The 144179-nt window shown below is 40.4% G+C and overlaps 5 protein-coding genes, 1 long non-coding RNA gene and 1 pseudogene across 6 annotated transcripts; 2 read left to right on the forward strand and 5 right to left on the reverse strand.

The window, feature by feature from the left end:
* Nucleotides 1-26247: 26247 nt before the first annotated feature.
* On the reverse strand, nucleotides 26248-32660 carry LOC139454319 (E3 ubiquitin-protein ligase TRIM56-like). The gene is made up of 3 exons (XM_071235948.1): nucleotides 32579-32660; nucleotides 28856-29152; nucleotides 26248-28615 (listed from the first exon to the last, which is right to left on the reverse strand). Exons 2-3 carry the CDS (start codon nucleotides 29145-29147, stop codon nucleotides 26967-26969), a joined length of 1941 nt encoding a protein of 646 aa, XP_071092049.1. The 5' UTR covers nucleotides 29148-29152; nucleotides 32579-32660; the 3' UTR covers nucleotides 26248-26966.
* A 4221-nt stretch (nucleotides 32661-36881) lies between these two features.
* On the reverse strand, nucleotides 36882-49019 carry LOC139454318 (uncharacterized). Its single transcript, XM_071235947.1, has 4 exons — nucleotides 48723-49019; nucleotides 46911-48482; nucleotides 38768-39064; nucleotides 36882-38527 (listed from the first exon to the last, which is right to left on the reverse strand). Exons 1-4 carry the CDS (start codon nucleotides 49012-49014, stop codon nucleotides 36882-36884), a joined length of 3807 nt encoding a protein of 1268 aa, XP_071092048.1. The 5' UTR covers nucleotides 49015-49019.
* Nucleotides 49020-56858: 7839 nt separating this feature from the next.
* Nucleotides 56859-73110, reverse strand: LOC139454317 (uncharacterized; annotated as a pseudogene).
* Nucleotides 73111-76811: 3701 nt separating this feature from the next.
* On the reverse strand, nucleotides 76812-114864 carry LOC139449372 (uncharacterized). The gene is made up of 13 exons (XM_071230724.1): nucleotides 114798-114864; nucleotides 101595-101679; nucleotides 100886-101047; nucleotides 97618-97794; nucleotides 92893-93084; nucleotides 91920-92123; nucleotides 89607-89780; nucleotides 86576-86722; nucleotides 86096-86335; nucleotides 84798-85034; nucleotides 81434-81661; nucleotides 78821-79030; nucleotides 76812-78245 (listed from the first exon to the last, which is right to left on the reverse strand). Exons 2-13 carry the CDS (start codon nucleotides 101665-101667, stop codon nucleotides 77452-77454), a joined length of 2838 nt encoding a protein of 945 aa, XP_071086825.1. The 5' UTR covers nucleotides 101668-101679; nucleotides 114798-114864; the 3' UTR covers nucleotides 76812-77451.
* Nucleotides 114865-115602: 738 nt separating this feature from the next.
* Nucleotides 115603-116948, forward strand: LOC139449377 (uncharacterized). The gene is made up of 3 exons (XR_011652171.1): nucleotides 115603-115670; nucleotides 116197-116527; nucleotides 116828-116948. It is a non-coding gene; the product is annotated as an uncharacterized lncRNA (long non-coding RNA).
* Nucleotides 116949-118185: 1237 nt separating this feature from the next.
* On the reverse strand, nucleotides 118186-120143 carry LOC139449382 (nuclear apoptosis-inducing factor 1-like). The gene is made up of 3 exons (XM_071230746.1): nucleotides 119483-120143; nucleotides 118583-118775; nucleotides 118186-118376 (listed from the first exon to the last, which is right to left on the reverse strand). The coding sequence occupies exons 1-3, from the start codon at nucleotides 119892-119894 to the stop codon at nucleotides 118187-118189; spliced, it is 795 nt and encodes a 264-aa protein (XP_071086847.1). The 5' UTR covers nucleotides 119895-120143; the 3' UTR covers nucleotide 118186.
* A 10396-nt stretch (nucleotides 120144-130539) lies between these two features.
* Nucleotides 130540-141012, forward strand: LOC139449389 (uncharacterized). The gene is made up of 3 exons (XM_071230758.1): nucleotides 130540-130597; nucleotides 138785-139318; nucleotides 139454-141012. The coding sequence occupies exons 1-3, from the start codon at nucleotides 130540-130542 to the stop codon at nucleotides 141010-141012; spliced, it is 2151 nt and encodes a 716-aa protein (XP_071086859.1).
* Nucleotides 141013-144179: the final 3167 nt, after the last annotated feature.

A 144179-nucleotide genomic window follows, 5' to 3' on the forward strand; every position in this document is an offset into this window, starting at 1 on the left:
TTCAATATTGTCGAGTTCAAAAGGTTTCTATTATAAATATCTTTAAGAAATGCCATTATTTGAAAACTATCTCTACCTACCTAAATCTGTTTATTACCCGCTCTTAACATTTCGCACTAATAACCACAATTTACCAGTCGAGAATGGCCGTTGGAATAATGTACCCAGAGAACAACGTCTATGTTCACTCTGTAACTCACCAGCAATAGTAGATGAATTCCATTATATATTTCGATGTCCAGCTTTTGATAACAAAAGACTTGCACTTATTCCTAGAAGATATTTAACTTGGTCAAATGTGTTTTCATTAAGAAGCCTATTTTCAACGACCAAACTAAACGAGCTAAAACGTCTATCAAAATATGTATTATTTGTATTTAACACTTTGAATGCTAAATCTAAATGCAGACAGCCGTCTTGATGTACATATTATATTTATCTCTGTACTTTATGTATGCTCTTGTACCACCGTCGGTGGTCTATGGTGAATAAAGAATCTGAATCTGAGAGTCCTGGTATAGCAATATCCCGTGTTTACTGTAGCATGACTAGTCTTACTGTAGCTTCACGAAAGCGAAGAGATTTTAGAGTTGATTATGGCTAGGTTTCGCTCTTCCGGCCCAGAACCTACTTTAATATTATACTTACTATTTAATGACACTTTACATTTGATAAATGTTCTCACAATGTAGTCGTTTAAGTCCACAGCTCTAGGCACATCTGGTGTCGACTCCATAGCTTGAACCCACTTATCCTGAGCAAAGGGAATGGGCAGCAAAGCCCTATTTGTTAAATACACTGAAACTAGTACCGAAATTACCTTAATTATTTGGCTATGGTCTCCAAAATATATCGTTGTTGGCTTTGTCCTGCAGAGTAATCATGAGTGAGTGAGTGAGTGAGTGAGCGAGCGAAATTGTAACATATATACTCCCTAAACTGTGAGTCCCCTATCCCTACTCAGTACTTTAATCTAATTAGGACTGATCCATTACACCTGTAGGTATATTCCCTCTTTGCCTAAATAAAAATGTCAAACAATTGGGACGTCTAACTAATGGGACGTCTAACTAATGGGATATAACCGCAGCGCAGCAAGCAATCAATAACGTATTTCATCAACTGTGATGTAATTGGGAGATTTTCAATGTAACGCATTATTTGAAAACAAGACATGAAAATGTCTGGGTCTTCGTTGAGTAAAACTTTTCGTTTTCACACCTTTTTCTTGGCCATCGTATTGTACATAATACTGGCTGCACTGATTGTGTGGTTCTATATATATATATATATATATATATATATATATATATATATATATATATATATATATATATATATATATATGTATTGAACCACACAATCAGTGTATTCATAAAAAAATATCAATAGTTGCTATCCATAATTATTATATATAATGTAACACTATTTTATTCATTAAGATCACAAAGTTGTACATATTAACTATACTAGCTCATTTTGTATTAATGTTTTTACCGTGCATCATAAGCCTTATGGATGGGAGTTGCTTTTTTATGTAACCAACATATTCTTTTATTAATCATGATAATTGTAACTTGCGCACTTGACCAAAAGCCAGATGCTCATGATATAGTCGTATGAATGATTTTCACATGCTCATATTACCGGTACTAAACACGAGGATCATAGATGTTTCCACTACGTGAAATATTGGGTCCACATTGCTTTCTTTCCACACATGCTAATACACTTGCCATGAAGGCTCACAGCCAAGCAAAAGACTAGGATGCTCTCTGACACGTTCCCATGAGGTGATCAGTGTCATCACTTCCCTTCATGCGGTTGCCAGTTCGGGCGACGGAGTGGGAGTAGCTAGGATCGACCAGGGTTCCAGATAAATGTTCAAGCCAGTGAGTGTTTATTCACGCAGTATCATTCACATTGGATACTGATCGTATAACTCTGTGAATAATGATAGGGGATGTTAGGACTAATATCCCCCGTTTCATTGTACCTGTCCCCGTTTGACACCCGACGCACACCCTGCAGTAAATATATCCGGGACTCATGTGCGCATGACATAACAAAAACACCGATCAATGCTTATCTCAATGTCGCCTTGCGGGTTATGGGGATATGCAGTTTCACAAGCAAGCACTAATAATGTAGATATTGCCTGATCTCACCCAAGCGTCATCTCCTGTGGGAGCCAGTTTTGGATGATAAATCGATAAAATACAAAAGTTCAAAGATGAGCTGTATAATTTACTCAACCGGTTTCACGAATGTGATTTTCAAGAGTGGTGGGCAGGCCAGACAGTTTTTTTGGTCTCCACATGTCTACCATAAAACGTTTTGAATGCTTTGCTGATGCATGGAATGTTGTAACTTTGATCAAGCAACTTCTGCTGAGCAAGAGTCGCATGCCGCTCTTTGAAATATTCATAGAAAGAGCAATTTCGAGTGAACCTCCAAACTTGTGAAAAGTAAACACCCAAGGCTGGAGCTGTAGGAATATTGCTCGACAAAAAGCGAAATTTGACTATTGAATAGTTGAAGTCATCCCTCTTGTCATTCAGTCTAGTGGAGAGTGTTTTGTCACTTTGAATCCTTTTGTGAAGATCTAAATATGAAACAGATGAGGTAGTCTCACTGGTCTCCTTTATTTCTTGTTAAGGGGGGTAAATCAGTGGCAGGGAATATAAGATCATCAATATACCTGAAGCTTAAATTAAACTTCTCGGCCAAATTGCCTTACATTATTTCTTCATCGGGTCATGACTTTCTATGGCCATGAATTTGGAAAGGCGGGGAAAATTGAGATAATAAAACTTATTATCATTTCACTTCGGAATGAAAATTCAGGGCGGCCGGGACTTGGGTAAACACAGAAAAAAAAAACACGGACAGCCGAAGCATATGAACAAAACAGGGCCGTCATTGCCGATACAGTTAGACGTCGTGTTTGTTATTTTTTATTATTATTATTATTATTATTATTATTATTATTATTAAGCAAATACGAAAAACATGATATAACAATGTGATTGATAATGCCAAGACGTAATGCGAAATGAAGCCATTATCAATACACGGTCATATAGTAAAAGATTTGAACGCAGGCACACGGGCACATGCATTGCATTATATTACAGTACAGTACTATTTTTGACAAATGACATAATTCCCCAGAAGTGACATTATATGTGTATGTAAATAGAAGTGACAAAAGCCTTTCTATAACCATAAGTAGGTTGTACTATTAAGACTAGATCATAAGCATTTGTTTATGAAATCACAAATGCTCATACGCTTATAGTGCAAACAATTCACACATGCAACAATGCTTGAACTGTTCAATAAAGAGAAGGAGCGGTGGGGTAGCCACGTGGTATAAGTGTTTGCCCGTTATGGCAATGCCCATGTTCGATTCCCCACATGGGAACAACGTGTGAAGTCCAATTCTGATACTGTTGGGATATTGCTAAAAGCTGTGTAAAACTCAACTCACTCACTCACTCACTCACAAAAAGGGAACAGTTTGCAAGAAACGGGAGGCCCATCTATTCAGCTGTTGCTTGGTACAATATGGACCATATTCCTCGAAAACACATTTACTGTGGTTATCAGGTTTTGAAAAGAGGCTCGTCATTTTACGTTTTTCCACGCACGTTGCTTGCTCAGTGTTAATAGAAAGTCTTTGTGTGTAACTAACTCAGGCGTTCTTCTAAAATCAAACTGATATCATGATAATGTAGCTCATGAACAAATGGTGAACGCCAACGAAGAAGACCAAGATGTTCAAATATGTCACCCGCCTTGGCGATGAGGTTATTATATTCAGTCGTGGGAAAACACAGACATCATAATGGCTTGTAGTCAATTGGATGGTTAGAAAGTCCAATTACGGGCACTCATCCCAGCAACCAGTTAATCAGTCGTCACGTATTTCTCATCACAATTTCCTGTACCGTATATTTTGCGGGTTGTTTGATTCAGACGGTTCAGACTGGAAATGTAAACACCTCCTGACCTCTACGTCGTCATCATCATCATCATCATCATATGGGTGGGTGTCCCAGTCGTCTAAGGCGCTATGCAGAGTTGTGTCCCTTGGCCACACTAGAAACCTATGATTGTGGATTCGAATCCCGGTTCGACCCGATTATGTTTCTAGGTTTGTCATCACCATACCCGTGCTGGTGGGTTTCACCGAAGTGGTAAAAGCCTGAGACCTACATCCCTTCGGGCTTTCCTCCCACATTAAGCTGACACGCCTCGATATAACTGGAATACTGTTAAAAGCGGCGTTAAACCCAACTCACTCAAACTCATCATCATCATCGGCAGCAGCAGAAGCATTCCGCCCCGGACGTGACACGTCTACGCAAAGAACAATAAACCACACCTCCTGTAGCCACTTATATGGAACTTGACGTGATTCCCCGCTCCCTGTTCACATACCGTACGTACACATGTATAAATAGCAGCGATATGTACACTGTCAGTTGAGGCAAGTGACTGCTTGCATGGTTCTATAAGAAATGATTGTCTCGTTTATGTGTTGACAACGACATGGGACTGAACATCAGCGTGTAACAAAGAACGGAATATATACCGTGGCAGCCTTAAAAGTCATCCAATAGGACAGGGAAAAGTTATGATTAGAATGAGGGGTAAGTACATTTTCATATTTCATCATTCATCAGTGCTCCTTATGAAGTTGGTTTAGTGTTTCAGTGAAAACGCGATAGGCTTTGAAGGTCATTTCTATTTTTCCAGTCAAATTTACTTCAACGTGTATGGGAATGAGGCACGTTATTCCTCGTTAAATAAACAAGTCAAAAATATCATGTCGGGCATTTTAATTAAACAGAAACAGAAGACAGAAACACAAACCTTCATTGCCACACTAACTAAATCGCCCCAAAATGTAATGTTTCTATATATTCATCAAAAGTGAATAATTGACCACTTTCTGTTATAAAGTGGATAATGGAAGTTAATTCTAGTATTAGCAAAGGCAATCTCCTGACTGGAGCTCTGAGGACGTCTTCGTCCCACAACGAATAAATGTCAACTTTCACATGTTACCCCGTTCAACGTAGTGGTCCGTCTCATCAGCATGACACGCACGAGATTTACCACAAAAAAAGAACATGAGCAACAGGTGCGTTTGGGCGAGCACTTCCATATTAATCGAGTGTATTTGGACGAGCTATACCAACCCAACCAAGAACAACTGTTTCCTTCTGTTCATACCCCCCTCCTTGACAGATTCCTGGCAACACAATACATACAATATCAACACAATATCAACACAATATCAACACAATACTAACACTTCTAGCGTTTGCAATGAATTGAAATAAAACTGTACCATACTTACAAAATGATTGAAATTATAACAATCCATTAGTCCTTGAATATCCATGAATGCTCATATCACATTTTACAATGTCACAGTTCAAGAGTCACAGTTCACAACACATTTCAGTTTCACGATGTCACTGTTCACGACGTCAGTTCACGAAGTCACATTATCCAAAGTCACAATCTCCGAAGTCACAATATCCAAAGTCACAATATCCGAACACAGTTCACATTTGACCACTCCAGTGGACAAATCTTGTTTGCTGCTCTAGTAATCACTGATTGTCCGATCCGTACATCCACGACACGCACATGTCCATCTCTTCCTGGGTATGTCTTGACAATTCTACCAAGTGGCCACTGTCCCCGTGGAGTGTCAGGAGATATCACCAGCACAACATCATCGATACACAGGTCTCTGCTTGGAGTTCGCCATTTCCGTCTTGGGTTCAGACCTGGGAGCCATTCCTTCATCCAACGCTTCCAAAAGTGCCTCATCAGTTCCTGAATACGTCTCCAGCGCTTCCTTGGGTGATAATCGGTTGTGTCTACGGATTCCGGAGCAAACATTCCTCCAATCTGGCCATGCAGGAAGTGATTCGGAGTCAGAGGAATCTCATCTTGGGGATGAGTCGACTGATATGTCAGAGGGCGCGAGTTGATCAGCGCTTCAGCTCCTGTGAATGCCGTTTCCAGTTCCTCATCTGTGACGTCACCATTCCCCAGGATAGCGAAGATAGCACGCTTAGCCGATTTTATCATCGTCTCGAATACCCCTCCAAAATGCGGCGAGTATGGAGGGTTGAAGTGCCATTTCACTCCTCGATTGGCCATGGAACGCCGAACAGCATCTTGATCCAGCATGTGAAGAAGTTCCTTGAGTTCTTTGACGGCACCAACGAAGTTTGTTCCATTGTCAGATATGACATCTTGTGGTAGACCTCTTCGATTTACCATTCGGTAAAACGCATTTAGGAATGCGCTGGTGTCCAAGCTGTATGCCATCTCTAGGTGAACAGCTCTTGTAGTCAAACAGGTGAATAGACACAAATAACGTTTCTGACGTGATTTTCCTCTGCCTTGGACTGTTATGAAAGGTCCAGCATAGTCAACAGCAGCCTGGCTGAATGCACGGAAGGATGTTCGAAGTCTCATTTTTGGTAACGGAGCCATCATTGGATAGGCAGGTTTTGCTTTGTCCCTATGACATCGAGCACATTCTTTCTCCCATTCACGTATTGCTTCTCGTGCTGAGATAATCCAATATTTAGATGACACTGCAGCCAATGTTTGGTTTGTGCCCAGAACATGTTTACCATCTTCGTGATACTGTTTTATGATGAGCTTTGTCACCCAACTTCTACGAGGTAGAATTATAGGAAATCGTGCTCCAAGTGGCAAACATTCAGCATCGCCTAAGCGTCCACTCAATCTCATGACCCCATTTTCATCTAGATGTGGCTGAAGTGTAAGGAGTTTGGAACTGGAAGCCAACATCTTACCTGACAACAAAGTTGCATATTCAATTGCAAATGCTTCCGCCTGTGCATCAGCAATTATTCTGTGCTCAGAATCTGCTATTTCCTCTACCGTCAGTTCACCTTTCATTTTGTAATCGTCTGACGTGGAACAGTTATGCAAGAATCTGAAAAGCCAAGCATTCACACGTGTCAATTTTCTCCAGCTGGAGAATCTGGAAGGGTCAAGTCTCCACGTCTCAAGGTCAGGTTTCTGTATTGAAACTAGAGCAACCTGCTTATTGCTCGTTCTTCTTTCATCATCATTGATGATGTCAAGGGAAAATGCTTTATCAGATGGCCATTCAGTTTCATCTCTGAGCAAAAACGTAGGCCCAGACCACCATAACTCATTGTGTATGAGTTGTGAAACAGACAGACCTCTTGTTAAGTGATCTGCAGGATTTTCTGCAGATGGTACGTGTCGCCATTGAGATGGATTTGTAGTGCTGTGTATTTCTCCAACTCTGTTGGCAACAAACGGTTTGAAAGTACGACTATTGTTTCTTATCCAACACAAGACATTCCTACTATCTGACCAGAAGGTAACCGTTTCAATCTCAATCTGAAGGACTTTGACCACTTCAGATACAAGTCTGAGGCCAAGTACAGCTGCCATCAGTTCAAGGCGTGGTATGCTACAGGCTTTCAACGGAGCTACACGACTCTTTGCAGCAACTATCCTGCTTGACTTCTTTCCGTCCATGTAAGTATAGATGGCGTAAACAACGGTGCCATATGCATCCTGTGATGCATCAACAAAGGTATGAATAGAGACTGAACAAACCTCAGCATCAAGGCGCAAACATCTGGGTACCTGAACACCTTGTACTTCTTTCCATTGTACTAACCATTTTTCTATTTTCTGTTGCAGGTTCTGAGACAGTTCATCATCCCAATCGTGTCCTGTTAACCACATTTCTTGTAACAGAATCTTTGCAGTGATTATAAATGGTCCTATGAATCCAAGAGGATCAAACAGTCTTGCAATTTGCCTGAGAAAACCTCTTTTAGTGGTTTCTTCTTCAGGAAACGTACCAACTTTGAATGTGAACATATCTTTTTCAGCCACCCACATTAACCCAAGTGCTTTCACTGATGGTAAATGGCCTTTACAAAGATCAATTTCAGAAGCCCTATCTTCTTCAGGAATGTTATCAAGGACATTCAGGGAATTGGACAACCATTTCCGAGCATGCATTGAAGCACTGGACCATAACTGAGTTAATTGGTTGTACAGTTCTATACCTTCATCCACATTCTCTACCGAGTCCATACTGTCATCCATGTATGTGGATTTTATGACAGTTTCTGCAGCCATAGGCAGATCTACCAGATGTGCCTTAGCATGTTCCTGGGTAACATACTGAGCCAAGAAAGGAGAAGAGGTGTTACCGAATACAAGACGACTGAACTCGTATACCTCAGGAGGCATATCTGTATTCATAGATCTCCAGAGAAATCTGTGGTAAGGTCTATCTTCCGGTGATATTTTGATCTGCAAGAACATCTCTGCTATATCACAAATGAGAGCTACTGGTTTTCTCCTGAACCGTATCAGCACATCAAAGAGCTCACTATGAAGCTTCGGACCTGGACTGATTACATCATTCAATGATGTGTCCTGATACTTTGCCGAAGCGTCAAAAACAATACGGACCTTTGTTGTGGTCTTATCTGGGCGCAATATCGGGAAATGAGGAAGATACCACACATCTTCCCTCGATTCCTCATGATCTACTTTATGGATATAGCCTTTTTCAACATACTGCAAGATGATATTGTCATAGGCTAGTGCCGTGTCCTGGTCTTTGGATAACTTCTTTTCAGTGCTAAGCAGCCTACGAAATGCCATGGCATAGTCATTTGGTAATGATGGAACGTTCTTCCAAGGAATACCAATCTGGTATTGGCCATTTATATACACTAGTGTCTCCTGTGCTTTGTGAAGAGCTTGCTCGTCATCTGGTATAAGGCGTGTGAGAGGAGTCTTCAACTCTTCAATTTCCCAAAATGACTTCACTAATGAGCACAATTCACTGTCTTTGCTGTATGTGTGGTATGTATATGCACAGTGTGTTTGGGATGTTGCCTGACTGCTTACATTGCCTATGCATGTCCACCCAAGAGGCGTTCTCCTTGCAATAGGATCGCCTACATCTCCACAAACATCTTCGAATGACTGATGTAATTGCACATGATCAATACCTATCAGGAGATCGATAATTGGACGTCGCCCAATACTTGGAAAGCTTATGTTCTTCAAGTGACTCCATCTGTGTCTACATTTTTGCCAATCAATCACTTGCAAGTCGCCCGTGACCTTAGTAGTAGTCAGTGCTGTCATTTCCATATCCACCCTACCATCTTCACTCTCAATTCCAAATACCACTGGCTTGGTCTCAAATGTTTCTTTCTTACCATTCAAGACACTTACAGATATTTTCTCTATTGACCCCTGCATCCCTAATTCTGAAGCTACATCAGCATTAATGTATGACTTGGTACTTGCATCATCCAATAATGCGTTGACACGGATCCTTTTAGTTCCATTCTTCAGCACTACTGGAACTGTCCGAAGTGCTGTGAATGGATGGTCAAATTCCAATGGCATAGTTGCATGTGCTCTTTCAGAAAAGCCCTGGTCATGACCTTTTGTTTGAGAACCTACCTGAGTATCCTCCTTATCCACAACTAAACTATTTTCTGCAAAATCCAGATTGCCTTGTGCAATGTCAATTCTGGGTATGTTCTCATGTAAGAGTCTATTGTGGGTTTTCGTACACCCATTGATCCCACAGCGATATGCATATCTACATTGTGAGCCACGATGATTACCACCAAGACAGCGAAAGCATACTTTCATTTTCTTAGCAGTGTTCCATCTCTCAGAAACATTCATATTCTTGAACACATTGCATTTCCATAACACATGCTGTTCACCACAAACCTTGCATATGACCTCCCTGTTTGACTTTCTATTCAGCTCACCAACAAATGAGCACGATTCTTTTCTTTTGAACTCTAGTCTTTTGTTTTTATCAGAAACACCATGTATTGTTTCCGCTGCTATCGTTTGGTATTCAGCTTCCTGAAGTACCCATTCTCTTAGAGTCTCGACAGACTCTTGCCTATCTCTATCATGAAGCCATCTTTGGTATTGTGCGATCATTGACTCAGTCATTTTCTTTTGTAAAGTGGCATAAAATAACCCATTACCAAGCTCTTCTATTCTATCTGCTTCTTTCAGACTAACGACTGCAATGTCCAAGATATCAGCAAATCTTTGAACATCTCTAGCATTCCCTTGGCGAATAGGCTTCAAATTTGTCACTTCTTCTAACTGTAACGCTACTTGACGCCTCCTACCACCATAATTCCTTTCTAGGCGCTCTAATGCAATGTCATAAGCTATAGCACTATGCCCCAAAGCTTGTACTGTTTTCAAAGCCTCACCAGAAAGATACTGCCTTAGCTGTAATAGCTTGTATTCAGCAGTTGCTGGTGCTTGGTCTATGCATGTCAGAAATGCAGCCTTCCAACTTTCATAGCATTTAACATCTCCAGAAAATACTGGGATAGAAACACGCTTGAGTTGTTTCCATAGATCAGTGCCTATTGCATAACTGTGTGACTCTGCTTTATAAGCATGTGTGTGTTCATGTGGTATGCTATGAACACCATGCCCAATGTCTTTCTGAATACATGGCTCACTTCCCGCAGCCTGTTCAGGTCTATACAATCTATTGCGTCCCTTACTTGACAAGGAAGTCACATCTGACCTATTATCTAAGTGAAATTGTGCCTGTTCAACTACAGCATTAGTTTCATCCTCAAGGTGACTAATCTCTCGTTCAGTTTTAGCGACATTTTCACCTTGTTGATTCTTTGCAAAAGCCAGAGTGAGTTGTGTCATAACATCGATTGCTTTCACCAGACTTTCATTTACTTTATCTATACCATCTCGTATGTCTATTCGAGATGGTTGGTCAGAAGATTCTAGTAAGCTGTACATCTTGTTTTTGGCTTTTGTAAAGGTTGATTTAACATTTGCTTTTTGTTGTTTTAGTTTCAAAATATTCTCCAGTTTTAACAGAGACCCTTCTGTTTCTTGGGCCAGAGACTCATTGCTCTTTACAGAGCCTCCCTCCTGCAGATACGACATAATTTATTTGACTTACCTTTTGAAACCACGCTCTGCTACCATATGGGAATGAGGCACGTTATTCCTCGTTAAATAAACAAGTCAAAAATATCATGTCGGGCATTTTAATTAAACAGAAACAGAAGACAGAAACACAAACCTTCATTGCCACACTAACTAAATCGCCCCAAAATGTAATGTTTCTATATATTCATCAAAAGTGAATAATTGACCACTTTCTGTTATAAAGTGGATAATGGAAGTTAATTCTAGTATTAGCAAAGGCAATCTCCTGACTGGAGCTCTGAGGACGTCTTCGTCCCACAACGAATAAATGTCAACTTTCACATGTTACCCCGTTCAACGTAGTGGTCCGTCTCATCAGCATGACACGCACGAGATTTACCACAAAAAAAGAACATGAGCAACAGGTGCGTTTGGGCGAGCACTTCCATATTAATCGAGTGTATTTGGACGAGCTATACCAACCCAACCAAGAACAACTGTTTCCTTCTGTTCAGTGTAGATATAATGAATCATTCGCCGATCTTGTTAAGGTTTTTTTCGTCCCTATTTTGATCGGGCTATTCCAACTATGTGGCGGATCCGTGGCGGAAATTATTTTGAGTGTAAACGTTCAGGTTTTGTTGTAAATAATGTAAAACGTTGACAACGCTTCTTTGTGTTTTTATACACTCATGTATTTGACATCTGACATTCAGTATTGATTATGAATCAATGAAGACATGGTTTAAATGTATGCAGCAAAACCTTTCCATATACATAAGAAATCTTTTCTAAAAGCAGAATCGATTGTACTATCTGTTTATGACCAATCACTATCAAATAGTGATGACACTAAGTGTACGCGTATCCTGACCCTCCGCAGGCACCCATCTCAAACACATGCTAAAGCAAGTCAATTGTTCACCTAAAAAAGCTCGGGAAAATAGAGTAAAAGTCGAAACAGGGAATGGCATTGGACAGGATATTTGTCATGATATTTCCCCCAGATGTCTACCGTATTACCTTTTGAAAGCTTTACTGAGGCCTTGAATGTTCGTGGTAGAAAAAGCATGCATGTTTTTAAAACGTCAATGTTTGACATTGATATGCGAAACAATACTATTAAATGTGAATTGTCATTATCGCTAATGAATTGTCAAATTAGAGTCGAATGTATGATATTGCTTCTCTTGTTCCCTTTTCGGTAATGAAGAATGCTCGATGCAATTTATACTTGACTCCTAAGAGACAGACCATATAATATTCGGTGGAAGTTGGGAGGGAGGTGGTGGAGTATTTTATTCAGGATATTCAAAATATCTAGCAAATAGTTCATTTATTTTGGTACACCCTTATTTTTGTCAAGCTTTCATAGACAAACTGAGTAGATGGCTGATTACTAACAGCTCGCAAACAATGTCTTCTTAAATGGCACATTGTCTGATAATGAAGAGTTAAAAGCTGGTGTACCACAGGGATCGATACTAGGCCCATTCCTTTTCATTGTGATAAGCTGAACGAGATCATATGCCGACGATACATTGGTGTGCATATCATCTTCTTACATTGAATATAAGGAAACTACAATACATAGAAATTCAAACAAAATTAACGAATTGGCTCAAGCCTGGCAAATCGTTTATAATCCCAGCAAAACAATATCAATTCGTGTTTCCACAAAAGAGCCTCACCAAACTCTTTAACAATTTCAATGTTTTCAATATCCAAAAAATAATTTCAAACACAAACACTGGGTGGTATATTGTCGCCATGAGCAAGTAGTCATGTCATATTGATCCAATCATTAAAACTACATCAATGACGCATTCAATGTAAAAGCTTAAGTTTATGCTCAGTCATAGTGTGTTGAACAGGATTTATGTATTGATTACACTACATTTTGAATATGCATTTGAAGTTTAGGACGGCTGTACCAAAGAGCAGAGTGATCGATTTGAAAAACACAAACTAAAAGCAGCAAGAAATGTAACTGGCTTACTACGCTATACAGTCAAAACATTATATTTGAAAACTGTCTGGGCCTTATCAGAGCACAGGACAACGGCGTAAAAACCTACATCGAAACGTCGCTGAATGCAAAACAAACAGAAGTTGTTATCCATAATGTTTTATTAATTCAAGACACCACCATATCCAGCAAACGTTTTATATTTGGGCCCTTTCAAGCCTTTATTTGTCTACCCAGTCAGCCCCTCTTTCAAGCGTTCTGTTCAATTCATGTTCGGGATCTGCAACTCTTTAGTAAATAAGGAAAGGCTGTACAACTCAATGCAACACTGTTCATCAGAGTCACAGCACAAAAATACGTTCGCTTTACCGAGTGTTCGTTTCAAATGTTTTTGAATGCGCAAATGGAATGCCATTCACATCTGTCACCTCTGTGAGATTCGGGATGTTGATAATCATTCTCTGCGTTTACGTCCATTGCATTCCTACTCTGACATTTCATACAGCAGTGTCATTAACCACATCACTTGAAACTGGCATCAGTCATATTTAAATGTGTTACACAGAAATTTAACCCTTGATATTTGTAAGTGATTTATGGTATAAAAACTTATTTGTTTAATGAGGCCATCGGTGATAAAGAGTGTTTGTGTAGTGATCTCAAATCGCATGGAGTGGCCGGCCCCGTTCCCAGTGATCTCAAATCGTATAGACAGTATTTTATAGCACACAGAGCCAGAATTAACAGCTATTAGTATGGTATTCCAATACTCAAAACCTGTGTTTCTGATCAGATCAACTACTTCAACTATCCTTCATCCATGAAGGGACCATCTTGCATTAAGATAATTTATTTTATGAAATTTTAACTTCTTGTTTTGGTTAAGAAAAAAGTATGTTCATTTTTAAATTTCAACTAATCTTGCAGATATCCAGTTAATCCTCGGGGTGATCGGTGCATTATGGGTAGTGTCGGTGACGTCAAGTGACATGTGTGCAAGGTATGACGTCAATGGCTGTAGCATTCCATTCCGACTTCCGTTCTTCTACAAGACAAGATTTACACCAGCCTGCAATCGACATGACATATGCTACAGATGCGTGAGTGAATACTGGCTATTGAAAACGTTCAGCAGAATATCTCGAATATCCGCCCCGTACATTTATTTCCAAAACCCTCAATGCAAACAGTCAATACGGGGACACTTGTGGTCCAGTCTACTAGACGCCGAATTTATTTTGAAGAGCTGCATTATACACATTTAAAAAACATGTATGTCTCGTAGTGTCTGTTCACTGCTTTTCGATATGGATATTAAAAGATTAAAGACAATACAATAAAACAAACGTCTAATGTAGCTAATCGTATGTGCTTATTTAAAAAAAGCATTTTGTTGTGAAAGAAGATCTCCAATACCTTATAATGCATATTGAAATGTCTCGCGCAATGAAAACCGTTCGTTATGTCAATATCGTATTCAAAGCCACACAGTACACAATGTTTTTATAGTTTCATGTATAGGACGGCTTCATAGGCTTTTTAAAATCAATCCGCGTCTCGCTGAAATGCAAAAGGAAACACACCAGACATTACATACATATACAAAAAGCGGCGAAACCAGGTGCTCTTGAGTACCTTGTCAGTATCTCATGTGTGAACAGATGTACACAATGGACGCATCAACAGAGAGAATTGATATTCAGAACGGTTTCTGCACAAAAGGTTGACAGGTTGGACTAGGTTGTCTCGCAAACGTTTGCCTGTGTTTGTTTAAAGGGAGCATGCACTTCTACAGCATATTATCAACACAGCATATACACACGCGCTAGGAAAGGTACTTAGTATTACGTCAATTTGTGTGCATCTCTTGAAACAGCCAAAGACAATATTGCGTGAAGACATGTTTAATGAACGAAAGTCTATTTTCATATACAACACAATGCCAACAAACAACATGTGACCAATAATCAATTAGATCACCCGTCAAAATGAGAGTATCTGACCAAAACTGAAATGTCAAAAGTTCACAAAAACAAATTCAATGTATAAAAACACATTAGCGGGTATGCAACCCACGTGATGCGATCACAGCCTGGCACCGTCGTCTCATCCTCCCAATAAGAGTACATATCTGGATGCCAAGGAAACGCTTCAGTAAGAAGGTTGCCGAGTTCCTCTACAGTTGTCGGAAGGACAGGGCGTCCTAAGATCTGGGAACGGGGCCGGCCACTCCATGCGAACAATTGTCTTCTGCTTTGAGTAGGCGTCAGCGACTCGGGCAGCATGTTGTCGTGCGTTACCGTCAATGGTATTATGTACACACCCAGAATGCCATCACTGTAGTTCTGCTGATGCCAGTGCAAATCATGATAGAGCCTGTGCCATAGCGACCTTGTTGGGCCATGTTGGAATCTTCTTGTCTACACCGCAGTTGGGCATGACGATCTGTGAAGTCTTTACTATCTCTTGATCAGTGCAAAGAACTGGAGCACAGTCCTGGTCTATGCAATTGACATGATCTTCAGCCCAATCCAAACGTGCCTACCTTTAATGTCAGATCAGTGGGATGAAAATGCATGCCCTCCGTGAATGGAGACCATGCTCATGGTCAGAGTTGTTGCATTGTCAGAGTAGAAAGGTTAACGCCACTGGCGTTCCGCAGGTTATTTCTGAGTGTGGTGGCAGTTACGAAATGATGATGTCTTGTTGCAGTCAGGAGAAACCTTTCTTCCCGCAGTGTGGTGGAACGCTGTCGACCACATGCATGTCGCACATTCCGCCCCAAATCTGCAGCAATGTCTGTCAAATTTTCCTCTTCAAAAGTCTCGACATTCGTATGCAATGCTTAAAAATAATTTTTTAAATCTCAATTTTTGACAATGAATTGCCAGTATTTGGGTATGTGATAAAACTGGGGAACATTGAGAGGATCAAAGATGAAGTCAGCACCAGTCGTTGCCATGGTTGACGTTATGGCTAATCTAAAAAAAACACCTGAATAATGTCCTGAAGCCATTCGTTTCCAGCAAAATCCAATCTTGAACAATATGTACATAACCGACATTCCTGATAAACGCTCTGAGCTCTTGCTAAGTCATCAAAGATTGACAACCTCCTCAGTGTCTGGCTAATTATTTCTGGGTTAAAAGCATTTCAATGTTCATCACAGTTGTATGTGAAATTAATTCAGTTTTTTTAGAAGAGAGGACAACTGTACAAATATTGGGCCTGTGTACACCAGAGGGCAGGGCATTTTCTTCGACTGAGTGTCTATCTCTTTGGAGTTGTGTTTTCACTTGTGAACAATGGCTTTGGTGGGGTTTTGCTCAACTGCTTTGTGAATGATTTCTAAATGGTTGTTGCCTAAAAAACGTACTCTATCTTCAACAGACTTGTCTGGTTGCAAGCGTGTATGAATGGGTTTTCAGTTTTTAGTAGTCACAGTTTTGACAGGGTTGATTGCGTAGGGATTATAATCTACATCAACACGTTCTTTCAACTGGTTCTGGAGGTTAAGCAATGTGGCTCTCGTGATTTCAAAACTGACTTGACAAACTCATCTCACTTCGACGTCATGTCTTGAGGGAGTCGCCTGGCAGCCTTGAGGAGTATTTCACAGCTACATTAATCAGACAAGTACTTTAGTTTCTGCAGTGTAACACAATCCCTAACAGCAACATAAAACTTGCATGGAGCAACCAAGTCATGAGCCGCAACAGTTTGGCCGTTTGTTATCCAGGAATGCTCTTGCCACTTAACACAATTCCTGCCACTGTAGCCTTGTGCTTGAGCCAACGATCGTGCTTGACCGTTAAGGTGTGACTGTAAAAAATCTTCTCGTCGAGTGTCTGTCATCCTGGGTCTGCAGTGAATCTGAAAATGGAAGTGTTCAATAAACCGCGGCCAAACACTGGCAATTCAATTTCTGCTAATCCCTCTCACTTTCCACTTTATTGAGTACCTGTGCTAACAGATCTGTCAACGGCACACTATTGTTTGTCTCAAGCAGTTTCCTGTCTGGGAACTACTAGTAACCTGTCGATCCAGGCGTCAATGGCTTTGTCAACCTGTGCACTGAAGTTAACAGAGGCCCAACACACTTTTGTGTTATCAATTGAGGCTTGAAGTGTGCTTGCCTTTCCTACCAGCAAAGGGGTTCAGAGATACTGAGGGTTTATCCTGAGTTTGCGCCTTTTTAATGTGCTTTGTTCTTTGGACCTCGCCCGACCTGTGAAAATACGGGGAAGAATAGCTCTTCAGCAACCCATGCTCGTCGTAAGATGCGACTAACGGGATAGAGTGGTCAGGCTCCCTGACTTGGTTGATGCATGTCATCGTATCCTAATTGCGTGGATCGATGGTCATGTAGACAATCACTAGACTCGTTTACTTACAAACCGCCGTCATATAGCTGGGATATTGCTGAGTGCGGCGTTAAACAACAAACAAACACATGGACCTCTCGCCCTGTGTTTGGGATGTCAGCAACATTGCCATGCTCATGGCCGGTTTCATTAATGTCTTGTTGGTCCAACCACTGCCTTATTTTTTAGCTGCAGGCCTTTCAGTTTCATGATTGTTTAGTTTCTGTGGGCTGGCTTTGCGTCCCAGGCCTCCCGGGCTTACCACAACTTCTTCTTCTAGTTCTGCCATTTCGGTATCCTGTGTGACTTGCTGCTTCGTAGATCCGTGTTTGTGTTTTGGCTGCATTGAATGAACACTGTTGTCTGATACACAGCATGGCCACTTCGAACAGATTCCAACTTCTTTCATGACATTCGTAATGCACCTCGATAGGCGGAAGAGGCCATCATTCTTTCCCTACTGCTAAGCGAGGCTTAAGGTCTAGACGGTTGTCTTATTTTCGATCACCCTTTTTCGTAGAGTGAACGAGGTCGAATTTAGTCACTGACATGATTCCAATGCACAAACAACGCAGCATGTATGCATTCAGTATTCAACAGTTCAGATAAACTGCCCAAATAATGACACCTCACACACTGAGCAAAAATCGAATCACATTATTCACAACAGGCTGAGGAAAAATTGAACAGCAAGGAAAAAAATTAGTGTTGTAAGAGAACGCAAGAAAATGACATTAATTAATAAGTGTGTATTCTGGCTGATGATGAAATTAACCATCCTGACTGTGCCAGGATCATCAAACTCTATTTGCTGCATTTATTTATTTAATCTGTATATACTAATGATGTATTGATGTTACACTGTTTCAGGGATATCTAAATGGAATAAGCAGAAACAGATGCGACGAAGTGTTTCATGGACAGATGCGGGGAACTTGCAGTCAGATGAATTGGGTTAGGAGACATCTGTGCCGTGGATTTGCTAAGGGATATTATAAAGTTGTGAAAAGGTTTGGCTCAAGGCGTTATCGTGTTCCCTCCCGTTGGTATTGTCATCAAGCATGGGTTCCGAGTTGCCTGCCTACGATTAATACTTGACTCGTTTTTTCTTTTGATTTTATGAAGTCTGGAACCAATGAGTTATTAATATTTTAGTCCATGTAATGTCATACCAATTAATATTTATTCCAGACAACTGCTGACTAGATCTTGTGAATGGTGAAGTGAGTGTACTTGTTGAATGAAAGTATGAATTCAACAGTGTATACTGTACGCATAGGATGCCACCTGCATGCATACAAATTTGCTTTACTGACAGTCCTGTAACTTTACAAAACTGAACGTCACTGAGCAAGAGTCGCACATTCTAGAACCTGGTTAGTTATAATTAGTGAGTACTTTTTGCTGTAAAGACTGACAGTACCTTTTGCTGTAAAGACTGACAGTACCTTTTGCTGTAAAGACTGACAGTACCTTTTGCTGTAAAAGACTGGCATTACTTTTTGCTGTAAAGACTGACAGCCTAATTCCGCCAATATCACGACGGCCTTGAAATAATCGAGGATATTTCAGTGAGCATGCCCTAAGGTTGCTTTAGTTGACCATATGTTATACAATAAAGGAATGAAGTATCGTTATTTCCTCCTATAGTCGGAGAGTGCCTTATGGACTATGTACAAAAGGGTTCTGAAATCACAAGCTTGACACAGAAAAGGAATTGTTTACAGGGTATAAGTCAACAAATAAGGTACTACTTGTAGGTTAGATGAAATTCTTTGCCTACTACACATCAAGGCCCATTTCTTCAGAAACAGAAATTGAACAAACCCATTCTATCCCAGCTAGCTATCATTCAACGTATAGCTGCCCGACATGAGGAGTTTGTACATGTAGTTTTCGCCACTGGAAAGGCCTCGAAATACATAACCATCACTACATAATTGTTTGATCAAAGAACTTGCTAAATAAGTGCCACCTTTAAGGCCAGTATGTGAACTGAGGAAGACATCTGCCAAAACCAGGCATCAGTACTATAAACTTTTGACTCTAAAACCTGAAGACACGTCCATTCCTCTTTTGACCTTGATTCCAAAGCTCCATAAAGATCCGTACAAAGAGAGATATATTGCTGGATCGGGCATATGTACCATTAACTCATAATCCTTAATACACTCAAGGAAGGATTGTCTTTCTATTCAAAGAAAACATTTGAGACAAGTGGAAATTAATACCATGTGGATCAATGACATAACGGTCTTACTTTCGAAGAGTCACAAGCGGCGAAGTTGTCCAACGTCAGCATGATAAGCCCGAATATTGATCAGACGTTTTACTGATATAATAGAAACAGCATTGAATACTCGGGTAAGTTTAGAACCTCCAATTAAAATGTAAAGATGACGATTGCTCTTGTCTGTAAGCTATCGGATTTGCAGGTATTGAAACACAATAAAGAATCAATGCTCACCGATTCACATTGACGTTTTTGTAGTGTGTCATGTCCAGGAATTTGGCATCGTGGTACAGCTGTGATGAGACTAAACATATTCCCAAGTGTTATAAGTCACGTCAAAGAAATAGGATGAATCTATTTAATGAGCAACGGAGGTATGATATTTCCATCGATAACTAGATGTTTTAAATACGTATTTAATAGCTAATACTGTTAGAAACACCAGTAAAATGACTACCATACACTTTGATGGCGTTTTCTTTACCTTAAACTACGTTTTGTTTGGTCAGTCTGGCCAGTTGGTGGCTACAGTTAGGAATTCCAAGTTGGGCCACATTTCTACTGTCCAATCGAATTCGGAGGAAAATCACATCCGACTTTTAACATGGACCAAAGTTCAAACGTCCCCATGAACCCTAGCATGGTGATCTCCCTTCAGTTGCTGGCGATCTCTAGCCCATTTTTATATTGTGTTCTCTGATCTTTATGACTTTTATATATTCTCAACTAGTTTTAAATATATTCTGTGATATTCTAGTTATTGTACTGTCCTTCGTTGACAGCTTTTTATATTGTATAAATATATGTATTATTAATGTACTTCTCGTCATGATATGGCTGAAATATTGCCGATGTGACGTAAAATATTAACTCACTCACTCACTCACTCAAAGTTCAAACGAATGATATGACACGTGAGCATTCATGTATTAAAACACTTTTTCGTGATTTTATAATCTCCCAAAACAAATATCTCGAATGGCCAACAAAACCGATTTATGTTTTTTTTTGTCCGACATACGAATACATAGGTCGCAATGCATGTTCTGACCACGCCCGGAATATATCCTTACTCGACTTTGGTGAATGGTCAAATGTGTTTTTCGATGCTGCAAATATTTTCAGCGATAATTATATATTCCTCAATATACTCTTGTTTTGTCTCCATTCCCGCGCAGTGAATTGAAGGAATGAAAAGAAAAACATGTTCTCATGTTTCAAAACTAACTTAAATCAACAGTTAATCACCCTAGTTTCATTGAAGACAATCCGTGTTGTTATAGAAACAGATATGGCGTAGTACATCCCTTGAAATTGTTATAGTAGCTACCCTTCTTTGAACTGGCTAAGCACAATTTGCTGCAGTGACATATGCATTGACTGGTTCCCGTTCCAACTGGAAGCATATGGTAGGCAAGCAAGCGAGCAGACACGAAAAGGCCGACTAACCGGTCGGTATTGGTAAGATGACAATATTAAATGACATAAGATATATGTTTTAAAGTTTTACAGCTTAGACCTGTAGCTACGAGGGGCGTCCAATAAATTTGGCAACTTTGTCGCAGGATATCTTTTGCACTTTTATTTTTCAATTTAATCTTCATTCACCTCAATACACTTAATCCATTTGTCCTTCAAGCTTTTGATTCCACTTTTATAGAAATCCGCAGATTAGCCCTCTAACCACGCCTCTGTGGCAGCCTTTATAACCTCGTCATCCTGGAAGCGTTTTCCATGTAGAGCAGATTTCATTTGCCGGTACCTGAAATAGTCACTGGGGGCTAAGTCTGGGCTGTAGGGTGGTCGATGTAACTGTACAGCCCAGACTTAGCCCCAAGTGACTATTTCCTGTACGGTATCACAGAGTGCTACCTCCTGGACCACTGAAAATCAGTGATGACACCAGGTGTTCCATATCGGTAGCATCCGCTGTTCGCATAATTTGCATAAAGGAAAAAGTATTTACTACCTGTAGTCACATATCTGTTATCTCCGACTGTCGGTACAGATATGGATAATGATAATACACTTTCAGTCAGAGCCACCTTCAACCGGAACAACATCGTACCTCAACACTGGTCCAACACCTGTCAAACACTGGTCCAACACCCCAGCACTGGTCCAACACCAGCCTAACACTGGTCCAACACTCCAGCACTGGTCCAACACTTGTCAAACACTGGTCCAACACCCCAGCACTGGTCTAACACCAGTCTAACACTGGTCGAACACTCTAGCACTGGTCCAACACCTGTCTTACACTGGTCCAACACTCCAGCACTGGTCCAACACCAGTCTAACACTGGTCCAACACTCCAGCACTGGTCAAACACCTGTCTAACACTGGTCCAACACTCCAGCACTGGTCAAACACCTGTCAAACACTGGTCCAACACCCCAACACTGGTCCAACACCTGTCTAACACTGGTCCAACACTCCAGCACTGGTCCAACACCTGTCTAACACTGGTCCAACACTCCAGCACTGGTCAAACACCTGTCAAACACTGGTCAAACGCTCCAGCACTGGTCAAACACTACAACACTGGTCCAACACCCCATCACTGGTCCAACACCAGTCTAACACTGGTCCAACACTCCAGCACTGGTCCAACACCTGTCTAACACTGGTCCAACATTCCAGCACTGGTCCAACACCAGTCTAACACAGGTCCAACACTCCAGCACTGGTCCAACAACCCAGCACTGGTCCAACACCTGTCTAACACTGGTCCAACCCTACAACACTGGTCCAACACCTGTCTAACACTGGTAAAACACTCCAGCACTGGTCCAACACCTGTCTAACACTGGTAAAACACTCCAGCACTGGTCCGATACCAGTCTAACTCTGGTACAACACTCCAGGACTGGTCCAACACCAGTCTAACACTGGTCCAACATTCCAGCACTTGTCCAACACCTGTCAAACACTGGTCCAACACTCCAGCACTGGTCCAACACCTGTCTAACACTGGTCCAACACCCCAGCACTGGTCCAACACCAGTCTAACACAGGTCCAACACTCCAGCACTGGTCCAACACCCCAGCACTGGTCCAACACCTGTCTAACACTGGTCCAACCCTACAACACTGGTCCAACACCTGTCTAGCACTGGTAAAACACTCCAGCACTGGTCCAACACCTGTCTAACACTGGTAAAACATTCCAGCACTGGTCCGACACCAGTCTAACTCTGGTACAACACTCCAGGACTGGTCCAACACCAGTCTAACACTGGTCCAACATTCCAGCACTTGTCCAACACCTGTCTAACACTGGTCCAACACTCCAGCACTGGTCCAACACCTGTCTAACACTGGTCCAACACCTCAGCACTGGTCCAACACCAGTCTAACACTGGTCCAACACTCCAGCACTGGTCCAACACCCCAGCACTGGTCTAACACCAGTCTAACACTGGTCCAAACCTACAACACTGGTCCAACCCTACAATATTGGTCCAACACCTGTCTAACACTGGTCCAACACTCCAGCACTGGTCCAACACCTGTCTAACACTGGTCAAACACTCCAGCACTGGTCCAACACCAGTCTAACACTGGTCCAACACCCCAACACTGGTCCAACCCTACAACACTGGTCCAACACCAGTCTAACACTGGTCAAACACCCAATCACTGGTTCAACACCAGTCTAACACTGGTCCAACACCCCAACACTGGTCCAACACCTGTCTTACACTGGTCCAACCCTACAACACTGGTCCAACACCTGTCTAACACTGGTACAACACTCCAGCACTGGTCCAACACCTGTCTAACACTGGTCGAACACTCCAGCACTGGTCCAATACCTGTCTAACACTGGTCCAACACTCCAGCACTGGTACAACACCAGTCTAACACTGGCCCAACACTCCAGCACTGGTCCAACACCTGTCTAACACTGGTCCAACACTCCAGCACTGGTCCAACACCTGTCTAACACTGGTCCAACACTCCAGCACTGGTCCAACACCTGTCTAACACTGGTCCAACACCCCAGCACTGGTCCAACACCAGTCTAACACTGGTCCAACCCTACAACACTGGTCCAACCCTACAATATTGGTCCAACACCTGTCTAACACTGGCCCAACACTCCAGCACTGGTCCAACACCAGTCTAACACTGGTTCAAACCTACAACACTGGTCCAACACCAGTCTAACACTGGTCCGTCACTCCAGCACTGGTCAAACACCTGTCTAACACTGGTCCAACACTCCAGCACTGGTCCAACACCAGTCTTACACTGGTCCAACCCTACAACACTGGTCCAACACTCCAGCACTGGTCCATCACTGGTCTAACACTGGTCCAACCCTACAACACTGGCCCAACACCAGTCTAACACTGGTCCATCACTCCAGCACTGGTCCAACACCAGTCTTACACTGGTCCAACCCTACAACACTGGTCCAACACTCCAGCACTGGTCCAACACTCCACCACTGGTCCAAAACTACAACACTGGTCCAACACCAGTCTAACACTGGTCCATCACTCCAGCACTGGTCCAACACCAGTCTAACACTGGTCCAACCCTACAACACTGGTCCAACACTCCAGCACTGGTCCAACACATGTCTAACACTGGTCCAACACCCCAGCACTGGTCCAACACCAGTCTAACACTGGTCCAACCCTACAACACTGGTCCAACCCTACAATATTGGTCCAACACCTGTCTAACACTGGCCCAACACTCCAGCACTGGTCCAACACCAGTCTAACACTGGTTCAAACCTACAACACTGGTCCAACACCAGTCTAACACTGGTCCGTCACTCCAGCACTGGTCAAACACCTGTCTAACACTGGTCCAACACTCCAGCACTGGTCCAACACCAGTCTTACACTGGTCCAACCCAACAACACTGGTCCAACACTCCAGCACTGGTCCATCACTGGTCTAACACTGGTCCAACCCTACAACACTGGTCCAACACCAGTCTAACACTGGTCCATCACTCCAGCACTGGTCCAACACCAGTCTTACACTGGTCCAACCCTACAACACTGGTCCAACACTCCAGCACTGGTCCAACACTCCACCACTGGTCCAAAACTACAACACTGGTCCAACACCAGTCTAACACTGGTCCATCACTCCAGCACTGGTCCAACACCAGTCTAACACTGGTCCAACCCTACAACACTGGTCCAACACTCCAGCACTGGTCCAACACCTGTCAAACACTGGTCCAACCCTACAACACTGGTCCGGTCTGGCGTGACTTGATGCAGACTGAAGTGTGAAAATGAATGATTAACTCCAACACTCCAACACTGGTCGAACACTGGTCTTGCGTTACACGATGCAGACTGTCATGTCGAATTGAATGGTTGATTCCAACACTCCAACCCTGGTCGAACGACGGTCTGCGTTACTCCATGCAGACTGCCGTGTGAAATTGAAGGATTGACTCAAACATGCCAACACGGTCCAACACCGGTCTGGTGTTACTCCATGCAGACTGCCTTGTGGAATGGAATGATTGACTCCAACATGCCAACACCGGTCGAACACCGGTCTGGCGTTATTCCATGCAGACTGCCGTGTGAAATTGAATGTTGACTCTAACATGCCAACACCGGTCCAACACCGGTCCAACACCGGTCTGGCGTTACTCGATGCAGACTGCCGTGTGGAATGGAATGATTGAATCCAACACTCCATCACCGGTCGAACACCAGTCTAACACTGGTCCAACCCTACAAAACTGGTCCAACATCAGTCTAACACTGGTCCAACACCCCAGCACTGGTCCAACACCAGTCTAACACCGGTCCAACACCGGTCTGGCGTTACGCGATGCAGACGGTCGTGTGGAACGGAATGATTGACTCCAACACTCCAACACGGTCCAACACCAGAGTGGATGCAAAGTGCTGTATACAATGGCATGATTTAGTTCGAGATCAGAGCATCCATGTATCAGTGAATCTGAGGTTCAGATGTTCACAATGTGATAGGTGAGATTAATCAAGTGCCTGTACACTGTAAATCTTAAAAATAATGCGTCTCCAAATGAATAGCATTCACTAAATATTCCATAGTGTATTCTGTACATGAGTTTCTCATAGTATGGTGGAAATATGTAGTGAATGTGCTGAATATTGAAAAAAGAAACTTTATGGGCACTAATCACAATTTCTGATGTTTTAATATAATATTTTCAGTTATCTTTGGATAAATATATTTTACTGCGCTTCACTAAATATCACAGCTAGATTTATCCCCCTTAGACGGTTCAGTAACTGCAAATCTGTGTAAGACTATCCTGCACAGAATTGAGAACATTTTCAATCTTTCAAGGGTAAGACAGAACAAAACATTTCAGTCCCTTTATAACTTTCATAACAATGTTGACTACAACTTTAAAATAGGACATTTCCAGTGTCTGAATTGGCCCTTATTCTAAATGGTCGTTCGTATTTGCATCTTCTCAGTAAATAGCAACGACCATAAAGAGGACACCAGTCGCCATGATTGTCAAACATACAGAGGTCGGAAACGTGTTTCAGAGTTTTTGTATTCTGCCGCAAGTAATCTATTAAATTGTCAGCTCAAGCTGTTGTTCACCGATAGCATATTTTGACATTTACAACACCTCAACTCAACAACCAATCTGTATTACAAATAACTTTAATCAATCCAAACTGCCAAACGTTCATGTTGGAACACAAAATCATCATTATCAATGTGATAGAAAACGTTGTTGTACTGTTATGAGTATCAATGCCGAAGTTCAGCATTAAAGATCTAGATTCACTTTGTTGTAACCCATATACCGAGTCCTAGTTGGTGAAGTTAACTATACTTGTGCTGTATTGTTTGTTTGTTGCTTAACTCCACACTCGGCAATATTCCATCTTCATGGAGCCTATCTGTAAGTAACTGCGTCTGTACCAGACAATCCTGTGATCGATGTCATGAGCACCGACCCACGTAATTGGGATAGGATAACATGCAAACAACCAAGTCACCGAGCCTGACCAACCGATCAAGAATAGGGGACCAATAATCATACCCGGAATCACCACGGCTGTGTTTGAAATGCATACCTATGTATCACAATCACCTCATCCTCCATATTTATTTATATTATTCATAGTTACAGGAACATTGACACCTACACTATATATCAGTGATTTACATAATATATGGGAAAAATGTGAAAAATAGATGCATTGTTGATTTATCTAACATATCCAACGTTCACATACAAAACCTTTGTTGATTTGTTCATATGGTCCTCTGACATTGTTTATGTTCTTGAAATGTAAACACACAAACAAATACACGATTCTACAAAATAACAAACACATGTAATTCGTTAAAGGCAAGGTTTTTCAGTCCAATCTCCACTTAATCAATGCAGTGAAAAACCTTAACGTCACTTGACATACACACATACATAAACCCACGCCCATCTAGACACACACCCTGGGGATACTGAATACCATCCTGTGATGTCAGTATGTTTCTCACAAACTCCCCCGACTCAGTCAGATGGATGATGCTATCTGGAGAGTTGTCTGTCACCAGGATGTCACCTGTGCTGGTACTTGTGATACCACATGGACACTCCAGTGTTGTGTCTCCTGTAGGGCTGTAGGTGAACACCACATCTCCCCAGGGGGTCAGACAAACAACACACCTGGATACCCAGTCAGACACAAGGATGTCTCCTTTCCTCGTAGTACAGAGGAAGTTGGGGCACTGTAATATGTTGTTAGCATTGTGGAGTGGGCTGATTGACCTCAGCACGTGTCCCGACATATCCAGGATATCAACACAGGGAGGAGACTGGGAACCTGCTGCTAGTGTTGATGACGTCAGAGACGTTATGCCAAAGTACGGTTTGTTGGTTGTGATGGTTGACAGCAGCACCAGGTCAGGGTTGACTTCAACTGTTACAATCTGTCTGGTATCTGGCACAGTGACAGCCACCTGGTTGTGTTTCACTTTTGTCACACCGTAAGGTCCGCTGCTCAGACTGAGCTTACTGTGGGAAACCTTGTTATTCCTGGTGTAGAAGGTCTTCACATTTGTGTTGTTGAAGTCTGTGACTACAATTGTATCTGTACCATTCACAACAAGTACTGTGACATCATTAGCATCCGCTGCTTTTCCATCTCCTGCTACTCTGACGTTAATTGTGTCTTGTAACACAGGAGTCGCCTTCAGGTTCAGTACACCTTCACACAGGACGTCTATCTCACCCAGCTGTAGACCGTCCAGTGCTCTACTCAGCTTGTCCGTGTCCTGTCTGAACATGATGCTGGCTATTCTCCCCTTCTCTTTCAGGTCTGCGTCTCCGACAGCATCCACATCACCGACCTCACATCCCTGATACATCTCATACACATCCATGTCACACTCAGAGCGTAGAGTCTGGTCTATCAGCTCCGCTTGTTGTTGGTACATCTGTACTGACAACTCTCCTGACTTTATGTCTGCCCTCAATAGCCTCATGTGTTTGTCTGACATTTCTTTCAGTTCATCAAGAAGTTTTCTTTCCTTGCGTTTGATCATATCAATTGCTTTCTTAGTGGTAGACTTGATGTCTGATTCCATTTGCAAATAACGCTTTGATTCTTCTTTGGATCTTGTTTTCTGTTTGTCAACGAGAGCTTTTATCTCATCATATTTCCTCATCAAGTAGTTTTTATTCCTGGTCAACTCTGATTTCATTGAAGGTATTTCCTTTTCAATTTCAACAACGCATTTACAATTTCTGTGATGAATAATACAACATGTTTGACAAACTGCTTTCTTGCAGTCTTTGCACATCAGTTTTATGTCTTCATCTTTGTGGTCCTTACACATAACCCTTCGCCTTCGTCTGACCTTGACCTCTCCAGACATGTCAACTACGTCATGGTGACGTGAGGATGGGTTTCTATTGTGCATCCGCAAGCAGCGTTCACAGAGGGCGTCGTCACAAACAGAACACCAAGAGGTAGCAGGAGTTGTCTCCCCTTCCTCCTGACAATAACGGCAGTATGTCGTATCTGAAACAATAAGATCCCCATTATAATACCATTTTATATAACAATAGTAAAATACGTTTTCATGTATGTGTATTTCAAGGAACAAATAGTACACATATTTAGTGTGGACGAGCGTACGTAGTACTAGGATCAAAGTCGTTTAAGACAACTGGTCATATGTTGTCCTGTCCAAGACTTCCTGACACATCCATGGGACATTACACATTTAGAATATGTTCAAATGATCGTATTCACGCTCACCTTTAGATCCAGGGCCGAATGAGTCCAGGAGTCCCTGGATGACAAACATAGGCTTGACGTCATCCGCCCACTCCTCTACTGGTTTCTCAGGGGAAGACACTTTCGTCATCTTGCTGCAGAATGGACACAGGAGAGACTTGGCACTGATGGCTTCTGGTCTGGTTTTGGTGAAGCTGACGACACATTTCCGACAGAAGGTGTGATTACACACAAGTGTGCATGGCTTGTCAAACACCTCTGTACATATTGTACATGTCAGGAAGTGTTCTGTTAACTTCTGAGAGGTCGCCATCCCAGCTACAAAAATAAATAAATCATTTAATTTCTCATGAAAAAAAAAATAAATGCATGTACATGCCAGTATATTTTGAAACGAAACTGCGTTTATGTTTATACTCATAATAAACAAACATATACAGCATGATGGTTCCCGATTGAATGTAGTAAAGACAAATAGACATCACACGATATGAATATGAACAAAGACTTAACATGTGTGATATGATATAAATAATAATACAAAGTCAAGGCTAGACGTATACAGTGTAGTCTAATGTACATTGTAGTGTATTTATTACTTTTCTAAGATGTGAAAGTTAAGACTAACCTTGTGTTTTATTAGAGATGCATTTAACAGAAAACTATTATAAGCGACGCCATCAATTCTAAATCCTCGAAAAGGCTGGGCAGATCCAATTAATTGCCTGCACTCTCACGTTACAAATGTGTAGATCAGGGTTAAATAAGTCAAATGATAATATCCGTATTAGTGTGCTATTGTTCAAAATCCCTAACAGCAATAAGTAAGATTTAGATGTTGTATTTATAATGATTATCAATTGGTTCATTTTAATTACGTGGCGGGGCAGTGGGGTAGCATTCTGGTTAAAGCGTTCGCTCGTCACGCAAAGGATCCGGGTTCGATTCCCTACATGTGTGCGATGTGTGAAGCCCATTTCTGGTGTGCCACGCTCTGATATTGATGGAATATTGCTCAAGCGCCGTAAAACCATACTCACTCACTAATCACGTAACACTTAACATTTTCACAAGTGCATTGTGGGCCGAGCTTACGTATGTGGTCATGGCCGAAGTCCTGTATCACTGGTGGAAATGTTGAAACATACACGTCCACCACTAATGACAGTGGACTGGAGTGGTAGGACTGATGGAGTCACATAGCTGTGGGGAGTCAGGCAATACATACTTTTTATGCACATTGTGTGAATTGGGGTACTACCGGTAGGGCAGGTCATGCTTATATTTTACGCGAACAACTGGTGTCATCACTGATTTTCACTGGTCCATCCATATAATTTTCACTCCTATTTGGCCCGTTTCATGGGATCATCAAGACTGGTCATTCTCTTGCATTGACGTTTTATATTTACCGAGTTGGTTGCACATTGTGATACCGTACCCATCAATTGCAACTGACGTTAATCGACGGTTTGGTATACGTACCACTACCATGCAACGTCCTTCTGTAAACAAACCACACAATCAAGTGACAAACGTCATGACGTCATCACAGCATGACGTAAATAAAAAATGTTAAAGTAATGTCGTCGCCTTTGATCTTTTAGTAAAGCATCTCAGAAATTTATTTTCACAAAGTATTTTTTGCAATCAGCTTCACAAAGATTGCATTTAATGTTCCCAAACTTGAAGCAATAACGGCATTTTGTTGCTTCCAAAGAGAATGCATGCTGCATGTTTTTATTTATTCGGTCAGTATTTCATATTTGACTTTCAGTCAGGTGAATTACAAACACTTACATACACCTTTATTAAGTTAATAAATATTATTTCATGTTTATAACTTAAATATCTGTATTCAGCAGTGATCCCAGGAGAACAATTTCTTGACTAGCCTTTGCACGTGTTTCTGACGAGTGCCACGGGTGGAGTAGGCTATGCTCATCGTCCTTTCGCGAACATTTGGTATACATCGTCACTACTTGATAGGGATTTACGAGTTCGTGATATAGTTCTACTCGTACAATGGAGATTTCTTATGAATATAGAAAGGATTTTGTTGCTTTTGTAACGACAAGAGGATATAGATGCAGTTGGTGAAAGAAAGTATGAGCAGTTCTCTCAATATATTCCCAGACAATGGGCAGGAGGAAGGCCTGCACGACCAGCGTGTTCATGTGATGCAGGGAAACTTCTGGTATACTCCATGCATGAAACTGGCGAGCTGCAAAATCATAGCTTTGTACTGCTCACGTTTTACTATATGTCTTCAACAGGATGCCAACACATAGCTACCACTCCTGCCTGCATAACGTTCTACTTAAGCCCGATGCTGACCTTCCACGAGTCTTCACAAGCCATACCCATCGAAATATTTGGTGAACTTAAAGATGAACTAGTGACTGGTAGATGTCCCATAGTAAAACGGAATAACACGCAGATACACGGCATGCATAAAAGTCTTAAAACAAACGACCAAGCAATGATAAATGATCAACTTATTCTTAGTTTGATGACAAACAGTGTAACACTAGTGTGATCCATTAAATTTTATCCAATGGAGATTTTTATTGAAAAGTATTTACATGATTTAAAATTGTTTTAATTGCTGATAGATCTGTTCTGGGCACGGTGACACGTGAAAGGCGCCGGAATTAGCTGTGCGGTGTTGCTGACTATGAAACCAATGATTGTGATCTGGAATCCCGGTTCGCTCTGATAATGTTTCTAGTTTTGACATCACCATACCCGTGATGGTGGGTTTCAAAAAACGTCTAAGACCTGCATCACATCGGCTGACACGCTGTAAGATAACTGAAAGACTGTTCAAAGCCAACTCACTCACTCACTCACTTTCTCGCTCACTCACTGATAGACCTGTTGGTCATCAGGTATTTCACATGTCATCAACCGGTTTTTATACAGCATAGTCAGGATTTACCACAAAACTCTAGATTGTGTTTGCTATACTATCCTGATATAAATACAACTAACTGCCTGGTGGTCTACTGTGTATTCAGCACAGAGCAAGACAGACATATCAACGGGGTATTTGTTGATATCTATAAACAGCTCGTATTATATACTCGAACTGTGTGCACACTTATCGACAACGTGACATAGCTCAGGCGTGACGTCATCTCATTACCATAACGAAAGTAGAACATGTGAAACGACATAGTGTTCCCCATACATCGTGTCAGTAACTTAATGTTCAACGTTCACCAGAGAGTGAAATTTGCCTCATGATATGACGTAGCTATGCTAGAGGCAACTACAGTTACCATTCTTACTGTACATAGCAATAACTATGATTTCTACCACTGATCACTTGACAAACATGTAGCTATGTGGTTACACTATCTCTCCACCATAACGAAAGTAGAACTTGTCTATACCTCCTGCCATATCGTATCGATGGAATGTGAAGCAGTAAGTGAGAATGTAATGTGTCTTGGGGTATAATGATTGACATGGCAAAACAACTAACATAATTCATCAGAACTGCGCATGTATTAAACAACAAACAAACAAACACAAACACACAAACCAGCACTGTGCCCTGTGGTTTGATAGCTGTCTTATTCAATATACATTGTATCACTGAGAGGACGGTGGGTAGTGAGAGACTTTAGGCGTGTATACGTGTACATGGACATCTCTGAAACACAACACACAGTAGGACAGCAATGTAGCTCTGTGATACACGTTGACGACAGCCCTAGTGACAGACTACACACTTACCTGAGGCAGTAAGCTTTGAATTCAAAACCGGTGTTGAGGGAAATTGTTCACCAGGGCGGTTATAGCCCAGCTGAGCAAACGGTGTTCGCTGTACATGTATTTGGATTTGACTCGCCCATTTGATAATCTTTTACAAAGTAGTTCGTGTGTGTATGTACGTGTGCATATAAGTGTGTGCGTGCGCGTGCGTGTACGTGTGTGTATGTGTGTGCGTGTTCGTGTGTACGTGTTTGTGAGTGTGTGGAGGGTAATGTATTGTATGTGTGAGTGTGTGTCCGTGTGTATGTGTGTGTGTGTGTGAGCTGATGAGCGAGTGAGCGTGTGTGTGTATGGGTGAATGGGGAGGGGAAGGGGGTATTTTATTTCATAGAATGTCATTAAAGCCTGGATGGGGACACGTGTTGCCAAGTTGCCCTAGGACTTCAGTAATACATGATCTGACCGTAAACTAGTTTCAATTAATAAAGTTGAAGCAACATTCGGTAAATTAACATCTTCATATCATAAAATACATGTGCTACATTTTACAATACCGTTACGCCACTTGAACACACGATACTGTAAAACATGTATTTATAATGTAAACACATACAAGACATGTTTAGATCCAATCATGTTAGGAATGTGTTTAAATGTATTTATAATGTAAACACATACAAGACATGTTTAGATCCAATCATATTAGGAATGTGTTTAAATGTATTTATAATGTAAACACATACAAGACATGTTTAGATCCAATCATGTTAGGAATGTGTTTAAATACAAACCGGAATACACATTTGCTGTGTTCTATCTAAACAATATTAGGGTCCACACACATGAAATGAGCTATCGTCTCACAGTCTAAACACCACCTAAACACAACATCCGCATAATCTAAACATGTTTAGAATTTTAAAAATATATATACTATATATTGAAATTAGATGCACAAATCAGATTGCATAACTCATATACCACCAGGACTTACAACCAACGTGGAACAATATTAACAAAACAAATGCTGGGTGAACCAAGCTGGGTGAATGGTGAGGCGGAAAGCTAGCATCTCTGAAGACAACAGTCTCCGTAGCACAGGTGGTAACGTGAAGGCCAACAAATCAAGAGGTTGCAGGTTCACATCCCACCGACATTTAAAATGTGCTGTGTTCATAAATGTGTTGTTGCTGTGTGACTCATGGTATTTCTCTCATCCAGGAATGCTGAAATACTGATAAAGAGAGATCCCCTTTTAGAAAATACCTGCAGTAAAGGTATACGTATCAATGTTTCAAGTGGGGGTACGGGTCTATCCCACATTTTAACTCACAACGCGTTTAGCTGTTAAACAGAATGCTAAACATGGCAAAAGTACGTGATAAGGAAAGTGATGGAATTGAACACACACTGTTTACAGTGTAGCTGTGGAATTCGTAGTAAACAAACACCCTTGACAGTGAAGGTAGTTCTTACATGGAGTCCAGGAGCTTGGCCAGTTGGTAACTGATGTTAGGAATTACAATTTGGGCCACATTTCTACTAAGATCTATCCAAAGGTCATTATGAGTGAAAGGCTTACTCTCTCAGTATGACCAACGAGAAATGGTATATTGGGTTTGTGAGCGACATTCGAATACACAAGTCAAAATAAATTGTCTGTCCACAAGGGGAATGTGACTTTACGTGAACAGGGTGCATGACAAATTGTTGTTTTTCTGCCGTAGTGATTTTTTGCAATGGTATGGCGGTCGTCGATATATAATGTGAAGCTGTACCAGGTCAACTGGATGTTAAGGATGACATACATTAATACACATATAGGATTGGATTTATAAAGCCTGAACAGTGAAAATGCCAAATCTTAATTTTGTGAAGGGCTTTACTATTACCATAGGCGTCACGAAATATAATCTTGAATTAAAAAAGTGAATCTAGTTTCATTGAACACACTGTTACAGAAACAAATATGGCGCAGCACATCCCTTACAATTATACCAAATGTATTTAGACTGGGAGCAATTTGCTTCAAGGACATATACATGGACTGGTTGCCCGCGATAGTAACAAAAGTACATATCAAACAAAATAGGAATTATTCTCAGGTATTAAAAGTAATAAACTTGTGGTTAAGTACCTATATATTCGGTATATTTCAAAGGTATCTTCAAATGCTGGAAACTATTTCAGCATTAGTATGTGGAGAAAATAGAAACATTATGTCATTTCAGGTGTTGATTGTTTGTTTTTGCTTCTTGTGTATAATCACCCTTCAAGTATTGTGTCAACTAAATAATAAAGGATTACACTATGACCATTGTAACAATGCGTAATTCTGAATTTGACACCTTCAAACAATGAACTAACATTTCTGTAATAACGTAATATTCTTCCCCCCTCCTTTATGTCCGTGTCCCCGACAGCCTCCGACAGATCTGTTCTATTCTTTGTTATCTCATTACCACATGTTATGTTTCAATGAGCTACCTGACTGTATATTCATAACTAAGAATCGATCACGTCACGACAGTCCCAGCTGTCTTTGACAGTAAGATATTCTGCAGCACATTGCAAAAAGTACAATGCATACCACAGCTTGATCTTACACCTGCTTCTTTAGTGCATGTTAAATGTGTGTTTATATTGCGAGGTACAGAGTTAGGTAAAAGTGCCCAACCCCATTCTGCCATCGTCCTTCTTTCTCTCAATGAGAGAACACAACTGATGCATACATAGCCGGGCGTGTAGAGAGGGCGTGTACAGAGGGCGTGTACAGAGGGCGTGTACAGAGCGCGTGTAGAGAGGAGGTGCCAGGACCGTGCATCAGTAGGAGACTTACATGGAGGATTTAATGTGGACACTGTATACAGGCGGTTACCTCCTGCTGTATGTACATACATGGGTAAAGAAATACAGTTTATGTGTAAGAAATGGTATGCTTGAGTTTGGTGACAGCGCATCAGTGAATCTGAGGCTTAGATATCTTCAGTGTGACAGGTAAGATAGGTACCTGTATATTTAACAGACCTTTTTATAGTTCAGTAGAAATACTTAGTAAATGTGCTTTCTATGCAATAAAAAAGCGAAACAGCCACCTGTCACAACTACTGGTGTTTTATTATTCATTTTTCATTGAAGACAAGATATATTTTAATGCGCTTCACTTAATATACAGCTACAGTTATCTCCCTTGGACCGCTCTGTTTCTGCACTTGTGCATACTTTCAAACAAACGTAATGACATTTTCAATCGTTCAAGTGCGGATTAAAAAAACAACTAATTGTCAGTTACAATACAAGTCGGATAGCTTTCAAAAACAAAGATTCTAAAGTTTCATTATTTATTTTAGTTCCGATAAGTCCCTTCAGCTTCAATCTGCGACATTTCCAGTGCCGTAAATTGACCCTTATCCTACACGAGTCTCTGTATTCATAGCTTGTTAGTGAACAGCAACGTCATAAATAGGACATCAGTGCCATGGTTTCTGTTTTCAAATAAGCTAACAGAGGTTAGTTGAAATTGTTTTTTCATTCTGCGGCAAGTAATCTATTACTTTGTCAGCCCATGCTGGTGTTCATCAACACCATCTTCCAACACACATATTTACAACAGGGTCTCCTCACAAAACTCAATTCCAAAACATCATTACTATATCAATGGAATGTCAGATGTTGTAGTTGTATTTTGCATTTAGAACTGCAATACCTTGAGCAATATCAGTAATATTCCAGCTGTATGACACCGGTGTATAAATAATCGAATCTTGACCAGACAGTTATCAATAGCATCGACCCACACAATAGTGGGATACGATGACATGCAACGACTCACCGAGCCTGACAACCCGATCCATTTAGTTGCATCTTACAACAAGCGTACGTTGCTATAGTGACCTATAGCTGTGTACTTACCCGGAATCCCAGTGGGTTTGTTTGCACTGTAAATCATGTATCAAAATCACATTTTAAATGTATTTATTGAAACTAGTCACTCTGACCGGAATACACAGACCTGTACTATATATCTAACAAATTATTACAAATTTCATAGGCATATGAAACATTTTGTTTCAGGACAGATATGTGAAAAAGGGATACTTTAAAGAGAGAGCCCCGCTAAATCTACCATGTCCAACAATCACATACAAAACTGAGTTGATTTGCCGATATGATTCACTGATATAATTTATGTTCTTTATCTGTAAACATACAAACAATGATTGTGGTGCAATACTTTAATTTCAAATTTTAAATTCAAATGTACAAAATAGCAAACATATGTAGTTCATTTAAAGCAATATTTTTCAGTCCAGTCAGCACATAATCAGTGCAGTGAAAACGCTTTAAGCACACGTGATGAGCACACATACATACAGCCACGCCCATCTAGACAAAGACCCTGCGGACCATGAATACCGTCCTGTGATGTCAGTATGTTTCTCACAAACTCCCCCGACTCAGTCAGATGGATGATTCTATGTTGATAGTTGTCTGTCACCAGGATGTCACCTGTGCTGGTACTTGTGATACCACGTGGATATCCCAGTGCTGTGTCTCCTGTAGGGCTGTAGGTGAACACCACATCTCCCCAGGGGGTCAGACAAACAACACACTTGGATCCACAGTCAGACACAAGGATGTCTCCTTTCCTCGTAGTACAGAGAAAGTTGGGGCACTGTAATATGTTGTTAGCATTGTGGAGTGGACTGATTGACCTCAGCACGTGTCCCGACATATCCAGGATATCAACACAGGGAGGAGACTGGGAACCTGCTGCTAGTGTTGATGACGTCAGAGACGTTATGCCAAAGTACGGTTTGTTGGTTGTGATGGTTGACAGCAGCACCAGGTCAGGGTTGACTTCAACTGTTACAATCTGGCTGGTAACTGGCACAGTGACAGCCACCTGGTTGTGTTTCACTTTTGTCACACCGTAAGGTCCGCTGCTCAGACTGAGCTTACTGTGGGAAACCTTGTTATTCCTGGTGTAGAAGGTCTTCACATTTGTGTTGCCGACGTCTGTGACTACAATTGTATCTGTACCATTCACAACAAGTACTGTGACATCAGTAGCTTCTGCTGCTTTTCCATCTCCTGCTACTCTGACGTTAATTGTGTCTTGTAACACAGGAGTCGCCTTCAGGTTCAGTACACCTTCACACAGGACGTCTATCTCACCCAGCTGTAGGTCGTCCAGTGCTCTACTCAGCTTGTCCGTGTCCTGTCTGAACATGATGCTGGCTATTCTCCCCTTCTCTTTCAGGTCTGCGTCTCCGACAGCATCCACATCACCGACCTCACATCCCTGATACATCTCATACACACCCATGTCACACTCAGAGCGTAGAGTCTGGTCTATCAGCTCTGCTTGTTGTTGGTACATCTGTACTGACAACTCCCCTGACTTTATGTCTGCCCTCAATAGCCTCATGTGTTTGTCTGACATTTCTTTCAGTTCATCAAGAAGTTTTCTTTCCTTGCGTTTGATCACATCAATTGCTTTCTTAGTGGTAGACTTGATGTCGGATTCCATTTGCAAATAACGCTTTGATTCTTCTTTGGATCTTGTTTTCTGTTTGTCAACGAGAGCTTTTATCTCATCATATTTCCTCATCAAGTAGTTTTTATTCCTGGTCAACTCTGATTTCATTGAAGGTATTTCCTTTTCAATTTCAACAACGCATTTACAAGTTCTGTGATGAATAATACAACATGTTTGACAAACTGCTTTCTTGCAGTCTTTGCACATCAGTTTTATGTCTTCATCTTTGTGGTCCTTACACATAACCCTTCGCCTTCGTCTGACCTTGACCTCTCCAGACATGTCAACTACGTCATGGTGACGTGAGGATGGGTTTCTATTGTGCATCCGCAAGCAGCGTTCACAGAGTGCGTCGTCACAAACAGAACACCAAGAGGTAGCAGGAGTTGTCTCCCCTTCCTCCTGACAATAACGGCAGTAGGTCGTATCTGAAACAATAAGATCCCCATTATAATACCATTTTATATAACAATAGTAAAATACGTTTTTATGTATGTGTATTTCAAGGAACAAATAGTACACATATTTAGTGTGGACGAGCGTACGTAGTACTAGGATCAAAGTCGTTTAAGACAACTGGTCATATGTTGTCCTGTCCAAGACTTCCTGACACATCCATGGGACATTACACATTTAGAATATGTTCAAATGATCGTATTCACGCTCACCTTTAGATCCAGGGCCGAATGAGTCCAGGAGTCCCTGGATGACAAACATAGGCTTGACGTCATCCGCCCACTCCTCCACTGGTTTCTCAGGGGAAGACACTTTCGTCATCTTGCTGCAGAATGGACACAGGAGAGACTTGGCACTGATGGCTTCTGGTCCGGTTTTGGTGAAGCTGACGACACATTTCCGACAGAAGGTGTGATTACACACAAGTGTGCATGGCTTGTCAAACACCTCTGTACATATTGTACATGTCAGGAAGTGTTCTGTTAACTTCTGAGAGGTCGCCATCCCAGCTACAAAAATAAATAAATCATTTAATTTCTCATGAAAAAAAAAATAAATGCATGTACATGCCAGTATATTTTGAAACGAAACTGCGTTTATGTTTATACTCATAATAAACAAACATATACAGCATGATGGTTCCCGATTGAATGTAGTAAAGACAAATAGACATCACACGATATGAATATGAACAAAGACTTAACATGCGTGATATGATATAAATAATAATACAAAGTCAAGGCTAGACGTATACAGTGTAGTCTAATGTACATTGTAGTGTATTTATTACTTTTCTAAGATGTGAAAGTTAAGACTAACCTTGTGTTTTATTAGAGATGCATTTAACAGAAAACTATTATAAGCGACGCCATCAATTCTAAATCCTCGAAAAGGCTGGGCAGATCCAATTAATTGCCTGCACTCTCACGTTACAAATGTGTAGATCAGGGTTAAATAAGTCAAATGATAATATCCGTATTAGTGTGCTATTGTTCAAAATCCCTAACAGCAATAAGTAAGATTTAGATGTTGTATTTATAATGATTATCAATTGGTTCATTTTAATTACGTGGCGGGGCAGTGGGGTAGCATTCTGGTTAAAGCGTTCGCTCGTCACGCAAAGGATCCGGGTTCGATTCCCTACATGTGTGCGATGTGTGAAGCCCATTTCTGGTGTGCCACGCTCTGATATTGATGGAATATTGCTCAAGCGCCGTAAAACCATACTCACTCACTAATCACGTAACACTTAACATTTTCACAAGTGCATTGTGGGCCGAGCTTACGTATGTGGTCATGGCCGAAGTCCTGTATCACTGGTGGAAATGTTGAAACATACACGTCCACCACTAATGACAGTGGACTGGAGTGGTAGGACTGATGGAGTCACATAGCTGTGGGGAGTCAGGCAATACATACTTTTTATGCACATTGTGTGAATTGGGGTACTACCGGTAGGGCAGGACATGCTTATATTTTACGCGAACAACTGGTGTCATCACTGATTAGTGGTCCATCCATATAATCTTCACTCCTATTTGGCCTGTTTCATGGGATCATCAAGACTGGTCATTCTCTTGCATTGACGTTTTATATTTACCGAGTTGGTTGCACATTGTGATACCGTACCCATCAATTGCAACTGACGTTAATCGACGGTTTGGTATACGTACCACTACCATGCAACGTCCTTCTGTAAACAAACCACACAATCAAGTGACAAACGTCATGACGTCATCACAGCATGACGTAAATAAAAAATGTTAAAGTAATGTCGTCGCCTTTGATCTTTTAGTAAAGCATCTCAGAAATTTATTTTCACAAAGTATTTTTTGCAATCAGCTTCACAAAGATTGCATTTAATGTTCCCAAACTTGAAGCAATAACGGCATTTTGTTGCTTCCAAAGAGAATGCATGCTGCATGTTTTTATTTATTCGGTCAGTATTTCATATTTGACTTTCAGTCAGGTGAATTACAAACACTTACATACACCTTTATTAAGTTAATAAATATTATTTCATGTTTATAACTTAAATATCTGTATTCAGCAGTGATCCCAGGAGAACAATTTCTTGACTAGCCTTTGCACGTGTTTCTGACGAGTGCCACGGGTGGAGTAGGCTATGCTCATCGTCCTTTCGCGAACATTTGGTATACATCGTCACTACTTGATAGGGATTTACGAGTTCGTGATATAGTTCTACTCGTACAATGGAGATTTCTTATGAATATAGAAAGGATTTTGTTGCTTTTGTAACGACAAGAGGATATAGATGCAGTTGGTGAAAGAAAGTATGAGCAGTTCTCTCAATATATTCCCAGACAATGGGCAGGAGGAAGGCCTGCACGACCAGCGTGTTCATGTGATGCAGGGAAACTTCTGGTATACTCCATGCATGAAACTGGCGAGCTGCAAAATCATAGCTTTGTACTGCTCACGTTTTACTATATGTCTTCAACAGGATGCCAACACATAGCTACCACTCCTGCCTGCATAACGTTCTACTTAAGCCCGATGCTGACCTTCCACGAGTCTTCACAAGCCATACCCATCGAAATATTTGGTGAACTTAAAGATGAACTAGTGACTGGTAGATGTCCCATAGTAAAACGGAATAACACGCAGATACACGGCATGCATAAAAGTCTTAAAACAAACGACCAAGCAATGATAAATGATCAACTTATTCTTAGTTTGATGACAAACAGTGTAACACTAGTGTGATCCATTAAATTTTATCCAATGGAGATTTTTATTGAAAAGTATTTACATGATTTAAAATTGTTTTAATTGCTGATAGATCTGTTCTGGGCACGGTGACACGTGAAAGGCGCCGGAATTAGCTGTGCGGTGTTGCAGACTATGAAACCAATGATTGTGATCTGGAATCCCGGTTCGCTCTGATAATGTTTCTAGTTTTGACATCACCATACCCGTGATGGTGGGTTTCAAAAAACGTCTAAGACCTGCATCACATCGGCTGACACGCTGTAAGATAACTGAAAGACTGTTCAAAGCCAACTCACTCACTCACTCACTTTCTCGCTCACTCACTGATAGACCTGTTGGTCATCAGGTATTTCACATGTCATCAACCGGTTTTTATACAGCATAGTCAGGATTTACCACAAAACTCTAGATTGTGTTTGCTATACTATCCTGATATAAATACAACTAACTGCCTGGTGGTCTTCTGTGTATTCAGCACAGAGCGAGACAGACATATCAGCGGGGTATTTGTTGATATCTATAAACAGCTCGTATTATATACTCGAACTGTGTGCACACTTATCGACAACGTGACATAGCTCAGGCGTGACGTCATCTCATTACCATAACGAAAGTAGAACATGTGAAACGACATAGTGTTCCCCATACATCGTGTCAATAACTTAATGTTCAGCGTTCACCAGAGAGTGAAATTTGCCTCATGATATGACGTAGCTATGCTAGAGGCAACTACAGTTACCATTCTTACTGTACATAGCAATAACTATGATTTCTACCACTGATCACTTGACAAAAATGTAGCTATGTGGTTACACTATCTCTCCACCATAACGAAAGTAGAACTTGTCTATACCTCCTGCCATATCGTATGGATGGAATGTGAAGCAGTAAGTGAGAATGTAATGTGTCTTGGGGTATAATGATTGACATGGCAAAACAACTAACATAATTCATCAGAACTGCGCATGTATTAAACAACAAACAAACAAACACAAACACACAAACCAGCACTGTGCCCTGTGGTTTGATAGCTGTCTTATTCAATATACATTGTATCACTGAGAGGACGGTGGGTAGTGAGAGACTTTAGGCGTGTATACGTGTACATGGACATCTCTGAAACACAACACACAGTAGGACAGCAATGTAGCTCTGTGATACACGTTGACGACAGCCCTAGTGACAGACTACACGCTTACCTGAGGCAGTAAGCTTTGAATTCAAAACCGGAGTTGAGGGAAATTGTTCACCAGGGCGGTTATAGCCCAGCTGAGCAAACGGTGTTCGCTGTACATGTATTTGGATTTGACTCGCCCATTTGATAATCTTTTACAAAGTAGTTCGTGTGTGTATGTACGTGTGCATATAAGTGTGTGCCTGCGCGTGCGTGTACGTGTGTGTATGTGTGTGCGTGTTCGTGTGTACGTGTTTGTGAGTGTGTGGAGGGTAATGTATTGTGTGTGTGTGTCCGTGTGTATGTGTGTGTGTGTTGTGTGTGTGTGTGTGTGTGTGTGTGTGTGTGTGTGTATGGGTGAATGGGGAGGGGAAGGGGGTATTTTATTTCATAGAATGTCATTAAAGCCTGGATGCGGACACGTGTTGCCAAGTTGCCCTAGGACTTCAGTAATACATGATCTGACCGTAAACTAGTTTCAATTAATAAAGTTGAAGCAACATTCGGTAAATTAACATCTTCATATCATAAAATACATGTGCTACATTTTACAATACCGTTACGCCACTTGAACACACGATACTGTAAAACATGTATTTATAATGTAAACACATACAAGACATGTTTAGATCCAATCATGTTAGGAATGTGTTTAAATGTATTTATAATGTAAACACATACAAGACATGTTTAGATCCAATCATGTTAGGAATGTGTTTAAATACAAACCGGAATACACATTTGCTGTGTTCTATCTAAACAATATTAGGGTCCACACACATGAAATGAGCTATCGTCTCACAGTCTAAACACCACCTAAACACAACATCCGCATAATCTAAACATGTTTAGAATTTTAAAAATATATATACTATATATTGAAATTAGATGCACAAATCAGATTGCATAACTCATATACCACCAGGACTTACAACCAACGTGGAACAATATTAACAAAACAAATGTTCAAATAAACCAAGCTGGGTGAATGGTGAGGCGGAAAGCTAGCATCTCTGAAGACAACAGTCTCCGTAGCACAGGTGGTAACGTGAAGGCCAACAAATCAAGAGGTTGCAGGTTCGCATCCCGCCGAGATTTAAAATGTGCTGTGTTCATAAATGTGTTGTTGCTGTGTGACTCATGGTATTTCTCTCATCCAGGAATGCTAAAATACTGATAGAGAGAACCCCTTTTAGAAAATACCTGCAGTAAAGGTATACGTATCAAGGTTTCAAGTGGGGGTACGGGTCTATCCCACATTTTAACTCACAATGCCTTTAGCTGTTAAACAGAATGCTAAACATGGCAAAAGTACGTGATAAGGAAAGTGATGGAACTGAACACACACTGTTTACAGTGTAGCTGGGGAATTCGTAGTAAACAAACTCCCTTGACAGTGAAGGTAGTCGAGGAGCTTGGCCAGTTGGTAACTGATGTTAGGAATTACAATTTGGGCCACATTTCTACTAAGATGTATCCAAAGGTCATTATGAGTGAAAGGCTTACTCTCTCAGTATGACCAACCAGAAATTGTATATTGGGTTTGTCAGCCACATTCGAATACACAAGTCAAAATAAATTGTCTGTCCACAAGGGGAACGTGACTTTACGTGAACAGGGTGCATGACAAATTGTTGTTTTTCTGCCGTAGTGATTTTTTGCAATGGTATGGCGGTCGTCGATATATAATGTAAAGCTGTACCAGGACAACTGGATGTTAAGGATGACATACATTAATACACATATAGGATTGGATTTATAAAGCCTGAACAGTGAAAATGCCAAATCTAAATTTTGTGAAGGGCTTTACTATTACCATAGGCCTCACGAAATATAATCTTGAATTAAAAAGGTGAATCTAGTTTCATTGAACACACTGTTACAGAAACAAATATGGCGCAGCACATTCCTTAAAATTATACCAAATTCTAACAGACAGACTGAGAGCAATTTGCTTCAGGGACATATACATGGTTGCCCGCGAAAATAACAAAAGTACATATTAAACAAAATAGGAATTTTTCTGAGGTATTAAATGTAATAAACTTGTGGTTAAGTACCTATATGTTCGGTATATTTCAAAGGTGTCTTCAAATGCTGGAAACGATTTCAGTATTAGTATGTGGAGAAAATAGAAACATTATGTCATTTCAGGTGTTGATTGTTTGTTTTGGCTTCTTGTGTATAATCACCCTTCAAGTATTGTGTCAACTAAATGATAAAGGATTACACTATGACCAGTGTAACAATGCATAATCCTGAATTTGACGCCTACAAACAATGAACAAACATTTCTGTAATATTCAATATGCAATATTCTCCCCCCCCACCCCCCCTCCTTCATGTCCGTGTCCCCGACAGCCTCTACATCACCGGCCTCACATCTCTGGCAGATCTTACTATTCTTTGTTATCTCATTACCATATGTTTTGTTTCAATGAGCTACCTGAATGTATATTCATAACTAAGAATCGATCACGTCATGACAGTCCCAGCTGTTTTTGACAGTAAGATATTCTGCAGCACATTGCAAAAGGTACAATGCATACTACAGCTTGATCTTACACCTGCTTCTTTAGTGCATGTTAAATGTGTGTTTATATTGCTAGGTACAGAGTTAGGTAAAAGTGCCCAACCCCGTTCTGCCATCGTCCTTCTTTCTTTCAATGAGAGAACACAACTGATGCACACATAGCCGGGCGTGTAGAGAGGGCGTGTAGAGAGGGCGTGTACAAAGGGCGTGTACAGAGGGCGTGTACAGAGGGCGTGTAGAGAGGAGATGCCAGGACCGTGCATCAGGAGGAGACTTACATGGAGGATTTAATGTGGACACTGTATACAGGAGGTTATCTCCGGCTGTATGTACAGACATGGGTAAAGACATACACTTTATGTTGAAGAAAACTAGAACAACACCAGACTCCAACACCGGCCTGACCTCACTCGATGCAGTCTGATGTCAGGAATGGTATGCTTGAGTTTGGTGTCAGCGCATCACTGAATCTGAGGCTAAGAAGTCTTTAGTGTGACAGGTGAGATAGGCACTTGTATATTTAACAGACTTTCTTATAGTTCAGTAGAAATACTTAGTAAATGTGCTTAATATGCAATAGAAAAGCGACACAGCCACCTGTCACAACTACTGGTGTTTTATTATTCATTTTTCATTGAAGATAAGATATATTTTAATGCGCTTCACTTAATACACAGCTCCAGTTATCTCCCTTAGATCACTCAGTTTCTGCATATATGTGCATACTTTCAAACAAACGTGATGACATTTTCAATTGTTCAAGTGCGGATGAAAAAAGGCTAATTGTCAGTTATGTAAACAAGCCGGATAGCTTTCAAAACAAAGATTCTACAGTTTCATTAACTATTTTAGTTCCGATAAGTCCCTTCAGCTTCAATCTGCGACATTTCCAGCACTGTTAAATGACCCTTATCCTGCACGATCCTTTGTATTCATAGCTTGTTAGTGAACAGCAACGTCATGAAGAAGACACCAGTGCCATGGTTTCTGTTTTCAAATATAAAAACAGAGGCCAGAAATATATGAAAATGTTTTTCATTCTGCGGCAAGTAATCTATTACTTTGTCAGCCCATGCTGTTGTTCATCAACACCATCTTCCAACACACATATTTACAACAGGGTCTCCTCCACTTTCAATGTGTTCACAAAACTCAGTTCAAAAACATCATTACTATATCAATGGAATGTCAGATGTTGTAGTTGTATTATGTCATTTAAAACTGCAACACCTTGAGTCTTTGCAATCAGCAATATTCCAGCTGTATGACATCGGTGTATAAATAATCGAATCTTGACCAGACAGTTATCAATAGTATCGACCCACACAATAGTGGGATCCGATGACATGCAATCAACGACTCACGGAGCCTGACAACCCGATCCATTTAGTTGCATCTTACAACAAGCATACGTTGCTATAGTGACCTATAGCTGTGTACTTACCCGGAATCCCAGTGGGTTTGTTTGCACTGTAAATCATGTATCAAAATCACATTTTACATGTCACGCTAACTGGAATACACAGACCTGTACTATATATTTAAGAAATTATTACAAATTTCATTGGCATATACAACATTTTGTTTCAGGACAGACATGTGAAAAAGGGATACTTTCAAGAGAGATCCCCGCTAAATCTACCATGTCCAACAATCACATGCAAAACTTAGTTGATTTGCCGATATGATTCACTGATATAATTTATGTTTTTTATCTGTAAACACACAAACAACGATAAGGGCGCCATACTTTAAATTTCAAATTTTAAATTCAAATGTACAAAATAGCAAACATATGTAGTTCATTTAAAGCAATATTTTTCAGTCCAGTCAGCACATAGTTAGTGCAGTGAAAACGTTTTAACCACACGTGACGAGCACACATACATACAGCCACGCCCATCTAGACACATACCTATGGGACACTGAATACCGTCCGTTGATGTCAGTATGTTTCTCACAAACTCCCCCGCCTCAGTCAGATGGATGATTCTATCTGAATAGTTGTCTGTCACCAGGATGTCACCTGTGCTGGTACTTGTGATACCACGTGGACATTTCAGTGCTGTGTCTCCCGTAGGGCTGTAGGTGATCACCACATTTGCCCCGGTGGTCAGACAAACAACACACCTAGATACACAGTCAGACACAAGGATGTCTCCTTTCCTCGTAGTACAGAGGAAGTTGGGGCACTGTAATATGTTGTTACCATTGTGGAGTGGACTGATTGACCTCAGCACGTGTCCCGACATATCCAGGATATCAACACAAGGAGGAGAGTGGGAACCTGCTGCTAGTGTTGATGACGTCAGAGACGTTATACCCCGGTACTGTTTGTTTGTTGTGATGGTTGACAGCAGAACCAGGTTAGGGTTGACTTCAACTGTTACAATCTGGAAGCTATCCGGCAGAGTGACAGCCACCTGGTTGTGTTTCACTTTTGTAACACGACGCGGTCCGCTACCCAGACTAAGCCTACTGTGGCATGCCTTGTTATTCCTGGTGTAGAAGGACTTCACATTTGTGTTGTTGAAGTCTGTGACTACAACTGTTTCTGTACCATTCACAACAAGTACTGTGACATCAGTAGCATCCGCTGCTTTTCCATCTCCTGCTACTCTGACGTTAATTGTGTCTTGTAACACAGGAGTCGCTTCCAGGTTCAGTACACCTTCACACAGGACGACTATCTCACCCAGCTGTAGACCGTCCAGTGCTCTACTCAGCTTGTCCGTGTCCTGTCTGAACATGATGCTGGCTATTCTTCCCTTCTCTTTCAGGTCTGCGTCTCCGACAGCATCCACATCACCGACCTCACATCCCTGATACATCTCATACACATCCATGTCACACTCAGACTGTAGAGTCTGGTCTATCAGCTCCGCCTGTTGTTGGTACATCTGTACTGACATCTCTCCTGACTTTATGTCTGCTTTTAATTGCCTCATGTGTTTGTCTGAGATTTCTTTCAGTTCATCAAGAAGTTTTCTTTCCTTGCGTTTGATCATATCAATTGCTTTCTTAGTGGTAGACTTGATGTCTGATTCCATTTGCAAATAACGCTTTGATTCTTCTTTGGATCTTGTTTTCTGTTTGTCAACGAGAGCTTTTATCTCATCATATTTCTTCATCAAGTTGTTTTTATTCCTGGTCAACTCTGATTTCATTGAAGGTATTTCCTTTTCAATTTCAACAACGCATTTACAAGTTCTGTGATAAATAATACAACATGTTTGACAAACTGCTTTCTTGCAGTCTTTGCACATCAGTTTTATGTCTTCATCTTTGTGGTCCTTACACATAACCCTTCGCCTTCTTCTGACCTTGACCTCTCCAGACATGTCAACTACGTAATGGTGACGTGAGGATGGATTTCTATTGTGCATCCGCAAGCATCGTTCACAGAGGGCGTCGTCACAAACAGAACACCAAGAGGTAGCAGGAGTTGTCTCCCCTTCCTCCTGACAATAACGGCAGTAGGTCGTATCTGAAACAATAAGATCCCCATTATAATACCATTTTATATAACAATAGTAAAATACGTTTTCATGTATGTGTATTTCAAGGAACAAATAGTACACATATTTAGTGTGGACGAGCGTACGTAGTACTAGGATCAAAGTCGTTTAAGACAACTGGTCATATGATGTCCTGTCCAAGACTTCCTGACACATCCATGGGACATTACACATTTAGAATATGTTCAAATGACCGTATTCACGCTCACCTTTAGATCCAGGGCCGAATGAGTCCAGGAGTCCCTGGATGACAAACATAGGCTTGATGTCATCCGCCCACTCCTCCACTGGTTTCTCAGGGGAAGACACTTTCGTCATCTTGCTGCAGAATGGACACAAGAGAGACTTGGCACTGATGGCTTCTGGTCTGGTTTTGGTGAAGCTGACGACACATTTCCGACAGAAGGTGTGATTACACACAAGTGTGCATGGATTGTCAAACACCTCTGTACATATTGTACATGTCAGGAAGTGTTCTGTTAACTTCTGAGAAGTCGCCATCCAAGCTACAAAAATAAATCAATCATTTAATTTCTCATGAAAAAAACCCAAATAAATGCATGTACATGCCAGTATATTTTGAAACGAAACTGCGTTTATGTTTATACTCATAATAAACAAACATATACAGCATGATGGTTCCCGATTGAATGTAGTAAAGACAAATAGACATCACACGATATGAATATGAACAAAGACTTAACATGTGTGATATGATATAAATAGTAATATAAAGTCAAGGCTAGACGCATAAAGTGTAGTCTAATATTCATTGTAGTGTATTTATTACTTTTCTAAGATGTCGAAGTTAAGACTAACCTTGTGTTTTATTAGAGATGCATTTAACAGAAAACTGTTATAAGCGACACCATGAATTTCTAATCCTCGAAAAGGCTGGGCGGATCCAAATAATTGCCTGCGCTCTCACGTTACAAATGTGTAGTTCAGGGTTAAATAAGTCAAATGATAATATCCGTATTAGTGTGCTAATGTTCAAACTCCCTAACAGCAATAAGTAAGATTTAGATGTGGTATTTATAATGATTATCAATTGGTTCATTTTAATTACGTGGCGGGGCAGTGGGGTAGCGTTCTGGTTAAAGCGTTCGCTCGTCACGCCGAGGACACGGGTTCGATTCCCTACATGTGTACGATGTGTGAAACCTATTTCTGGTGTCCCACGCTCTGATATTGATTGAATATTGCTCAAGCGCCGTAAAACCATACTCACTCACTAATCACGTTACACTTTACATTCCACAAGTGCATTGTGGGCCGAGCTTACGTATGTAGACATGGCCGAAGTCCTGTATCGCTGGTGGAAATGTTGAAACATACGTGTCCACCACTAATGACAGTGGACTGGAGTGGTAGGACTGATGGAGTCACATGGCTGTGGGGAGTCAGGCAATACATACTTTTTTTATGCACATTGTGTGAATTGTGGGTGCTACCGGTAGGGCAGGACATGCTTATATTTTACGCGAACAACTGGTGTCATCACTGATTTTCACTGGTCCATCCATATAATCTTCAGCGCTATTTTGCCTGTTTCTTGGGATAATCAAGACTGGTCATTATCTTGCATTGACGTTTTATATTTACCGAGTTGGTTGCACGATGTGATACCGTACCCATCAATTGCAACTGACGTTAATCGACAGTTTGGTATAAGTACCACTACCATGCAACGTCGGTCTGTAAACAAACCACACAATCAAGTGACAAACGTCATGACGTCATCACAGCATGACGTAGATAAAAAGTGTTAAAGTAATGTCGTCGCCTTTGATCTTTTAGTAAAGCATCTCAGAAATTTATTTTCACAAAGTACTTTTTGCAATCAGCTTCACAAAGATTGCATTTAATGTTCCCAAACTTTTTTGAAAGAAGCAATAACGGCATTTTGTTGCTTCCAAAGAGAATGCATGCTGCATGTTTTTATTTATTCGGTCAGTATTTCATATTTGACTTTCAGTCAGGTTAACTACAAACACTTACATACACCTTCAATAAGTTAATAAATGTTATTTCATGTTTATAACTTGTCAAATATCTATATTCAGCAGTGATACCAGGCGAACAATTATTTGACTAGCCTTTGCATGTGTTTGTGACGAGTGCCACGGGTGGAGCAGGTTATGCTCATCGTCCTTTCGCGAACATTTGGTATACATTATCACTACTTGATAGGGATTTACGTGTCCGTGATATAGTTCTACTCGTACAATGGAGATTTCTTATGAATATAGAAAGGATTTTGTTGCTTTTATAACGACAAGAGGATATAGATGCATTTGATGAAAGAAAGTATGAGCAGTTCTCTCAATATATTCCCAGACAAGGGGCAGGACGAAGGCCTGCACAACCAGCGTGTTAATGTGATGCAGGGACACTTCTGGTATACTCCATACATGAAACTGGCGAGCTGCGAAATCATAGCTTTGTACTGATCACGTTTTACTATCTGACTTCAACACGACGCCAATACATAGCTACCACCCTGCCTTCATAACGTTCTACTTAAGCCCGATGCTGACCTTCCACGAGCCTTAACAAGCCATACCCATCGAAATATTTGGTGAACTTAAAGATGAACTAGTGACTAGTAAATGTCCGATAGTAAAACGGAACAACACGCAGATACACGGCATGCATAAAAATCTTAAAACAAACGACCAAGCAATGATAAATGATCAACTTATTCTAAGTTTGATGACAAACAGTGTAACACTAGTGTGATCCATTAAATTTTATCCAATGGAGATTTTTATTGAAAAGTATTTTTCATGATTTAAAATTGTTTTATTTGCTGATAGATCTGTTCTGGGCACGGTGCCACGTGAAAGGCGCCGGAATTAGCTGTGCGGTGTTGCAGCCTATGAAACCAATGATTGTGATCTGGAATCCCGGTTCGCTCTGATAATGTTTCTAGTTTTGCCATCACCATACCCGTGATGGTGGGTTTCAAAAAACGTCTAAGACCTGCATCACATCGGCTGACACGCTGTAAGATAACTGAAAGACTGTTCAAAGCCAACTCACTCACTCACTCACTCACCTTCTCGCTCACTCACTGATAGACCTGTTGGTCATCAGGTATTTCACATGTCATCAGCAGTTTTAATACAACATAGTCAGGATTTACCACAAAACTCTAGATTGTGTTTGCTATACTATCCTGATATAAATACAAACTGCCTGGTGGTCTTCTGTGTATTCAGCACAGAGCGAGACAGACATATCAACGGGGTATTTGTTGATATCTATAAACAGCTCGTATTATATACTCGAACTGTGTGCACACTTATCGATAACGTGACATAGCTCAGGCGTGACGTCATCTCATTACCATAACGAAAGTAGAACATGTGAAACGACATAGTGTTCCCCATACATCGTGTCAATAACTTAATGTTCAGCGTTCACCAGAGAGTGAAATTTGCCTCATGATATGACGTAGCTATGCTAGAGGCAACTACAGTTACCATTCTTACTGTACATAGCAATAACTATGATTTCTACCACTGATCACTTGACAAAAATGTAGCTATGTGGTTACACTATCTCTCCACCATAACGAAAGTAGAACTTGTCTATACCTCCTGCCATATCGTATGGATGGAATGTGAAGCAGTAAGTGAGAATGTAATGTGTCTTGGGGTATAATGATTGACATGGCAAAACAACTAACATAATTCATCAGAACTGCGCATGTATTAAACAACAAACAAACAAACACAAACACAAAAACCAGCACTGTGCCCTGTGGTTTGATAGCTGTCAATATTCATTCAATATTATTCAATATTCATTGTATCACTGAGAGGACGGTGGGTAGTGAGAGACTTTAGGCGTGTATACGTGTACATGGACATCTCTGAAACACAACACACAGTAGGACAGCAATGTAGCTCTGTGATACACGTTGACGACAGCCCTAGTGACAGACTACACACTTACCTGAGGCAGTAAGCTTTGAATTCAAAACCGGTGTTGAGGGAAATTGTTCACCAGGGCGGTTATAGCCCAGCTGAGCAAACGGTGTTCGCTGTACATGTATTTGGATTTGACTCGCCCATTTGATAATCTTTTACAAAGTAGTTCGTGTGTGTATGTACGTGTGCATATAAGTGTGTGCCTGCGCGTGCGTGTACGTGTGTGTATGTGTGTGCGTGTTCGTGTGTACGTGTTTGTGAGTGTGTGGAGGGTAATGTATTGTATGTGTGAGTGTGTGTCCGTGTGTATGTGTATGTATGCGTATGTGTGTGTGTGTGTGTGTGTGTGTGTGTGTGTGTGTGTGTGTGTGTGTGTGTGTGTGTGAGCTGATGCGCGAGTGAGCGTGTGTGTGTATGGGTGAATGGGGAGGGGAAGGGGGTATTTTATTTCATAGAATGTCATTAAAGCCTGGATGGGGACACGTGTTGCCAAGTTGCCCTAGGACATCAGTAATACATGATCAGACCGTAAACTAGTTTCAATTAATAAAGTTGAAGCAACATTCGGTAAATTAACATCTTCATATCATAAAATACATGTGCTACATTTTACAATACCGTTACGCCACTTGAACAAACGATACTGTAAAACATGTATTTATAATGTAAACACATACAAGACATGTTTAGATCCAATCATGTTAGGAATGTGTTTAAATGTATTTATAATGTAAACACATACAAGACATGTTTAGATCCAATCATGTTAGGAATGTGTTTAAATGTATTTATAATGTAAACACATACAAGACATGTTTAGATCCAATCATGTTAGGAATGTGTTTAAATGTATTTATAATGTAAACACATACAAGACATGTTTAGATCCAATCATGTTAGGAATGTGTTTAAATACAAACCGGAATACACATTTGGTGTGTTCTATCTAAACAATATTAGGGTCCCAACACATGAAATGAGCTATCGTCTCACAGTCTAAACACCACCTAAACACAACAACCGCATAATCTAAACATGTTTAGAATTTTAAAAATATATATACTATATATTGAAATTAGATGCGCAAATCAGATTGCATAACTCATATACCACCAGGACTTACAACCAACGTGGAACAATATTAACCAAACAAATGTTCAAATAAACCAAGCTGGGTGAATGGTGACGCGGAAAGCTAGCATCTCTGAAGACAACAGTCTCCGTAGCACAGGTGGTAACGTGAAGGCCAACAAATCAAGAGGTTGCAGGTTCACATCCCACCGACATTTAAAATGTGCTGTGTTCATAAATGTGGTGTTGCTGTGTGACTCATGGTATTTCTCTCATACAGGAATGCTAAAATACTGATAGAGAGATCCCCTTTTAGAAAATACCTGCAGTAAAGGTATACGTATCAAGGTTTCAAGTGGGGGTACGGGTCTATCCCACATTTTAACTCACAACGCGTTTAGCTGTTAAACAGAATGCTAAACATGGCAAAAGTACGTGATAAGGAAAGTTATGGAATTGAACACACACTGTTTACAGTGTAGCTGGGGAGTTCGTAGTAAACAAACTCCCTTGACAGTGAAGGTAGTCGAGGAGCTTGGCCAGTTGGTAACTGATGTTAGGAATTACAATTTGGGCCACATTTCTACTAAGATATATCCAAAGGTCATTATGAGTGAAAGGCTTACTCTCTCAGTATGACCAACGAGAAATGGTATATTGGGTTTGTGAGCGACATGCGAATACACAAGTCAAAATAAATTGTCTGTCCACAAGGGGAATGTGACTTTACGTGAACAGGGTGCATGACAAATTGTTGTTTTTCTGCCGTAGTGATTTTTTGCAATGGTATGGCGGTCGTCGATATATAATGTGAAGCTGTATCAGGTCAACTGGATGTTAAGGATGACATACATTAATACACATATAGGATTGGATTTATAAAGCCTGAACAGTGAAAATGCCAAATCTAAATTTTGTGATGGGCTTTACTATTACCATAGGCGTCACGAAATATAATCTTGAATTAAAAAAGTGAATCTAGTTTCATTGAACACACTGTTACAGAAACAAATATGGCGCAGCACATCCCTTACAATTATACCAAATGTATTTAGACTGAGAGCAATTTGCTTCAAGGACATATACATGGACTGGTTGCCCGCGATAGTAACAAAAGTACATATTAAACAAAATAGGAATTATTCTCAGGTATTAAAAGTAATAAACTTGTAGTTAAGTACCTATATATTCGGTATATTTCAAAGGTAGCTTCAAATGCTGGAAACTATTTCAGCATTAGTATGAGGAGAAAATAGAAACATTATGTCATTTCAGGTGTTGATTGTTTGTTTTGGCTTCTTGTGTATAATCACCCTTCAAGTATTGTGTCAACTAAATGATAAAGGATTACACTATGACCACTGTAACAATGCGTAATTCTGAATTTGACGCCTTCAAACAATGAACAATCATTTCTGTAATAACGTAATATTCTTCCCCCCTCCTTCATGTCCGTGTCCCCGACAGCCTCCGACAGATCTGTTCTATTCTTTGTCATCTCATTACCACATGTTTTGTTTCAATGAGCTGCCTGAATGTATATTCATAACTAAGAATCGATCACGTCATGACAGTCCCAGCTGTTTTTGACAGTAAGATATTCTGCAGCACATTGCAAAAAGTACAATGCATACCACAGCTTGATCTTACACCTGCTTCTTTAGTGCATGTTAAATGTGTGTTTATATTGCTAGGTACAGAGTTAGGTAAAAGTGCCCAACCCCGTTCTGCCATCGTCCTTCTTTCTCTCAAGGAGAGAACACAACTGATGCATACATAGCCGGGCGTGTAGAGAGGAGGTGCCAGGACCGTGCATCAGTAGGAGACTTACATGGAGGATTTAATGTGGACACTGTATACAGGCGGTTACCTCCTGCTGTATGCACAGACATGGGTAAAGAAATACACTTTATGTGTAAGAAATGGTATGCTTGAGTTTGGTGACAGCGCATCAGTGAATCTGAGGCTTAGATATCTATCAGTGTGACAGGTAAGATAGGTACCTGTATATTTAACAGACCTTTTTATAGTTCAGTAGAAATAGTTAGTAAATGTGCTTTCTATGCAATAAAAAAGCGACACAGCCACCTGTCACAACTACTGGTGTTTTATTATTCATTTTTCATTGAAGACAAGATATATTTTAATGCGCTTCACTTAATATACAGCTACAGTTATCTCCCTTGGACCGCCCAGTTTCTGCACTTGTGCATACTTTCAAACAAACGTAATGACATTTTCAATCGTTCAAGTGCGGATTAAAAAAACAACTAATTGTCAGTTACAATAGAAGTCGGATAGCTTTCAAAAACAAAGATTCTAAAGTTTCATTATTTATTTTAGTTCCGATAAGTCCCTTCAGCTTCAATCTGCGACATTTCCAGTGCCGTAAAATGACCCTTATCCTACACGAGTCTCTGTATTCATAGCTTGTTAGTGAACAGCAACGTCATAAATAGGACATCAGTGCCATGGTTTCTGTTTTCAAATAAGCTAACAGAGGTTAGTTGAAATTGTTTTTTCATTCTGCGGCAAGTAATCTATTACTTTGTCAGCCCATGCTGTTGTTCATCAACACCATCTTCCAACACACATATTTACAACAGGGTCTCCTCACAAAACTCAATTCCAAAACATAATTACTATATCAATGGAATGTCAGATGTTGTAGTTGTATTTTGCATTTAGAACTGCAATACCTTGAGCAATATCAGGAATATTCCAGCTGTATGACACCGGTGTATAAATAATCGAATCTTGACCAGACAGTTATCAATAGCATCGACCCACACAATAGTGGGATACGATGACATGCAACGACTCACCGAGCCTGACAACCCGATCCATTTAGTTGCATCTTACAACAAGCATACGTTGCTATAGTGACCTATAGCTGTGTACTTACCCGGAATCCCAGTGGGTTTGTTTGCACTGTAAATCATGTATCAAAATCACATTTTAAATGTATTTATTGAAACTAGTCACTCTGACCGGAATACACAGACCTGTACTATATATCTAACAAATTATTACAAATTTCATTGGCATATGAAACATTTTGTTTCAGGACAGACATGTGAAAAGGGGATACTTTAAAGAGAGAGCCCCGCTAAATCTACCATGTCCAACAATCACATACAAAACTGAGTTGATTTGCCGATATGATTCACTGATATAATTTATGTTCTTTATCTGTAAACATACAAACAATGATTGTGGTGCAATACTTTAATTTCAAATTTTAAATTCAAATGTACAAAATAGCAAACATTTGTAGATCATTTAAAGCAATATTTTTCAGTCCAGTCAGCACATAATCAGTGCATGAGACCTGCATCACTTCGGGCTTTCCTCCCACATTAAGCTGACACGCCGTGATATAACTGGAATACTTTTAAAAGCGGCGTTAAACCAAACTCACTCACTCACTCACTCATAATCAGTGCAGTGAAAACGCTTTAACCCCACGTGATGAGCACACATACATACAGCCACGCCCATCTAGACAAAGACCCTGCGGACCATGAATACCGTCCTGTGATGTCAGTATGTTTCTCACAAACTCCCCCGACTCAGTCAGATGGATGATGCTATGTTGATAGTTGTCTGTCACCAGGATGTCACCTGTGCTGGTACTTGTGATACCACGTGGATATCTCAGTGCTGTGTCTCCTGTAGGGCTGTAGGTGAACACCACATCTCCCCAGGGGGTCAGACAAACAACACACCTGGAAACCAAGTCAGACACAAGGATGTCTCCTTTCCTCGTAGTACAGATGAAGAAGGGGTACTGTAATATGTTGTTAGCATTGTGGAGTGGGCTGATTGACCTCAGCACGTGTCCCGACATATCCAGGATATCAACACAAGGAGGAGAGTGGGACCCTGCTGCTAGTGTTGATGACGTCAGAGACGTTATACCCCGGTACTGTTTGTTTGTTGTGATGGTTGACAGCAGCACCAGGTCAGGGTTGACTTCAACTGTTACAATCTGTCTGGTATCTGGCACAGTGACAGCCACCTGGTTGTGTTTCACTTTTGTCACACTGTAAGGTCCGCTGCTCAGACTGAGCTTACTGTGGGAAACCTTGTTATTCCTGGTGTAGAAGGACTTCACATTTGTGTTGCCGACGTCTGTGACTACAACTGTATCTGTACCATTCACAACAAGTACTGTGACATCAGTAGCATCCGCTGCTTTTCCATCTCCTGCTACACCGACGTTAATTGTGTCTTGTAACACAGGAGTCGCCTTCAGGTTCAGTACACCTTCACACAGGACGTCTATCTCACCCAGCTGTAGGTCGTCCAGTGCTCTACTCAGCTTGTCCGTGTCCTGTCTGAACATGATGCTGGCTATTCTCCCCTTCTCTTTCAGGTCTGCGTCTCCGACAGCATCCACATCACCGGCCTCACATCCCTGATACATCTCATACACATCCATGTCACTCTCAGACTGTAGAGTCTGGTCTATCAGCTCCGCCTGTTGTTGGTACATCTGTACTGACAACTCTCCTGACTTTATGTCTGCTTTTAATTGCCTCATGTGTTTGTCTGACATTTCTTTCAGTTCATCAAGAAGTTTTCTTTCCTTGCGTTTGATCATATCAATTGCTTTCTTTGTGGTAGACTTGATGTCGGATTCCTTTTGCAAATAACGCTTTAATTCTCCATTGCATCTTGTTTTCTGTTTGTCAACGAGAGCTTCTATCTCATCACATTTCTTCATCAAGTTGTTTTTATTCCTTGTCAGCTCTGATTTCATTGAGGATATTTCAGTTCCAATTTAAACAACACATTTACAATTTCTGTGATAAATAATGCAACATGTCTGACAAAGTGCTTTTTGCAGTCTTTGCACATCAGTTTAATATCTTCATCTTTGTGGTCTTTACACATAACCCTTCGCCTTCTTCTGACCTTGACCTCTCCAGACATGCCAACTACGTCATGGTGGCGTGAAGATGGGTGTCGATTATGCATCCGTACACATCGTTCACAGAGTGCGTCGTCACAAACAGAGCACCAAGAGGTAGCAGGAGTTGTCTCCCTTTCCTCCTTACAATAACGGCAGTAGGTCGTATCTGAAACAATAAGAAATCATTTATAATACCATTATGTTGAAAAATGGTAAAATTAAAGTGTATTGCCAAGTATCTAACAATGAATTTTGCAACAATTCTACTAATGAGTAAACGATATCGTAAAGCATATACAACAACTGACAACCAAATGGTTGGAGGAGTTGACTGACTTCCTCATAAACAATAACGACAGTTGGTCTTGTTAATCATATATATATAGCATGATATTTACAAGCAATAGCAGTGTGTTGTCTGCATCATTAATTTAAGGTTTATGCAAAGTGACAAAGTTTCATTTGGTTACATCACCTTTACACACTGATAGTTCAATATGTATTCGTGTGTAAGATTCTTCTCAATTATATAACGTGGACGTATTTACATGGACACGCTTTTTATAAGAGAAAATAACTATGGTTGTTATCAGAGATACGGAAAATCAAGTTATGGATAAAACCATGAAGCTTGAAGACAAAGTGATTTAGTGTGCTGTGTCAGGTAAATAACATATAACTGTAAGAATCTCGGATTTTACGCAAATGATGATAATGATAACATGTTTAAACCTAAACATAACTTAAATGTGTTCACAGCCAAACACATTTTCATAGTGTTTATCAATTTAATGGTGTTAACAGTCAAAATACATGTTTAGAGTGTTTATCAATTTTATAAACGTGTTTACAGTCAAAATACTTTTTTATAGTGTCTATCAATTTTATAAACAGATTGTGTACTGTGTATATTCATGATTGTATGGTTTTATTCTCTAGTTCGGAGTGTATGGAATACTAGAAGGGGCATTGTTGTGTTGTCACATTGTCACATTGTCGCGCTTTGGTTAATTTTGACACATTTTGCTTGTTTTTGAAAGGGCGTGTTACGACGTAAATTGTAATAAAAATGTAATACTTGTAATACTTGCAGCAAATTGTAATAATTTTGACGTAAATTGTAATACGCAAATTGTAATAAAAATTGACGTAAATTGTAATAATCTCTACGCCAATTGACTAGAAATGATCTTTGTCAGTTGAGCTTGCGTTTCACATGTACAATTCGAGATATACTGTGTATGATGACAAACGTACAAAACTGTTAAGTTAGGGATGGTTGGTATAGACTTTATCGTACAATCGTCATTAAAGGGTGGTGTCAACATCGATAAATTTAAATGACTGAAAGATGATGGGTTACACAACCGTATATTCGACAAATAACTTAATTGTGACATATTATTCAATACTCTTATAAGACTTTTCAAGATGTTTTTTGCATTACTTGCTTCAACAGTACGTTGACCAGTTCGACACGACTGAACGAGTGATGACGAAGGGTACAAACACAGGCTGGTCAACCAGTGTGTCGACTTGCAGTGGAAACGCTATACGAGTTGATAAGGAGTACATGATCCTTTTTTTGAAACAAACGAGGGAATTTAATCATATTTATACAATTCATTTTATTTTGACGAAGAATTCAAATACAACAGATGAGTTGATAGATCCCGTGCATATACAAATAACATCCGGTATCTTCGGAAACACTTGTACAGTTTCAAAGAGTATACGAATTATCATAAATTTCTTGTATTTGTTACATTTTGTATAACCTTTAATTGCTCATATCAGCATTTTTGTGGGACCTCTCACAAAGTAGTGTCACTCATTTTTCACTTGGAACTATTTGTAGAAGTGCAGTCATAGATCTGATACCAATGACATACATACATACATACATACATACATACATACATACATACATACATACATACATACATACATACATACATACATACATACATACATATATTTCTTAGTTAGTCACTATTCATTTCATTGGGATGTTAAGAAGGTATGCTATAATTTCAATATTGTATTACAGTGCTTGACGTTAGCTGGAATTATTTTAAACCCCCGAGAAGATTATCCTCTGAGGTAATTTTTGTCCGTATATATGTAACAAATTAGTGATAACTTATGAAAAACGTAATTATCTGTTTCAAAAATTATGTACCGCATTATACGTGAGGTACCAAATTTGGTATCCAGGTTGCTTGGCGCAATCCACCAACGATTGCCGACTTTTAATGATCTTACAATACTCTTCGTATAAGGCTACAGATAATATTTACGTTAGTGACAAAACCCTTTTCATTATAGATTTTTCATCCTTTCAGTTTTGATCAAAACAGATATATTTCAGCAATAATTGATTGCAACAAATTTATTATACATTTTGATGCTCTTTGAAACTCAACAAGACATGCCCGAAGATACCGGATATTTTTTGTGTTATCATGATGGATTCTGTTTTTGTTGTTGGGGCAAGGAGTTATTATCCCAGCAAAAGTTGTCGTAACTCAATGTTATTGCAATGGACTCCTAGCTAAGCTACTATTGGATGATAAATCAGTTAACCTATTTGTCGAATAGACGTACCTAATGTAATCCATCATTGTTAACCCGAGGATGGATCTTTCAGTCATAAATTTCGATGTGTACAGTTGCTAGAGTATCATTCTAACTATACAGGCATGACACAAGCTGCACGTAAAATAATTGATAAAGGTAGTCCTTGCGGGTTCACATACCTACATGTACATCGCCGCCCAGGACATTGTCATTATTTGCTTTACATCCATCGAGCAACGTTAAAAAAGTTGAAACTTGAATAATAATAAATTGATATTATGTATATGAACATGTATAAATCAGCTTGCACACAGACTACTGCAGACTGACATGTCATCCATTTGCTAGTTTAGTTTAATTCAAACATTTTTTATTCACAGAACAAAATGAGAATTGTATTGGGGACAAGTTCTTGCAACTTAGCAAACCCCTCTCCGCATAAAATATGTACAAATATACAGTTGCAAAATAAATAAATTTGCTTCAGTCAGTAAATGTCAGACTTTCCACATTTACACATCAATATATTTGTGTAAGTTTGTTTCGTTATAATTATTCCATTGTGTATATTCCTACCTACTATACCAATTGAAATATGATTCCATTAGGTTAAATATGAACAATTATGATGAAAATCGTCAATATGATATATTACAATTAAGTACAAAACACACAGAGTATTTCTCGAGAAAAGAAAAAAACTAAGTTCATTCTAGTAATTAATCCTCTTCTTGACAACCATAGAAATGAAATTCCAATGCGTTTATATATACATATAATTATACAACAATGTACGATAACGAGCTCAATCCTTCCCCACACCCATACTTTAATGACGATTGTACGATAAACCCTGTAAAAACCCTGACAAGGATAGGTTCTAGACATTTAACGCCTTTGACACTAAACTTATTAGGTTATTACAATTTACGTAAAAAGTTATAACATTTTACCGCAAGTTGAGATTATTTCAATTTACGTCAATTTTTATTACAATGTACGTTGTTATTACAATTTACGTCAAAATTATTATAATTTGCTGCAAGTATTACAATTTACCATTTTATTAAAATTTACGTCGTAACAGGGCTACTATGCGACAACGCGATAATGTCCCTTCTAGTATTCCATATGAGTGAGTTGTCGCGGCTTCGAACAGTTTTGTTTCCGGTATATCACGGCCTGCTTGCCAGCTTGTGCAGGTCCAAGAGGTTTACCATCTGGGGGGAACCCACGAGTACTGGTATGATGCTGGCAAATCTAGAAACATAACCTTGGGATTAAAGTCGTTTTAGGCAACTCATCATATGTTGTGCTGCCCAAGACGCCTTGACACATCCATGGAATATTACACATTTAGAATATGTTCCATTGACCGTATTCACGCTCACCTTTAGATCCAGGGCAGAATGAGTCCAGGAGTCCCTGGATGACAAACATAGGCTTGATGTCATCCGCCCACTCCTCCACTGGCTCCTCAGGAAAAGACACTTTCGTCATCTTGCTGCAGAATGGACACAGGAGAGACTTGGCACTGATGGCTTCTGGTCTGGTTTTGGTGAAGCTGACGACACATTTCCGACAGAAGGTGTGATAACATACAAGTGTGCATGGCTTGTCAAACACCTCTGTACATATTATACATGTCAGAAAGTGTTCTGTTAACTTTTCGGAGGTCGCCATCTAGATTAAAATAGAAACACGACGTCTTCATGTCTTGTACACATATGACACAAATGTATTCATGTAGAATACAAAATTTCAATGAAAACACCAAAACGAACGAATATACAAAACTAAACTAAATCACCCTCTGTGCTTCGTTCACAGAAGGGGTGCATGGGTAGCCCAGTCGTCTAAGACGCCGCAATTCGCTGTGCAGAGTTGCGCCTCTTGGGCACGCCAGAAACCTTTGATTGTGGGTTCGAATCCCCTTTCGCCCCGATAATGTTTCTAGGTTTGTCAGCATCATACCCGTGCTCGTAGATTTCACGAGCTGGTAAACGTCTGCGAATGCATAAATTCGGGCTTTCCTTCAACATTAAGCTGACACGCCATGATATAACTGGAATACTTTTCAAAGTTGTGTTAAACCTAACTCACTCATTCATAAAAAAAAGTAAAATGAACCTTATTTCATTCTGAAAAACGTATGCATATTATACATCTTGAGCTTAATAGGCCTAACATTTTACCTCGCTCCCTCTCTCCCCCCCCCCCCCCCTCTCTCTCTCTCTCTCTATAAGTCTCTCTCTCTCATATAATTAATGATCACACGATATCTAATTTTATTTCTAATTTGACCAGGTTCTCACATATTCTCATTTGACTTTCTGTTAGGTGAGCCATAACTCCAAGACGCTTATTTAGTTATATGAACCTGCCACATTATTTAAATCAGTATTTCAATGATGCCAATACTTCTCAATGCTTCTCAACTAACCTATATAACAGACTCATTGTGTCCACTGATAATTGATAACAAGTCACTGCACATGGTTTTCCAGTGGTATTGATAACGTGATCTAGTAATAAACTGTCACACCACATCAATAATCATGAGTTCTGGAATTCGCAATGACTGATTGATGGTTATATATGTTTTCATGTAGGTAGATGTGTTTAATAATTGATGTGAAGTTTCAAGTGAAAACTCCATGCCCACCCTAACATGAATACCGACATATCACATACAGGTACAAAGTGTACTTCTCTCAGACATATGGCTGTCGCGTGACCGCGTATATGAAAAGTAGAACGGTAAAAATGAATTCATTAAGTTAAATGTTCAATTCAGTTCGTTGTTTGACAGCCTCAGATACAGTTAAATGAACCCTTACGCTTCAGTCCAGCGCATAACAGGACAATTGTGTAACGTTATAATTTAAGTTTGACGCAGACCTTGTGACAACATACGCTCACCTCAGTGAGTCAGCTTGGGTAACCGGTGTCGAGGGAAGTTGAGCACCGGGTCAGATTTATCCGTGTGAGCTGTGACGCAACACAATCTGACGGCTGTCATCCCCATTAAGTTGATATTGAAAGTGTGTCTGGCTTCCTTGTTTCCCAATTGAAAACGCAAGCTTAATTTCAGTTACTATAAGCTGTTTTCAAAATTGGCTATTGTATTATGTTAAACTATAATACATTGACATATAAATCGTATAAGGCCGTAATACAGACCCTGAAACAAATATATCCAATACAGCCCATAGTATTTAGTAAGTATAGAATATTGCAGTATCTGAAAATGACGAAAGCCTCTTGGCTGTATTTATTATATTTGATAATATTAATTTAACAACTGTTTTCTATGTTCCTTTCAGAGACTAGATGTCAGTCTATGAATCTATGTGAACCTACACACAGTGGAGCCCCGAGGGACACAACTTGCAATTAAAAGCTGATTTCCATCTCCAAACAAGGTTCTTATGTGAACACTGTTACATTCTTCTGTGAATAAAATAAATATACCGATGTATGTAAAACTTTCAAACTAATACAGTTTATTTGTGTTTCTATTCACCAGACCCGTGAAGATCCTGGGTAGAATAGGTCTTCAGAAACCCATGCAGGCGGCCAACGGGATCGGATGGCGGCCAATGGGATCGGATGGTCAGACTCGCTGACTCAGTTGATGCATGTCATCGTATCCCAATTGCGTAGATCGATGCTCATCATGTCAATCACTGGATTATGTACAGACCGCCGGCATATAGCTGGAATAGTGCGGCGTTAAACAACAAATAAACAAACAAATAAAAAAACTATTTCCCGCTCTTAGACCAGTCGATTTTCAACTGACGGGAGATAAAAAATACTTACAACCTAGTTTATTTCAACGAAGAGCAATAATGTTTATATTTATAGGTGTACCGTGTCGTAATGGAGCACGTGATTGGTTATTCCATTTGGAATATCCGAAATTTTAATTTATGGATGCAATGTTTAATTCGCCAAAGACAGTGGAATGGAGTTTCACGGTGATGGTCTGGAGAACAATCTAAGTAAGGATAAGATACATGGATGAAACCTTCTTTATTACAAACAGAAGTGACCTTTCGGTGAAGGTGCTAACACAGTTATCAGGCAAAGGAAACGTCATGCCTATTTGATACCCGTCAAGATCCAGGGTGGAATAGCTCTTCAGCAACCAATGCTTGCCGTAAAAGGCGACTATGCTTGTCGTAAGAGGCGACCAACAGGATCGGTTGGTCAGGCTCGCTGACCTGGTTGATGATATCAATCACTGGATTGTCTGGTCCAGACTCGATTATTTACAGACCACCGTCATATAGCTGGAATATTGCTGAGTGCGGCGTTAAACAACAAACAATCAATCAATCAATCATGCCTATTTGTAATAAAAAAAGTTGTTCATCCATATATCTTATCCTTACTTAGCACTCCAATTCCTAAATGCCTATCAAGGAAGTTGAGAACAATCCTCTACTTAATTAGGTCCGACTGCACGATCTCTTTCATCTTTCGAGGCATCCACTTATGACATATATGACATGACTTGGAATGCAAAAAAAGGTTGGAAAATTATTTTGGTCAAAGAGCATATTTTGTGACAATCCCATTAATCAGTAACACTGACAACAGTAGTCGTTTACTCGCTCAGAACAAATCAGATACGTGTTCGCATAGTCAAACATTCAGCATTCTAAACGTTAAAAGATGGTATTTGTTGTTTCACTGCCTTGCGCTCGACATTAAGGGGATAAAACCAGGGCCGGTCGACTCTGATACAGTGTACTGTGTCTGATTGGGGTATTCATGTTAAAACGGTAGCATGGTATTTCAGTGGTCTGGCACTATAATGCCCGGACGCACGCACGCACACACCTTATTTCACATCACCTATTCAATCAACAATACACACAATCACATCCAAACATTTTATTCTGAAGTGTTGAATTTGTATGCGCGCTATTTCGAATGTACTGACAGTAAAGCTTATTTCTCAGTCTATATATTTCATTGTTCCATCATTCGTTTCCATCACTATATACTACTACTACTACTACTACTACTACTACAACTACTACAACTACTACAACTACTACTACTACTACTACTACTACTACTACTGATAATAATAATAATAATAATAATAATAATAATAGCTCTTCCCTCAATCGCTTATATTTACCAATCGTAATGGGCAGGCGTTGTTTGAATAACGTTGGGGCTCTTCGTGATAGAATTGTTTTGTGCACTTTTTCACGCATCTATTTGTCTGATGATCCTCTTGTGAAGCATGTCAAGAGTCATGATGAAAAGAAGCCGAGGATGTGGGACATAATCTCAATGTCAATGTTGATTTTGTTGATGGTTCTGTACTGCTGGACGGTACAGAAATGAGTGTCAACTAAACGAAGTGCCATATCAGATCGGCCCAGTTTTTCAAGGAGAGGCTATCTGAACGACCACTGCATCGAGTTTATGTGCAGTGTGTTGAGAAAGTAAGCAACCCTGCAGAGTCCTTCGCTTGGATGAAGTCGGCTGGCCTGAGAAGTGAAGCAGAAGGCTTTCTTTTTGCTACTCAGGACCAGTCACTTCCCACTCGAAACCGTCAATGTGTGATTTTGCATCAAAATGTAAATATGAAATGTAGATTATGTAATGAATTTAATGAGACTTTACAACACATTGTCAGTGGATGCCCAGTTTTTGCACAAACAATTATCTTAAGCGACATGATGAAGTGGCTCGATCATTTTTAAACTGTCTTCGCAATGTTTGTGGTTTTGATGCAGAGGTCCATCCATGGTACGACCCAAGATCTGTAGAGGGCGTTATGGAAAATGATAAATACAAAATTCTTTGGAAGAGGCCCGTATACAGCCTCAGACGTATCCAGGCCAATACACCTGATCTTGTCCTTTTTGATAAATCCAATGAAATCTTTATTTTATTGAATTTTCTGCCCCCTTTGACTCCGATGTCATTGAAAAGATTAGGAAAAACATGCTTTCGAAATGTTACGCTTAAATGCCAAGAACCAAGTTGTCCGATTCCCCATTGTCCCCTCTGCTATGCAGCCCTTCTGACAATCTGGGTAATGCAGAAGGCTGCAGTGTTTGGGAGTCTTCACATTAACCGAAAAGTTCTGGGTGGGTTTGACCAAGCAGCGCTTCCTGGGAGAAGTCTCATTCGCTGTTAGGGCTGCGTGGAGAGGGGGCAAGGGCCCTGATGATGAGCCTAACCAGCCTGACTGTGCCAGAATCACCCAAACCCTCTTTGCTGCATTTTTATTTTAATCTGTAAATAATAATAATAATAATAATAATAATGATAATAATAATAAAAAAATAATAATAGAAAATAAATAAAATGTGAATGGAAAACAACCAGATTCACTGCTACTGCGAGTGTTGTTTATTGTTTCTTGAGTTCAACAGGCGACATCAGGTTAGATAAAACGGACGGCAGACGCAAAGTTATTTTAGAATTGTATTTAGCGAGTAAACAAGACATAAAGAATATACATGTCACCATGGTTTCCGTTTTCAAAAGCAGAGGTCATATTGTACGATTCCGACTATATCATACACTTGATTCATGGACCTATATCAAATAACATAGCGGCCAGGTGTTCGCAAAAAGGTTAGGGTACCCTGCCCCACCGGTGACACCTGTCATAAAGACATGCACAGGCAAGTCAAGTGTTCAACTGAACAAACATGGGAACATATGGTCAAAATAAGGAATTGAATTCGACATATTTTTGGTCACTGATTTTGACATGTCCTGCACATGTCGAACTAATAACTTTTTGAAAGCTTTACATATGGTTCAAGTCTTGCTTAAATGCAGACCCATTTGAGCAAGAATCGTATTGAAATATTGATAGAAAGATTATGTTCGACTGTACCTAAAAAGTTGTGACACCAAAGGCTGGAGCTGCTGAAACATTGCTCGACCCAAAGGGAAACATTGGAATGTCTTCGCTCTTGTCATACAGTCTTGAGGATAGTATCATTTGTATAAACCTGCAAATAGTCCATAATTTTGTCAACTCACAAACTTACTCAGCAATAACATACTAGTGTTCTATCATGTAAGAAAGGATGGACCCAACACCAATGTAGATAAAGAACTTTAAGATAAGCTTGTGTCGCAATCCTTCAATTGCAAATACACCCCTGTGCAATATAACAAACACATGTAGTTCCTAAAAAAGATTCAGACATAATCCCATTTCCACTCATTTTAGAGCATTGTGAAAACCTTAACCTCACTTGACAAGCACACATACATACACCCTTGCCCATCTAGACACACACCCCAGGGATACTGAATACCATCCTGTAATGTCAGTATGTTTCTAACAAACTCCCCCGATTCAGACAGATGGATGACTCTGTGTAGGAAAGAATCTGAAACCAGAATGTCACCTGTGCTGGTACGTGTGATGCCACGTGGATATTTTAGTGATGTGTTTCCTGAAGGGCTGTAGGTGAACACCACATCCCCCTTGCTGGTCAGACACAGGACGTACCTTGATCCACTGTCGGACACAAGGATGTCCCCAGTCCTTGTCGTGAAGAGAAAATTGGGAAACTTAAAGATGGTGTAACCATTTACAAGTGGACTGAGTGAACTCAGCACGTGTCCCGTTACATCCAGGATATCAATACAGGCCGGAGAATGGGAACCTGCTGCTAGTGTTGATGGTGTCAGAGACGTTATACCATAGTACTGTTTGTTTGTTGTGATGGTTGACAGCAGCACCAGGTCAGGGTTGACTTCAACTGTTACAATCTGACTGATACCCAAAACAGTTACAGCCAGTTGGTTCTGTTTTAACTTTGCCATACACCATGGCCTGCCCACCGGACCCAGAAAGAGCCTGCTGTGATATTTTTGGTTATTTTTGGTGTAGAAGGACTTCACACTTTTGTTTTCGTAATCTGTGACAACGACTGTAGCTGTACCATTCACAGAAAGCACTGTGACATCAATAGGATCTGCTTCTACCCCGTCTCCTACTCTGACGTTGATAGTGTCCTGTAATACAGGAGTCGCCATCAGGTCCAGCACACTCTCGTACAGGACGTCTATGTCACCCAGCTGTAGATCGTCCAGTGATCTACTCAGCTGATCCGTGTCCTGTCTGAACATGATCCTGGCTATTCTTCCCTTCACCTTCAGCCCTGCGTCCCCGACAGCCTCCACATCACCGACCTCACATCCCTGATACATCTCATACACACCCATGTCACACTCAGAGCGTAGAGTCTGGTCTATCAGCTCCGCTTCTTCTTGGATCATCTGTACTGACATCTCTCTTGACTTTATGTTTGCTTTTAGCTGCTCTATGTTTTTGTCAGACTTCTCTTTCAGCTCATTGAGAAGCTTCATTTCCTTGCTTTTAATCGTGTCCATTGCTTTCTTAGTGGTAGACTTGATGTCTGATTCTATTTGCAAATAAGACGTTGATTCTTCATTGGCTATTGTTTTCTGTTTGTCAACGACAACTTGTATCTTATCACATTTCTTCAACAAATTATCCCTTTTCCTTGTCAGCTCTGATTTAATTGCCGGCATTTCTGATTCCATTTCAACAACACTTTCACACATTTTGTGATAGGTAATGCAACATGTTTGACAAATTGCTCTCTTACAGTCTTTGCAAATGAGTTTTATATGTTCATCTTTGTGTTCTTTACACACAACCTTTTCCATTCTCTTGATCTTGACCTCTCTAGACATGTCAACTACGTCATGGTGACGGGAGGATGGGTTTCTATTGTGCATCCGTACACATCGTTCACAGAGGGCGTCGTCACAAACAGGGCACCAAGAGGTAGCATGAGTTGTCTCCCCTTCCTCCTTACAATAACGGCAATAGGTCGTATCTGAAACAATAAGAAACCCATTATAAAACCATTATATTTAAAAATGGTAAAATGGTAAAATACGGTTTCAAGTATGTGTATTTCAAGGAGCAAATAGTACACATATTCAGTGTGGACTTGCAATAACAGCAGTTGGTCGTATCTGCAACCAATATACATCATATAGTCCAAGTTATTAACCAAGTTTAACTTAGGCTTCAGGTACATTATCTGATACCTTTTAAATAATGGTCAAATAGCCAATTCCTTTCCACTGATTTACCCACCTGAACTAGAAATAAAAGACAACCTAATTTGTTTCATATTTAGATCTATGCATAAAGATCCAAAATGACAAAAATGTATCCCCAATACTGCGTGACAAGAGTGATGATTTCAAAATTCAAAAATCAAATATTCTCTGTATGTCAAGCGATATTACAGTAGCTATAGCCTTTGGTGTCAGCATTTCAGGTACCATCGAGCATGTTCTTTTCACAAAGATTTCAAAGAGTATTATACTAATACACTTGCTCAAACGTTGTTTGAGCAGGGTTACAACATCCAACTCCTTAGTAAATCTGTCGAAAGGCTTTATAGGAGAGAACATTTACAAATTTAAATGACCAAATGTAAGTTTAATTCAATGTACCATATGTTCCCGTGTTAGTGCAGGTACTTGACCTGACTTTACATGTGGTTTTATTCACAAAAACACCAGTTTTTATAGTTGTGATGAGATTTCACCATGTCCGTGTAAGGGAAAATGGCAGATGGCGAGCCATAGGAATGCTTAAATCCGGTATCTTCTACCGTGACGTCGCAGAAACACCATATGGCGCTTATGTCGTAGTTATCAACAGCAAAAACCAGGTTAGAGGCCGTCCCTTGTAGAGGCCGCCTTTGACACCTCTCGCCAAGACATATGGATTAGTACCACTCATCATTGACACAGGTTCCAGAGAGGAAGTCTCACAGCCCGTACCGTCAGAGACGACGTGTACGACTCGTCAGCATCCGTGCCATGCGCCATCCACACGGACATCCCTGACGATAGAAGGACACCGTCTCCAGTTGTGCAGATATTTAAGGAGAATCACGTGTTGCTGGAGTATCAACGTTGCAGAAACTCCGGGTTTTCCTTCTTCAGATATGAAATGCCTTTCTCCAGGTCTTACATTTCCTCAACGTGTAGTGTTTGTTTGTCTCTTTGTTTGTTGTTTAACGCCACACTCAGCAGTATTCCAGCTATATGACGGCGGTCTGTAAATAATCGAGTCTGGACCAGACAATCGAGTAATTGACATCATTAGCATCGAACATCTGGACCAGACAATCCACTGATTGACATCATGAACATCGATCTAAGCAATCGAGATGCGGTGACATGCATGAACCAAGTCAGCAACCCTGACCACCCGGTCCCGTTAGTCGCCTCTTACGACAAGCATGAAGACCACTTCTAACCCGGATCTTTACTGGGGAGGCAAGCATTGGCTACAGTTCGGGTTCAGCATTTAGTGGCATCATTGAGGAGAAGGTGCCAGACCGGCATCAATGCGCAAGGTGGATACAATCGCCTTTGACAGTCTAAACTTGCCTCTGAACCCTTGATGTTTCACTGCAGTGAACATAGCACTTGATAATTCACTGCAGTGAACATAGCACTTGATATTTCACTGCAGTGAACATAACACTTTGACGGAACTATTGTCATACAAGAATTACTTCCCCTTTAATTGTCTCCCTTTGTCTCATGTGACTAGCCCATACACAATTGTTGACGTTCTTTTTACGTTAGTTCCACATAGACGAGGCAAAATGATGACGGATGGTCATTTATGGATTTAATATCACTTCTAGCCGTTTATTCTTCTCTCGAAAATGTTTCATTATAAACTGTCAATCTCTCATTTAACTCGTCAATTGAGAATGTTCGTTTCGCAAAACGCCATTTTTGTAACTTGACCAGCGTGTAGTCTTTCGCGTCTCTCATGGGTCTCCTAGTACTCAAGAATATTTTTTGATACATTTGTTTATATTTTTAAGATTTTGCAAAAAGAAACTACTTTTTAAGACGCAAATACAAGGGGTGGTTAACTGGTTTAATTTTCCGGTAGACAACTGCACAAAAGCCCCTCATCTCGTGACGGGCGACAAGGTGATATTTTCACTCGTGGTTCCTTCCTTAGTTTTTACTAAATTTTTTCACATAAACCTTGAGTGATTGATATACGTGCACGTTTTTGCTGTAAGGGGCAGCTACAACCGATATTGAATACCGTCGAGCGTTGGTAGAATTTAAATTCTAAATCACCTTGTAAGATTAGCGTTGAATCGTTGACCCAATTTCTCCGACTACTGGCCATTGATATCTCCCAATCAAGACCTTTTGACAGTTACATACAGAATTATGTATTTATATTTATGGAAATAATGTCGAGTGTAACGATATTTTTTTTCGGGCTTACTTGTAGATTCTGAGCCAAAAGAGTCCAAAAGTCCCTGGATGACAAAGCTAGGCTTGACGTCATCCGCCCACTCCTCCACTGGCTTCTCAGGGTCAGACACTTTCGTCATCTTCTTACAGAAAGGACATAGAAGAGATCTTGCGCTGATAGCTTCTGGCCTGGTTTTGGTGTAGTTGATAACACATTTCCGACAGAAGGTGTGATTACACACAAGCGTGGAAGGGTTGTCAAACACCTCTGTACATATTGTACAGCTCAGAAAGTGCTCTGTTAACTTTTCGGAGGTCGCCATCTGGTTAGGAAGAAGATTACGAGACCTTTATATGTGCATATTTCTCTCTGTGTTCAGTATTCATGTAAATATAAGAGCCATGGTTTGACGTAAAGACAATTGAACCCTTGGAAATGTCCCACAATACAAACTTTCATCGTCACTATTTGACGGTGATTCATGAACTCATGCTCGTAAAATGGACTCTGCATGTAGCAGATATTTCTTATGCTTATGGAAAGGGTATATTTCAATAATTTCACATAAGCACACTATTGACAAATATGTAATCTAAGACTCACGTGGTGTGAATAAAGGAACATAACAAGCAAGATGTTTGACATAAAACATGTATACATTATGTTTTTATCAAATTGCTTATTATTTGTCTATAATTTAATTTAAGTAAACCTACAGTGATTCCAACCAAGCACACATGATAGCAATAGAAGAAGAGACTTACCTGAGACCGCCCACTTGAGAACTGCTGTCGAGTGAAGTTAATCACAACGTCTAATCTTACCAGTACCGATTGTGAACTGGGGATTTTCTCACACTGATAGTGTTGCATACAACATATGCAGTAAATAGGTTACTGGACGTCGTGGATGTGTCAGAGACGCAGCCTTCATTCACTATTAACATAGCATGGGGATTAAGTTGTATTAGATATTTTCAGTATTCCTTTACATCGGGCGGATTTTAAAAGAAGTCATTGGAGAATCAAAGGCTTAAAACAAGCTCCTGGTTACATATGCCATTATTTTACACCACATTCAGGTACCGTCAGTTCCTACATATGTCCTAGATGTCCAACACATGCCCTATACTTCCTGCATATGTCCTATTTCTGATACACATGTCCCATATGTCCTACACATGTCCTAAATGTCCTACACTTGCCCTATACTTCCTGCACATGTTCTATATCTGATACACATGTCCCATATATCCTACACATGTCCTTAATGTCCTACACTTGTCTTATACTTCCTGCATATGTCCTATATCTAATACACATGTCTCATATATCCGACACATGTTCTATGTCCTAAATGTTCTACACTTGCTCTTTATTTCCTGCAAAAATCTTCTATATCTAATACACATGTCCCATATATCCTACACATGTCCTAAATGTCCTACACTTGTCCTATACTTCCTGCATATGTCCTATATCTAATACACATGTCCCATATATCCGACACATGTCCTAAATGTCCTACACTTGTCCTATACTTCCTGCATATGTCCTATATCTAATACACATGTCCCATATATCCGACACATGTCCCATATGTCCTGAATGTCATACACATGTCATTCATCTCTTACATATGTATCTCCTTCATATGTCTTACATGTGTCCTAAATGTCCTACACTTGTCCTGTGCGCCTACAAGATTCACATATTTCCTATATGTCCTACACATGTCCGATACACCTACACATTTAACATTTGTCCTACACATGTACCATGGCCTACACGTGTCCTAAACTTGTCATATACCCCTTAAACATTTCCCATATGTCCCATACGTGTCCTGTATGTCCTACATGTGTCATGTCCTACGCATGTCCTATATTCCCTACGCACGTGCTATATTCCCCACGCATGTCCTACATATGTCCCATATGTGCTATATATGTCCTCTACGTACCACGCATGTCCTACACGTGTCCTACATGTCCTACATATGTCCCATATGTGCTAAATATGTCCTGTACGTACTACACGTGTCCTACATGTGCTTGGGATTCTTCTTTTAAGGATACTTTGTCCTGGGGTTTCACCCGCAATTTATCTCAGGACATGCTAAATGCCCTCATGAAATGTGTTGTGAAAGAAAATCTCCTACTTTCACTGAAGATAATTGCGTGTTTTCAAGCAGTGACAGAAAAAACCCACAGCATCTGATCCACGCCTCCATACTCTTTAGTACATGGAGGGTTCCTAGGGTGAGAAGACGTTTCTGGATTCAAATTGCTTCAATTCTATATAACAAAATGACGAAATATGTCAGTGTGTGAAAGTTGTTTAACGCCGCACTCAGAAATATTCCAGCTATATGACGGCGGTCTGTAAATAATCGAGTCTGGACCAGACAATCCAGTGATTGACATCATGAGCAACAGTCAACGCAATTGGGAAACAATGACATGCAAGTCAGCAACCTGACCACCCAATCCCGTAAGTCGCCTCTTTTACGGCAAGCATGGTTTGCTGAAGACCTATTCTACAACGAATCTGCACGGGTCGTGCGTGAAAGTAAATGAATGATATAAGATCAAAGTAACAACTCACCACATATAGCTTTGAAATTTTATTGAAGTAAAGTAACATGTAAACGACACGGAAAGATGCACTTCTAAATCTAACAGTGATCGGAGGAAATAACAGTCAACAAGACAAAAAGTGAGCATGGCGCATTGACTTCGACTCTAACATATTTCTAAGTTTGAAACATGAAAATACCAATATTCTTTTCAGAAAATACACATATTAAAATCAAACTTAGATTTTCTCATCTCCTATTGTTACAGAAACTGTACCTCCAATTGGAAAAGACCCCATGAAGTAGTTTTCAGGTTACAGGTCACCCAAATTTGAAGTAAAAACAATATTCTAAGTTCACAACATAAAAAAACCCATCATATTTCTTTCAGAAAATAAACATATTAAAATCAAACTTTTCATTGCGCCGTTTATATTAGTATGGAAACTACTTATCCCTAAGTTTGAAAAAAAATCTATGCGGTACTATTCTAAGTACACAACATCATAAAACATCATATTTTTCAGAACATACACATATCAAATTACACTTTGCACTGCACCTCTTCTATTAGTGAAGAAACTGTTCCCTAAATTTGAAAAGAATCCGTGAAATAGTGTTCTAGTTACAGGTCACACAAATGTTTAGGTGAAAAAATGTATTTCTTTCAGAAAATCAAAATGTTGAAATGATTCTTCGCACTGCTCTTCTCCTATACGTATAAAAAGTGTTCCCCAAGTTTAAAAAGAGTCTATAATGTAGACCTCTGACGGACCTACGCAAGGACTGACGGACTGACTGACGGACGGACGGATGGACCTGCCCTTTTAGGTCGGGGGTATAATGACATTTGTACGGTACCTTCGACACTATTCCATCTGTGTCAGGGCGGTGGACAACAAAAATGAGCTCAACACATCGTCCCTATAATATTTTCACGCCATCAGACAAGCAGTATGTACCAGGACGTATGATTGATTGGTGTATAATCCCCAGGGAGCTGAGAATGCTTTTGAATGGACGCTTATCACTGGGATAAAAAAACAACATGTGCCCTAAGACGTCTTCTCTGGAACTATATGTTCTATTATTTTGGTTGTCATCATTATGTTTTCAATATCATACAATTAAAAACCTGCATGTAACACAAACGAAACATACACCTAAGTAGCTTTCTGAACAACGTCACTTGGTGGCAATCAACTCTGTATTCACTAAGTGTACATGTATATGAAAAGACAATCCACAGATCGTCGGAAATATGTCACTGTGGAATCATGTTACAACATCAACGTGTATCAGATGAACATTACAATTCTCACTGGTTCCTTGACAGCCTCACGGGGCTTGTCTACTATTATGAGGATCGGGTGGGAAAATTGACTGCAGAGTACCAATAACTGACTAGGGACGATCAATCCTCAGCTGTGATTTTACACTTTACATCTCGTGTCATGCTTGTCGTCAGAGGCGAATAACGGGATAGGGTAGTCAGCCTCACTGACTTAGCTGATGCATGTTATCGTATTCCAATTGCGTGGATCAATGCTCATGATATCAATCACTGTATTGTCTGCTCCGGCGTCGATTATTTACAGACAGCTATCATAGACCATGCCTATGCTGAGAGCGGCGTTAAACCTCCATCGCAAAACGGTACATTATCGAGTCTAGACCAAACAAACCAGACGAGGGGGTGGGAACAAGAGTAACATATCAATGACAACGGGCACAGTTTCCTTCCAGAATCCTTCCAGATACCTTCCAGAATCTTTCCAGAATCCTTCCAGATACCTTCCAGATACCTTCCAGATACCTTCCAGAATCCTTCCAGATACATTCCAGAATCCTTCCAGATACCTTCCAGAATCCTTCCAGATACATTCCAGAATCCTTCCAGATACATTCCAGATACCTTCCCATTTTAAGTGACTTGAGTATGGTTTTACGCCGCTTTTAGCAATATTCCAGCAAAACCACGGCGGGGGACACAGGAAATGGGCTTCACACAATGTACCCATGTCGGGAATCGAACCCGGGTCTTCAGCGCGACGAGCGAACGCTTTAAGCACTAGGCTACCCGACTGCCCCTCCCATTTTAAGACCGGAATGTTTCCGACCGGGAAACGTTCCGAAAACATTCCTCCTATATAGATAGTAGGTTGTGCATTTTCTTCATTTAAGGTTGAAACACCAGAAAAGATATTTCAAAATTACCAAGAAAACTGGAGGAAGGTGTAGATTTCCGGAGAAGAAAAACCTGGCTTTTCATGTTGTGGGGGTACGATAACACAACATCAGTCGGTTCACAAACTACAATTTGATTGGTTTTTAGAACAAAAATACTGGTACGAGCGAGGCCTATTCTTCACAGGAATAATGACTGTGTTGGCGTTACAGCTAAATTACAACAACAGTAAACATTATACACTTAGACTAATGATAAACTACCCTCTGAAGAGACGTTACAACCGCAAGAACATGGACACATGAAGACACATGCTAATATAAAGATATCTACAAATGCATCAGCGACAGATATCTCAAACACTTCACTTCAGAAATCACCCCCATTTCTTGATGCATTTGATGAAGAAAGATGCCACGCTGATGATGTCAGGGATGAAGATGCATGAGAACATGACGGAAACGATTGCCATGCAAACTGTCCCAGACACAGTTGCAGTTTGACGTTGGTCTTTGGCGCTCGTCTTTTGCCGGATAAAGGCAGAGGTTGTTCGACGATCGACGGTTAAGTTCGCCTTCCTTTCATCCATGACTTCAGATAACGCCGAAGTACTTAGATTCCGCTTGCAGCGACACTGGCAGTATTGTTTTGGTGCAGTCGTTGTGATTGGTGTGGCCGTGGTGGTCAGAACCTCTGTGGCACCCATGGTGACTACTGACGAGACATCAAGGGACGACGCCGTTGATGGTTCAAAGGTAGAGGCTATATTTTGTTCAGCAACGGTAAGCGATGGTGAAATAGAAAGAATACTGCTTGAAGAAGTTCCATTTGAAGGGGCAACTGAGGATTGGTCACTGCTTGAAAGGGATATTGAAGAGGAGGCTGATAGATTATAAGTTTCACTGCTTTGAGAATGGTCTGTTGACACAGATGATGACTGGACGAAGCTGGTGCTGACAGGTGATACATTTGTAAAGCTTTGGTAGGGGGTACGGATGGTCGAGCTCGCCTCAGGGTTTCTGCTGGACAAGGTCACCTCAGGGGTACTGCTGGTCAAGGTCACCTCAGGGGTACTGCTGGTCAAGGTCATCTCAGGGGTACTGCTGAAGGTCAATCCAACTTGTAGGGTACTAGACGTCTCATAAAGACTGCTGCTGCTCACGCGAGGCCCTGTCAATAAAATAACTTTCATAAGGATTGCATATTAATAAGCATACTTATGTTTTATCATTTTGAAATCTACACTGAAAGTTGAGTTCCAAGAAACCCTGTATCCTCGAAAAATACTTGCTTTAACGTCTACATTTATACAAACAGATAATATTTCACACCAATTATGTTCTAGTCAGATGACGTATTAATCTGTTTCATTTGGCAAGGGCCCAGGAATCTGAGCCTCCGCAATTTGCTGTGCAGAGTTGCGTCTCTTCGGCACGTCTGAAACCTTGATTCGTGGGTTCAAATCCTGGTTCTGCCCGATTATGATTCTAGGTGTGTAAGCACCATACCCCTGCTCGTGGGTTTCACCAAGCTTGAAAAAGACTGAGATCAACATTACTTCGGGCTTTCCTCCCACATGAAGCTGACACGCCGTGGTCTAACTGGAATAATGTTCAAATTGGTGCTACACTCAGCTACTCACTCACTCACTTGGAAAACGACGTTTCGAAGGGTATGAAACAGAGGAAGCATTAACACCAAAATCGCAATTTGTCCTTTCTCAAATAAATTTACATAATATATACCTATGGAATAATACGTCCATTCCGTATCCCCTGAGTAACACATCATTAGCGCTTGATCCTCATGAGTACAGCGTTCATAAGAGTGGCTCAAGGCAACTTCAAAGTGTGCATAAACGATATAGGTTCCCTTCCAGCAAAAACATGTTGCCTTTGCATCCTCTGTGGTAGAAGACACATCAGGAAGGGATGTTTTCACAGCTACATTGGTTGCTGCAAATAATAGTATACGAAGATTAGTTAATGCTCCAGGTCAATGACATGCATAAGGTTTAAAATCGACTTACAATAACTGATACAAAGGGCAAAACAACAGGTCATACCTCAGATCATAGATATCAGGACTTTCGTCAGGTAATATTTCAAATTACTGATCCAACCATGCGTCAGGTCATACATATATCAGGTCATTTTCAGCCACATTAAGTCACATCCCAGGTCATATATTTGGTTGCTATCTTGTATTATATCTACATCAGATTCCACAGTATGATATCTTTCATCAGATTCCACAGTATCACATCTTACATCTTACATCTGAGGATGGTCGACTCTCAGGTGGCGTGAGCATATGTATCCAACATTCAATTAGTGAGACAGTGAGATAGACAGATTTGGGCAGATATTGTTAGACATGTGTTATTCATTCCAGCTATTTATTGTTAACGGCAGGGTATATGGAGACGCAGAAAGGGAATATACATATTGTGATCATCAGGGCTGTAGTATGAATGATGACTTTATCTGTTCTCCGGATCTTTATCAATACATTGACATGAAACATTGGAGATCGTGCATAGGCCGATCATTTACCGTTAGAATAGACATGTACATCCCCCAAAATGAACAACCAAAATGATAAGCCAACATCTGGTTGCTTCAAAGAAAATATTGTTTGTAATGAATCCCTTTATGAAACGTTTTTGAATAGCCTGAATAGCCTGCAGAAAGTAATTATATCATCAACTTCTTTTGAGTAAACTGGATTCTAACATAGATGGGGTTGCAGATGATTTCGTCCATGTTATCATAGATTCTGCAGATTGTATGAGGAAAAGAACTAGAATTATGTATTATTAACATACCAAGTCACCATCAGATTCCACCATATCACATCTTACATCAGATTCCACTGTATCACATCTTACATCAAATTCCACTGTATCACATCTTACATCAGATTCCACTGTATCACATCTTACATCAGATTCCACCATATCACATCTTACATCAGATTCCCCTTATCACATCTTACATCAGATTCCACCATATCACATCTTACATCAGATTCCACTGTATCACATCTTAAATCTGATTCCACTGTATCACATCTTACATCAGATTCCACTGTATCACATCTAACGTCAGATTCCACTGTATCACATCTTACATCAGATTCCACTGTATCACATCTTACATCAGATTCCACTGTATCACATCTTAAATCTGATTCCACTGTATCACATCTTACATCAGATTCCACCATATTACACCTTACATCAGATTCCACTGTATAACATCTTACATCAGATTCCACTGTATCACATCTTACATCAGATTCCACTGTATCACATCTTACATCAGATTCCACTGTATCACATCTTACATCAGATTCCACTGTATCACATCTTACATCAGATTCCACTGTATCACATCTTAAATCAGATTCCACTGTATCACATCTTACATCAGATTCCACTTATCACATCTTACATCAGATTCCACTGTATCACATCTTACATCAGATTCCACTTATCACATCTTACATCAGATTCCACTGTATCACATCTTAAATCTGATTCCACTGTATCACATCTTACATCAGATTCCACTGTATCACTTCTTAAATCAGATTCCACTGTATCACATCTTACATCAGATTCCACTGTATCACATCTTAAATCAGATTCCACTGTATCACATCTTAAATCTGATTCCACTGTATCACATCTTACATCAGATTCCACTGTATCACTTCTTACATCAGATTCCACCATATCACATCTTACATCAGATTCCACTGTATCACATCATACATCAGATTCCACTTATCACATCTTACACCAGATTAAAACAATATCACATCTTACATCAGATTCCACTGCATCATCTTAAATACAATTCTACCGTATAACATCTTACATCAGATTCCACATCTTTCATCAGAGAGCGGAAGGTCCGAGGTTCGATCCCCGGCCGCGTCTTACCGAAAGACGTTAAAAGATGGTACTTGTTGTTACCCTGTCTGGCGCTCGGCGTAATGGGGCTAAAACAAGGACTTGTCGGCTTTGAGTCAATATACTGTGACTGGGTGGGGTATTCATGTTAAACTGCGGCATGGTGTCTCAGTGAACTAGCACCATAAATTGGCATCAGTCCGGACTAGTACAAGACACACACACACACACACACACACACACACACACACACACACACACACACACACACACACACACACACACACACACATGCGCGCATGCACGTCGCTATATAAGTGCAATAATCTTGGACGCCGTGTTAAACCCAATTTCATCTCATCTATAGTTGGAGTGCTTCTGACAACAGCCTTAAACAACGAACAAGCTTCACAAAAGTTGCTGATATCTGAAAACTCACGACAAATGGGGATGGAGCACAAGGACGCGTTTCCTCTTGCGACGAAGCACCATGGTCTTGACATAGAACCAAGTGGGTTCCTGCAGTTAGGCGTGTCTCTGTCAGAGATGAGGCCATTGAAGTCGAATTCAAGAGGTGCAACCAAATTCCAACTACGACAAGGCGCACCATTGGCTTCACGCACATTTCCAGAGTAAGTTCTGCCATCTCCTTGACGACATACCCTGTCTGTGAGAGGAACATGTACCGTTATGCACCAAAGGTCAGTAATAGTCTCCTATTTCAAAACATACATTACCATTGATTTTGAAGACGAAAAATAAAGCCCCAATAAACCCATTATTTATTCTTCAGGTTCTTGTTACCAGAATTATCATAACAAAAGGCCTTTGTATAACAGAACATTCTGTTGTATTTTATACTATACTGAGTCAAATAAAAAACTTCACATCCTTAAAAGTAATCCCATATATGATCTACAACGGACAAATGTATTAGAGCAGGTAAGTTTTAATCATTAATGTCCAAAGAAGGATTTTAATTAACGGTGGTAACCATAATTTGTTGCAAGCACCTACGGTATTCGGTAATAACATCAACAGTTTAAATCATAAGTCCCAAGCACGAGAATCTGATGGCACACAACTTCAGTAGCGTTCAAGGCCACCATGTGCGTTGACAACTGCCACACAAAGTCTCTGCGTGGACCTTGTGATGCTCATGAACACATGATTTGGAAGACGACGCCATTGTTGCTGCAAAATGGTGCCAAGATCTTGCAAATTCGGTGGTTGATTCTGGAGAGTGAGCAGACTTCTGCCAAGAGCATCCCAGACTTGTTCGATGGGATTGAGGTCGGGAGACCTTGACGGCCAGTCCATGCATGACGTTGATTCCCGCATTCAGAAGGAAATTCCTTGTCAAAATTGCTGTGTGGGGTCTGGCATTGTCGTGTTGGAAGATCAAACCGGGTCCATGTGCTGCCATAAAAGGCACAAGTTCTGGTGCCAGTACCTGGTCGCGGTAAGCAGTAGCGTTGAGGTTGCCATGGATGACAAGAAGCCTGGAACGTACATTGCCACAGAAAGCACCCCACACCATGACACTTCCGCCTCGAAATCTGTCAACTTCTCACAACACTGGGCGTAACGTTCATGACGGCGCATCCACACCCTCGCCCTACCATCAGCAAATCGAAGATTAAATCGGGATTCCTCACTGAAGACGACTTGATTCCAATTCCTCTGAGTCCATCGTAAGTGTCGCTGTGCCCACAATTGACGCTGACGTCTGTGTAATTGAGTCAGAATCGGCCCGCAGTATGGCCGTCGTGCTTGAAGGTGAGCAGTTCTCAGACGGTTTCGAACAGTTTGCGCACTCAGTCTACCCCTAAACAGTTCATTTCTGGTTGATGTAGCCGTCAAAAATCGGTTACGGAGGTGACGTAAGACAATCTGACGATCCTCTGCATGTGACGTCACACGTTGTCGACCTGGCCGAGGGCGATCAGCGGTGGTACCCGTTTGCTGTAGACGCGTCTGTAAATCATAAACAGTCCGTCGACTACAACCTATCGTCCTTGCGACTTCAGCTACGGACATGCCGATGGCACTTTTACGTTGCACATTTGAAAGGCGTGGCATGACAAATGGCCGTAAAGACTTTTGTTTTCTTGTGTTTTTTTTTTTTTTGTTAATGACTGCTAACAAGTATGGCTGAAACATGTGCAGTATTATGGCCACGTGACCAGTTGCACGTGAAAAAACACTTTTGCCACTATAATGCTGTGCACATGATTTTGATCGATTCACCTGCACAAAAACGGGTGTTATCTGAAGACAATACGTGGCCATTACTGTTTAAATACACAATAAGGGCCCACAATGATAACTGGTCAAAATGTTCAATTTTAGGATTATGAAGTTTTTAATTTGGTTCAGTATATTTGCACTGTTCACTGTTCACTGTTGTACAAAGAGATGATAACAACTTGACCAGAGAAGTGATTTTTATACCCATACATAAACTTAGGGGCAAAAGAAAGTATACCGAGTTTGAGCAACGTAATCTGTGACTGGGTAATTTTTGGTAAAAATAAATTGCTTCAATAAAAAGTGAGTGAGTGAGTATGGTTCGGCGTGACGAGCGAACGCTTTAACCACTAGGCTACCCCACCGCCCGCTTCAATAAAGACTGGGGTAAGAAATGAATTTGCAACCACATGACCCATATCTTGTTGGAAATGTTATAAATTTGTGCCGAAAAAAGCACTTTTTTTAATTTTCAAATTTAAGACTCTAAGATACCAATCGGCAGTTGCGTATTATGCTTAATTTGGACAGGGGTAAAAGTTTCAATCAAATTATATTTTAAAAAACAAAACCATGCCGCAGTATTCTTTGAGTGCTACATAGAACCAGTACACTTCATTCCTTTTGAATATATAATTTGAGACATTTTCAATTTGAAATCAAACATATGATAGAATCAAATGAGACGTACTATATATTTTCTTTTGCTCCTCAGCTTATTGGCTACCTACCTGGACATGATGGTGGTCTTTTTAAACGTTTTGTGTATGAATATTACACTTTGCACAAATTTATTGACAGGTTAACATGTTCAGAAATGGGTTCTGTGGATCCTATGAATACACTCCTTTTATTTATTTAATTTGTAGCCTGTGATATATGTTTTAACCATTGTTCGAACGGTGTCCAGAGGGAGTTCACATAATTACAATACCAAAGCTTATGTTCCACAGTTTCAATTGTGTCATTACAGAGCCCTCCATAAGTTGTAAACCACGTAGATGTATCCCATTTTGAAAAATAATAACTTACTTGTTGGTAAACTATGACGCAAAGTTTTATATTGAAACAATTGTAATTTCGTATCTTAAACAATATCAAGAACGAAGCATGAATGAATGAGTTCGGTGATAAATATTAACTCACTCACCTAGTTTGGATAAACGCCGCTTTGAAAGTATTTCAGTTATATCACGGCGTGTCAGCTTCATGTGGGAGGAAAGCCCGAAGTGATGCAGGCCTTACGTCTCCACTTTGGTCAAACCTACGAGGGGCGGTCGGGTAGCCTAGTGGTTAAAGCGTTCGCTCGTCACGCTGAAGACCCGGGTTCGATTCCCGACATGGGTACAATGTGTGAAGCCCATTTCTGGTGTCCCCCGCCGTGATATTGCTGGAATATTGCTAAAAGCGGCGTAAAACCATACTCACTCACTCACTCACTCAAACCTACGAACAGGGTATGGTGCTGACAAACCGAGACAAAAATAATCAGCACAAACCGGAATTCGAACTCATGAACTCCGAACGTAGGTAGCTGAAAATCTGTTTATTACCGCAGAGTGGAATGGGGCAGTATTCCGTTTTACTAGGTGTTATGAAACAGAACGGGATGTAGACGTTGGTTGTTGTTGGTGCCCTGCATCTTCCGCCGATGTCTTTGAAGGAGTAATCTGCAAATTGGTCGATGGTGTACTGTGTTTCATTCCAGTCGATGCAAGGAGTGCCCGTGACGGTGTAGTTCATGTCGCCTTTGTAGTCATGTCCTTGACTTGTTTGCATGCACTGAAGAGCTAGATATAGTTGTTATTACTGAGTGCGTTATATAACAGAAATGTATCTCCCTCCCTGCAGGGTACATAGTATTTTATCAGGATCACGTGAACCAATCAGTTCTCGTCATTTTGGCATGGAGGTATGATCGGGCTTCTTGAGCGAGAGTTGATTGATAAGTTCACATAGAAGGAACTGCTTTTTTGTGAAATGTTTCTTGTGGACATTACATGATGTCGTGAGGTATATCCAAGTCAGTAAAATAAGCAGGGGTCTGTGAAATTTGAAAAATTGTCAAACTTGAGGAATTTGCATTGATCAAGTCCTGCACGTTCCTCAAGTCTTTCCATTTGTCTGCCACGTTAGGCTATGAACTTATCAATCAACCCCCGTATCGAGCGAGCGCTTCAGTCATGCAATGATCTAATACACATGCTATACAAATACGGGTTATAAGAAAGTGAAAGATCGAAATTTGTTCACCTACCAATTAAAGGGTACCCTGTAGAATGACGTAGAAATTTGAATGGGCCTTGTTTGGGGCATATAAAATACTAAGATCTTGTTTATTGCGTCGCTATATATTTAACAGTGTTGCCATCCACACACCTTTCTATTGATTATCTTTCCCAACTACTCAAATACAAAAATTGTTCATGAGAATGTAACTAAAGGAAATATTGAAATTTGATGAAAGATCAGAATAATTTTATCATCCAAAACGGGGGTCCCACATGGGATATCGCTTTGGTGAGATCAAGCGATATCTACATTGAAGAAATGGCATCACAATGCTTTGCAGATCATTGTGACGTCATTTGTAACCATGACGTCACAATTAAATGTCATCACTAATGGCTCTGCTACTGAAGCTGTTAGCTGTTTTTACACTTCAGACACTGCTTATTACAAGTTATAAAATATCACTCTGGGGAAAGCGATTTGCAATTGAATTTGAAATAAAATTCGAAAGAGACAAATCTGTTGATTTTTACTTATACATTTGACATCAAGAAACAGTCAGCAAGAGACAGCAGAGATGCCATGTTATTGAAATGAAGAATGAGTGTGATACACATACCACCTTGTGATGCATTTCGGCCATACACTTCGATCTCACAGATTGTTAAGGAATGTTTCGCCGAAGGTTTCGCCTCGACGGTCACTATGTCTGCAAATGGGTATCCCAAACACACAAAAGCTGTCATATCGTATCCTTCCATTGATGCTGCAGGGGACGTCTGCTGGCAGACCTTGGTCGGTTCGTTGTCATCTACCATCAGATTCACCGACATGGCGTCTCCCCATTCTATTGATGTGTCTAATAAAGATACATTCACAGAAACATCATTTGTACTATTGGACACAAGAAGGGACAATTTCCAACATTCACGTGTTCTGAAGTTATCAACATCTGGCGTCTATGTGCTCCCGCCTTTGTACATTACATCTACCTCATGCACACACATCACACACAGGCCGCACCCTCGCACCCCACCCAGTATTTAGTTATTAGTTCAATGGAAATTGAGCAAACGTTTACTTGACCACAACTGCTTACTTCTCAGCGTAGATACGACGATCCACTGAACTTCATAACGCGTCTTCAGTTTCAGTTCAACCACTTTAGTATCAACACACGTGCTGCTGAGGTCGTCGATCAAATCTGGGTTGACGAAATCAGCTTCTCGGGCAACATTGTCCATTTCTTAAATTAGATTGTTGAATACGTTTTTGTTTTGTGTTTCCTGGTATATATATATACTTAATATTTGGAAGGGGAAATAAACAAAGCCTGAGCTGTACCCACATTTATTTATTTATTTATTTAACAGTAAACTATGGGATGGTGTTTGACTGAACACCATGTGAAGGTGTGTGACAGGACAGTATCGGAAGGTGTGTGACAGGATGCTATGGGATGGTGTGTGATAGGACACTATGGGTTGGTGTGTGACAGGACAGTATCGGAAGGTGTGTGACAGGATGCTATGGGATGGTGTGTGATAGGAAACTATTGAATGGTGTGTGACAGGACAGTATCGGAAGGTGTGTGACAGGAGGCTATGTGATGGTGTGTAAAAGGAAACTATGGGATGGTGTGTGACAGGACAGTAACGGAAGGTGTGTGACAAGATGCTATGGGATGGTGTGTGACTGGACACTATAGAAAGGTGTGTGACTGGACACTATGGGATAGTGTGTGATAGGACACTATGGGATGGTGTGTGACAGGACAGTACCGGAAGGTGTGTGACAGGATGCTATGTGATGGTGTGTGATAGGACACCATGGGAAGGTGTGTGGCTGGACACTATGGGAATGTGTGTGACTGGACACTCTGGGATGTAGTGTGACAGGACACTATGGGTTGGTGTTTGCCAACCCATTAGAGGAAGGTGTGTGACAGGGCATTATGGAATGGTGTTTGACTGGGCACTATGGGATGGTGTGTGATAGGAAACTATTGGATGGTGTGTGACTGGACACTATAGAAAGGTGTGTGACTGGAAAGTATGGGCTGGTGTGTGACAGGACACTATGGGATAGTGTGTGACTGGACACCCTGGGATGTAGTGTGACAAGACACTTTGGGATGGTGTGTGACAGGACACTATGGGATGGTGTGTGATATGACACTATGGGAACGTGTTAGACAGGACTCTGGGATGGTGTGTGACAGGACACTACGGGATGGTGTGTGACTGGACACTATAGGAAGGCGTGTGACAGGGCATTATGGAATTGTTGGTGACTGGACACTATGGGATGGTGTGTGACAGGACACTATGGGATGGTGTGTGATAGGACACTATGGGATGGCGTGTGACAGGACACTATGGGATGGTGTGTGACTGCATACTATGGGAAGGTGTGTGATAAGACACTATGGGATGGTGTGTGACTTGACACTATGGGATGGTGTGTGATAGGACATTATGGGATGGTGTGTGACAGGGCATTATGGAATGGTGTGTGACTGGACACTATGGGAAGGTGTGTGACAGGACACTATGGGATGGTGTGTGATATGACAATATGGGATGGTGTGTGATAGGACACTATGGGATGGTGTGTGACAGGACAATATGGGATGGTGTGTGATAGGACAATATGGGATGGTGTGTGATAGGACACTATGGGATGGTGTGTGATAAGACACTATGGGATGGTGTGTGACAGGACACTATGGGATGGTGTGTGATAGGACACTATGGGATGGTTTGTGATAAGACACTATGGGATGGTGTGTGACAGGACACTATGGGATGGTGTGTGATAGGACAATATGGGATGGTGTGTGATAGGACACTATGGGAAGGTGTGTGACAGAATACTATGGGAAGGTGTGTGACAGCATTCTATGGGAAGGTGTGTGACAGCATACTATGGGAAGGTGTGTGACAGCATACTATGGGAAGGTGTGTGATAGGACACTTTGGGATGGCGTGTGATAGGACACTATGGGAAGGTGTGTGATAGGACACAATGGGAAGGTGTGTGACTGGACACTATGGGATGGTGTTTGACAGCATACTATGGGAAGGTGTTTGATAGGACACCATGGGATGGTGTGTGACAGGACACTATGGGTTGGTGTTTGACAACCCATTAGAGGATGGTGTCTGACAGGACACTATGAGAAGGCGTGTGACAAGGCATTGTGGAATGGTGTGTGACAGGACACTATGGGATGGCGTGTGACAGGACACTATGGGAAGGTGTGCGATAGGACACTATGGGATGGTGTGTGACAGCATACTATGGGAAGGTGTGTGACAGCATACTATGGGAAGGTGTGTGACAGCATACTATGGGAAGGCGTGTGACAGCATACTATGGGAAGGTGTGTGACAGCATACTATGGGAAGGTGTGTGGCAGCATACTATGGGAAGGTGTGATAGCACACTATGGGAAGGTTTGTGACAGCATACTATGGGAAGGTGTGTGATAGGACACAATGGGAAGGTGTGTGACAGCATACTATGGAAAGGTGTGTGATAGGAAACTATGGGATGGTGTGTGACAGCATACTATGGGATGGTGTGTGACCGGACACTATGGGAAGGTGTGTGACAGCATACTATGGAAAGGTGTGTGATAGGACACTATGGGATGGTGTGTGACAGCATACTATGGGATGGTCTGTGACTGGACACTATGGGATGGTGTGTGACAGCATACTATGGGATGGTGTGTGACGACACTATGGGAATGTGTGTGACAGCATACTATGGGAAGGCGTGTGATAGGACACTATGGGATGGTGTGTGACAGCATACTATGGGATGGTCTGTGACTGGACACTATGGGATGGTGTGTGACAGCATACTATGGGATGGTGTGTGACAGCATACTATGGGATGGTGTGTGACTGGACACTATGGAATGGTGTGTGACTGGACACTATGGGAAGGTGTGTGGCAGGACACTAAAGGAGGGCGTGATATTGAGTTACATAGACATAAACTATTGTCACAAGACATACACTATTGTTGATGGACCAGCAAACCCGGGGGTTGAACACTGCTGAACACTGTTCTTGTTTCTGAACACTTCACTATGAAATCTAAGGTCACAAACATCCTACCTTTACACTCGATGCCAGGGTTAGTCCAGTATCCATCGAAGCCACATGTTATAACATTGCTCCCCCCAGCATAGCGGTAGGGGGGCACACAGCTGTAAACTGCCGTGGAATTCCAGTAGGTGCTTGTCAAATTCGCCCGAGCTCCCACGATAATAGGGGGATTCTCACACTCGCCTGCAAGGAGGTACACAATGACACCATGTTAATTAATGGAGTGACCTTACTAACTGGAGACACGCGGACTTGAAAGACGGTGGGATTGATACCAACTTCTGGTCACGCTGCCATATTTAAACTGTAGGTGCTTTGAAGAACTCATAGCTCCTTTTAACTTACAGGCTAGTGAGTGGATTGTAAGTGATCGAGTCTGGGACAGACAAACCAGTGTTTGATGATACAACAAACGTCGCAAACTGTTGAGGTACGACGATACAAAAGTTCGAGAACCGGATCCAATATAGTTGTCTCTCGCCACAAGTAATAAAGCGCTGGCATCCAATTCAAACGGTGATATCCTCGTGGGTGTTTAATTTAGGGTATCCAGATGAACTACTCAAAAGAACTTAAGGGTCACTGGATTCTTTCACATTACTTTTGTTAATTAGAAGAAGAATGGGGTGGTTCTTAATTTGGTTCTTTTGAGTAGTATATTCTACACTCCAAATTTTAGTATTATGAAAGAATCGGAAGGACAATGACATTAACTTCTTCACAGTAATATAACATGGTCACTCTTTTTTTTTCATGTTGAGAATATATACTAATTTAATACAACTAACATCATATTCAAATCGCAAGACACTGTATACACGTCCAGGGCTAGAGCACGAATTCCAAACCTTCTGATCTCCTGATCAGCGCCCGGCCCCTTGGTCAATGCAACATACTTTGTCGTACAAGTAACAATGAACTGTAAGGGTATAACTTAAATTCTAGATGAGCATTTTTGTTTATTTTTTATTGCCTACTACTTTCCAACGGTACTGCAACGTTCAATGTTTTTGTGGATGACAATATCTATGTAAGGTCAGGTGACATCACGTTCGCAAATAATTGACGATGAAGTGTGCCGTCAAAAACGATTCAAGTTGAATTTGAAAGGGAACTGTGGATAAGTTCAGAGAAGGCCCTTACTGCTTGTCTATACCAATACATAATACAGCAGGCATGCAAGACCAACATCGTAGAACATCACACTTGTCCTTGATTTACCTTTGCATGGTGATGGACAAGTAAAAAGGACATCTCTCAATTTATCTACAGTTGATACTGACGTACAACAGGGACCGAATTGTCCCAGAAAATGCTTGCAAAATATAATCGGTCTGTTGAAAAAACAACCAAATTTTCAGCCACAAAAGATACCTTGTTTCAAGATGAATTATTTTTTTAATTATTTAGAAAGATTGTTTACATTTAAAAATGTCTGGTTTCTTTCTGCTGCATCCATGCAGAGAGTTCTTGAAAAAAAGGATGATGCTTCAGACTGTTGAAAACGAAAGGAACTGTCAGCCAGAAAAATAATAACATTGTTACAGGATGTTGATCATGCACGTTAAAATGATACGTTGTCCTCAGATAAATTAATTATTATCGAAATAGATGGAAGCGCACCTAAAATCTTTGACTGTGACCTCTTGAAAACTGTGTCTCCTGATTGTGTATATATATATTTGGCCGTCTCCTGTCACCTATCATCCAAAACTGGCTCCCACAGGAGATATCACTAGCGTGCAGACCATTGTCACATCATGGTAACAATGACGTCAAAATCAAATGACATCACTAATGGCTCCGCTACTGAAGCTGGGAGCAGTACTTTTTACACTTTAGACACTGCTTATTTCTGTCCCAAACTGAAGAATGATGTTGGACACGTTGATATATTTGATATCAAAGACACTTTGGTGAGATTTTATCTTGTGAAATTTATTCCTGGTAATTTAAAACATTAAAACTGTGTGGTTGGTGGTATTGGGAGTGATCTACCATTTGCGACCCAAAGCTTGACACCAATACCTCACCCCCAGAACGCTACTTTTACTTGATCTGTTTGTCTGTCCATGCCCTCCCTAACTCGAAGTTACAACACGGTCCTGCTAGGTTCGAGTGTATATCTAAAAGCTATTTGGAGATTCGGGATATACGAAAGCAGACAGTGGGTGCATAAGTTTTTTCAAGGTTTGCATCAGGACATATGTAATTGTATTCCATAAACAATACCGCTACATAATCAGTCAACGGTCAAAGTCTGATACTTATTGATACTGATACTGATACTTGTGTAGACCAAAAACTGCTCGTCGTTCTCACCTGTGTATTGTTTGCCGTACACCTTGACTTCACATAACTTTGGCCACACTGTCACTGTGGACAAACTAGATACAGATATTTTCATCTGTGTCCCTGTCAGTTGAGTCGTACATGTAAACTTGTACGTGCCAGAGTCGTAGATACCCAAACGCTTGCACAACTGGTAATAAGAAGACCTATTCACATAGACCCTCAGCTCTATCCCTGGAACATAGAAGAAACTAAGAATGAAATCAACAGTTCATCCTCTGTGATTTGTTTGTTTGTTGATTAACGCCGCACAATATTCCAGCTGTATGATGGCGGTCTGTAAATAATCGAGTTTGGACCAGACAATCTAGTGATTGACATCATGAGCATCTATCTACGCAATTGGAATCGATGACATGCATCAACCAAGTCAGCGAGCATGACCACCCGATCCCGTTAGTCGCCTCTTACGATAAAGCATAGTCGCTAAAGACCTATTCTAACCCGGAATGAATGAATAAGTGAGTACAGTTTTACGCCGCTTTTAGCAATATTCCAGCAATATCACGATGGGGGCACCAGAAAATGGGCTTCACACATTGTACCCATGTCGGGAATCGAACCCGGGTCTTCGGCGTGACGAGCGAACGCTTTAACCACTAGGCTACCCGACTGCCCCTCTAACCCGGATCTTCGTGGGGAGAGACAAGCACGGGTTGCTGGGGACCTCTTCTACTCTGGATCTTCACGGGCCTCGTTATTCATGTGCAGGGGTTCGCAAGTGGTTTGAGGCAACCGCAATTCACTTTGCAACCATATTGCTGGTTCATCTAAAGTGCTTTATGTCTGCCGTTCCTCCCGTAAGCTGACAGGCAGTAATATAATGAACTGGCAAGAAAACCACCTGAGAGAGGAACTTCTTTCATTCTGTATCATTTTTATTGTTCTGAATATTGTCTTGATATTATTGTCGTCCCATTATGAACAGAGGGCATGTCCTTACCAGAGTAGATGGTCAAGTCAAGCTCCAATTCGTGCACGCTGTAGTAGATGTTGCTATCGCTAGAGAGGGTGACTGTTAAGGACATGGTGGAACTGGCTTCATTTTCTTTTCGGAACGAAACACACGTCTTCCCATTACCGTCCGTGATGGCCGGATACGTCGTTGACTTCCCCCTTGCTAGATCCTCTGATCCTGAGCGAGAACAGATACATGTCAAGTTTTAGAATGTCTGTCTGATCTACACAGAGCCTCAAATGAAAGGAATTTCGTAAAAGTACACTCTTTTGTCGATAACATTAGATAGAAGTAAATAAAAAAGGCACAGAATGTCTAGCTCTGTTTGAAGCTGATCCAGAAAGATTTGTGACTAAGGATGAAACCTGATTTTCACCATTTCCAGGCTTGTTGAGTCCAAACAGCAATCAAAACAGTAAACACTACCAGGCAAAAGGCAAAGTTTCTCCAATCGGCTGGAAAGGTTGTGGTCGAGGTCCGACAATAAACAGAAGACATCATGCTGCACGTTTGAGACAATTACGGAACGAAATTAAGACTATGAGACGCGGCAGAGGTGAAAAGGTGTCCACCAGGACAGTGCGCCAATGCATAAATCGGCCGCTGCCATAGATGCAATCCAGGAGTGTGGCTTTGAACTCCGTCAGCACAGACCTTTTTCTCCTGATCTGGCTCCGTCAGCCTTCCAGCTGTTCCCAAATATGACGAACCTATTTCAACTCAAGCTATGACGTCATAAAAGCTGTAGAGAACTTTTTGAACAACAAGAGAAGAACGTCTACGAATGTGAGATAAACATCCCACGAACATCGTTGTCCAAAATGTATCAATGTGGGGATATTGTTTATACCATATACCTTAATTGCATATATACGACCTATCTATAGATGTTCTTCATTCCTGTACACGCATCAATAGCATCAGTTACCTGTGTTCACAATCACTACCGCACGACTATATAAAACTGTACATATGCAGACCGTGACCACCTCACATACCTGTACACATCATGACCACCTCATGTACCTGCCCACACCTTGACCACCTCACATGCCTGTATACATCATGACCACCTCATGTACCTGCCCACACCGTAACCATCTCACATGCCTGTATACATCATGACCACCTCATGTACCTGCCCACACCGTAACCATCTCACATGCCTGTATACATCGTGACCACCTCATGTACCTGCCCACACCGTAACCATCTCACATGCCTGTATACATCATGACCACCTCATGTACCTGCCCACACCGTAACCATCTCACATGCCTGTATACATCATGACCACCTCATGTACCTGCCCACACCGTAACCATCTCACATGCCTGTATACATCATGACCACCTCATGTACCTGCCCACACCGTAACCATCTCACATGCATGTATACATCATGACAACCTCATGTACCTGCCCACACCGTAACGATCTCACATGCCTGTATACATTATGACCACCTCATGTACCTGCCCACACCGTAACCATCTCACATGCCTGTATACATCATGACCACCTCATGTACCTGCCCACACCGTAACCATCTCACATACCTGTACACATCGTGACCACCTCATGTACCTGCCCACACCGTAACCATCTCACATACCTGTACACATCGTGACGACCTCATGTACCTGCCCACACCGTAACCATCTCACATGCCTTTATACATCATGACCACCTCATGTACCTGCCCACACCGTAACCATCTCACATGCCTGTATACATTATGACCACCTCATGTACCTGCCCACACCGTAACCATCTCACATGCCTGTATACATCATGACAACCTCATGTACCTGCCCACACCGTAACCATCTCACATACCTGTACACATCGTGACCACCTCATGTACCTGCCCACACCGTAACCATCTCACATACCTGTACACATCGTGACCACCTCATGTACCTGCCCACACCGTAACCATCTCACATACCTGTATACATCATGACCACCGCATGTACCTGCCCACACCTTGACCACCTCACATACCTGTATACATCGTGACCACCTCATGTACCTGTCCACACCGTAACCATCTCACATGCCTGTATACATCATGACCACCTCATGCACCTGCCCACACCGTAACCATCTCACATACCTGTACACACCTTGACCACCTCACATACCTTTACACCATGACCACCTCACATACCTGTGCACACCTTGACCACTTCACAAACCTGTGCACACCTTAACCACTTCACATACCTGTGCACACCTTGACCACCTCACACACCTGTGCACACCTTGACCACCTCACATACCTGTACACACCGTGACCACCTCACATACCTTTACACCATGACCACCTCACATACCTGTGCACACCTTGACCTCTTCACATACCTGTACACACCGTGACCACCTCACATACCTTTACACCATGACCACCTCACACACCTGTGCACACCTTGACCACCTCACATACCTGTACACACCGTGACCACCTCACATACCTTTACACCATGACCACCTCACACACCTGTGCACACCTTGACCACCTCACATACCTGTACACACCTTGACCACCTCACATACCTATACACCATGACCACCTCACATACCTGTGCACACCATGACCACCTTACATACCTGTACACCATGACCACCTCACATACCTGTGCACACCTTGACCTCTTCACAAACCTGTGCACACCTTGACCACCTCACATACCTGTACACACCGTGACCACCTCACATACCTGTGCACACCTTAACCACTTCACATACCTGTGCAAACCTTGACCACCTCACACACCTGTGCACACCTTGACCACCTCACATACCTGTACACACCGTGACCACCTCACAAACCTATGCACACCTTGACCACCTCACAAACCTGTGCATCCCTTGACCACCTCACATACCTGTGCACACCTTGACCACTTCACATACCTGTGCACACCTTGACCACTTCATACACCATGACCACCTCACAAACCTGAGGACTCCTTGACCACTTCACATACCTGTACACACCTTGACCACTTCACATACCTGTGCACACCATGACCACCTCACAAACCTGTGCACACCTTGACCACTTCACAAACCTGTGCACACCATGACCACCTCACAAACCTGTGCACACCTTGACCACTTCACAAACCTATACACACCGTGGCCACCTCACATACCTGTGCACACCTTGACCACCTACAAACATACCTGTGCACACCATGACAACCTCATGTACCTGTACATCTCAAGACCACCTCACATACCTCTACACATCAAGACCACCTCACATACCTCTACACACCGAGACTACCTACAAACTGGACCGCATCTGTGGTCTAGTTGATCGAGCGTCTGCCCGGAGAGAGAAGGGACGGTGGTTCTGTCCACTGGACGCGTCATACAAAAAGACGTTAAAGACGTTAGTACTAGTTGTTTCCCCGCCTGACGCTTGTCATTAAGGGAAAAAACAACCGCTGGTCGGCCCGGAGTCTGAGTGGGGTAGCCATGCGGCATGGTTTCTCATTGAGCTTGCACTCTATAACCGGCATTAGTGCGGACAAGGACAAGTAGCCATAAACACGCATGTACAAATGTACATGCGTATGCACGTTGCTTTTAATGCACTAATCTTTATAATTTCACTTCAACTTACCTTACCTACAGACATACCTGTACAAAGCATGGTTACATATAAGAACACAAGGCCCACCTTACATACCTGTAAACATCATCATCATCATCATCATCATCATCATCATCATCATCATCATCATCGGTCGGCTAGCCTAGTGGTTAAAGCGTTCGCTCGTCACGCCGAAGACCCGGGTTCGATTCCCGACATGGGTACAATGTGTGAAGCCTATTTATGGTGTCCCCCGCCGTGATATTGCTGGAATATTGCTAAAAGCAGCGTTATACCATACTCACTCACTCACTCACTCATCTTACATACCTGTACACATTATCACCACCTTATATACCTGTCAACGTCATCCCCACCTTACATACCTGTACATCATCTTCATCTTACATACCTGTACATCATAATCATCTTACATACCTGTACATCATTATCATCTTACATACCTGTACATCATTATCTTCTTACATACCTGTACATCATCTTCATCTTACATACCTGTACATCATCTTCATCTTAAATACCTGTACATCATCTTCATCTTACATACTTGTCCATCATTATCATCTTACATACCTGTACATCATCTTCATCTTAAATACCTGTACATCATCATCATCTTACATACCTGTACATCATCATCATCTTACATACCTGTACATCATTATCATCTTACATACCTGTACATCATCATCATCTTACATACCTGTACATCATTATCATCTTACATACCTGTACATCATTATCATCTTACATACCTGTACATCATCTTCATCTTAAATACCTGTACATCATCATCATCTTACATACCTGTACATCATCATCATCTTAAATACCTGCACATCATCATCATCTTACATACCTGTACATCATCATCATCTTACATACCTGTACATCATCATCATCTTACAAACCTGTACATCATCATCATCTTACATACCTGTACATCATCATCATCTTACATACCTGTACATCATCATCATCTTATATACCTGTACATCATCATCATCTTACATACCTGTAAAGAATATGATCACCCCCATGCACCTTGACTATCATACGTACCTGAACACATTGATTACATACCTGTGCACTTCAATGGACTCCCTGACCACAGCCCCGTCCTCATGCATGTACGAGTGGTATTCTCTGAGTCTCTGGTGGTAAAGTTAGTTTTGCAGGCGTACGTGGCGTCAGATCCTTCCAGGGTGTCGTTGTACGTCACGGCGGCCCCGACCCCCTCACTCGGGACTCCGCAGTCGACTGTGCGACAATTACATGAGAGTCAATAGTCAGTGACTGTTGTTTAACGCCGCATTCATCAATATTTCAGCGATATCACAGCGCGTTGTACATTAGTCTGGACCAGACAAACCAGTGACTTCGCTATGGGGATACAATGGCATGCAATCAGCGAAATCACTGAGCGAGAGCACTCGATCTCAATTTTGTCTCCCCACAGAGGCAATGCAAAATAAAAGCTCATTATATTAAAATACTGTAATGATACAAAAGCATGTGTAATATTACATCATTAATAGTACATGGAAATTGTATGCCATATGTGTTGGCATATAGTGTATAGTTTTTATGGATGTCCTGAGTAGACAGTAGAAACTACATGTAAGATATATATGAAGTCCAGATGTCCACTGAGAAAACGAAGACATACATGTATATGAAGGCTAAATTTCCACAGTGAAAAAACTAAGATAGATGGGTGTTAGCTGTATACAGTGCAAACAATACATGAATCCTAAGTGTACAAAGTGCTAACGATTATATGTGGATGACAGGTGTACATAGAGAAAACTAAGATATATGATTGCCAGGTATCCACAGTCTAATCTAAGATACATGCATGCTAGACGTACACAGTGTAAACTAAGATGTATGCATGCTAGGATGTTCACAGTGTAAACTGAGATATATGCATGCTAGGTGTACACAGTGTAAACTGAGATATATGCATGTTCGGTGTACACAGTGTAAACTAAGATATATGCATACTAGATGCACACAGTGTAAACTGAGATAAATGAATTTTAGGTGTACACAATGTAAACTGAGATAAATGAATTTTAGGTGTAGACAGGGCAAACTGAGATATATGCATGCTAGATGTACACAGGACAAACTAAGATATATGCATGCTAGGTGTAGACAGTGCATGCTGTATTACATACATGCTAGATGTTCACAGTGTAAACTAAGATATATGCATGCTAGATGTACACAGTGTAAACTAAGATATATGCATGCTAGATGTACACAGTGTAAACTAAGATATATGCATGCTAGGTGTACACAGTGTAAACTAAGATATATGCATGCTAGGTGTAGACAGTGCATGCTGTATTACATACATGCTAGATGTTCACAGTGTAAACTAAGATATATGCATGCTAGATGTACACAGTGTAAACTAAGATATATGCATGCTAGGTGTACACAGTGCATGCTGTATTACATACATGCTAGATGTTCACAGTGTAAACTAAGATATATGCATGCTAAATGTACAAAGTGTAAACTGAGATATATGCATGCTAAATGTACATAGTGGAAACTGAGATAAATGCATGCTAAATGTACAAAGTGTAAACTGAGATATATGCATGTTAGATGTACACAGTGTAAACTAAGATATATACATGCTAGGTGTACACAGTGCATGCTGTATTACATACATGCTAGATGTTCAAAGTGTAAACTAAGATTCATGCATGCTAAATGTACATAGTGGAAACTGAGATATATGCATGCTAGATTTACATAGTGTAAACTAAGATATATGCATGCTAGGTGTAGACAGTGCATGCTGTATTACATACATGCTAGATGTTCACAGTGTAAACTAAGATATATGCATGCTAGATGTACACAGTGTAAACTAAGATATATGCATGCTAGGTGTACACAGTGCATGCTGTATTACATACATGCTAGATGTTCACAGTGTAAACTAAGATATATGCATGCTAGGTGTACACAGTACATGCTGTATTACACACATGCTAGATGTTCAAAGTGTAAACTAAGATACATGCATGCTAAATGTACAAAGTGGAAACTGAGATAAATGCATGCTGGATGTACAGAGTGTAAACTGAGATATATGCATGCTAGATGTACACAGTGTAAACTAAGATATATGCATGCTAGGTGTACACAGTGTAAACTAAGATATATGCATGCTAGGTGTAGACAGTTCATGCTGTATAATATACATTCTAGGTGTACACAGTGTAAACAGAGATATATGCATGCTAAATGTACAAAGTGTAAACTGAGATAAATGAATTCTAGGTGTACACAGGGCAAACTGATATATATATGCATGCTAGATGTACACAGTGTAAACTGAGATAAACGAATTCTAGGTGTTCAGGGCAAACTAAGATATATGCATGCTAGATGTACACAGTGTAAACTGAGATATATGCATGCTAAATGTACATAGTGGAAACTGAGATAAATTAATTTTAGGTGTACTCAGGGCAAACTAAGATATATGCATGCTAGATTTACAAAGTGTAAACAGAGATATATTCATGCTAGGTGTAGACAGTGCATGCTGTATTACATACATGCTAGGTGTACACAGTGTAAACTGAGATAAATTAATTCTAGGCGCACACAGGACAAACTGATATATATGCATGCCAAAAGTACAAAGTGTAAACTGAGATAAATGAATTCTAGGTGTACACAGGGCAAACTGATATATATGCATGCTAGATGTACACAGTGTAAAATGAGATAAATGAATTTTAGGTGTTCAGGGCAAACTGATATATATGCATGTTAGATGTAAAATGTGTAAACTGAGATATATGCCTGCTAGATGTACACAGTGTAAACTGAGATAAATGCATGCTAGATGTACACAATGAAAACTAAGATATATGCATGCTGGATGTACACAGTGTAAACTGAGATATATGCCTGCTAGATGTACACAGTGTAAACTGAGATAAATGCATGCTAGATGTACACAATGAAAACTAAGATATATGCATGCTGGATGTACACAGTGTAAACTGAGATATATGCATGTTAGATGTACACATTGTAAACTAAGATATATGCATACTAGATTACAAAGTTTAAACTAAGATATATGCATGCTGGATGTACACAGTGTAAACTGAGATATATGCATGTTAGATGTACACATTGTAAACTAAGATATATGCATACTAGATTACAAAGTTTAAACTAAGATACATGCATGCTGGATGTACACAGTGTAAACTGAGATATATGCATGTTAGATGTACTCAGTGAAAACTAAGATCTGGGGATTTAGGACTTTGTGGTTAGCAGTATCAAAAATATAAATGAATCTCACTTGTACAGCTGGTAGTTCCATTTGTCCATATATCAGAGGAACACTTGCGCTCTCCACTCCCAACCTGTCGGAATCTGTCCATACACTCATAGGTCACTGTTTCGTCCTCCAGGTTCCTGTAGGCGTGAGAGACTGGATCCGGTTCTTGACATTCGGCTGCAGCTAAACAATCCGAGGAAGATAGATGGGTTTTAACATGTTTAAACAGTATTTATCTATCTTGCAGTGTTTCAGTTTAATGCGGCCAACATGAACTAGGTCGTGGACGCTTATTACAAAACCATTGCAAACACCACAGATCACGACCCACGACATGTTAGCCTGGTATTTAGCCTGTTCCATTGGACTAACGTACTAACTAATGTACTAAAGCCATTAAAATTAAGCTGAAGTATGTACGATTGTAAGCGTGATTTTCTTTAACGCCATGTTCAAGCTACATGACAGCGGCTAGTACATAATCGAGACTGGGTCACACAAATAAGTGGTCGATATTATGAGCAACATCCCTCGCTGTCGAGTTACATGCTTCAACCAAGTCACCCACGCAATGAAGTCGTCTTCTATCCTGGAAAATACCCCGGGATAAGTAAGCAATAATTATATAAACACTGTCAATTATATCTTGACATAATATGAAAGGGGTATAATAGTGAACTAAAACATATGACTGGTATTTAATTTATTTGCAATCGATATGCATACATACCTAGTATCGATGACATCATGTTTTCACAATCGATAATACTAAAGCTAATGCAAAAGAATAGCCAGACTTCCATGATTCCATGAACCTGAAACAAAAATGCTTCATTTTAATAAACAGCTGGTACTATGCAGACGAGTGGCTGAAAAGTTCTGAGCCTAACGATGAAGGAGGTAAAGTACACGCTTAACAGTCTGCATGTATACGTATTAAGTATAATTCTGCCCATGGCCAGAGGCTCAGCACACGTCACATAGCCGATACAGTGGGCATCCCACAGAAGAGAGTTGGGAACATTTTAAGGAATGAATAGGGAATGACAAAGGTTTCAGCATGCTGGGTTCCATTGCTTCTGATCGGAGACGCTCCAGGTTCATTCATATCCCGTTATGAAGCAGACCAGGCTATTTTGTTGTGTTATTTGTAACCATGGATTATAATTAGTCTTGGGTTCATAACTCCCAGCCAGAGAACAAACAATAGTCAAAGCAGTGGAAAGTCTCCTCCGAAAAAGAAGGCAAAGTCTGATCCATATGCTGGCAAGGTGGCATCGGTTTTCTGGGATTCCTTCTGGTGAACTACCCCTCGAAAGGACAGGAATTTCACGAAAATGTCACGAAAACACATTAAAAGTGGCATGTTCGATCAAGACAAAGCACATGTGCACCAATTGCTGCAATGCATAAATGTGGCTTGGAACACCTGGAACATCTTCCGAATTCCCCAAATTAGGCACCCGCAGATTTCCAACTCTTCCCAAACTTGAAGAAAATACTCTCTGGCTAGCATTATGCAAATGATAATGAAGTAATTTCTTCTCTGGAGGACTTTTTTCATCACCAGGAGGAAGCCTTCAACACCAGTCGAATCCCGGCACCCCAGCATCGTTAGCAGAAGTGTGTGGACCTCGGAGTGGATTATGTGGACAAATACTATGCAACAAACACTATCAACACCGACCATCATAGTTGAGTTCAGAAATGTTCAATCACCCCTCGCAGCTCACCATCACAACGTACATTCAGCATTTGAGACAAAGCTATTATGATTGATTAAATGCACAGGAATAAATATTCAAATTATGCTGACCTCATTAACATCAGTTCGAAATTCAAGTCACGCTAACACATAGGTTCGATCGACATCAGGTAATACATATAGTGATTTCGGCCTCTTGAAACTCAACCTGTAACGTGAAAGTTCACCTGCTTGTCATGCAATAACGCTTTTGTAATACTCTAAATGGCGTTTGGTTTTTGTGACAACGTGCGTCGCCGGCCGTTTGTTCAAGTGCTAACATATTAATGAGCTTTCGACGAGCCTATGGTAAATTTATATAGGTTACAAATAAATACAACATACTTGTATAATGCGAGTATCAATCTAAGAAGGTGTTGGTTTACAAATGGGTTCACGACCTCGAATTGGGTCTTTGTGAGAAAGGTCGAACAGGCCCTCGTGTTGACATATCTTCCTTCATGTCTCACTAGTCCTACCAAGACCTCAGTAGTCCAGTTATATCACGGCATGTCAGCTTAATATGGGAGGGAAGCCCGAAGTGATGCAGGTCTCAGACATTTACCACTTTGGTGAAACCCTTGAGAACAGGCATGGTGTGGCAAACCTAGATAAAATATATCGGGCAGAACCGGGATTCGAACCCAGGAACATAAGATTCTGGCGTGACCAGGGACGCAACTCTGTACGGCCAATTGCCTTGATACATCCCTCAGGAATCCCGGATCTGTGTAGGTCTCAAGCACCCCATACGTGTCGCCAAAATTGTTAAATTACACTTATGTTTTCAAACAATCTCAGTATTATACCAATTATCATATTAAAGCAAAAGTAGCATTTGAATGCAAACAATAGGAGAATATTGTCATAATAATTAATTTTATATAAATATATTATATTCCTAACGACACTCTATTCCAAAACGAACTATGATCCCTGCTTTATTGTTATATTTTATCCCCTGACCCGAAAGGGGTGTCCGACTTCAATGAAGACGTTTTCGCTGACCTCTTCTGATCCGTACAATAATTTTTAAAAATTAGCATTGTAAGGAACACAAAAATACAACAATATATTGATGCGAGTTCGAAAACCGGCATCGAACATCTTTTTTGATCATTAGTACATGGTGTACAGAACCTACAATGAGGCCATGTTTTCTCGGAAACCACTGTGCAAACAGGGATGACATTGTGAATACATCATCAAGGTGTACATATTTATATCAACTTCAAAACCCAGCATCCAGCTTATACTTCATTGAGTTAAGGATCTTGTTGGATCTCTTGGACAATACCTCCCATTTCTCGGTGTCAACGCGTCGTAAACCACCTCTCGTAACGGTCCAGTGACCGTAGCGCCCCCTACTCATCTCTGTCAAGCGGTAGGCCTCTCGGCTTCAGATCTTTGTGTTAATGATTGATCGCTACAAGCCATCGCTCGAGAATTTGTTATCTGTATAATTCTCAAGCATTTTAATCTTATGCTCTTGTCATGTGTCAATTTGATAAATGCTGTCTCCAATGTGTGTACAAGCAAATTCATGTGGAAGGTGTTTTAGTAAATTTGATTTTCACGCAGGAGCGAGATTATCTTGTTCTACATAGATATTTCTCATGTATTTAAAGTCATTTTGCCAGATTATAATTACTAATTGTTCATATCTTGCTTTCAATGCTTAATAGCACCTTCGGGTAGCTTATGTTCAGCCCCTTATTTTGATACCTTATTTCAATATTGGTTCAGTACTTAACTTGCTATTCGTGTTTTCGCGACTTTATTAATAAAAAAACACAATTCTGTTAGGTCACGAGATTCTTCTACTTCCTTCGACCAACCTCGAAACTACTTGTGAACCATACAATAGAGAATTATAATTATTTTCATTTCTGCATAGGACCTGTCATCGAGTGTGACTACTGGAGCCTGACTGGGGATAATCCATTTTTTCCTTTCAATCAACTGTTTTTCATTATTATTATTTTCTTCATACTTGATTATTCCCCGACAAAGATCTCCCCGTGACTAGCTGGTCTTACGTTATAATGTATGGGGCAACAGCTCACGAAAGTAAGAATTAATTGATATTCATTTTTTATGTCAAGAATCAATGTCGGTGAACTAAACTAATGACAAACTAATGACAACCTGTAATGCGTCACAATATGTTTTATTTATACTGTAAACATTGATTTCCGAAGAGTACTACTGTACGAAAAAGCAACAGCTACCATGGTTATATGGTTAATCACGAGGAACAACTTGGTATATCTCACACATCATACTGACACACGGGTAGAAAGATCGATGTCACAAACGCTGACTGATTAAACGTCTTACGTTGTATTTTCAAAACATAATTTATTTAACAATCACGGTTACACTACTGATTGAAAATTACGTTCGATAGCGTTTGCTTGTTTACTGCGTTACGCCACAGTGAGCAATACTAGGGCCTGTGAATAATGAATGATGATAATAATGAGCGACATCACAGGGGGAGGAACTCCCGACTTTTTGCCTCGTATCAGCATCGATTGTGGAACGAGCCTCACACGGAATCTTCACGCAGGGCTATAGCAGTAAAGGAAAATATATTATTTCGGGGACTTTGAGACAGGCTACTCTGCACACTCCTCACAGCGTTGCTTATACGTTCTTGGAAACACCCACGCGGTTGAGATTGTATGACAGTGAAACTATAGATAGAACTGTCATCGGCATAGTTTGACCAGAATTTATTGAGAATTTATTAAGTCATAGACCAAGAGATAAGTTTGTTCAACAAACACTACTTAACTAACCATTCAATATTCCGTCAGAGCTATTTTCAGAAACTCTGCTTGACCCTATTGTTATCAGTGACGATTGTAATTGTTATGAGTCGAGTGTTGTCGACTACAGCAGTGGCCACTAGGGGCCTGTTGTTTCGCAAACGAGCTGCATTTATACATAAAAATATCCTTGGTAAGAGTGGTTCTGATTTATAGAAATGGTGACTATGTTAAGTTAAATGAATTGATTCAATCAACTGATTGGATGTGCTTGTCAATAGCTGCGAGTCCATTGATGTAATAGATGATATTTTTCTGTCCACATTTAAAAACTAAAAGCTTATGTATACCAAGCCGTACTGTTACATTAAGGCCAAAAGATAAACCATAGTTTGATAGTGAACTGCGTAGAGAAATAGGAATACGAGACTGAGAAAAAAGCTAGACAATGAAAGCGATTTATCTAAATATAGAAAACAAAGTAATAAAGGAAATAATTTGAAGAAAGCTGCCAAGGAAAACTTTTATCAAACCTTAGATGATTTGTTATCTACACACATCAGAGAAACTTCTGCGTCACTTGATTAAAGAATCTGGAGCCGGCTTCGGTATCCCACCTCTGGTCACTAATTATAACACAGTACCTGAACCATTTTCGGGTTTTAGATAAAGCTGAAGCTCTCCACGATTATGTTACGTCAGTTTCCAATGTTGATGATGAAGGCGCCACCATTTGTTAAACTATGTGATCATGAATTGGATTATATACAGTAATAGAAAATCAAGAAATATTAGATGTCAAAAAGTCCCTATCAGTAAATAAGGAAAGCGGTCCCGGAAACCTGAATCACAGATTGCTAAAAGATATATCACCATCCACAGCCAATTATCCACGCTTGTTATTCAATTTATCTCTTGCACAAAGCACATTCCCATCACAACGGAAACTTATAAAAAGGCCTATTTCACTGTTTTCGTGTCTTGGTAAACTATTTGAATGACTTACATTTAAAAGAATGTAAAATTACTTTCCGGAGAGTAAACTACTATCCAAATATCAATCGGGATTTATGCCAAACAACTGTACTACATATTAAACTAATTGAAATCTATCAGCACATTTGTAATTCGCTTGACGATCATAAATATTGTTGTATGATATTTCGTGATAATCCTAAGGCATTCCAGGGTAGGGCACAAAGCTATATTGCATAAACTTCAACAAAATGGTATTACTGGTAAATTATTAGCTTGGTGTCGTAGTTATTCGTCAGCTCGTTGCCAAAGAATATTTATTAATGGTAGTTTATCACGTAAAACATACACAAAAGCAGAGGTCCCACAGGGATCTGTACTGGGGCCGTTCCTATTTCTAGTTTTCATAGATGATATTACTGACCAGCTTCAAAATATTGCTAGGTTATTCGCCGATGATACATATGTAAGAACTTCATCTACTGATATGGTTTGAAATTAAGAAAGACTAAATGAAGACCTTCTCATCCTTCATCGGTGGGCAAGTACATGGTTTGTAAATTTTAATCGAACTAAGACAAAATACATGCTTGTTAGTCACAAACAGGTACAGGGTTATCCAACTATTTATTATGCTAGCAGTGTCACGGGACGTGTAGAAACTCACAAACACCTGGGTGTCACTTTATCTCAAGATATTTAGTGGACCGCAGGTTTCAATTATTGTTAGGTCAACGACAAAACTAGTTTCACCTATGCATCGACTAAAATATAGATTCTAATTAAATAGATACAATCTGTCAAAAATATAAGTGGAATACTCATCTGAGGTATGGGTCAGACGTTCTGCCTATAACGAAAATAAACTTGAATAAATACAGCTTGATGCTGCCAGAATCGTTACAGGTTTGATCACATTTGCCTCGAGAGAGAGTTTACATTTAGAAACGGACTGGCTACGACTGAAAGAGAGACGAATTCCTTTACAAAATTACGACAGTGCACAAGATAATAATGAACGAATATCCCTCATATCTACAGGATTTCACACGCAACAATAGATCAGCTGCTTCAAATTATAACCTACGTAACAAACAGAATATGACTGTACCTTTTGCCAGAACAAGTACGCTTCAAAAATTAATTATTATAGACCCATTAATACAGTGGAATTCTCAAAATGAAAACGTTAAAAATAGTATTTCTGTAGCTGAATTTAAAACAAAAAAATGTCCAAATGTTATTAAATCTCCACATTATTTCAGCTATGGAAAGCGTGAGATTAATAGTATACACTCAAGACTGAGAGATAGATGTACAAATCTAAATGGTGATTTATTTAGGGTCAATTTGAGTCTTTATTTCTTGCCCTTGCGTTTCCCCATGCGAAAATGCTTTTCACTATTTTCTTGAATGTATAAAATATACTTTCATAAGACATTCCTTGTTTATCAACATTATGAAGATAAGAGCTTAGCCCAATTTAGAAACAATTCTAAGTAGTGACAAAAATCTATCCGTAGAACAAAATTCATTTTTGAAATATGTCCATTAATGTATAATGGAGATTTTAAATTTATCTTAATGTAACACGAATTATCTGTCACGAGCTACTTCTAAATTCCAAAATGTATCTTGTTTTACGAGTGATTTGCACGTTTGATATATGCTTGTTTCAGTACAAATAGTCTAAGGTTTTTTTCTATCAGTTTTGGTATTCGTTATGACTTTGATGTTTGATGTAAAACAGTTGTATTCCATATAACTGTCACAGCTAAGTAATATTCAAAAGCTCCCGCTCTTTACATAAATTCAAAATGTCTACCATTATATTACCTACTGTCGCATTAGAAATACATTAAATATCTTTAAAAAATGCACCATAAATATAAATGTATGTCATGTATATACACTCTTCAAAAATCGAAACGCACAGATAGATTTTTAGTAATAACATTGTACCTAATAAAGTCGATATATTTGATTTAATATCATAGATACAAATATGAAATTTTGGAGCTCGAAAGTCACATGTTGTCGTTGAGCAAAGGCATTGAAAACTGTTTATTTTCAGGTCACATAAGGCCACAAGATTGCGCTGAACTCAGTATCTCGTGTGACCGCCCCGGGCAGCAATAACGGCTCTGCTTCTCCTCGGCACTGACTGGATAAGTGTCCAAGGTAATTTTAACGACGTTATCGACGGTAATTGTTGTGCTGCGTAATCGGAAGGTAGAAATTCGTGTACTTCTTCACCTGAACTACGGCAATCCCCTCGTTCTTGGTGCTGACAGTCTGGGATGTGCGAGAGGTACAATGTCAGTACCTATTACTCCAACAAGCACAAAGAATGATCTTCGTTTAACAGCTTTTATTCCCATTTTGTGTTGCCGGTCAGCCCACTCTATTTGTCACTTAAATACGAGACTTCGCCCGCAAAGAGTCAGTCTCAGTCGAAATGCTGGTGCCTAAGTTTGGTTTCTCGTTCGAAAGATCGTGACAACCAGCCGAGAGCGGAGCACCAGTCCAGATGATATAGTCTCCCCAGCTGCTCTCTCATCTGGGGGCTTTTGCCCCTTTTTAAACCGGAACCTACGTCACAGTTCTGCTCATTTTTCCATGTATCATTGGTCAGCCACCATTCCCCCCTCCACTAGATTATTCTAACCCACTCTTGTATAATAACAAGATACTTATTAGGACTTGTTGTAATGTGAACTCCTCGACTCAGGGAATCTGAACTATCCCCCAAAATCCAGAATAGGTCTTCAGCAACCCATGCTTGCCGTAAAAGGTGGCTATGCTTGTCGTAAGAGGCGACTAACGGGATCCTGGTGGTCAGGGTAGCTGACTTGGTTCATGCATGTCACCGCATCCCAATTGCTTATTTCGATGGTCATGGTGTCAATCACTGGATTGTCTGGTTCAGACTCGATTATTTACAGACCGCCGTCATATAGCTGGGATACTGCTGAGTACGTCGTTAAACAACAAACAAACAAACAAAACCTCCCTTTTTATGCTAAGTTCCATCTCCATCTGGTAGTGTAATGTCTGTTCTTTCTGCTATGACATGTGCTGATTTGATTCCTTGATTGTATAATTCAGAAATAATCATTCTTTTTTCCAAAAGTACCATTTCCACAGTGGTCTCGTTTCCCGGCTGTTTACTTGTCAAGCTCCTTCCCAGCGCGTGACACCTTCGTTACACTCTCGGTAACATCGCTGCCACCAGTGTGTCCGCGGCCATTACAAGAATCTTGAAATTTGTCCTCTGACACCCAATGAAGTCACGTTCATACTTTTGTTTATGTGTTTGGGAATGCCATCATTCATAGTCCATCATCATTCATGCCATAGTTCATTTTGAAAAAGTTAACGACTGACCATGTTTTTCAGATGAATTTACCTTGTTGTTTGCATAATCAGATTGGTTCGAGTTTGCAGACTAACGGAAAATCAACCAACTTCTCCCTTACATTCTTACTCTATCAATTACATGATAGTTTTTAAGAAATAGAAATTCAAATTGACAAACAAAGACAGTAATTCAGCAGGGGTAAGTGTATTCGGCGTCACGACAGTCATTACTTGTTTGTAAACGTAACGGTCAATCGGCTGGGAGTGCAAGTCCAAGCATGGTTGTGGTCATCTATCACTGTGGGGAGTTTTGACCGGTGGCAGCGATAGTAAAGAGAGCTCCGCGAACGGGATATCGCTGTGGGAAGCTTGCTGGCTTGTTAACCAAGGGAAACAACTCTGGTCATACTTTACAAATATGACGTGCACTCGTCTTCCTTGAATCAAAGTTGGAATAGGTTTCCACGTACACCTTTCGCATATTGAATATTGATTGCCAAAATGGGATGACAATTCTCAATACTTTCTGGTCAAACTATATGTCCACCGTATGTGCACGTTTTCTGGGTCGTGGTGGGTTGATCTTTTATCAAAGATTTGAAAACAATTTATAAAAAAAAAACTGTTAAGGCAAAATGGAGTTTTCAGACTCGGTGGTAATAGAAAGAAGTTTATGAAATAAGATTCTGTATTCTGTCGGCGGATCCGTAAACCAATTGATAAAAAGCGCCATTCGGATGATCTAAAAGGGCGAATATTTGCCTGAGGTTGCGCCTCAGATGAACCGAATATAGGAACGTTCACATCACTCTAAATATACATCCCAATAGCGTGGATCGATGCTCATGGTGTCAATCACTGGATTGTCTAGTCCAGACTCGAATATTTACAGACCGCCGTCATATAGTTGGAATATTGCTGAGTGCGGCGTTAAACAACAAAGAAAGAAAGAAACAATCAATATTATCATGGTCTTATTATCGGCTTAGCGCTTGTATCGAACTACTGAAATCTCGATATATTTCGATTGTCACCGGGAGGAGTTGAGACATTCGTCGTATTAAGGAGGGAAACAGAAATTGGACAAAAACTCTAACACGCACGGCGTTAAATTCACGTGAAAAAATATATCAATTTGTTGGGTCTATCTTTTTTATTGAAAAAAGGTAGGTCTCTTTAATTGTCTCTTTAGCGCCGCAGTCAACAATATTCCAGGAATATCACGGAGAACTGTGAGTAAATTACCCTGTTTGTTTTTTAACGCCGCACTCCGCAATATTCCAGCTATGTGACGGTGGTTTGTAAATCTGGACCGGACAATCCAGTGATTGCCATGAACATCGATCTTCTCAACTGGGATACGATGATATGCAAGCCATCGATTCTGACTCCGTAAGTGGCCGACAAGCATGGATTGCTGAAGACCAATTCTTATCCGGATCGCCTCGGGTCTATTTGACTCTGGACCAGGCAGGTGATGGAGAAGACACATCGTCTCACGGGTAAGATGACACGCAGGTCACGGAACGTGACTCCTCGATCCATTTTGGTCTCCTCTTACGACAACCAGTAGGTTGTGATTATTGTAACCAGCCATAGAAAATGGGACTAGTCCTGTTGTCCCTGCCCAATAGTTAAGGTATCATAGGGAAAAGTAAAAATAAACCATTTTTAAGGGGTTTGACGTATGTTTTCATTATAAGGACGAGTAGACAAACCATTATCAGTTTCTATCACTGGTAAAAAAAAATCCCATGTGTTTTTTTCTTTCAGTCAATCTTGCAGGCTACCATTTAGCCATGATAAAGGATGACCTTCCTTTTGTTTTATAACAAGATATAACAAGAGTTAGTAGATGACATGTCCCCCAAGGGGCTCATAAAATGTCAGAGAGAAAACTTTCCAAGCACAGCACACAGGTTTTTTATTTTGTCACATAATACATAATATGATAATATATACATGTACTGTATGTCAACGGGGACACTATATATACATGGAAATCACCAAGAAAGTAGAAGTGTTATAGAAAGACTTACAAAATAAGTTATTCCCTCAAAGCAAAGACAGGTTGTCGTCTGCTTTGATGTTTTTTTCAGTTCGACTGAAAACAATAGTGTCACAGTATTGTAGTCAACAGCTGTTACCTGTTAACAATGGCGTCGACTGCAATTAAACAAAATTTGATGTCAGCACTGATGCTAATACAGTCCTCTTCATAAATACTGAAGACTACAAAATAATGTTCAATTCTATACATCTGGGCCCGTTCTACAAAGTGATCTTAGTGCTACGATTGTCGTAAGTTGTGTAAAATCATGAGAGATACAACAACGTTATGGGCGCTTTGTGTTAAGGGCCACAGAGCTGAAACTGCAGTTTGGGAGAATTTAAAGGTATTGCCGAAGTGTCAAGGTCAAATCAGGGTCAAAACTTAAAATATGCACCATTACCAGTTAAACATATATTAACTGTACATACATCTTGAACAGAATTGGTTAAGTAATGCTTTTAGTATGAAGCCTTATAGACAATCGGATTCGAACTTCCAATTCTTCAATTGAACTTCTATTCAAATTAAAAAATCCTCATTTGTGGGATTCATTGATCCAGCGTTTTCAGAAGAAAAATCAATAAATTAATAATTTCCATCTAGCCTTTTCAGATATGGTAAAGAATTCATAAATTCAAACTAACACAAAGCACAGATACTTATGATGATCCACATGTGTGGAAACAATTTTGGAAAATATATTAGCTATACAAAACCAGTCATCAAAATTCCATCATGTTTCCATGAAAACAGCAAAAGAGAAAACTTTCAGAATCTTATAAAAGATAAAAAACAATCATATTGGTTAATGTAGCAAATTTGCTGAAGCTAAGATACATAATATTGTAAATATGGATCATACAAAAACTCTACCCAAAATTTATGTTTCACCATGATTCCATGGAAAAGGCAAAAATGAAAAGAATCTTCAAACTAGCAAAAGGCACAAGTACTCATTGTGGTAAATGTGTGTAGAAAGCTTGATGAAGCTAGGATGCATGGTTAAAAAGATATGGGCCGTACAAAACACCCACCCTAAAAGTTCAAGTTTCTTAATGTGTCCATGGAAACGGCAAAAATTTAAAAAATCAGAATCTTCAAACTAGCGAAAGACACAAGTACTCATTGTGGTAAATGTGTGTAGCAAGTTTGGTGAAGCTAGTGTGCATGGTTAAAAAGTTATGAGTCGTACAAAAGCTCGGACGGAAGGACGGTCGGACGGACCGCTTTATACCCCAATTTACTTCGTAAACGGGGGTATAATTAAATAGTCCTTGAAACTTCCCGAAAAAATATGCCTCAGACTGTTGGAAAAAATAAACTGCCCGCCGCAAAAATTACTTTGTCGCAAGGTGATTTTTTCAGGCTCACAGTATTGATTAAGAATTTTGAAGCTGTAACTGAAACAATATCTAATCTCCATACAAAGTCCTTTCAGTCAGATAAGCCAAAAAAAACACATCAGCTCATGATAAATTAGCATTTGCCATATGAAAGCATCAGAGATAACGTTAAGTTAACGAAGTTCATGTAACTAACAAACACTTCCACTCTACACAGCAGATAGAATTAGAACATGCTTAATAAGTACAAAACTGCCAACAAGACATGAACCTCTGTAATACCAGTGAGTGAGTGAGTTAGTGAGTTGGGTTTAACGCCGCTTTTAACATTATTCCAGTTATATCACGGCGTGTCAGCTTAATGTGGGAGGAAAGCCCGAAGTGATTCAGGTCTCAGACGTTTACCACTTCGGTGAAACCCACGAACACGGGTATGGTGCTGACAAACCTAGAAACATAATCGGGGCGAACCGGGATTCGAACCCACAATCATAGGTTTCTGGCGTGCCCAAGGGACGCAACTCTGCACAGCGAATAGCGGCGCCTTAGACGACTGGGCCACCCGTGCCCCCTGTAATACCAGAGACAACAAACGATCATGAATAAATATCTGAACATATTAACCTGTACTTCTTTTCCAATGTATTTTTTCCGTCGTTTCATTACAAAACTGTTGCTATTTCATTGAGAACAGTTATTTTATGGACCAAATCGTAAGAAGACACATTTCTCACTTTTAGTTTTAGAAAAAATATAATTGATCACACATGAACAGAACGATATTGACGACAGGCTATTAGCACTTATGCATTATTGCCTACAATTCATGCATGGAAACAAAGAGGTAAACATCACTGGTTTTCAATTACTTCAAATCATGCGTGGGTTGATAATATGATTTGACGTGGTTCTATGACTTATCGGAATAAGTTAACATGTTTATTGATAATAACTTATTTCAGAACTCGTTTGAATAAATTATGCATGTAATTTCAACGTGTGAGAGACAATCAATATATTGAACAGAAACGAACAGAGAAGCAATGTTCTGTGTATGTGGAAAATACTTTTTTTAAACTTTTATTATTAAAGAAATAAAGGATTAGTTGGAGTTGTCAGCGTACAATGAAACACTGCAGGGAGAATAAGTGCGTGAGTGAGTATGGTTTTACGCCGCTTTTAGCAACATTCCAGCAATATCATGGCGGGGGACACCAGAAATGGGGTCACACGTCATTGTACCCATGACGTCGCTATAAAAGTGCAATAATATTGGACGCGACGTTAAACCCAATTTCACCTCATTGTATCCATGTCGGGAATCGAGCCCGGGTCTTCAGCGTGACGAGCGAACGCTTTAACCACTAGGCTACCCGACCACCCACAATTGCATTGAACCGAACATTGAACAATCTAACTATTTTTTTTCACTTGATTTTTTAGTAATGTTCGAAAACACATTTAAAAGAATGTACTTTTTCACATACAAAGTTTGATTTCTAAAGTGCCTCAAATCATTAAAGATAATATTGAATAAATTTGTTATTATGGACAAACGGTTTGGGGGAAGGGTTGAGAGGTAATGTTTGTGGAATGATAGTTCCAGAACATGTATACATCCCTTAAAACTATCTATAAATGAAATAGATCTCGATCGAATAAGGACAATATGTGGTGGTCTTACCTTCTCAGGTGAACCTGGTCGTGTGGGGAAGAAGATGAAACGTCAAGACCAGTGTGGTAGACCACCTATAGCCAGCTTAATGAAGCGTTTCGATTAAGCATTTCTCTTTCGCTATCACTCATATATGTATTGCTTGGTGGAGTAAATCCTTCATTACTACAAGTTCATTGATTCCCTTACTACATGACGTAGTTACATACGTTGTCTAATTGGCCATTAATTCCGTACCTCAATTTATCTTATCAATAATGTCAGATTGGTTTCAATTAGTATCGCAGCAAATGTTCAGGTAATCAAGAACCTTTTCAGCAACTGAATTAGATGTTTAGACAAATTAGACTCGGCCCAAACAAAATTCTTAGTATAAAATCGTTTCTGTCGTCACCATGTCAGGTAACTGCGTGAGTGCATCACAAAAGTCAGACTTACCTGGCGGCCTGGGTCTGCAGTACGCTACTGCACATTACTTGTGCTGAGACAAAGATCAGGACCCGGTTGTATCAAACTTTAATGATGCATTAACGTGTCATTAAACCTTCATTAACTAATGTATCATTAAATCCAGTTGTACTAACGTTTTAATGACGTCGTGGTGTCATTAGCGCGTCATTAACTTAATGAAGGTTCTGGGGCATCATTAGTGTGTCATTAACAACAAACATGGCCGCGAACATATTGTTTGAACGCTTAGGACGCACAAGGAAAGACCGTGTTTTCAGAAAACGAACTCAACACCTCGAATCCATGAGCGATGAAGAAGTAAGGGCACGCTACCGTTTTGGGAAGGCAAGCATCAGATATGTCTGCGATCTTGTGAGAGATGAATTACAGCCCAAATCTGCAAGATCGCACGCACTAAGTGTTGAACTACAGGTAAATGTCGTCAATAGAAACTCAGCTAGTTTGAAAAAAACATATTATTATAGCGCCACATTTATAGCGGCAATCTTTACAATGAATGAAAAGCACTTCTACGTGGGTCAGCTCACTGGTCTGTGTTGGTAAAGTCTTATGTGCAGCCTAATGATACCAACCTTGTAAATATATTTCACAATAGAAAGTAATGTAAATTCATGGATCCCTTTCACTTCACTCCAGAAAGATACGTTTTCAACTTGGCGTTGTCAGCCATGATCAATTTCATAAGGGGGAGTTACTCTAATGACTTAAACTAAATGTGTCGTGCACACTGAAGAGAACAGTTTTGCGTGTTCGATTCCGGCCAAAAGAACCTTTTGATTAATTAAAGCATGCACATCTTATATCAATAATTAACACTTTACTTAGTGAGACATAATGAAAACGCAGCCAAATAAATAACAAAGTGGATATAAGTATTATGGAAATATTTGAAAATTTGTCAAACCTATCATTAGCCTCTGTATAATCATTTTATCAGGTTCTGGTAGCCCTACGTTTCTTTGCAAGTGGAAGTTTCCTACAAATCACTGGCGACACAATAGGGATAGACAAATCAACAGCCTCACGAGTTGTGAGGAAAGTTTCCCTTGCCATTGCGTCTCTTGTGCCCAAGTTTATTACCTGGCCGTCCGAGAGGGATATAGGCGACATTAGAAAGGAATTCTACAATATATCTCGATTTCCTGGAGTGATCGGATGTATCGATGGGACACATGTACGGATACAGGGACCATCAGACAGCGAACCTGCCTTTGTCAATAGGAAAGGCTACCATTCGATCAACGTTCAAGCAGTGTGTGACAGCCAAGGTGTGTTAAATAATTTTTTTATAATAACAAATCAAATGTCACTGTTAAACCTGTGCATGGAGCATAAACGTCCTCCCTTCAAAGTCACAAGGACAATATGTTTACGACCCTGACACCATTCACGTTGTTAAACGAAATAGCTATCAGACAAATCTTTATAGAATGATATGATTTCAGCATTTGTTGTTTAACGCCGCGATCAGCAATGTTTCAGCTATATTGCAGTGGCTGCATTATGAACCAAGTTCGATGGTAATATTGACTTATATTAACATTGACCACATTTGTCTCGTTCTGTAGGTAAATTTACTAACTTAGTGGCGAGATGGCCAGGCAGTACGCATGACAGCCACGTGTTCAAGATGAGTAACGTGCGGCAACACCTGGTAACACACCATACGACTCTACAAGACGGCGTTATTCTCGGTGACAGTGGATACGCATGTCGTCCGTATTTGATGAATCCGTATCTAAAGCCATCTAGCCCCGAGCAAGAACGATTCAACTCTTCCCATAAAAGAACAAGGTCAACCATAGAAAGAGCATTTGGGTGGCTCAAACGGCGTTTCCATGTTCTGCACGGTGAAATCAGGATGAGCCCAGAGAGAGTTTGTACCATCATTGGTTAGTTTACTAAGATAATAATATACACTGTAACTATGAAATACATTTGAAGATAACCGATATATAAGTGCTAACACCAGTGGGAAACACTCATTCATATAACATAAAAATCGAATGATAACAATACTGTAGACCCTTTAAACAATCATACTATATTTCACAGGTGCTTGTGCTGTGTTGCATAATCTGGCGATAATTCTTCGTGAACCCATGCTGGATGTTGATGGAGAGGACGACAGTAACATTGAAGGGCAATATACAGGTCCCGAAGATGGACGGGGCATCCGTGATTATATCACAAGGCACTATTTCACTAACTGAAATGATCAAACTGTCTCTGCTTTAATACAACTATACAGAAGAATGCAGAGATACCATCTGTCGTCACTGAAGAAAATAGTTGACAGTGTTCGCAGTATGTATTTGCCAATGCGTGCAAATATAATTTTTACAAATATTTAACCAAAATCTTTTGCGTGCACTTTTGTCTTTTCGTGTTGAATCAAAGGGATATAGTTTCCGAGCTTTGTTTAACTAAAATTTAGATTACTGCGTAAATATTGTCCAGTGTACACAGTGCACATTTCCCTTCAGAAAAATACACCTAAACGCTACACGGATACAATGAGTTTGAATTTGTTGCACAACGCCAAGACTTCACGGTGAGCATGTGAGGTTCTTTGTGTATCTTTAGCAATGAGTCTATCACATTAATTTTATTGAATATGGTTTACATAAATTTCGTCGAAATCATGTATTAACTGATCGGCTTATCTCATCAACTCATCGTTATTGACAGCTACATACGTAAAAAGCACCCAGCAATCTACCGAAGTGATACGTGTTTGGTTACTTGTATGTAGTATAAAGTAGAAGATGGATAACAATTTATTAGAATTGACATTGTTAGTTATCTCCCGTTCGTTCAACTGAAGCTATACAATATACAACACAACACTATGTAGCACACTATCAAACTAATTGTATATTTTGTAATGAACTCTTAGTAACATTTCAAACATGAGGATGTCGTTTTCATTCATGGTGCATCAAGCTATCCAACTCCAATCGGAGCTTCTTGTTCATGAGCTCAAAGTAAATGGTTTGCTGAATGACTTTCTTTTTCTGCTCAAGCAAAACCTCATACTGCAGTCTGGTGATGTGTTCCTGTTTGACCTTTCTCTTGGTGACACGATTTGATTTCCCCCCAGTCTGGACCAAAGGCCTGAAAAAATACATTGTTTTTGGATCATGCGAGTCTCCGTGTGTATATACAGTGAATGTTACGCTATATACGCGTGTGTTAAAGGCCAAAATTAGTATGAGTGTTTCAATCTAAGGGATGGGCGAGTAGAGAAAAGGACTTGGCACTACATGTTTGTTAGCATTGCTGCAAGAAGTAAGATTCCAGTATTAATTAACAGGACATACTCTTCGATGGTACTAATGTCGTCATGTAATGCAGATGCGTCGACAGACAGTTCTCCTTCTGGGTAGATCTGTGTGCTGGAACAACTGGGCACAGACGCTTCCTGAGTAGGGACATCGCAAACATTTTCTTCTAAAGCCCGTGCTAACAGGTGTAATGTCGAAGGAGAGCCAATTACATCGGCGACTTCCGTACCTGCACACACATAAAGTTTTTTGCACACTCATTGAACATCAGTTAATAATATAATTAATATTTTTACACTGTTAAAACGGGAGAGGTACGGCACCAGGGTTATTATCATTTCTTTTATTACCAAAGGAAATGATATATTAGAATTGTATGATATATTTGTGTGATGACACGGCCTATTTTATGTCTGCAGCCACCTTCAGAAAAATGACTGCTATAATGTGAAATATTTTTTCAACCAATTTTCGTTGTCATAAGAAAATTCTCTCATGAAAAGTATAAATGCTTCACATAAAATTTGCATTTAGAGACGAAGAATGTCAAGATTTGAACTTAACATCGAAAGACACAACATGAACTTCTTGGTTTGGAATAGGGGTAATGAGAGTTGCCCCCCCTTCTCTTTCCACAATGGCTGCCTGTCGGAGAACGGATGAGAAATACCATTACAAATGTAAATATGCACTGTGTATTTTATCACACGCGGCAATTTAATTGAAAGTGTTGTCAAAAAGGTTGGTTAAATGTTCTTTTTTCATTTCCTTTTGATTAATGATCATCAAATCATGTGCAATACCCGATTCCCCATAACCTTGTTCAACGTGTATGAACAGCTGATTAGGCTACTAGTTCGTTGTATCATGTAAAGTACTTTTTTAACACTTACAACAGTTTGTGTATCGATATTTTATTGAATGCAGGCGACATACCCATTTGCATCACTAGATCGTCCGATTCGATGCCCGTGAGTCCAGTGAAACTGGGACACTCCTTGTAAATGTCCACTATCTTTTCACTCGTCGTGGAAAGTGGGGCAACACAGGGCCCTCCCCCGGTCTTCCTCATGTCCAGCTGTCTGTTACTGAATTCCCTTTTGGCCGTCTGGTGCATGTTCGTCCATTTTGTTTTTATTTCTTTTGTTGAACGCTGACAAACACCGAGAGCGTTAACTTTGGAAGTAATGTCTGCCCAAATAGCCTTCTTTCTTTCGTGGGTGACGGTGCTACACAACTTACTGTTAAGTATGGAGATGTGTTTCTCCACCAACTCGGCAATAAGCTGAATTTCGGAGCTGTCGAAATTCTTGTTTCTATTCCTAGGTTTAGGTGGATACGATGCCATTTTGACAGACGACCGGAAGTAACGCGTACGTGTTTACATCAAGGAATTGTGGGAAATATTTAGGGGAAACACCGAATTTAATGACAGGTTAATGAAGACACTTACATTAAGGCATCATTAGATAATGATATGCTAATAAACGTTTGATACAACCGATTTTAATGATGCCATTAACTAATGGTGCATTAAGCATTTAATGTATCATTAGGGTTTAATGTAGCCATTAGTTAATGAGGCTTTGATACAACCGGGTCCAGAAGAACAAGGCTTCTATCAATATATTTTTATGCCATGTTAATAGTGTTTTCCTTCTAGTTTGTTCAAGCAAATTTTATAGCTACAAAACGATGCTGTTAACCAAACAAGATTTAACTTTTTACCCCTTTCAATTAGATTACAATAAAATAAAAGTAAATGCATGTTTAGTGAAAATCCTGAATGCAAAATAGGATGTGAAGATATAGCTATATGAAAGGTACGATGTAAACTTTTAAAAGACATGTTGACGATGTTGACAAACAATGTTATTCCACAGCCACGTACTTCTTTTGTTTTGATTAGACATCCGCATCTTGTGCCATTACCTGTGTACTGCAGATTATATCTTAATCACTTTGGTGTGCCTTTTTATCAATGAAGTTTAACAACTGTCAATGTTTTGACAATCTTCAAAGTTTTTTCTGCTTCTTTGGCGGCTTGTTTGAAAGACTTCTTTGGCTTTTTGTCCTTCCCAACCTTTGAGTCAAATGAACCAGCAGTAAGCGGTGGGCTGAAACGTTCATCTATGACTGGATCAGATGATATAACATCAGTCTTGGTACTCTTCACAGAATCATCACAATCGGCAGCATCTAGTGAACTATCTTCATCATCATCGTCATAATCCATTAAATCTGAGAGACAGATGTGTCCTTGCCATATGATTGGGCACTGTCTTCAGAGTCAGATGAACCACCCGTAAAAGGTGAGTCTGAACTTTCATCTATGTTTGAATCGCCTCAGACATGTATATGGCGCTCTTCACAGAATCAGCAGCATTCACTGTTTCTGTATCCTCCTCCTCCCCGATTGGATCTGATGAGAGAGATGTTGATCTCTTAACTTTATTTGTAGGCTGTAACGATAAGAACAAGTTGTTTAAGTGTTATAACCTAAACTTAGACAGTGCTAAATGAAAAATCTTTTGAAATGCTCAATGCAATAGTTTAAATTATGATACCAAGTGAGTAAAAATAGCATTCCAAAGAGTTTTCTAATGAAGTGTAAGTGAAATAGGCCGAAGAACTGAGCTATTATATGAAAAATGAGCTATCACATCAATGTATGTCTTGTCTGTCAGACAGAATATATAATTGGAGCTGCAGTCAAGGCACTTACCTGGCAGAGAGACGAGATATCCTGGATTTCTTACACACCTGTGGGTGAGAAACCCATTTGAGATAACTGGTATCAAACATATGTGTGAGATCAAATTCCAGGACCGTGATTGGCTACTCCATGGTGATGACCTGGAGTCAGATGATGACGGACTACTTTCCTGAGTGTAAGTCATTCATAAGTATCTCGTGCTTCAGTCGAATGTTCACCTACGTCTGTATTGAACAGCAAGACCGTGTAATTAATAATAAAAATAAACAAACTCGTCTTCGTCTGCGAGTTTGTTTGTTATTATTATCAGTTACATTGTCTGTTGTTATGGCAACATTATCGTTTTTTTCAGAGTGTAAACCCCCTGGATGCCACAGCGACACATATGTCCCTTCTCTTCAACCCTCACTTCGAAATCGAATAAAATTCACAATACATCACGCAGAATCTTCACAGTTTTGAATTCCCCCTTCTGTTTATCATTTACTGTCATTTTAGGCAATTCAAAATTACTGAAAGTGACTGAAAGTTAGCAACATTGTAAATCTCGCCAAATCACAATTCACGGCGTTATATGAATATTTACTGTGCGTTTAGAAATCTAAATATCGGATATTAACTCGAATAATTAAAGTAGAAAAATAGCATATTAGTGATCACGGGTATCACATCACTAATGACAATTCTGAAACGTCGCTGATAAGCATAGAATCGTTTAGAATGTTTTGGAAAATACGCATATACGAACGCCGTATTGTACGTTCCGCCATATTGGATTGTTTACAAAATGCCGGTTATGAGACGCCTATTCGATCAGGTATATTTCAAACTCAGCTGCTATACATGCATCCCTGAATTCCTCATACATTTTCGAAACAACGGATAAATGGTCTTTGTCACCAATGCAAATTATCTAGATGAAATCATGCGAAATAAATTAGGTATAGAAACGAAAACTGTGCCCGGAAAACTGTACTTGCTGAAATGTAAACAAAGCAAAATTCAGATTTTACACTGTGTAGCATTTTTAGAGGTACTTCCAACTAAGTGTTGCATTCATTGGCTCCATCACGCGTTTGAGAATATTCATGGGAAGAGTATCGTTGCACTAATTATGGAATTACACAATGATGTGGTAAATTCAACAAAAGACGTAAAAGTTTCCGTCCTGTGTGACGCCATGACTGACACTAAATCACGCACAACGATGGCGGTAATTGTCTGCATTTCTGACTAATTCTCTTTGATACATTGGAAAACATGGTAAACAAATAACAGTACGCAGATTGTCAGAATGTTTCTGATTACCTACGTGACACATTTATGTGTATACGATCCCTCAATCAACGAAAACCTTCTCTGGAAATCCCGCGTACTGTTGTCAGTGAACACGCCATTTTATAAAAGTCGGTCACCGGTCGTGATGTCATACGGAAGTAAACATTGTTGTACATATTTGGTAATTTCTTTGAGGTGTAAACTTTTAACTTGGCACCCAGCGTGTTCTTGGTTTTTGTCTAGTATGCATTTTCATCATCGCCTTGATATGACGGAAACCCTTTTTGTGTAGGGTCACATTATTTATGAGTAGTAAGCAGCACATAGGATGACGTCACTTATGACAGAGGTGTTACGTATTAATGCGCTACTGCAATCATGAGAATAGACAAAATTCATCGGTTCGATGCTAGAAAGGTGCGATTTTAGGATGTGTAAGAAACAGATTACTGCACTCGTGCCTGTCAGATACCATTGATCTTACAACTCGTTGTTACAAAGCGTATCTAACTCGCTTTCGCTCGTTAGATACGTTTTGAAACAACTCGTTGTAAGATCAATGGTATCTGACAGACACTCGTGTAGTAATCTCTATATATCCATGCAGTCAGGCCACTTACCTGTGCAGATAGACTAGATATCCTAGATATATCAATGCAGTCAAGATGCAGATAGACTAGATATCTTAGATTTATCATATAACGGGTAGGGTTCTCAGTAGGATAAAGCCAACGGATAAAAACGGTATAGGTCATGGTCATATGCGGATAGAGATGCAAATATCAAAGGTCAAGTAGGGACTGCTTACAAACAAACATGGCGTCGCCCTTGTCATTCGGCGATCGAGTCAGAATTAACCATCGGGGGGAATCTTGAGAAACTACTGGGATAATTTCTATCATTATCAAATATTATTCTAATATACGGAAAATCCGTGTCTAACTGTGTCGTAGCTAAGGAATTCTGCAAGTTTGGGCAATTTTGGAGACATAAATTGCGAAACAATTTTGCGAAGGCACTAGTCCTAGCCAAGCGGGATCAGTAGCCATATCTGTGCTTGTAGACCTCTACGGCTTGGAACCTTTTCCACAAATTAAAAAAGTTGGATTTGGCCGAAATATGTTTGAATTGTTACCTTGTTTCGTTTTGTCGCTGTGTGAACATCTGACTGCACTTCTTAACGTTATGAGAGGATCGGACAGACTGTCAACCATGTCTGACCGTGGCCGTGTCGTCTCAAAGAGTAGGGTTAGGGTAGTTTCCCTTTGACAAAGGGCAGTTACTCTAGCGGACAGCCCGATGGATTGCCTGGGAATGCAAGTAAAAACAATTCTTGTTGGCAATTGTTGTTTTCCGTATATGTTGTTTCGCCACTGTACAACAAACATGTTTCAGTTGGAACTATATTGGCTACTGTCACTGTCCGACTGACACATCACTTACCCTGAGACGTAATATATATTAATGTGCACATTCCAGGAAAACTTGCAATGTTTCGGTAATATTTGTGAGAGAAGGAAAGCGATTTCCAAGCACAGAATTGAAGAATGACATTATATAGTAAAGAGGTTATCACGCTTGTGTGTTTGGGGATGGTAAATATCCTGTACTAGGAATAAACATAATGTATTTAGCTCACCAAGGCTCGCTTAACACAATGTTTATTCCTAATACAGGATATTGACCATCCCCAAACACACTCGCGTGATAACCCCTATATATCCATGCAGTCAGGCCACTTACCTGTGCAGATAGACTAGATATCATAGATATATCCATGCAGTCAGGCCACTTACCTGTGCAGATAGACTAGATATCATAGATATATCCATGCAGTCAGGCCACTTACCTGTGCAGATAGACTAGAAATCATAGATATATCCATGCAGTCAGGCCACTTACCTGTGCAGATAGACTAGAAATCATAGATATATCCATGCAGTCAGGCCACTTACCAGTGCAGATATACTAGATATCATAGATATATCGATCCATGCAGTCAGGCCACTTACCTGTGCAGATAGACTAGAAATCATAGATATATCCATGCAGTCAGGCCACTTACCTGTGCAGATAGACTAGAAATCATAGATATATCCATGCAGTCAGGCCACTTACCTGTGCAGATATACTAGATATCATAGATATATACATGCAGTCAGGCCAGCTACCTGTGCAGATAGACTAGATATCATAGATATTTCCATGCAGTCAGGCCACTTACCTGTGCAGATAGACTAGACACCCTAGATATAGCCACTTACCTATACAACGTTAGAAATTGGTACCAGTCCTATAGTCCTTGCCAAACTGCCCAATAGTTTAGGTGTCATAAGGACTTGTAGAAACTTGCCAGACTAAATATTCTAGCTATGCACTCAGTCAAGACGCTCATCTGTGAAGATAAACTAGATACTCCAGGTAAACCTGCAGTTGAGACACTCATAATTATGGAGATAAACCAGGCCTAGACATCCTAACTATACATTCAGTCAAGACACTCATCAATGCAGACAGACTAAATCTTCTAGCTGTGCACTCAGTCAAGATACTTTTCTGTGAAGATAAACTAGATACTCCAAGTATACCTGCATTTGAGACACTCATATATATGGAGATGTCCTATATATCCTACACACATGCAGATGGAAATGGAAACACTCACCCTTGCAGATACTGGGAAGTTATTGGTGATGAGGACACACAGGCCAGACAAACATAATAAGGATGATGATGGTGACATTTGTTTTCAGTCTGATAATAAACAGAATAAAAGTTAATTACAGTAACTACAAGCATTGGGAGAAATCTAAGGCCTTTTTATTTCCACTTGCCCTTTAACTAGAGGGCAGGGGGTCTTTAGGTCCTTGGTGTCAACACCTAATACTTTTGCTGTCACATGGACAGTATCTAAAATAATGAAATGTTTTTTGAAAACGATTAATGCAGCTTGATCTGTACTGCTCTGATTTAACAGTAGATATTGGCTCTTGTCCTAAGTGAAATTCTGATGTCTGTGATCAGTGTCCTGATGGTGTTGGACATAGCTGGGGTACAGTACTGAACAGTGGCCTAAACAACGAAAAAGAGTACATTTCTCTACACATCATCACATGTGGAGTGAGGTGAAATGGGGTTCAACGTTGCAGTCAGGGTTAGTGTGTGTGTGTGTGTGTGTGTGTGTGTGTGTGTGTGTGTGTGTGCTTACAAGTACTAATCCTAAATTAATGCTGATTTTATAGTGCTAGGCCCTTGAGACACCATGCGGCAGTTTAACATGAACACCCCACTCAGACACAGTATACTGACAGTACTTGTTTTAGGCCCTAAATGTCGAGCGCTAGACAGGGTAACAACATGTATCATCGTTGAACGGCTTTTGGTATGACACGGCCGAGGTCGAACCCCCGACCTTCCGCTTTCAGGGCAGACGGAGGCGGTCACATAGTCTTCGCGAGGGCGTATTCAATGACATTGCGTGTAGAGATGATAGATCACTGGGAGGAGCTTATTCGCACTCGATGACCCCTGACGTCACTGGGCATTGTTTCGCCGGTGTGACTAGCAACAAAATACTACAAATTACGTCATAGGGTATGATCACGTGTTTGAAAAGTTTGTGTACTGTATTCTAAAGGTAGGCCTAGTAATACACTGCGCATAAATAGGCCTATAGGCCTAAATGAAGGGAATGGCAGTCTATCATTATTTGGTTGACATAATAACTGAACCACCTAAAGCATTTGCTTTTACGGCAAGTATCTTATCCCCACACACACTTACTTACATGGTTTAAAGCTGATAGACAAGAAGGGTGGTGCCAATGTACTTTGCGTCAGGTTCTGTGCCAAACGCCGAAACCGACATTGACAAGAGTGGAGAAGCTTACGTTCTCTTCACAGATATGATGTGCTCTTGCAAATTTAAGTTCTTACGTTACCATTGCTGTTTAGACACTACAACGTGAAGTATTTGTCCGGCTTAACCTACCTTGGTTATTGGAAATGCAATGAATTAAGCCTCAATATAGGTCGTTAACGTGATCACCGAGAGCTTTGAGAACAACCAGAATACACATATATCTATGACGTCAGTGACACTTTGTGTGACGTCATTGTGTTGAGGGTGGAGAGGAATGGGTCGATCTATTTGCAAAGATTAGAAAATGTCTATACAAGTATGTGAGTGAGCGAGTGTGATTTACGCCGCTTCTAGCAATATTCCAGCAGTAGCACGGCGGGGGACACCAGAAATCGGCTTCACACATTGTACCCATGTCGGGAATCGAACCCGGGTCTTCGGCGTGACGAGCGAACGCTTTAACCACTAGGCTACCCGACCGCCCCTATATAAGTATGTGGATTTATACGAGTCAATAGTTCTGCTGACTAAAATGAGCGAGCGAGTATGGTTTTACGTCGCTTTTAGCAATATTCCAGAACATTCACGGATGGGGACACCAGAAATGGGCTTCACACATTGTACCCATGTGGGGAAATGAACCCGGGTCTTCGGCGTGACGAGTGAACACTTTAACCACTAGGCTACCCCACCGCCCCAAGAAAAAACCCAGTGGTCGCTGCTTATCGTACAATAATAAAAAATCAGGGGGAATAAACCATGAGGTTTTTGTAACGTTTTGATAACGTTTGTAATTTTGGTGTCAAATCCAATTTTCAAGTGTATATTTCCTTTTGCCCGCCAGTTTATATAATTAATAGACATGGGATCCCGACTTCAGTAAACAAAACAAAGAAATAAAAAAAAGACTTCTTGATCTAACTCTATCATCCTTTGTGTACACGTACATGAGTGAGTGAGTTGGGTTTAACGCCGCTTTTAACATTATTCCAGTTATATCACGGCGAAATCAGCTTAATGTGGGAGGAAAGCCCGACGTGGTGCAGGTCTCAGACGTTTACCGCTTTGGTGAAACATGGTGCTGACAAACCTAGAAACATAATTGAGGCGAACCGGTATTCAAACCCACAATCATAGGATTCTGGGGTGTCCAATTGACGCAACTTTGCACAGCGAATTGTGGCGCCTCAGACGACTGGGTCATCCTATGGTATGGTGCTGACAAACCTAAAAACATAATCGAGGCGAAACGGGATTCAACCTCACAATAATATGTTTCTGGGGTTTGTGTTTTTCACAGCGAATTGAGGCGCATTATAGACGACTGGGGTGCCGTACCCAGTAATCTAAAACCTGCCGGGCAAACGAGAGTATACACCCATGTTTGATGGTGGCTCTATATGACACAAACAAGAACTGATTATTCGATGGTAATGTATTTGACACGGATATCATAGATGTGTTATGGACCTTAAGTTTTTAGAGTTTCACCCTCGTAACGTTTTGATAACGTTTTCAATTGTTTTGGTCAAATCCAATTTTAAAGCGTATACCTTTGCCCGACAGTTTCCTAAGCCAGCCATCGCACCGTAGTGCATGAGAGAATCGTGATACGATATGCACCCACAATGCATTAAATTACGGGCTTACCACATGAAGTACAAAGCATTCTTTTTCACTGACTCAGCGACAGAAACTAACTGTTTTCATCCACTAGTTGGGTACTTTGGCAAAGACTTATTGGACAAGTGTCAATTTGTAACGATGCTGACTTAAAACAAACAATATCCAAGTGTTTAGTAGTTTATTACAGTGGATGTAGTGTTATCAACGACGCCCTGTAACGTACTGACACGTGCTGTAGTTGATGGAGACCATCTTGCACATGAGGCCCCGACAGCATCCGATCTGTGGGTTACCCCCGGGGACATTGCTGCATCGCCCTCCGGCCTGGGTGCACTGTGGAGAGTAGCATGCAACGTGAGTTTGAAATAACAGAATAGTTCATATCCATATATCATATATAGTTTTTCTTCGCTGTTTTCGGGAATCATGTTTGATGTAAGGAATATATCAAGCTATATAACTACCATACAAATATACCAGTGGTTACATACCGTGCCCCATTGAGCGTTTGCGCCAGCAACTAGGAGAACCAGCAGCATCACAACGTAAAGTTTCCCAGTCATCGTAGAGTGCAGATATCTGACAATGAGCATGTACCACAGGTTAAGATTATGACGAAAAGTCGATCTATGTTCAAAGATGTTGATATAAGGCTATTTCTTTAAAAGAAATCTTCTGACTTTTTTTCAAAATTGATGTTTATCATTTTATATTTTTTGTAGGTAAACATCTATAAAATCAAACAAGACTCTGAAGTACCACGTGATCGTTTTTGGCCACGGACCCAGCAAATCTTTGGCTATACGTTCCCTTGCAAATCGGACATGGCGCGTGCCAAACTTTCAAAATAAAATTTGAATTGAAAAGGGCGCTTTTTAGCTTTGCTTAAAAATAAACAATTTTTACTTCGGGGGCAATTTAAGCGGCGGCCGGGTCATTAGAAACATAATCATTTTACAAGCTTAACGATTAACATGACATGAAAGAGGTCTGTAACTAGCTATAACATTGACTTACGGACAAACAGGGGCGAGATGATGTTTCCTGTGTGCTGCTGTTGTGTGATGGCAAGAAGGCTGCGTCTCCTGCTCTTATACAGAGTGAACATGTCAGCTGATTGTCATCATATTATTATGGTGATGGTATCTGGGACATATGTCAATCACTGTCAGCAGATTACATTGATGCCGTGCGTGCATATTGGTTCGATTGTCAGCAACAGTTTCTAATCTCAAATACGTCATATGTAGAATTGACACTTCCGATAACGGGAATGCTTCACTGTAAATTCAAGCGTTAATTTTCTCAGAGCATCTGTTGCACACCAAAACTTTTGCTCATAACATGTATTTCTGTCCAAAATCTTAACATTCTACATGTTCAAATTATATTGATGTTCAAAATATGAAAAGCGGTGTTTAGGTTGGAACACTAATGTACAGAATTTGAACAATCAGTGTTCAAAATATACACACTTCGTACACACTATAAGGAGTGCGTATTATTCACACATGGCATGTGCATATTCTGTGTGACACTTTAGGAATATTAAGAACACCTCCACAAATCCGCTAAACTCTCACAGTGTTCTGGCGATTATTTGCATGAAGAAACAGATCAGCAATTTTTAGGATGGGAATACAATTAGGATGCCTACCTCTTGCCTAATTATCCTATCCCCAAATTTTCGGCCCTATTTACATTTGTTTGTTGTTTAACGCCGCACTCAGCAATATATTCCAGCTACATGACGGCGGTCTGTAAATAATCGAGTCTGAACCAGATAATCCAATGATTGACATCATGAACACCGATCCACGCAATTGGGATCGAAGACATGCATCAACCAAGTCAGCGAGCCTGACCACCCGATCCCATTAGTCGCCTCTGACGACAAGCATAGTCGCCTTTTATGGCATTTTGATCGTTTTTTGTTCGTGTAGAACAGTGTTTTTTTTGTTAAGGATAAGCTGGACTAGTCAACTGACATTGTCCACTGAAGTAGTTTCCTTTCGAACAATCTTTAAAACTACTTTATACCAAAATTTCACAAGCATTACATGAAGTAAGAATTTTGATAATGTCTAATTTTAGTTATAAGAAGTTAAAGTGTTTCATCGATATGTAAGAATTAATACCGTAACAAAAAAAGTGCAATGAAAATTTGCAAGAAAACAATGACCACTTGACCTCAGGTCATTGCTATGTAATAGCCAATCAGAATCCTCAAAATGTTTGCGCGACTACGCGGATTAAGTCGATTTTGTTTTTAAAAAAATTAATACGTGTAGTTTTTATTATGGACTGTAATCTAAAATGGACCAAAACACAAAAGTTTACTCAGTGCCATCATCATGATGAAATTCTCTTTGAAAATTGTGTTCTCAAAGACTGAAAAGCCGCACTACATTTGTGACGTCATAGAAGTGTGACGTCACAGATAGTTAGTATTCCGAGACATCGGACCACATGCGGCTGTGCCCACTATCTCGCAGACGTTTTTTTCTTAGAAATGGCGACAATACTCAAGTTGAAGAGTATCTCGAATCCTTCAATCGTCGTGAATTATGGTAAGTATCTGACAAACAAAGTTTCTCAATTTTCAAGATAAAATAGCCTGATAAATCAATTGTAGATGGGCGTCATTTCATAAAATATACTTTACGAGTCCCTATAATTATATACTGTTGTAATAACATTTTCTTTCGTAAATGATCAGTTAGTTTTGTAATGTTTGGTGTTTACAGTGCATTATTGAAGTTTTAAAGGCGTCCCAAGGGGTGTTTATGCCATTAAAATTATAAAATTGGGCGTGAGGCGTAGTGAAACGTCTAAGTCCGTCTTCCGGTTTACAGAGATAGGTTAAGTCACATAGCCTGGGGCGAGCGAGTGAATGAACGTTGTGTCAAGCTGTGCAGGGCTATAACAGGACCAACTACAGTAAATCAAATCTTGACTGAAATAAATATGTTCTTTTCAGTATGCAATCACAAGGCCGCTCATTGTTACATATTATGCACCGATCTCCATTTCAGAAGTGTAACTGGAGACTATGATATTTTAATGTTGGCATATTAATATTTCTGAACGGAGAAAAGCAAAGCCACTAACATGAGACTCATCAAACTGGAGCAACATTAATTGTTATGTTAACTATTGCTTTAATTGAGGCCAAGGAAACTAGTAATCTTATATTGCTAACATCAGACTTCTTGAGATTAAATATACGTCATATTTACTTTTTTTCATAATATCATACTAATACATATTGCTGTATATATTGTTGTGTTAATATATTTCATTGCGTTCATGTTCAATGTTGCCATTGGCGTGACCAGCTGACTGCTTTACTACAAAAGTCTAGATCATTATTAGGGAGTAGGGTCGCCAGAGACAATTTCTCTCTCCAATCTTGGTAATCATTAAAGGGGAGCTAAAGTTAAAGTGTACGATTCGAGTAATTGAAATACCACTTTGTCTGCCCACTCGAAGTTTGTTTGGTATGTATTTCAATCTAACAGTAAACGAGTACTATTTACAAAGGGACAATGTCATAATCTCACACATGGCACTAATTACAATGTACAGGCCAAGACTAACAATGGATAGCAGACCAACTTCCCCTTTAACTGCTAAATTGATACACATTATAAAAATATAGTTGAATGTGTGACATTGAGACTTGTTAGATATGCTATTCATCATAAAACTACAGTCTAATGTGCTATGCTGAGACATCGTTTCTGTGAAGTGATAGTAATGACAACATGCTAGTTAGATATGCTATGCTATTCATCATAAAACTACAGTCTAATGTGCTATGCTGAGACATTGTTTCTGTGCAGTGATAGTAATGGCAAAATGCTAGTTAGATATGCTATGCTATTCATCATAAAACTACCGTCTAATGTGCTATGCTGAGACATTGTTTCTGTGCAGTAATAGTAATGGCAAACTGCTAGTTAGATATGCTATTCATCATAAAACAACAGTATAATGTGCTATGCTGAGACATTGTTTCTGTGCAGTGATAGTAATGACAAACTGCTAGTTAGATATGCTATTCATCATAAAACTACAGTCTAATGTGCTATGCTGAGACATTGTTTCTGTGCAGTGGTAGTAATGACAAACTGCTAGTTAGATATCTTATGCTATTCATCATAAAACTACAGTCTAATGTGCTATGCTGAGACATTGTTTCTGTGCAGGGATAGTAATGGCAAACTGCTAGTTAGATATGCTATGCTATTCATCATAAAACTACAGTATAATGTGCTATGCTGAGACATTGTTTCTGTGCAGTGATAGTAATGATAAACTGCTAGTTAGATATGCTATGCTTTTCATCATAAAACTACAGTCTAATGTGCTATGCTAAGACATTGTTTCTGTTCAGTGATAGTAATGACAAACTGCTAGTTAGATATCTTATGCTATTCATCATAAAACTACAGTCTAATGTGCTATGCGGAGACATTGTTTCTGTGCAGTGATAGTAATGACAAACTGCTTGTTAAATATGCTATGCTATTCATCATAAAACTACAGTGTAATGTGCTATGCTGAGACATTGTTTCTGTGCAGTGATAGTAATGACAAACTGCTAGTTAGATATGCTATGCTATTCATCATAAAACTACTGTCTAATGTGCTATGCGGAGACATTGTTTCTGTGCAGTGATAGTAATGGCAAACTGCTAGTTAGATATGCTATGCTACTCTTCATAAAACTACAGTCTAATGTGCTATGCGGAGACATTGTTTCTGTTCAGTGATAGTAATGGCAAACTGCTAGTTAGATACGCTATTCGTCATAAAACTACAGTGTAATGTGCTATGCTGAGACATTATTTCGGTGCAGCGATAGTAATGATAAACTGCTAGTAGATATGCTATTCATCATAAAACTACAGTCTAATGTGCTATGCGGAGACATTGTTTCTGTGCAGTGATAGTAATGGCAAACTGCTAGTTAGATATGCTATGCTACTCTTCATAAAACTACAGTCTAATGTGCTATGCGGAGACATTGTTTCTGTTCAGTGATAGTAATGGCAAACTGCTAGTTAGATACGCTATTCATCATAAAACTACAGTGTAATGTGCTATGCTGAGACATTATTTCGGTGCAGCGATAGTAATGATAAACTGCTAGTAGATATGCTATTCATCATAAAACTACAGTCTTATGTGCTATGCTGAGACAATGTTTCTGTGCAGTGATAGTAATGACAAACTGCTAGTGAGATATGCTAGGCTATTCATCATAAAACAACAGTCTAATGTGCTATGCTGAGACATTGTTTCTGTGCAGTAATAGTTATGGCAAACTGCTAGTTAGATATGCTATTCATCATAAAACTACAGTCTAATGTGCTATGCTGAGACATTGTTTCTGTTCAGTGATAGTAATGACAAACTGCTAGTTAGATGTGCTATTCATCATAAAACTCCAGTCTAATGTGCTATGCTGAGACATTGTTTCTGTGCAGTGATAGTAATGACAAACTGCTTGTTAGATATGCTATGCTATTCATCATAAAACTACAGTCTAATGTGCTATGCTGAGACATTGTTTCTGTGCAGTGATAGTAATGACAAACTGCTTGTTAGATATGCTTTGCTTTTCATCATAAAACTACAGTCTAATGTGCTATGCTGAGACAGTGTTTCTGTGCAGTGATAGTAATGGCAAACTGCTAGTTAGATATGCTATGCTATTCATCATAAAACTACAGTATAATGTGCTATGCTGAGACATTGTTTCTGGGCAGTGATAATAATGGCAAACTGCTAGTTAGATATGTTATTCATCATAAAACTACAGTCTAATGTGCTATGCTGAGACATTGTTTCTGTGCAGTGATAGTAATGACAAACTGCTTGTTAGATATGCTATGCTTTTCATCATAAAACTCCAGTCTAATGTGCTATGCTGAGACATCGTTTCTGTGCAGTGATAGTAATGACAAAATGCTAGTTAGATATGCTATGCTATTCATCATAAAACTACAGTCTAATGTGCTATGCTGAGACATTCTTTCTGTGAAGTGATAGTAATGACAAAATGCTAGTTAGATATGCTATGCTATTCATCATAAAACTACAGTATAATGTGCTATGCTAAGACATTGTTTCTGTGCAGTGATAGTAATAGCAAACTGCTAGTTAGATATGTTATTCATCATAAAACTACTGTCTAATGTGCTATGCTGAGACATTGTTTCTGTGCAGTGATAGTAATGGCAAACTGCTAGTTAGATATGCTATGCTATTCATCATAAAACTACAGTGTAATGTGCTATGCTGAGACATTGTTTCTGTGCAGTGATAGTAATGGCAAACTGCTAGTTAGATATGCTATGCTATTCATCATAAAACTACAGTCTACTGTGCTATGCTGAGACATTGTTTCTGTGCAGTGATAGTAATGGCAAACTGCTAGTTAGATATGCTATGCTATTCTTCATAAAACTACAGTCTAATGTGCTATGCTGAGACATTGTTTCTGTGCAGTGATAGTAATAGCAAACTGCTAGTTAGATATGCTATTCATCATAAAAAATACCACCTAATGTGCTATGCTGAGACATTACTTCTGTTCAGTGATAGTAATGACAAACTGCTAGTTAGATACGCTATTCGTCATAAAACTACAGTATAATGTGCTATGCTGAGACATTGTTTCTGTGCAGCGATAGTAATGATAAACTGCTAGTTAGATATGCTATTCATCATAAAACAACAGTCTAATGTGCTATGCTGAGACATTGTTTCTGTGCAGTAATAGTTATGGCAAACTGCTAGTTAGATATGTTATTCATCATAAAACTACTGTCTAATGTGCTATGCTGAGACATTACTTCTGTTCAGTGATAGTAATGACAAACTGCTAGTTAGATATGCTATTCATCATAAAACTACAGTCTACTGTGCTATGCTGAGACATTGTTTCTGTGCAGTGATAGTAATGACAAACTGCTTGTTAGATATTCTATGCTTTTCATCATAAAACTCCAGTCCAATGTGCTATGCTGAGACATTGTTTCTGTGCAGTGATAGTAATGACAAAATGCTAGTTAGATATGCTATGCTATTCATCATAAAACTACAGTCTAATGTGCTATGCTGAGACATTGTTTCTGTGCAGTGATAGTAATGACAAACTGCTAGTTAGATATGCTATGCTATTCATCATAAAACTACAGTATAATGTGCTATGCTAAGACATTGTTTCTGTGCAGTGATAGTAATAGCAAACTGCTAGTTAGATATGTTATTCATCATAAAACTACTGTCTAATGTGCTATGCTGAGACATTGTTTCTGTGCAGTGATAGTTATGGCAAACTGCTAGTTAGATATGCTATGCTATTCATCATAAAACTACAGTCTAATGTGCTATGCTGAGACATTGTTTCTGTGAAGTGATAGTAATGACAAACTGCTAGTTAGATATGCTATGCTATTCATCATAAAACTACAGTCTACTGTGCTATGCTGAGACATTGTTTCTGTGCAGTGATAGTAATGACAAACTGCTAGTTAGATATGCTATGCTATTCATCATAAAACTACAGTATAATGTGCTATGCTGAGACATTGTTTCTGTGAAGTGATAGTAATGGCAAACTGCTAGTTAAATATGCTATGCTATTCATCATAAAACTACAGTCTAATGTGCTATGCTGAGACATTATTTCTGTGCAGCGATAGTAATGGGAAACTGCTTGTTAGATATGCTATTCATCATAAAACTACCACCTAATGTGCTATGCTGAGACACTGTCTGTGTAATTAAAGGAAAGATTAACTACTTATTTCATATACTATGCAATACAAAACTATAGTTTAATGTTCTATGCTGATATAATGTGTCTGTGTAATAAGGGTGATAATTAACTGCTTGTATGATATACCACACCACGTGAAATATAGTTTAATATGCTATGCTGAGAGTCAGAGACAGTGTCTCTGTTTAATCAATTAACTGCTTGTTTGATAAACTATAAATAATAATTTTTAAACTTTAGTTTAAGTCCTCTGTGGAGACACATCTTTGTGTAATTAGGGTAATAATCATGTGGCCACCTGTGTGGTCACCTCTGGTTCCATCCCCTGGCCGCATCATACAAGATGTTAAAAGATGGTACATGTTGTTACCCCACCTGGTGCTTGGGGCTAAAACAAGGACTGGTAAAACAAGGAGTATACTGTGTCTGAGTGGGGTATTCATGTTGAACTGCGGCATGGTATCTCAGTGGGCACTATAAAATTGGCATCTGTCACGTCACATCAATAATAATGTATCTGTTTGGACTGTTAGTTTCATATGTAATGCTGAGATATTGTATGTGTGCAGTTAGGGTAGTCTCTAACTCCTGATTTGAATACCACATAAAACCCTATTTTTACACACCATAAAATGCTTGTCACTTGTTTGAAAATAATACAATGTCTGTTTTTTAGGTTTTGTTTCAACAAATTGTATTGTCAATATGATTGAGAACATTGTCTCTCACTGTTAAAGTATACATACCAATGTATAAGTATATATCATGATATACTGAATATGTACAACATACAATGCACATACATAAATACATACACAAAAACATACATTTACATGCAATAATGATATTGATAATTTATACTGCGAAAGATTACACAGTGTTGTATCAAGGAATATACCAGCATATGGTTAAGTGGTTTTAGTGGTGGCACTGGGGTTTCATTTAAATAATATAATGGCCCAATAACAAAATTCCACCACCACCACCCCAGAATATCAAATGGTCGGTCCCTACTCTTTAAGGTACATATTGATATGTTCACACTTCATACACTTAAGACACTGTAAGATCAGCATTAATAAACTACACATCACACAGTTATATTTTATTTTTAATGTGTGACAATGAGACAATGTCTGTGCTCGTGGGTAATTAGGGTTGTGATCATTACCTGCGACACTGATACACATAATATAATTATATTTTGACGTTAGACACTAGCAAAATGTATTTCAATAGATATTTCAATCAGAACTTCACATTCACGTGATGAAACATTACCCCAAACTGAGTATTAAACTCTATTTGTATGCAATTGGTCCTGTTATCAGTGAAATACAAACTACACAATCATGGAATCATTATTAGTTATACTTATATTTCGATATAGAGATCTATCTACCCAGTGTACATGGTGTACATCGTATCGTCAGGATATTGTAGGTCTATTGTGCACCTTTGTAACTGCAAACCAAAGAGATAAGCCTACACAATATATTATAAAAGTACTACACACAAACAGAAAACTGTAGCCTACTACGAGCAACATGTTATATTGCAGTAACTCTACATTTCAGTAGACGGGATAAGAAACTGGGTTAAAGTAAACTTGTCGAAATGTACCCCGGGTGCAAAGCAATGGTAACAACAAAACAAGATCGATGACAACAGCGTAAACGATGGTTTAGGCGGTTATGTGAAACGTCAACATGGTCAACGTCTTCCCACAGCCTCTGCAAAGTGTCAAGCAGAAAGTTTCGACCTCAACAAAACAAACATGAACTTAAAACTTCACCCACCTTTCAACAACATGTCACAATCTCTCACTTAATCGGCATGTCTAAAGCTGTATACTGTAGACCTAGGAATTATCCTCCACTGAAGATTTCAAACGTTACGGTAGTGGCAGCCATTTTTGTTTACTCTCTCAAGGGGAGATCACTCCATTCGCATCATAAACTTGATGTGGAGATTCATCAGTCCTTTATTGTGTGGCATGTACAGTTCGACCCCCGTTTGGTCCATTTGTTTTATTATCAGGAGCTTGTAATTTAGAGATGCTATTGTGTCCATTTCTTCACTGGGGTTTTGCAACAAGAAGTCATGTCAGGGGTTTGGGGAAAATAGTATCAATATGTTCCATGCCGTTATAATAACATACATTTAGTATTTTTATATGAAAAAAATATCAGCGTTTTCAGGTCAATCGTTGTGATAAGCATGGTATTTGAGGAAAGGTAAATGTTTTATTAATGTATTTTCTTAACGATATCGATTATTTTATTTGAGAAACATTAGTATACTCCAGTGAAATATCAATTTTATATTTTTCAGATTAATAATGTTTTTCACAGACGAATATATTGAAATCTGCAATAGTTTGATAAGAATTAGAGATGTAATTATCAACATCTTTTATATTATATTTGCACGAGTCAAATTGAAACATGAAACCGGAGATACAGAAATGCTGTTTCTCTGTGACTTGTATCAACCTATGGTTTGTCCATTCGCGATTGTTTACAGGCCGCGTTGATATAGAATCGACTGCGACGTTAATCAACATTCACTCACTCAGTACAACCAGATTTCAAATTTCTGCGACATATTTGTTGTTCCCCGAATCATGATGCCCTTGAATATCAACCCCTGATCATATAAGTCATAGAAACACATTGAGAGACTTTTTCATAGAAACACATTAAATGATAGTCAAAAAGAAATCCATATGGACATGTGATTAAATTGTAGTGGAAGGGTGGGTGAACGTGGACCAAAGATAGATGTATTTGAGCCCAAATGTAATATACTTCGCAGAGTTACCCATCCTTTTCATTGAGTGGGGCATGAGGCAAACGAGGCATGTTTTATTTTTGGTTTCGGCCTCAGTTAAATGTTTATAAGAATGTCCCCAACACCGCAATCATGCTTACCCTGTAGCTTGCATATTCTTCCTTTCCAGGTTCACGTACGAGGTTCCTGTCCAAGACACCCGGTCCCCACAATGTTGCGGCTGAAGCTTGGGGATCCTATTTCAATTCTTCTGGGGAACAGGTGGATAATATCCTAAGCCCATCTGTTCATTCATCAGCCCCGAGTGGTGACAAATCTGTTGATGACGTTAAGAAGAGGCCCCCTCCGCAAGAACTGGGATCACCTGCTCAAAAGCCTGATGAGCCACAAGGGGAAGTACCATCTGATCATCAGCTTGAACCATCGGTGGAAAACTCATCATCTGACGAGCACTCTCTAGCTCCATGGAAGAGTCCATCTCCAACACCTGATGAGAGTTCATCGGTTCACGGGCCTACTCCAACAAGTGAGAAGACTCCATCAATTCACCGACGCACTCCAACAAGAGAGAAGAGTCCATCCATTCACGGACCCACTCCATCACGTGAAAAGAGTCCATCAGTTCATGGACACACTCCCACAAGAGAGAGAAGTCCATCCATCCACGTGTCCAGTCCATCACGTGAAAAGAGTCCATCAGTTCATGGACACACTCCCACAAGAGAGAGAAGTCCATCCATCCACGTGTCCAGTCCATCACGTGAAAAGAGTCCATCAGTTCATGGACACACTCCCACAAGAGAGAGAAGTCCATCCATCCACGTGTCCAGTCCATCACGTGGACACACTCCCACAAGTGTGAAGAGTCCATCAATTCAAGAGTCTACTCCAACACGTGAAAAGCGTCCATCCGTTCACGGATCCACACCAACCCGATGGAAGAGTCCTGTTCACGAACTTGCTCGAGCCCGAGGGAAGGCTCCATCTGTTCACGTGCCAGCTCCAGCCCGAGGGAAGACTCCATCTGTTCACGTGCCTTCTCCAGCCCGAGGGAAGACTCCATTAGCTCACATGCCTGCTCCAGCCCGAGGGAAGACTCCATCTGTTCACATGCCTTCTCCAGCCCGAGGGAAGACTCCATTAGCTCACATGCCTGATCCAGCCCGAGGGAAGACTCCATCTGTCCACGTGCCTTCTCCAGCCCGAGGGAAGACTCCATTAGCTCACGTGCCTGCTCCAACCCGAGGGAAGACTCCATCAGCTCACGTGCCTGCTCCACTCCGAGGGAAGACTCCATCAGCTCACGTGCCTGCTCCAGCCCGAGGGAAGACTCCATCAGCTCACGTGCCTGCTCCAGCCCGAGGGAAGACTCCATCAGCTCACGTGCCTGCTCCAGCCCGAGGGAAAATTCCATCAGTTCACGTTCCTGATCCAGGCCGAGGGAAGACACCATCAGTTCACGTGCCTGTTCCAGGCCAAGGGAAGACTCCATCAGCTCACGGGAAGCCTGACACGGGGAAGACCTTCGCAGTCAAGACGCCCCGCCCTCCTGATGACATTCCAGAACCAAACTTCACTGGCCATCTCATCAACGGGTACCACTTCGAATCACTCATCAGTTCAGGTGGTGCTGCAGTAGTATATCGGGTGAAGAAGGACGGGGTGTTGTACGCAGCAAAGGTTTCTATGATGAAGTGCCACCGTGATGGCTTCGTTAAAGAAACGTGGGAGAATGAATTTAACATCTTAACATCTGTGAACCATCATAATATCATCAAAGCCTACGAACTGTTCCGACATGCAGGTAGGATGATTATGATCATGGAGTTGGTCAAAGGATATGACATGGATTATTTCATTACAAATCATTCTGTCAGATGGAGGCAGAAGTATCTCAAAACCATTGCAAAACAGGTCTTTTCAGCCCTCAGATATCTCCACCGTCTAAATATAGTCCACAGAGACATCAAGCCGGATAACATCCTCATAGGCTCAAAGCATACTGTAAAAATAATTGACTTCGGTGGGGCACTTAAGCTGACGGAAGAGCAGAAACCAGAATACAGGCTGCCTACCTTCTATACACCCGTCTACGCCCCACCGGAAGTACATACTGAGGACATGCGTGCCACACGAGACACCTGGGCAAGATCGTTTGATGTATGGAGTACCGGTGTGACCATCTACGAAGCCCTAATGGGAAAATTCCCATTCCCTATCAAACATGATCTTATAAGTAGAATGTCATTTTTCTACAAGGGACCTGATTTCGCAGCTTTGAAAAAAATAGACAGCAACGTCGTGAATCTTGTCAAACGATGCTTAGATCTCAATCCATCAGGGCGTATTACAGCAAGACGTGCTCTGCAGTCAAAGTATTTTTGGGGCGTCTTTTGAAAACTATGATAGTAGCAACTCCTTCCGGTCGACAAGGGTGCTGGACTACCCCTGTGCCCATGCTTGTCGTGTAAGACGATTAAAACGGGTATCAGGTGTCACAATGGCCGCTGAGCAGGGATCACATGCCCTCGGCTGGGTGACAACCGAGGACGAATATCCGCTCAGCTGTGACGTAATCGATGTGTGTCATCGTACCTCGACGAAATGGATCGTTGCACGCACTTCCGACCCTGGATTGTCTGGTCCAGACTCGATTACGCCCCAGACCGCCGTCATGTAGTTGGGAAAGTTCTGACAGTGGCGTAAAGCAGTATTCTTCACTTGATTAACATTCTTGTACATTATCATTCTAATCTCGAAAAGAAAATCATATGTTAGTCTTGTTGTTCAGCACCATCGACAGTATTCCAGCTTGCTTTGTTGTTTTTGTCATTGTATTTGCATTGATTGTCCCATTCACCTGATTGTCAGTATTTTTTGTCTGTTATGTGATTATTGGCCCTCCTTACAATGTATGTGTAAGCGCCTGTAGTATACACACACACACACGCACACACACACACGCACGCACGCACGCACGCACGCACGCACGCACGCACACACACACACACACACACACATTTTTGTATCAGCGGCCGCTAGGGATCGGTTTGTCAAAGGCTCCCACAGCGCGACCAGATATGGCATGATGAACTGATGATATAAAATGTGAGTAGCATTTGTCTTCGTCTGGTCAGGTTAGCTTACACCAAGCACCAGGATTATGTGAAAGACCAACGTTATAGCACGGTCGCTGATCAGTGACCAATGTGCACTGTGGCATGTGATGAAGTAACCACCATGTGTTGCCTGTAGCTCTGTGTGATCAGGGAACAGCGCTTTCATAAGAAATATGTACATTTATGTGATCAAAGAACAGCCTATCATATGAATTGGGTATCTCTAGTCATCAAAGATCAGTGCTGTCACATGAAATCCTTATTGGGATGAATGGACGCCAATATTACAGACATATGTTATTCAAGTTTTTATTGTGGATTTTGCTTCCAGTTTAGTCATTCAAGAAATAATACAAAAAAATACAAAATACAAAAAAAATATTGTATTGCCAAATGGTATCAATAAGCATTGAAAGGCGGCTGGCTATATTGCAGCTGCTGCTATTATTGAATGTGTTGTTGGATAATAATAATAATATGTATTACGTTACAATATTTACGTTGGTAAAGAACATTATTGTCACCTGTTGAATCTCCCTATATGTGATGATAATTACTGTGTTGCCTGTACCTCAATGTGATGAAGGGTTACAACTGACTTGTGTTGCCTGTACCTCAATGTGATGAAGGATCACAACTGTCTTAGATTCCCTGTACCTCAATGTGATGAAGGATCACAACGGCCTTGTGTTGCCTGTACCTCAATGTGATGAAGGGTCACAACTGCCTTTTGTTGCCTGTATCTCAATGTGATGAAGTGTCACAACTGTGTAGAATTCCTGTACCGCAATCTGATGAAGGATCACAACCGTCTCGAACTGCCTGTACCTCAATGTGATGAAGGGTCACAACTGCCTTGTGCTGCCTGTACCTCAATGTGATGAAGCATCACAACTGACTTGTGCTGCCTATACCTCAATGTGATGAAGGGTCACAACTGACTTGTGCTGCCTGTACCTCAATGTGATGAAGGATCACACCTGCCTTGTGCTGCCTGTATCTCAATGTGATGAAGGATCACAACTGCCTTGTGCTGCCTGTACCGCAATCTGATGAAGGATCACAACTGTCTCGAACTGCCTATACCTCAATGTGATGAAGTGTCAGAACTGTCTTGTGCTGCCTGTACCTCAATGTGATGAAGGATCACAACTGCCTTGAGCTGCCTGTACCTCAATGTGATGAAGGATCACAACGGCCTTGTGCCGCCTGTACCTCAATGTGATGAAGGATCACAACTGCCTTGTGTTGCCTGTACCTCAATGTGATGAAGGATCACAGCTGCCTTGTGTTCCCTGTACCTCAATGTGATGAAGGATCACAGCTGTCTTGTGCCGCCTGTACCTCAATGTGATGAAGGATCACAACTGCCTTGCGTTGCCTGTACCTCAATGTGATGAAGGGTCACAACTGCCTTGTGTTGCCTGCACCTCAATGTGATGAAGGATCACAACTGCCTTGTGCCGCCTGTACCTCAATGTGATGAAGGATCACAACTGCCTTGCGTTGCCTGTACCTCAATGTGATGAAGGATCACAACTGCCTTGTGCCGCCTGTACCTCAATGTGATGAAGGATCACAACTGCCTTGTGCCGCCTGTACCTCAATGTGATGAAGGATCACAACTGCCTTGTGCCGCCTGTACCTCAATGTGATGAAGGATCACAACTGCCTTGTGTTGCCTGTACCTCAATGTGATGAAGGATCACAACTGCCTTGTGTTCCCTGTACCTCAATGTGATGAAGGATCACAACTGCCTTGTGCTGCCTGTACCTCAATGTGATGAAGGATCACAGCTGCCTTGTGTTCCCTGTACCTCAATGTGATGAAGGATCACAACTGCCTTGTGTTGCCTGTACCTCAATGTGATGAAGGATCACAACTGCCTTGTGCTGCCTGTACCTCAATGTGATGAAGGATCACAACTGTCTTGAATTGCCTGTACCTCAATGTGATGAAGGATCACAACTGCCTTGTGCTGCCTGTACCTCAATGTGATGAAGGATCACAGCTGCCTTGTGTTCCCTGTACCTCAATGTGATGAAGGATCACAACTGTCTTGTGTTGCCTGTACCTCAATGTGATGAAGGGTCACAACTGCCTTGTGCTGCCTGTACCTCAATGTGATGAAGGATCACAGCTGCCTTGTGTTCCCTGTACCTCAATGTGATGAAGGATCACAACTGCCTTGTGCCGCCTGTACCTCAATGAGATGAAGGATCACAGCTGTCTTGAATTGCCTGTACCTCAATGTGATGAAGGATCACAACTGCCTTGTGTTGCCTGTACCTCAATGTGATGAAGGGTCACAACTGCCTTGTGTTGCCTGTACCTCAATGTGATGAAGGGTCACAACTGCCTTGTGTTGCCTGCACCTCAATGTGATGAAGGATCACAACTGCCTTGTGTTGCCTGTACCTCAATGTGATGAAGGATCACAGCTG

The sequence above is a fragment of the Haliotis cracherodii genome, unplaced genomic scaffold, assembly GCF_022045235.1.
Source record: "Haliotis cracherodii isolate W230 unplaced genomic scaffold, xgHalCrac1.p SCAF_10, whole genome shotgun sequence".
In the NCBI taxonomy this organism is placed as follows: domain Eukaryota; kingdom Metazoa; phylum Mollusca; class Gastropoda; order Lepetellida; family Haliotidae; genus Haliotis; species Haliotis cracherodii.

Bases quoted from the DNA above. Each gene is read 5' to 3' on its own strand.
- LOC139454318 (XM_071235947.1), bottom strand. From the start codon at position 49,014: ATGGCGACTTCTCAGAAGTTAACAGAACACTTCCTGACATGTACAATA. The intron at 48,483-48,722 runs GTGAGCGTGAAT...TTATTGTTTCAG, and splicing joins ATTCGGCCCTGGATCTAAAG to ATACGACCTACTGCCGTTAT. The intron at 38,528-38,767 runs GTGAGCGTGAAT...TTATTGTTTCAG, and splicing joins ATTCGGCCCTGGATCTAAAG to ATACGACCTACTGCCGTTAT.
- LOC139449372 (XM_071230724.1), bottom strand. From the start codon at position 101,667: ATGGAAGTCTGGCTATTCTTTTGCATTAGCTTTAGTATTATCGATTGT. The intron at 101,048-101,594 runs GTATGTATGCAT...CGGATTGTTTAG, and splicing joins CATGATGTCATCGATACTAG to CTGCAGCCGAATGTCAAGAA. The intron at 79,031-81,433 runs GTGAGTTTTCAG...TATTATTTGCAG, and splicing joins GTGCTCCATCCCCATTTGTC to CAACCAATGTAGCTGTGAAA.
- LOC139449382 (XM_071230746.1), bottom strand. From the start codon at position 119,894: ATGGCATCGTATCCACCTAAACCTAGGAATAGAAACAAGAATTTCGAC. The intron at 118,776-119,482 runs GTATGTCGCCTG...ATGTGTGTGCAG, and splicing joins CGATCTAGTGATGCAAATGG to GTACGGAAGTCGCCGATGTA. The intron at 118,377-118,582 runs GTATGTCCTGTT...GTATTTTTTCAG, and splicing joins GACATTAGTACCATCGAAGA to GCCTTTGGTCCAGACTGGGG.
- LOC139454319 (XM_071235948.1), bottom strand. From the start codon at position 29,147: ATGGCGACCTCTCAGAAGTTAACAGAACACTTCCTGACATGTACAATA. The intron at 28,616-28,855 runs GTGAGCGTGAAT...TTATTGTTTCAG, and splicing joins ATTCGGCCCTGGATCTAAAG to ATACGACATACTGCCGTTAT.
- LOC139449389 (XM_071230758.1), top strand. From the start codon at position 130,540: ATGGCGACAATACTCAAGTTGAAGAGTATCTCGAATCCTTCAATCGTC. The intron at 130,598-138,784 runs GTAAGTATCTGA...CTTCCTTTCCAG, and splicing joins TTCAATCGTCGTGAATTATG to GTTCACGTACGAGGTTCCTG. The intron at 139,319-139,453 runs ATGGACACACTC...CCAGTCCATCAC, and splicing joins TGAAAAGAGTCCATCAGTTC to GTGGACACACTCCCACAAGT.